The sequence below is a fragment of the Schistocerca piceifrons genome, chromosome 2 (assembly GCF_021461385.2).
Source record: "Schistocerca piceifrons isolate TAMUIC-IGC-003096 chromosome 2, iqSchPice1.1, whole genome shotgun sequence".
In the NCBI taxonomy this organism is placed as follows: domain Eukaryota; kingdom Metazoa; phylum Arthropoda; class Insecta; order Orthoptera; family Acrididae; genus Schistocerca; species Schistocerca piceifrons.
The window spans coordinates 37,915,481-38,059,659 of NC_060139.1; the positions used below are offsets into that span (position 1 = coordinate 37,915,481).

The following is a 144,179-nucleotide window of genomic DNA, read 5'->3' on the forward strand; positions in this document are numbered from 1 at the left end:
GTTAAGTCCCATAGTGCCCAGAGACATTTGAACCATTTTGAGCAACTTGATTAAAAGAAGGGCTCAGTTGAAAGGACACATGCAGAGGCATTAAATACTAATTAAAATTATTTATAAACAGTCCTGATGGCAGTCGATACTAACTTCTGACTGGTTTTGGCCTTTTAATTACGGGCCATCATTGGGGTTCCAGTGTAATAACAAAAGTGAAAGTGCTATGTTACATAGAGATGCCAATGATGTTAAAGCACCCTCTAAACTGATGCATCATTACCCATCTGGATGACCGGAGATGACACGTGACCCGCTGCGGAGGCCTCAGTCACTGTAACTGAAGCTGATGGTTCAGCAGCCACGAGTTATACAGGGATGGCGCTCCGGAGCATAAAGCTTCGCCGACAGCGAATGGGGATCGAATAACGTATCGTTTTAAGTCTTCATTATTAAATATTTATGTTTTAAATTTAACTAATCAAGAAACGAGTTTACATTCATTTATGGTGCATAACCTATGTTACAGCCAGCCTCATAAAATGTGTAAGTAGGCTGTTTATGTTTTCTTATTGGCAACGTTACATAGCGCTCTGTATGAAAATCACTGGCTGTGCTGTGTGCAGTCTGTGGCTAGTTTGCATTGTTGTCTGCCATTGTAGTGTTGGGCAGCTGCATGTGAACAGCGCGTAGCGTTGCGCAGTTGGAGGTAAGCCGCCAGCAGTGGTGGATGTGGGGAGAGAGATGGCGGAGTTTGGAAATTTCTAAGACTGGATGTCATGATCTGCTATGTATATTACGATTTTTCAACACTATTAAGGTAAATACATTGTTTGTTCTCTGTCAAAATCTTTCTTTGGTTCAAATGGCTCTGAGCACTATGGGACTTAACATCTGTGGTCATCAGTCCCCTAGAACTTAGAACTACTTAAACCTAACTAACCTAAGGACATCACACACATCCATGCCCGAGGCAGGATTCGAACCTGCGACCGTAGCAGTCCCGCGGTTCCGGACTGAGCGCCTGAAATCTTTCTTTTCCTAACTATGCCTATCAGTAGTTAGTGCCTTCCGTAGTTTGAATCTTTTATTTAGCTGGCTGTAGTGGCGCTCGCTGTTTTACAGTAGTTCGAGTAACCAAGATTTTTGTGAGGTAAGCGATTTGTGAAACGCATATGTTAATGTTCGTCAGGGCCATTCTTTTGTAGGGATTTTTGAAAGTCAGATTGCGTTGCGCTAAAAATATTGTATGTCAGTTTAAGCACAGTCATGTATAAATTGTTCAAAGGGGACGTTTCAAATGTATTAAAATTTAGTGTAATTCGTTAACAGAGGCCCAGAGGGTCGTCTGGAGCACTATAATATCGTTAATTGTATCGCTGCTGCTATTTATTCGTAATAAAACCAAATGTATGGCGTATTAATACGAAAATTATACGTATTGACTTATTTGTATCTATTAGTAGTTAGTTATTTAAAGTCTTGAAAAACACTAAAAAAAACTAATGACAAAAACTTATGACACTAAAGATCGCTGTTCTCCAACAGTGTTATACAAAATTATAAATAGTAATTAATTTGATAATGGAAGAAAATGCGAGGAGTAAGAGTTGTAGAGGAAGACCAAAGCTTGACTAAAATAAACAATTTCACGTTGACATTAGGTCACAGTAACAACGCAGAAATGAAGAGACATATAAGATAGAACAGCGTGGAGTGTTGCATCATACCAGTCGTCCGGCAGAAGGCCCCGAGAAGGAGGGAGCTGTGGTACGGCAGATCACCGGGAGTCACCGAGAATGGCGCGAGCCTCAGCGGGATATTCCGTAGACATCCCGAACTCCACAACTGTGAGCATGTCTCCATTATTAGCAGACTGAGTGGGGGTGGATGGATTTTCTGCAAATCCGAACATTTCACTTCACGGAATATTCAGTGTTTTCCATGAAGTCACTGGAAACTTTCTCTTCTTTAGTTCGTTAGTCTGGCAAATATGATCAAGAGTGTGGCGTCGGTTAGCAGCTGTGAAGGGGCTGGTCCATCAAGGATGGCCGTGGGTGAGAAATAAGTCAGTCATGCTGCTGTTAGACTGACTAAGAAGTTTAAATGCTTAGCAAATTTTGGGAGTTTTTCGGACCTTTCAAAATCCGGAGGTAGGTCGCGGACCATCGTGGACCTTGAACACGGAATTACGAGATGCAGACGCGCGTGACAATGGGGCGACATTAATTGCTGTATCAAAGGCGGATCCCCAGCTCCCAGTATGAGAGTCAAGGCTGGTGCTATCATTCTGGGGCAGTTTTATGTCAAATAAGGGCGCTAATAGTTAGCTAGTCGAACGAAGGACTTGGAGAGGTTTAAAAAGAGGGAATAAACTGTGTTATTTCCGAGAAAACTGAAGTGTTTTCTTTTGGTGCGACTTTCCGATATTCACCTCTGCGAACTGTAGCCACGAGACTCAATTTTTCTGAGGCTGTCTAGGACGTTGCAAAGAGCCAGTTGGAGGTTGAACAGAGATCGTAAGCGTTGTATGTGGAATTTATCTGAATGCAGACGTATTTCTTCAGGATAAAAATCAGTTGTGACTTTTTAGCCTTGTGTCGTGGTTCAGTGGGATGGTCGCTACTCTCACTATTACACAAACATAGTGGTGCAGAGAGTTCTTTCACGTGCGCTGATTAACACTGCAATTTCCGACAGTGGTGTAATTGCATCACGTAGCGGGATCGCGTGCTTTACAAAGTCCAAGTTCATGTGGATTACGGTTAGGACGCGCTTTCGTGACGTTTCTCTTTCAACAAGAGAATTGTTGGGTGTAGAAACATATCCGCTACCAGTCACACTAAAAGGTTATTTATTTGTCACACGACCAGTTTCGGGCTTGCGCCCATCCTCAGGTGTTTATACATTCATGTACATGTTTATACTGTTGGAGATCACTGAATAAATACAAAAAATTATTTCTTTTTATTTACTGGTGACTAAACACACCAGTAAATAATTTTTTGTATTTATACAGTGATTTCCAACAGTATAAACATGTACATGAATGTATAAACACCTGAGGATGGGCGCAAGCCCGAAACTGGTCGTGTGACAAATAAATAACCTTTTATTGTGACTGGTGGCGGATATTTTTCTACACCCTATAAAGGAACAGTCACGGAGTTTGACAGCATCCACTGTGGATAAAATTAATTTTGGAGAATTGTTGTAATAAGTCTATTAAGAGCACTGGAACCTGTTCATATTTTAATCTCCAGTGCACACGAAACGAAAATGTTGGATGTTGCCAGAGGATAGAGGAAAGGCCTCACTTCGGAAACCATCCAGACACCTGACGGCATTTGAAAATCTCTTCCCGCGCAGTCCACGTGTGACAGAATTGATTGGTCTCTGCATAAATGTAATCCTCATTAGGGAATTGAGCAGGAGCGCCTAGTTTTTCAGTCGCTGCGAAACTACTCTGTACCACGTAGTTTACGAAGAGTTGTCGAGTACCTCCTATGATGACCTGAAGTGACTGTAGGGAAACCCTAAAGCACTGATGGAACTAGCCGCAATAGTGGCAGCTATTAGGAATTTCAGGCTTCGCTAGGAAACATGACTCAACGACAGTCTGCGACAATTTGTGTTTCCCCGTATTTGCGACGCCTGTCTCCGTCGAAAACGTTGTCCGTCCTCCCAAACGGCGGTGCAGAATGTCAAGGACACGGCATTACAGAAACTTGATGCGGCGTCCTCCAGACCTCAGTTATACGGCTCTTTCCCTGTCTCTCTCGTAACGTTCTTGCAGAGCGACTCCATGTAACGAATTTTATCTCTAATTATGTGTGGCGAAAACGCTGTAGATCCACAAACTTTGCTGACCAGGTTCCAAAGACATATTACTTTGCTATTCTTACATCGGTTAATCATTGGGGAAGATTTTACACGAAGTTCAGATGATTTTGAAGTAAGTTCAGATACACTGCAGGCGAAATTTGTTTCCATTCTTTCTTAAACTGGATGACTTCTAGTTGCTGTAGTTTTAGACGAATTGGACTGGTACGCAACATACCCTTTAGTTAATATCCGAGATGTACGACGGGCTTCGGATGGGTGTTTTGAGCAGATTAACCGAACAAATCCTCATCACGTTCTTAGAGCAACGACATCCGAATCGGTAGTACTTTAATAAAGATAGGGTCAGGTTACAAACAGTTGGCACAGCATGATAATCTTGCTGTCGCCCAAATCGTTGTCATTAACACCGGCGTTCCTTTCGTCAGCGATGAAACTAAACGCCCACGACTACACCAGGGAAAATGGCACTAGCGTATCATACCCCCATTTAACTACGCTGTTACCGCAACGCACTTCGAGGAACATCATTCGCCATTTATCCACACGAAATCCATACGAAACCTCCTATTACTCTTCCAGCGGCCGATAACGGCATCATTTGTACCACATCACGTATCAGGTTTTGTGATTTGTAGTTAGTTTTCTCAACAGAAAAAATAAAATAAAATAAAATAAAATAAAAAATAAAACGTATTCCCTCTTCTGTGACTTGTAGGTTTCAATAAACGTCCGATCTTTGTTCAGATGCTGAAGAAAGAAAATTTGCCCTGAACTGCCCCTGGAAATATGAGAACGTCACCGAAGTCTGACGACAGTTTAGAGGGACTTTTTAATGAAATCCACCAATGCCGACTATCATTGAATGCTTCAAATATAGGTCTGAAGCAACTGGAACTGTTCAAGACATTCAGCGAAAAAATTCAGATGTCTATGAGTCTGAGAAAAGAAGATCAACTACTGGGAACCGTCCTCCGATCCACAAGGAAATCATTGCGACATTTAGCTCTTGACACAAAAATCCGTGAAGTCTAGCGACCACCGCATTGTGGAGTGAGCCAATTGATAAAATCACATTTCAAGTTAGCCCACACTCTTAATGAAAATTGTTCTGTTCGACAGTTACGTTTTGTAACGGCAGTACGTGGATAAATGTGCGTAAAACGCAGAGTTGCGGAACATAATTGTCTGGAATAATGTGGTTACTTTTAAGTTAAATGGAACAATTAATCGATACGATTGCAAACGTTAGGGTCTTTAGAATCCACATGTTGTTGTAGGACACCACTTGCACTGTCCTGATTTTAAAGTGTGGCATTGAAAAAAAGCGAAACACTTCGTAGAACGATCCTGATTTAGGTTTTGCGTGGTTTCCGTAAATTACTTCGGAAAATTTCGGTCTGATTCCTACCTTAAAGCCGTGGCCGACTATTTGTCCCCTCCTTGTTGTTCTTAAGTTGTGATACCACGGCACGTCCAGTGTTCTTGTAAGAGTGACCAACGGATGAATAAAACTACTACTGCTACTACTACTACCACCATTCGTTTTTGACAGCACAATGACCAACTTTATTTAGAGTTGGTAAGACGTCCTTGAGACCATACGTTGAAGATATGTTTGCTGTAGAAATTTTCTCACAGCGATATGCATCGCCTTCCCAGTTCCACAACGAAGTACCTCTTCGTCTTCGAGCTAATTTCATGGATAGATGGGCTGGGGTTAGAAGTCTTATTAAATTCCGCCTACGTTTCCTAAATGTTTCATCCCTTGACTTCTTATTATGGAGATACTTACAAGAAAAGACTTATGTAAGAAAACCGGTACCAATCCATGTGCAGGACGAGTAGGAGATTAAAAGACAGCAACTCCAAATTCTGATTCCGCCGTTTCCTGAATGTTATCATTCAACTGTTCCACGATATCAGCTTTATCTGGGTAACAACAATCACTAATTCGAACATTTTTGAAACTGAAAGGGGTAAAATTTTGGCAAAATGCCTAGAATACATGAATGAATTCTTGAGTTACAGAGCGCTGAAGGCGCGCCGTATACCGTGCAATTTCTCAGCATGTCTGATTCTGTTCGTACAGTGCGCACTTACAATCAATCAGTCGGTGTGTGACTTAGCGGTCTAAATGGCGGCTAAGCTGCAGAGCTCACTTGCGCACATGATATGATTTAATATTTAAATTTCTCTATTGGTATTTAAGTTTGTTTTTTCTTATATGGTTGGTTCAAATGGCTCTGAGCAATATGGGACTTAACATCGTAAATCATCAGTCCCCTAGAACTTAGAACTACTTAAACCCAACTAACCTAAGGACATCACACACATCCATGCCCGAGGCAGGATTCGAACCTAAGACCGTAGCAGTCCCGCGGTTCCGGACTGCAGCGCCTGGAACCGCACGGCAATTTCTTCTTATATGCCCGAATTAATTTTGCTATTTAGTTTAGAGGAAGTCTGATAATCTGGGAGGAAAATAACGATCGTACATTTTTGTTAGGGACTCCCCGAAACTTGGTCTTTGTATGGAATTAGTTGCTGAGACCGTATTTTGTTTGCACTGCTCATAACAGAATAGATACTACAAAAACTCAGGAAGGTGCCGTAAGTTTTTATTTAAACAAAATTATATCACTCAGCATGTTATTAATCTTATGCATGTATTACTAGAAGGGCCGGCCGATACGGCCGAGTGGTTCTAGGCGCTTCAGTCGGGAACCGCGCGACTGCTACGGTCGCAGGTTCGAATCCTGCCTCGGGCATGGATGTGTGTGATGTCCTTAGGTTAGTTAGGTTTAAGTAGTTCTAAGTTCTAGGGGACTGATGATCTCAGATGTTAAGTCTCATAATGCTCAGAGCCATTTGAACCATTTTTTTTTATTATTGGACAAAACTGGACAAATTCAGTTATGCAGAACTGACTGTAGAGAACGCTGTTAGGTTGCACAAGTAAGTTAATTCATTCTGGTTGATCTAATTCACTGTAAAATCCCTTTGCAGTTACCCTGGGTGTAAATAGCTCCTGTGATGTCCCCCTGGTAAAATAGTCGAATTGTGGGCCTCCGAAATCATGAAACATTACAATTTACGAATCATACAAGTACACAGCATTCCTATGTCCTTGCAGTGTTCACTCAACATCTGACACTGTGATGATGATGATGGTTCGTTTGTGGGGCGCTCAATAGCGCGGTCATCAGCGCCCGTACAAAGTCCCAATTGTTACACAGTCCAATTTTTGCACAGTCCAATCTAGCCACTGTCACGAATGATGATAATGATTATGAAGTGATGAGGACAACACAAACACCCAGTCCCCGGGCAGAGAAAATCCCCAGCCCGGCTGGGAATCGAACCCGGGACCCCGTGATCCAGAGGAAGCAGTGCTAGCCAAAGGAACACGAGCTGAGGACATCTGACACTGTTCAGGGCCTTTATGAATACCCTACCAGGCGTGGTAATACTACTAGATACGAACAACACTAATGCCGTCTGCTGGCCATTCTACCAGCCACAGAGAAATGCGAATGTACTGAATTACATATCTGCTGACGATGTGCACGTTTGCGAAGTTACATGACATCCGACCAGGTCTTCTGGGAGGTTAAATTTTTTGTCTGGGTAGTGTATATCAGTTTCTTGTCTCAAGAAAATGGATTGTATTCGGTCACACAGATGGTAGCACTCAAAGAGGAAAGCATTTTGTCATATGGTTAATATGTGACACTCCCACATCTACCACCAAATGCAAGTAACTGCAGATGTTTTTCAATGGAATAATCTAATTTTTTATGTGACATCGATGGTTAGTGAACTACGATTGCTAATAAACTACGAGTTTTGCAACAACATAAACGAAACAATTATACGTTCATTTTTATGCCGAGATTGGCTTTTTCATAAACTATTGACCTATCTTACTCTCATCTGCTGGTTTAATAGTACGCTGTTTCAGGATTTCAGCTGCATTAAAACGTGAGAAAGGTGAATGTTTGTAAACACTGCTAGCGTTTGGCGAAAGAAGCAAACTTTAACATGACAACTGGAGAAATGTAGATGTTATCCAAAACTCATCACTGAACTCTTTGCTCAAGGAAAGGAAGGAATAACAAGGGCGGGAAAAATAAATCGCCATTTTTGTTAAAATTTTGGAGGAATATTGTACCCCAACATACTTTTAATAAGGAATGGCTGGGACTGAGAACTTGCGAAAGGATTTTATTTCTATATTTCAGTAATCTGTAAAGTATGAAAACAATTCCATTTGCATAATCCTCTCAACTACACATCAGCTTGAAAACAGGTTATCAATATCTCTGATGAGAAAGTAGAATATGACACACTATAAGCTGCGAATTGTTCTCATTTCTCCCCCATCACTGCAGAAATAAAATTGTTTGGCAAGTTTCAGTCCCAGGCATTCATTATTAAATGTACACTAGCGTGTAGGATTCACCCGAAATTGCTACAAAAGTAATCATTTGTTTGCTGAAGTCTTCTTATTCCTACTTTATCCTTAGCCAAGTGTCATATGCAGCGGGATTTGAGTATCATTTACACTTATCTTCTGTCATGTTATAATTCGCTTTTTTTTTTTTTTGTCACAACACGGCAGAGTTGACAAAGATGTACCCACTAATATTCTAACGCAGTTGGAAGTACGACAGATTTCTGAAACCGTGTATTATTAAACTAGTAACCGAAGGCAAGACAGGTCAACAGTTTACGAAAAAGGTCTTTCCTGGCATAAAATAAATGTATAATCTATTAGCTTCTGTTGGGCAAAGTCCCTAGCAATCAACGTTCTACCAACTATCGATGTCACTTTAAAAAAAAATTACATTGTTCCATTGTAAAAATGTAGCCAATAGTTACTTGCATTTTATGGTAGACAAGAAAGATTCGCATATTATCCATATGGCAAAATACACTCCTCTTTGAGTGCTGTCACTGCCAAAATCAGCTTTCAATATGCGAAACATTTTATGAGATAAAAGGGATGTTACCAATGTTTCAATTTTACTTTGTCGGTTGAATGTGAAAGTAGAACTGAATGCGCTCCTTACAATCCATTCTCTTGACACTGGAGATAGATACGGGTCTTGTCACAAGTTTAAAGACTAATTCCATGTGTGAGTTCCCTTTTGTGTGCAGCAAAGTATGACCTAACATGCACAAAATCCAAGTTCATAGTGACCCTTATTTTCCATTGCAAACTATTCCAGTTTAGTGTAGTGTGTTATATAATTTAAAAACATCACAGTAACTGTCACCGTTAACAGAATCGTAAACAGTTCATCATGAAAGTGGCAAATGAGATTATGAGATGTGAGAGCATATATATATTTTTTTACCAAATAGTTCCTTTAAAACCGATTAAGAAAAACCTCAGTGCAGCTGACATGCACACACTGCAGTTGATGACATCTAGCTAGCCTGTTACCTGCCGAGCGAATATGACGCTGTGTGAGAGGTTCGACATACGAGCCGTCCGTTCTCTCCTGCGCTAGCCAACAGTCAAGAGCGCCACTCAGCAAACTTATGGCAAACCTTACTCCTTGTGAAACGGGCTTTAAGCAGCTGGAGACAAAGTTTTATGTAAGGATTTACTTCGTATACTTATAGCTGATTTGACAGAATATAGTAATAATTCGTTTCCCATCTGAATTTCTCTTCTTGCTTTCGGGTAGTGTATGGTTTAAAGACAATACTTTGCCCTCCTGATATCAGTGCGTGTTTTCTTTTAACACATTTCCACAACTCAGAATATCGAATCACTTATTAAAAGAATAAACCTGGATGTTATAAATGTTTATGAATATTGGGTATAAATGTTATGTTACATGACGTTTTACTTTGCGTACTTATGAATAAGAATAATATGTCATAAAGCAAAACCGTAAAGGTTTCTTTTAAACCGAATTGTTGTGTGACTACGATTTTTGTAGTGCCACGGTGGTATCAGGTGCTACAATATAAAAACCATGTAGGGCCAAAAATTATTAATAGCTACTGCGACTTATTTGACGTTTGTGATCACGGCTACTTTTCGTAGTCGGCGAAAAGAAAAGAAAATTACCGTATCTGATACGCTTAGTAAAAGCTTCACATGATATGAGTGCTATGAAGAGAACGAAGAAAGGTAGTGAATTTTTCACTCAATTTAGTCGTAAGATGGCTATTTACGAACAAGTTCTGAAACTTCTTCATCGATCTTACTCCAGTGTGCGCGAATGCGGTAGAGAACGACAGTCTGAGACCGCTGGATGTATGAAAGTGAATTAGAAGTCTGGCTCACCGAAGTAACTAGCGCTGTCAAAGGACTGACGGCAAGGTGAAATACGAGGACACACCACGCAGTTTAAATCGATGACGTAACATACAACAGACCTATGCTCGACACGTTGTCCAGCGCATTGTGAGGGCCTTGTACATCGTAATGGGCACTATCGATGATAAACAAGCGTATATTTCAAAAATAAGGAAAAAAATCATTTTGATGATGTTATGAAAAATCCTCAGCAGTTATATTTCGGAGTGAACTGCAGTTATTTTGTAAAGCTAGTCATTTCACCTTATGTTGCGAATATTTTGGGTTCGAAGAGAGTTCTGCGTTGCCACAGTGACTAAAACTCAGCAGCATGCTTGATTTTGTTTCTCATACTAATAAAAGAGTAGCTATTGTAAAATGGTTCAAATGGCTCTGAGAACTATACGACGTAACTTCTGAGGTCATCAGTCGCCTAGAACTTAGAACTAATTAAACCTAACTAACCTAAGGACCCCCCCCCCCCCCCCCCCCACATGAATCATGGACCATGCCGTTGGTGGGGAGGCTTGCGTGCCTCAGCGATACAGATAGCCGTACCGTAGGTGCAACCACAACGGAGGGGTATCTGTTGAGAGGCCAGACAAACGTGTGGTTCCTGAAGAGGGGCAGCAGCCTTTTCAGTAGTTGCAGGGGCAACAGTCTGGATGATTGACTGACCTGGCCTTGTAACACTAACCAAAACGGCCTTGCTGTGCTGGTACTGCGAACGGCTGAAAGCAAGGGGAAACTACAGCCGTAATTTTTCCCGAGCGCATGCAGCTTTACTGTATGGTTAAATGATGATGGCGTCCTCTTGGGTAAAATATTCCGGAGGTAAAATAGTCCCCCATTCGGATCTCCGGGAGGGGACTACTCAAGAGGACGTCGTTATCAGGAGAAAGAAAACTGGCGTTCTACTGATCGGAGCGTGGAATGTCAGATCCCTTAATCGGGCAGGTGGGTTAGAAAATTTAAAAAGGGAAATGGATAGGTTAAAGTTAGATATAGTGGGAATTAGTTAAGTTCGGCGGCAGGAGGAACAAGACTTTTGGTCAGGTGAATACAGAGTTATAAATACAAAATCAAATAGAGGTAATGCAGGAGTAGGTTTAATAATGAATAAAAATAGGAGTGCGGGTAAGCTACTACAAACAGCATAGTGAACGCATTATTGTGGGAAAGATAGACACGAAGCCCACGCCTACTACAGTAGTACAAGTTTATATGCCAACTAGCTCTGCAGATGACGAAGAAATTGAAGAAATGTATGATGAAATAAAAGAAATTATTCAGATAGTGAAGGGAGATGAAAATTTAATAGTCATGGGTGACTGGAATTCGGCAGTAGGAAAAGGGAGAGAAGGAAACGTAGTAGGTGAATATGGATTGGGAGGAAGAAATGAAAGAGGAAGCCATCTGGTAGAATGGTAGAATTTTGCGCAAAGCACAACTTAATCATAGCTAACACTTGGTTCAAGAATCATAAAAGAAGGTTTTATACATGGAAGAAGCCTGGAGATACTGACAGGTTTCAGATATATTATATAATGGTAAGACAGAGATTTAGGAACCAGGTTTAAAATTGTAAGACATTTCCAGGGGCAGATGTGGACTCTGGCCACAATCTGTTGGTTATGAACTGTAGATTAAAACTGAAGAAACTGCTGAACGGAATGGACAGTGTCTTGAAAGGAGGATATAAGATGAACATCAACAAAAGCAAAACGAGGATAATGGAATGTAGTCGAATTAAGTCGGTTGATGCTGAGGGATTTAGATTAGGAAATGAGACACTTAAAGTAGTAAAGGAGTTTTGTTATTTGGGGAGCAAAATAATTGATGATGGTCGAAGTAGAGAGGATATAAAATGCAGACTGGCAATAGCAAGGAAAGCGTTTCGGAAGAAGAGAAATTTGTTAACATCGAGTATAGATTTAAGTGTCTGGAAGTCGTTTCTGAAAGTATTTGTATGGAGTGTGGCCATGTATGGAAGTGAAACATGGACGACAAATAGTTTGGACAAGAAGAGAATAGAAGCTTTCGTAATGTGGCGCTACAGAAGAATGCTGAAGATTAGATGGGTAGATCACATAACTAATGAGGAGGTATTGAATAGGATTGGGGAGAAGAGAAGTTTGTGGCACATCCTGACTAGAAGAAGGGATCGGTTGGTAGGACACGTCCTGAGGCATCAAGGGATCACCAGTTTAGAATTGGAGAGCAGCGTGGAGGGTAAAAATCGTAGAGGGAGACCAAGAGATGAATACACTAAGCAGAGTCAGAAAGATGTAGGTTGCAGTAGTTACTGGGGATGAAGAATCTTGCACAGGATAGAGTAGCATGGAGAGCTGCATCAAACCAGTCTCAAGACTGAAGGCCACAACAACAACAACAACCTAAGGACGTCATACATATCCATGCCCGAGGCAGGATTCGAACTTGCGACCGTAGCGGTCGCTCGGCTCCAGACTGTAGTGCCTAGAGCCGCACGGCCACTCTGGCTGGCCGTAGCTATTGTAGTAAATATTGTTACGTCAAGGAATCTCCAGTGAAAAGTAGGAAATAAATTGTTTACAGATTTCATTTGTCTAACGGGCTTTTATTGATTAATCTGTCAGGGACACTGATGCTGAACTATATGCTTACCGCGCAGAGATTTAAATGATTGGAAGAGTCTAATAAGCTGTTTCCTGCATAAGCATGCAAAGTGTCATGTCGGTGGCACAAACACAAGAAAAATGGGACACTTTCAACCTGGGAGAAGGTGTTTCAGCCAAGAATTTGTTGTGCTCTTTTCTGTAAGAAGAAGCAGGGAATTAAATTCATAACAGAAAAAGAAAAAGGGCATGAGATACAGTTTAATAATAATTTTCACAAAGGGGTTTCATTTTTTCTAAACACGTACGAGTAAGTGAGCCACTAAGCAGTTGTCGTACCTCATAGTTTTATCCTATCAACGACAATTTCTCTGCTTTCCTTAATTATGTTGTTCTTCTCGTGTGAATGTCATATTTAATTATAAAGATGGGCAGCGGACATAAATAAAAGCCAATACGTTTGGCAGACGGCAACTATAAACTACGTAATTTTTTTACAGATAATATATAATTTTAACAACATAGTGAGTGCAATAAATTCTGAAAAGAGACGTGCTGGAAGTGTGTTTGGGGCAGTAATATCTCTCTCCTGTATTTTATGTTTCGTCAGTATTTTTTATCGATTTTCTTCTTTGCTGTCATTAGCTAGTATAATAACAAAGTCATGTTGATTTAAAATCTGTCCATATGATTGAATAAACCTAGTGCTAAATAATTATATTTCGGAAAAATGTTCATTGTAGATATTTTACGAAGCATTAATGAAAGGGATAGACGAGTCTGTACGGCTCATATCAGAAAATTTCTGGCTAACTTACTCACGAATGGTAAATTATTTCTAGAGAATTGTAAGTAGTCAACCCAAGTTATGCTTGTGTAGACAAGTTATGCTGTTTTAGGGCATAAAGCAAAGTTTGTAAAGATGTATAATGTCATACAATATTATATAATGCTAATTAGTTGTTGAGTAATAAGGTGTAGATGATTGTGCTGTAGAAGTGATGAATATGTATTGCGTAGTGTAATGGTGGCTCACAATAAGGACTTGTTGAGTCAGCAGACACAACAACAGTACAGAATCTGTACCTACATTTTGACAGAGGGAAATATTGATATAGTGACGATTTATATTGTGCAAAATGGTTAGAAGTAGTTATTTGAGACCAAGTGATAACAGTGAGCTCATCAGAAAAATTATATATTTTAAACGTTATAAAAACAAATAAACAATAGCAAGTATTAAAAATGAAAACAGCTGTGCTTCAAACAGAATTACTGAGGAATGTATTACATAGAACTACATAACGTTACATGAACTAATTAATAAGTAGTAGATTATTATTTTGGAGAATGATTATCTGGTTTACAGAAACAGCTTAATGTTAACTCTGTATTTATTCTAAATTAATAAATTTCCGTGAGTTATTAAGTATTTGGAGTATTTTTCATAAAGTGTGGGATTTTGATCAGAGATTTCCAGTACTAAACCTGATACAACAATTACATACTGAAATTATATTCTCAGGTGAATGAGATTTGCATTTGACTTTCGTCACTTTTATTAATGTTATTACACCTGTTAAAGGTTATTTCTTTGATTAGCTATGAAGTATTAAGTAATGTCGTAGGTATTATTTTGCATACGCAAATACTATACATCTGACTGAAGAACAGTTGAAGTATTTTTGTGCATATGATTTATCTTGGACAAGTCACGATTTACATAGATGTGATTTGGTCAAGGAAAGTGAATGATCTATAGAGATCTGTGATCTGTACAGAATTATATCTGTGCAAGAGTATAGTTGAAAGATGTTGCTCCCAGCACTGATTTAAATATGTAAGAATTGCTATTTTTATTATATTTGTTGCAAAACATTTTTTTGTTTCTTAGATTTTTTCTAAATTGTCTATGTATGTGTTTTAGTGCATTAAATTCAAGTGTCAAGGGCAATAAACTGTTGAAAAAAGGGAATTGATGCTGATATGATCTACTGCAGTGAAAATCTGATTCTACAATATACAACTGTTTTTTAAGAGTCAATGTAACATTTCAGAAAAATGATTCTCCTAGGCCCTCAGGAAGAGTTCCATAAAGTTAAAAAATAAAACAAAAACAGGATAATTTAAAGATACTTGTTATAGTTCTCAAGCACCGGACACACCAGAGTAATAATTCATACCTTAAAATGAAAGTAAATCTGTAGTGTTACACGTTGATTTCTGCATTTACATATACATGCAGTAGTTAGTTGGTTTGTATCCCAGCAACTTTGTCAATGTTTACGTCTTAGAGAACTGACACCTCTTTTGTTTCTTTATGAAAATATGCGTTACCTGTGCATAATACTGCTGATAGGCAAGTGTCAAGTTCTGCAGCACAGATATATGCAATGTTGGCTGTTTTAATGACGTGGGTTACAAACTGAACCACGTTTCTATTTCAGCTACCAGCTATACATTTACCAAAGAGCTGCTCTTGTATTGGAGAAGTCCTAATGGAGAAGTGTTCTCTCTAGAGCCGTATGAGGTACAGTTCTTTGTGTGTTTCTTCCTCCCGTTTGTATTATGCGATTTAAAGTGGCTCACGTTGTTAACAGCTATCAGTTTTGTGCTGAAACGCAGTCTCTAAGTGCCAGTCATAAGAATGTTACATCTGCCATATATAAAGATTGGCAAAAAAACCTGGGATTAAGTAAGCCATAAAAAGTTACAGTCCTATCGACAGTTGATTACTGGGGTGTTCAGTTAGCATTTCCTTCCATTCTTCTAGATGGTACCACTATCAAAAGGCAGTAAAAGGTCTCGCCTGGATGACTTGTCTGTGCTGGGAAGAATAGACTGGCACAGCTCGGAAGAAAACTCTCTGTGGTGTACGAGGGCTGTTCGGAAAGTAAGGAACGATATGTCGCGAAATGGAGACCACAGTGAAAATCAAAAATGTTTTATTTGCAACGGTTAGCTACACCTTCCAGCTACTTCTTCATACAGTCGCCGCACAGACTTAGACATATGTCGTAGCATTGTACCAACTTTTCAATTCCCTCGTTATAGGAGACAGCCGCCAGTGCTTTTCGATAATTTTCTACTCTGGACTGTAGCTCATTGTCTGTGTCAAAATATTGTCTTCATAGCCAGCGGTTCATTTGAGCAGAGACGAACTTCAGGGGTAGCCAATTACAGGCTGTATTGTGGGTGATCAAACACTTCCCATCGGAAACGCTGCAGGAGCATCTTCATTGCCCCTGCAGAGTGAGGCCGAGAATTGTCGTGTAGAACGAACCGCTTGACGGTTATGTTATGTGGATTGCATGGCTTCAGGCGAAATCTTTCGCCAGGCCCTCATACTTGGTGGGAGACGCTAATTTCTAGCCCTCTTCACGTTCTCACTGTGAGCTCAGAACTGAAAAGAGCGACTTTATGCCATCGACGGACGTACTACACACAGTGCCCAATGCATGTGTGCAAAGCTTCATCAGATTTTCATTGCATTTTCCATTTAGCGGCCGATCGTTCCTTACTTTCCGAATAACCCTCGTATATGCAATTCAAAAATTTAGAAAACATATTTCCAACTGGAATAGAACAAAAACCAGTCCAACCGCCCCTGTATTACTGAGAGATTGTTCAATAAGATACATATATTGAAAACTCATCATGGCTAGAGCTAACAGTTAATTCTTGCATGTAACACACTATCTGGTCAAATGCATCCAAAGACCTAGTAGAGGACATTAATAGGGAGTGTGCCCACGATTCGTCTTATGACTGTTGGCCTCTGCTGGGATACTTTCAGTGAGGTATGTGAATGTCTGTAGAGCAATAGCAGCTTATTCTTCCTGAAGAGCTGAAACCAGAGACCGTAAATACAGGACGTTGGGGTCTGGAGCCAAGTCGACGTTCTAAGTCATTACAGAGGTTTTCCACTGGATTCAGGTTGGTACTGGGCAGGTCAGTTCATATCAGGAATGTTACTGTGCGCAAACCATTGCCTCACAGGTCCCGCTTTTTGACAGGGTGCTTTGTCACTATGATAAAAACAATCCTCATCTCCAAACTGTTCCCCTACTGTACGCAACACACAACGTTGTAAAATGTGTGTCATATCCTTCCTCATTTTGCGTTTTATTAAGCAAAATAAGGGGACCACACTTCAACCACGAAAAACAATCCAACACCGTAAGACTACCTGCTTTGTACTTCACTGTTGGAACTACAGATAATGTCATGTAATGCTCTCCATGCATTAGCCAAAACCAAACCCTTCCATCGGATCACCATAGGGTATGGCGCGATCCACCACTCCAGACCACACGTCTCCAGTCGTTTGACGTAGCACCCTATGCCACCTCTGACTACACAAATGTGTGGCTTATTAGGAGCTGCTCGGCCGTTGTACACGATTCCCTTTAATTTGCTATGCACAGCCACTGTGCTAGAGGGACTGGTGGTAGTTCTTTGAAACTCAGTCAACTAGGAACTTTTAGAAAGATTGAAATGTCCCTGATTGGTTTGTTGCTCAGGTGACATCCATTGACTAGTACATGTTCCTAGTCACTGAGCTCTCGTGACCAATGCACTCTGCTGTAACTGCTTCTGTACTAATAACTCAATACATCCCGCCTCCTTCTATAATGGTCGGACCGCCTCTTGTGACATCTCGTGGTCAATTCCGCGAAACGTAGGGTGCCCGGATACTTTTGTTGAGATATCAGATTTCTGCAACATCGGCTTATTTCACCACGGCAGTCCTTCTTACACTCACAGTTACAGCAATGTGACAGGCAACGTGCCACGCATGTTTGCAGTTTTCTTCATAGGTTTTATAACCACTAGTGTCCTCAACACCTCTTCTCACGTACTACATACCTGCAATCATTCCACAATTTCAGTACGACATCTGATACCTCCAGTTACTTCGCTGCACCTTCGCGTGGATGAAAATATTCTCTATCTCCTTCTTCATTTCAGGTATAAAGATGTGGAACACCCTACCCAGTCACTCCGACTGATCCGAAATCACGAAACATTCAAGATAAGGGTAAAGTTTTGTCTGTTATCATCGGCTTACGTTCCATTTGGGTATATCATAGTTGCCTCCTCCAGACCAATAGCCTACCTGTGACCTCACATTGTCGATACCCTGGCAGTTTTTTTCATCTCTATGCGTTTCCCTTTGTCTTCCACGCCTTCTCTTACTCTTACCCTATAATTTCTCACCCTTCTCCAGATCATTTAATTTCTCCTCTAGATTTTCTTCCTTCTGTCCTGCTGCCAAACCGTCATTTTAATATATCACTATTCTATTTGTCAAATATATTACTCGTATGTTGTGAGAATGTACTTAACACATGGTAATAAAAGCGACTTCACTACAACAAATGTTCAGAATAATAACTGTAACATATTAACCATTGCAGTGTTAATTGTAAGCAGAATCTCTAAGGATGTGTGGTTAAATCTAACAATGAGAAAGAACATGGCGGTCCTAATTTTGAAAGGTAAAATAAATGTACATTATAAGAAGGAGAAAGACAAGGAGAACAAGAAGAAGACGGAAAGAAATCAACGATGCACTTCGAAGGAATTATCCGAATAGGACGAAAATCGGTAAATGCGATGTACATGTACAGACAAACCAATGATTACAGTTTCAGAAAAAAATGCATCATTTATTCAAGAGAAAGAGTTTCACAAATTGAGCAAGTCAGCAACGCGTTGATCCGCCGTTGGTCCTTATCCAACCAATTATTCTGCTTTGCGTTGATCAATAGAGTTGTTGAATGTCCTCCCGACGGAAGCCGGCCGGTGAGGCCGAGCGGTTCTAGGCGTTACAGCCTGGAACCGCGCGACCGCTACGGTCGCAGGTTCGAATACTGTCTCGGGCATGGATGTGTGTGGTGTCCTTAGGTTAGTTAGGTTTAAGTAGTTCTAAGTTCTAGGGGACTGATGACCTCAGAAGTTAAGTTCCATAGTGCTCAGAGCCATTTGAACCATTTTGAACCTCCCGACGGATGTGCGAAGTTATGTTGCTCGTCAGTTGCTGCGTCACGACATTGGGAATAATATAAGAAAGCCCTTATCGAGCAAGTTTATCTCATTTTTGTCACCTGGGTTACACGGGAATATGCCCAATCACACTGAAAACCATTCACTTCTCTAGCAAAACCAAAGTGTACTGAATATAAATTCCTGGTAATCCTTTCTTTCTTGGAATAAAGTTCATTTATCTCATTTATATGGTAAACAGCATAATCCGTCTTAGCCCTTCAGCAGAGACAGTACAACGCCTATTGAACAAACGTTTCTCACACCGTTTTGGCCCTATGCAGTGCTAAGCTTTTTACTGCACAACGCAATGAGATAGCTATTGATGCTAACAGAATTATTTCCAAATACACTCCTGGAAATTGAAATAAGAACACCGTGAATTCATTGTCCCAGGAAGGGGAAACTTTATTGACACATTCCTGGGTTCAGATACATCACATGATCACACTGACAGAACCACAGGCACATAGACACAGGCAACAGAGCATGCACAATGTCGGCACTAGTACAGTGTATATCCACCTTTCGCAGCAATGCAGGCTGCTATTCTCCCATGGAGACGATCGTAGAGATGCTGGATGTAGTCCTGTGGAACGGCTTGCCATGCCATTTCCACCTGGCGCCTCAGTTGGACCAGCGTTCGTGCTGGACGTGCAGACCGCGTGAGACGACGCTTCATCCAGTCCCAAACATGCTCAATGGGGGACAGATCCGGAGATCTTGCTGGCCAGGGTAGTTGACTTACACCTTCTAGAGCACGTTGGGTGGCACGGGATACATGCGGACGCGCATTGTCCTGTTGGAACAGCAAGTTCCCTTGCCGGTCTAGGAATGGTAGAACGATGGGTTCGATGACGGTTTGGATGTACCGTGCACTATTCAGTGTCCCCTCGACGATCACCAGTGGTGTACGGCCAGTGTAGGAGATCGCTCCCCACACCATGATGCCGGGTGTTGGCCCTGTGTGCCTCGGTCGTATGCAGTCTTGATTGTGGCGCTCACCTGCACGGCGCCAAACACGCATACGACCATCACTGGCACCAAGGCAGAAGCGACTCTCATCGCTGAAGACGACACGTCTCCATTCGTCCCTCCATTCACGCCTGTCGCGACACCACTGGAGGCGGGCTGCACGATGTTGGGGCGTGAGCGGAAGACGGCCTAACGGTGTGCGGGACCGTAGCCCAGCTTCATGGAGACGGTTGCGAATGGTCCTCGCCGATACCCCAGGAGCAACAGTGTCCCTAATTTGCTGGGAAGTGGCGGTGCGGTCCCCTACGGCACTGCGTAGGATCCTACGGTCTTGGCGTGCATCCTTGCGTCGCTGCGGTCCGGTCCCAGGTCGACGGGCACGTGCACCTTCCGCCGACCACTGGCGACAACATCGATGTACTGTGGAGACCTCACGCCCCACGTGTTGAGCAATTCGGCGGTACGTCCACCCTGCCTCCCGCATGCCCACTATACGCCCTCGCTCAAAGTCCGTCAACTGCACATACGGTTCACGTCCACGCTGTCGCGGCATGCTACCAGTGTTAAAGACTGCGATGGAGCTCCGTATGCCACGGCAAACTGGCTGACACTGACGGCGGCGGTGCACAAATGCTGCGCAGCTAGCGCCATTCGACGGCCAACACCGCGGTTCCTGGTGTGTCCGCTGTACCGTGCGTGTGATCATTGCTTGTACAGCCCTCTCGCAGTGTCCGGAGCAAGTATGGTGGGTCTGCCACACCGGTGTCAATGTGTTCTTTTTTCCATTTCCAGGAGTGTATATGCAGGACTCAGATATTGGATGTGGAGTTTCTGAGGCTTTTACCTTGAAATCTATTAACAATAAGTTGCATGGGAACCAAGCCCTGATGACAGAGGCTGATAAGGAGAAGATGGTAATTGAAATCGAAGAAGAAGACTGTCGAAAAAGTGGAGCAGTTTATTACGTTGAACAGTATTGTCAAATGTAGGTTCGTATAACAGCTAACTATGTAGCTAGCTTTTTTATTTTTTTTAAAGTCTATTGAATGTCTTTTCAGTGCATTTCAGAAAACGTATTATTTCCGATGCACCCAGCTGCCCCTAGATTAAGGGCCACTATCAGTCTCCAAAGCGACCACCATTCTGTCGGCCCGATCTTTAATGATCGTTTGTGTGTGGGGAGGGGGGGGGGGGACAGGATATCGTGTTGAGAAGTAAGTATTGGACAAATATTACAAACACCCTAACGATTTTTGCGCACATAAAAGAAGATAGGTTATTGCCAAGCTGCAAATTGCAGGAGTTGAATCTCACTTCCAGTACACGTAATTTGTCATTTGATGTAAGTAATATATATTCTAATATTCCCACAGAGCAAGCTTCGGACATCATCCAGCAATCTGTCGACTTTGAGCGATAGACCAAAACAAGAAATTGATGAGGTTCTGGCAGCAATGAGGATTGTATTGCATTTTAGGTATTTCAGGTTTGAGAACTGCTATTACACACGTAAAGACGGACTGGAAATGGATTCTCCCTTGTCTTTTTGTCTGCCAAATATTTTTATGACTGGTTTCGAATGCGATGTTATGGAAAAATTTCTGTCATACCCAGATGGTAATGTTGTGGTGCAGATACATTGACGATCGGGTTCTGAACGATGTAAATAATCTCCTCCTGAAGATCCATTTCGTTATGCAGAGCATAGTTAGCCAGGCTCACTTACCTAGATCTTATTGTGAAATTGCGGGATTCTGGCTTTATCTTTGATTTTTACCGGGAAACTACATGCACTCATTCAGTGATTCGCTGCACCTCAAACCATCCTCATAACTACAAGATGGTTGCTCTTATCGCATTCAGGAGGACGATGGTTCTGTCCAGCGTTCGGCCATCCTGATCTAGGTTTTCCGTGATTTCCCTAAATCGCTCCAGACAAATGCCGGGATGATTCCTTTGAAAGGGCACGGCCGACTTCCTTTCCCAACCCGATGAGACCGATGACCTCGCTGTTTGGTTTCTTCCCCCAAATCAACGCAACGCAACGCTACTATTAGAGCTATGGTGAGCAGAATGCATAACGTGGCCATGTCCCGTGAAGCTTTTGTCAGAGAGTATCAACTTACCCAGATTATAGAGTTACACAATGGTTACTGGGCTAGCTTTGTTGGTGATATCATCAAGGGCATTTTAAAGAAGAGAGGTTCGAATCTGAGGCCGGGTACTATCCGTGGCATTACCCTGCAGCCTGTTCTTAAGACCCCCTTGCCCGGCCCATGTTTACCATAGGATCTCCCACTATGGTAGGAGTTTCGAGAGATGCTAGCCTTATAAGAAAAACTATTTCTCCAGTATATTTTATTCCCCAGAAGATTGGCCAAAAATACAGGAATAGGGATCAGTCTCCTGTTTGTAAGTTACATAAATCTGTTGTTTACAATGTTCGTTGTGGGGACTGCCAGAAGAGAAATTTTTGCCAGATTTGGATTGTCTAAAAGTGAATTTTAATTTCATCTACTTAGTAATCTTACTTATTTTTACGCGTATTAATTTTTTCATCATTATATTTACCTTTTCCTGAAGGACAAATTGTTATCTTTTACTTGTTAATTATTCCATCTTTGGATACATTCTCTCATTGTAAGGGCTCCTCCCAGCCTTCCGTATTTAAAAATCTCGCTGCGTTTACTTTATGTCGCGCTCTTACCGTAGCTCACTAGCGCCTCCGATAGAATGTCATCTTTCCATGTTAGTACACACCCGTCTGCCTTCCACACAGCACCATTGCAACCACCACGGGGTGCGTACAATTTCTCGGTTGATGGTACTTCAGGTTATCTAAGTTCTTTTCTGTCTCATTATCTTAAATTTCTGTTATGGTTAGGTGTCCTTTCATGTGATATATTTTGTCTAAAAATAATAATAATAATAATAACATGTCAATAACTATTTAGTGTTCTCCATTTCATGAATTCAATACGGATACACTTATCGGTTTGTTGTTCAGTCAGTCTTATAGTTTTGACATTTGTTCACAACGGCGTGAGAGTAAGTGAAGGGGGCAGGGGGGGGGGGGGTGATTATTTAGCTCGCTGGAGGCCCCAATTTTGATCTTTATTTATTTATGTCTTTCAATTTCACACATTGTACTTATATATGGTATTTTCTTCGTAGTGTGTCACCGCACTACTCGAATAGATTTCCTGTTTTATTCATTTTGACGGCTTCACCTCTTCAGGAGTTTGATTTTTGATTACGAACGTTAGGGGCATGTTGGTGCATGATATGTTGCTGCTGTAAGTACGTTTCAATTCTGATATTTCTGCCTGTTTGAATACTTCAAATAGTTCAAATGGCTCTAAGCATTATGGGACTTAACATCTGAGGTCATCAGTCCCCTAGACGTAGAACTACTTAAACCTAACTAACCTAAGGACATCACACACATCCATGCCCGAGGCAGGATTTGAACCTGAGATCGTAGCAGCAGCGCGGCGCCGGACTGAAGCGCCTAGAACCGCTCGGTCACGACGGCCTGCTGAACACTTCATATAAGACCTATAAAATATTTTTAAAAAATCTTGTTTTCTTAAAATTCTCGAAGATATTTAAATTTTTACAGAGTCCTTAAAGGATTTTTGTAGTATTTTTTTCATATCTTTTACATGAGATCCTTTCCTTCTTCCTTCTTCCTTCACCCTTCACCTGAGGATGCTATTTAATGCAGCGAAACCGGTTGTGACAATAACGAAATCACCAGTTAGTGCTTCTTTGCGGTGGATTTTATTTCCATTCATGGTGGAGTTTATCGGCTGTGGCTGTCCGCATTACAAAGCTCTCACTGACGGGAGTAGAACTGCCTTCAGTGACGAGCGCCGCTTCCAACTGAGCCCCGACGGCCAGTCAAGACGTGTCTAGAGACTGCGCGGACAGCTTTGCCATACCAACCTGACTATTACCCGCCATATGGCCCAGAAGTCAGCAGTGATGGTCTCCGGCGCCATTTCATTTCATAGCAAGAGCCTCTGGTTGTCATCCGCTTCATCCTTACAGCACAGCGGTACGTCAACAATATTCTACGTCCCGTTTTGGTGCCCTTCATGTCACCCTAGATTTACATTACAGCAAGATAATACCCACCCACACAAGGTGAGAATTTCTGCTGCTTGTCTTCCCGCTTGCCAAAACCTACCTTGGCCAGCAACGTCACCCGATCGTTTCCCAGTTGAGAATGTTTGGAGCATTGTGGGCAGCGGCCTCCAACCAGGTCGGGATTTTGACAATCTAAAGCATCAATTGGAAAGAATTTGGTACGATATCCCTCGGAATAACATGCAACAACTATGTAAATGATTTTCTGAAAATGTAATCATTTGTTTGTCTGTACATACACATCACACGTACCGATTTCCTTCCCATCCGGATAATTCCTTCGAGGTATGTAGTTTTTTGTCTTAGAGTGTATAAGTAAGTACACGTATTGCGTTATGTGGGTTCTTTATTATCTTCACCTCCAGCAGGTAACGATAGTGACCAGATATGTTGCTCGTCGCTACAACAGATGCTGCCTCCAGCTGCCAGAGGCGGAACAGGTACGTCACATAGGCCGCGCCTCTAGCGTTGGTACAAAGCTGGCTGGGCGGCCAGCAATTGTTTTTTCCGTGCTGTATGAAGTGCTGAGTATCTCGTAATACTAATGCGCGCACAAGAACTCTGCTTTGTTTCAGGACTCTCTGGTTTACGCTGTTGGTAAATTTGCAGCACGCACCTTATGACGACTCTGCTTTGTTTACAGCTTACATTTTCGTATTGGGAGTGGGTACGGAGTGGCGACGAGGTGTTACTCTATAAATGGTTCAAATGGCTCGAAGCACTATGGGACTTAACATCAGAGGGCATCAGTCCCCTAGAACTTAGAACTACTTAAACCTAACTAACCTAAGGACATCACACACATCCATGCCCGAGGCAGGATTCGAACCTGCGACGGTAGCAGCAGCGCGGTTCCGGACTGAAGCGCCTAGAACCGCTCGGTCACTGCGGCCGGCACTCTATCATCAATTCACACTATGCGCCAATACAATGGATTCGAAGTTTCTTAAACTTTGGCAACTAAAGCTGTCACCACAGCAACAGCAACAACATGAGGAACAAGAAAAACTGCGACACTAACAGTATGCTGCTATTCCGTGATTCTGGTCTCAACACCTGCAATATCAGTCGGTGGTCACAGTAACAAACCACCACCGTACGCCTGCTTTGAATACGCTTCAGAGAGCTGGGAGGTATACCTTCGACTTTTTGAGCTGCTTTGTTTGCTTGTAGCATTTGTGGTAGTCAACGAAGTGTTTGGTCTTTTCTTCTAGCAGTCCTCTCTGCGAAGTGGTGCAAAACTTGCGACCACTTTCTAACCATGGTGATTTGTATTTCACTAAACTATCCACTCGGGTAACAGATACCGCAGATTGTTGCAGTTAGACTACATTTTAGTCGGTGTCCTACACAACAAGACAGTCTTAAGCCAGATGGACTGTAGCGCCTTCTACAGTTCCCTACGTTTCAGCTTTTGCGCGCAAAAGGACATAACTTTACGCTCGACCTCAATGCCCAATTCACTGCAAATATTTTACACTTTTATTTAATGTAAAAACTGGTTTTAGCCTTTTAATGGCAAAGGCTGAAATTTGAAGTATGTCAATACTTCTTATTTCTCAAACTGTAAAGATGTCCTTTCCTGCCTTCCCTTTGGCTCGAATATAGATTTCATTCGCCTGGAAACGATCTGCAATGCGCTAGATCAGCAACTTTAAGAAATGCTGGACGAACTCTTGCTGAAAGGACGTATAGAGTCACAGTGTTGTCCAACGATCCAGTTCTGTGGAAAGTTTTGTCAGCAGTGGAGAGATATTAACCTTGGCCACTGAAGACTGTGAATCGCCGACAGTCATTTCCCCCCCCCCCCCCCCCCCCCGACTTCTGCCGTGCATCCTACAGGCGCTTCATGCTTCACATTGAGGGATAAGAACACGAATGTGGGCGTTAGCGCAGCGGCACATATACTATAGCAGCAGTGACGCTGAGACTGGACTTGTACGAAACTCCTGTTGTGACAGTTCACCAAACCTTTCTCTCGGTGGCCATACCTAGACCACACACGAGAGTACACACTGATTTTGCTTGAACGTTTCAGGGAGATATATGGGTGCTGGTGGCGAACGCTGTCTCCAACATCCCCTTTGTGGCATAAATGTCGTCAGAGTCCACCCATGCTATCACCCGTACCCAGTCTACCATTTATGCGATGAGGGAGTGACATGCAGACTGGTGTCTGACACCTGTCCCCAGTTTACGTCATCTCAGTTTGAGGCCTCCTCCCCTTCAGCACGGCATTGAGCACCTGACCACTGCCCCCTTCTGTCGGGTTGTTTTGGGGGAGGAGACCAAACAGTGAGGTCATCAGTCTCATCGGATTAAGGAAGAATGGGGAAGGAATTCGGCCGTGCCCTTGGAAAGGAACCATCCGAGCATTTGCCTGGAGCGATTTAGGGAAATGACGGAATACCTACATAAGGATGGCCGGACGCGGGATTGAGCCGTGGTCCTCCCGAATGCGAGTCCAGTGTGCTAACCACTGCGCCAGCCTTCTTCTGTCCAGTCTCCGACACAGAGGTCGAATGAGCTATCAGGATATTTTGATCTCAAATACATAATTTATTGCTGGTGACATGGAGAGAGGAAGCATTCCACAGCTTCCTCTACGCTTACTGGGCCAGTCCGGCCAAAATGTTGCGTGGGTGCAGACATCGAACCATGCTACACCTGCCTCAAGTGCAGCGAGCCCAGCTTAAGTATAGGTCCGCCTGGCTGCGGAGTGCTTGTTTCAGGGCGCACCCGTTTGTACGGCGCCTGGGGTGGATCCAGGGGGTCATTGTGAGCCACAGGGGCGTCACCTTTTCGACGTCGCGGCCAGTTATGAGCTCCCCCACTAACACCAACTCGCACCGCAACTACAGTAGCATTGTGCCTCCGTCGCCATCTCCGACTCAGGGCCCTGACACCACGGCAGCCGGCCACGGTGGCCGAGCGGTTATAGGCGCTTCAGTCTGGAACCACGCGGCTGCTACGGACATAGGTTCGAATCCTGCCGGGGGCATGGATGTATGTGCTGTCCTTAGGTTAGTTAGGTTTAAGTAGTTCTAAGTTCTAGGTGACTGATGACCATAGATGTTAAGTCCCATAGTGCTCAGAGCCATTGGAACCATTTTTCTGACCCTCTTGGTGGAGAGCTCAGTTGTACCTCCGCTTCCGTGCCGGCAACAGCACAGACTTGGCCGTTATCGGACCTACGTGCAGAGGGAGGAGAGATTTAGTGTCCCTGCCTAAAGCGGCTATCGATAGTGACTCAGAGACGCTACATGTCGCTATACACCCACTACCTCCAGTTGCAAGAGGCTGAACTGGTGTGTCAAGTGGGTTGCGTCTCCGGCATAGGTAGATGCCGGCCCGAGGCCAATAAAGACTTGATCCATGCTGTATGAAGTGCTCAGTGTCTCGTCACATCTCCATGCATTCAACGACCCTGCTGTATTTCTGGACTCTCTGCTTTTCACCATTGATATATAATCACTGCGAGCTTACGACGACTCTTCCCCTGTTTACGATTTGCATTCCCGAAACGGGGTTGGACAGAAAAGGATCAGATTTGAAAGTGACCAGAAAAAAGTGATTCTATTTAATACAAAAAAATGACGTATGTGAAGTTGTTCTAAGTTACTTTTGCAGTTTCTATGGTATCTTTACTTGTGTAATTGTGCGTTGCCCAGCAACGGCTTCACTTGCGGCTCCCGAGAGGGCTTGTGGACGACTTCCGAGCCTTTTACAGGTGTACCGGGCTCGCGAAAAGGAGTCTCTGTCTGGCAGTCAAGAACGAAGATTCCAGATGGCAACAGGTGTGTAGAGTCCATTCCAAGCAGACAAGCTGAGTGGGCTCCTCCAAGGCAGTGCATGCCTGAGTGCACAACGTCGGGTCGCACTGCGTGACCAACGGAGGGTGAAGCATTCACCGCCTGGAGCAGCCCCTGTTCGGTAACTTCCAAGAATGATTGCCTCTCGAAGTCGCGGGGTCCAAACGATACATATCGAACGCGCGATCCTCAATCGATTACGCGACTCTGGTGACGAGCGTTATGATAAATTATTTGTGATCGTCATTTTTATCTGTTTTCCGTCGTTCCCTTAGTTGCTCTGACTTACTCACCTCCGCGAATTAATGGCAAAAAGGGAATTGTTCCCATAGCGTACACATCACATGGACTTTCACATGACAACACCGACAACGAGTAAGGTAAGTCGTCTCCTTCGTAGTTACAAGTATTTTTGTAACGCTCTTCTTTTGTCGTTGCTATAATGACCACCGTAAAGATACTCGTAACGCCCGCCACCAGAGTCGTGCGACTTCGAGAGGCAATCATTCTTGGAAGTTACCCTTCCTTCAATCAAAAGGATCTGAACATGCTGAGCACTTTTCAGAAAATTTCCTGTTGCCATGCGTCATGCGCTCCGGAGTCGAATTTATCACGCAGTCAGCGGGGACTACTCAAGAGGACGTCGTTATCAGGAGAAAGAAAACTGGCATTCTACGGATCGGAGCGTGGAATGTCAGATCCCTTAATCGGGCAGGTAGGTTAGAAAATTTAAAAAGGGAAATGGATAGGTTAAAGTTAGATATAGTGGGAATTAGTGAAGTTCGGTGGCAGGAGTAACAAGACTTTTGGTCAGGTGAGTACAGGGTTATAAATTACAAAATAAAATAGGGGTAATGCAGGAGTAGGTTTAATAATGAATAAAAATAGGAGTGCGGGTAAGCTACTCCAAACAGCATAGTGAACGTATTATAGTGGCCAAGATAGACACGAAGCCCACGCCTACTACAATAGTACAAGTTTATATGCCAATTAGCTCTGCAGATGACGAAGATATTGAAGAAATGTATGATGAGATAAAAGAAATTATTCAGATAGTGAAGGGAGATGAAAATTTAATAGTCATGGGTGACTGGAATTCGACAGTAGGAAAACGGAGAGAAGGAAACATAGTAGGTGAATATGGATTGGGGCTAAGAAATGAAAGAGAAGGCCGTCTGTTAGAATTTAGCACAGAGCATAACTTAATCATAGCTAACACTTGGTTCAAGAATCATAAACGGAGGTTGTATACATAGAAGAATCCTGGAGATACTGACAGGTTTCAGATAGATTAAATAATGGTAAGACAGAGATTTAGGAACCAGGTTTTAAATTGTAGGACATTTCCAGGGGCAGATATGGACTCTGACCACAATCTATTGGTTATGAACTGTAGATGAAAACTGAAAAAAACGGCAAAAAGGTGGGAATTTGAGGAGATGGGACCTGGATAAACTGAAAGAACCAGAGGTTGTACAGCGTTTCAGGGAGAGCATAAGGGAACAATTGACAAAAATGGGGAAAAGAAATACAGTAGAAGAAGAATGGGTAGCTCTGAGGGATGAAGTAGTGAAGGCAGCAGAGGATCAAGTAGGTAAAAAGACGAGGGCTAGTAGAAATCCTTGGGTAACGGAAGAAATATTGAATTTAATTGTTGACAGGAGAAAATATAAAAATGCAGTAAATGAAGCAGGCAAAAAGGAATACAAACGTCTCAAAAATGAGATCGACAAGGAAGTGCAAAATGGCTAAGCAGGCATGCCTAGATGACAAATGTAAGGATGTGGAGGCTTATCTCACTAGGGGTAAGATAGATACAGCCTACAGGAAAATTAAAGAGGCCTTTGGAGAAAAGAGAGCCACTTGTATAAATATCAAGAGCTCAGATGGAAACCCAGTTCTAAGCAAAGAAGGGAAAGCAGAAAGGTGGAAGGAGTATATAGAGGGTCTGTACAAGGGCGATGTACTTGAGGACAATATTATGGAAGTGGAAGAGGATGTAGATGAAGATGAAAAGGGAGATACGATACTACGTGAAGAGTTTGACAGAGCACTGAAAGACCTGAGTCGAAACAAGGCCCCGGGAGTAGACAACATTCCATTAGAACTACTGACGGCCTTGAGAGAGCCAGTCCTGACAAAACTCTACCATCTGGTGAGCAAGATGTACGAGGCAGGCGAAATACCCTCAGACTTCAAGAAGAATATAATAATTCCAGATTAGTTTGGATTCCGTAGAAACACTGGAACACGTGAGGCAATACTGACCTTAAGATTTATCTTAGAAGAAAGATTAAGGAAAGGCAAACCCACGTTTCTAGCATTTGTAGACTTAGAGAAAGCTTTTGACAATGTTGATTGTAATACTCTCTTTCAAATTCTAAAGGTGGCAAGGGTAAAATACAGGGAGCTAAAGGCTATTTACAATTTATACAGAAACCAGATGGCAGTTATAAGAGTCGAGGGACATGAAAGGGAAGCAGTGGTTGGGAAGGGAGTGAGACAGGGTTGTAGCCTCTCCCCGATGTTATTCAATCTGTATATTGAGCAAGCAGTAAAGGAAACAAAAGAAAAATTTGGAGTAGGTATTAAAATCCAGGGAGAAGAAATAAAAACTTTGAGGTTCGCCGATGACATTGTAATTCTGTGAGAGACAGCAAAGGACTTGGAAGAGCAGTTGAATGGAATGGACAGTGTCTTGAAAGGAGGATATAAGACGAACATCAACAAAAGCAAAACGAGGATAATGGAATGTAGTCCAATTAAGTCGGGTGATGCTGAGGGAATTGGATTAGGAAATGAGACACTTAAAGTAGTGAAGGAGTTTTGCTATTTGGGGAGCAAAATAATTGATGATGGTCGAAGTAGAGAGGATATAAAATGTAGTTTGGCAATGGCAAGGAAAGCGTTTCTGAAGAAGAGAAATTTGTTAACATTGTTAACATCGAGTATAGATTTAAGTGTTAGGAAGTCGTTTATGAAAGTATTTGTATGGAGTGTAGCCATGTATGGAAGTGAAACATGGACGATAAGTAGTTTAGACAAGAAGAGAATAGAAGCTTTCTAAATGTGGTGCTACAGAAGAATGTTGAAGATTAGGTGGGTAGATAACGTAACTAATGAGGAGGTATTGAATAGGATTGGGGAGTAGAGAAGTTTGTGGCACAACTTGACCAGAAGAAGGGATCGGTTGGTAGGACATGTTCTGAGGCATCAAGCGATCACAAATTTAGCATTGGAGGGCAGCGTGGAGGGTAAAAATCGTAGAGGGAGACCAAGAGATGAATACACTAAGCAGATTCAGAAGGATGTAGGTTGCAGTAGGTACTGGGAGATGAAGGAGCTTGCACAGGATAGGTTAGCATGGAGAGCTGCATCAAACCAGTCTCAGGACTGAAGACCACAACAACAACAACAGTCTGGTTTAGTGTAGCTTGTTGGAACTTCAGTCCTTATTGGTCTCCAGTCGGTTTCTTTCTTGGTGTTTGTTATTGGCGCCGGCAGACTTGAAAAGAGTCGATTATTTAATTGTTTGGTGTTAAACTGCATCCGCCCATTAATTTATTCTTGTTATCGTGGGTCACGAACATTATTGTCCGTATACTTAAATTGGCCATTTATTTGAGTATCGGGCTCTGTGGGGAGAACAGATCTGAGTGGCACAGCTGGTGTGAACTTGCTCGTTACGTGCGTCTACTTTTAAGATTTTTGTTATGTGAGTATTGTAACGTATCCTAGTAGACGCTGTACCCTTTGCTTGATTCTGTTCGATTATGGTTCCGTCATCGGCACCGTTTCTTGTAAGTTTCAGCCTAGCTATATTACCCTTGAACCAGGTTTTACAGGACTTACTGTTGTTAGTTTGTTATTCAAGAGTTAATAACTATTAACGTTAGATAAAGGCATTATTGCTTAGTTTATTTTTGGGTTGAAGTTATTTGGTGGTATTGTGAAAGTTTATTGCCAAAATGTTTCTGGACGTGGACAAACGCAATCTGTAATCCTTTGAAATTCTGTAAAGCTGCCCGCTTCTGTGAACTGGTTATTGTGCGTTTGTTAAATGTGTTCTATTTATATGTTTTAACCAGTAACTGCGCTATTTGGCCAACATCCCGTAGAACGGAGCGTCCAGTATTGTGAAATGGTGCCGGGTTTGAGTCCTGCCTACACATGATTGAAAAAGGACGTTATTAGGACACCTGCTGGATTTTATGGTTGCATTGTAAACTTTTGGGCAATCATTTCTATGCTGTTACTTAATGAGTGAAGTGGTGGTTTATTTTAATGAATTTGTTATTGTTCCAATGATGATCAGTTGACCGTCTAGCCCTATCACTCCCCAAGCTCCAAGCGCTGGCCATTGCAGTTACTTACTTGACATTAGTATGTGTTAACGCGTTATACTTTTGAAGGTTCACCTTCTTGGCAGTCTAGTGAAAAATGGACGAGCAAGGGTGAAGACAATCAGTTCATTGTTTTCGTAACTGGCTCAGTGCACTATGTGTTCTAATAACTTCCTGTATTATCTACATCTACATCCAGACTCTGCAAGCCACCTGACGTGTGTGGCGAAGTGTACCTTGAGTACCTCTATAGGTTCTCCCTTCTATTCCAGTCTCGTACTGTTCGTGGAAAGAAAGATTCGCGGCATGCCTCTGTGTGGGCTCTAATCTTTCTGATTTTATCTTCATGGTCTCTTCGCGAGATATACGTAGGAGAGAGCAATATACTGCTTGACTCCTCGGTGAACGTAAGTTCTCGAAAATTCAACAAAAACCCGTACCGAGCTACTGAGCGTCTCTCCTGCAGAGTCTTCCACTGGAGTTTATCTATCATCTCCGAAACGCTTTCGCGATTACTAAACGATTCTGTAACGAAGCGCGCTGCTCTCCGTTGGATCTTCTCTATCTTTTCTGTCAACCCTATCTGGTACGGATCCCACACCGGTGAGCAGTATTCAAGCAGTGGGCCAACAAGTATACTGTAACCTACTTCCTTTGTTTTCGGACTGCATTTCCTTAGGATTCTTCCAATGAATCTTAGTCTGGCATCTGCTTTACCAGCGATTAATTTTATATGGTCATCCCATTTTAGATCACACCTAATGCCTACTCACAGATAATTTATGGAATTACTGCTTCCAGTTTTATGGTTATTATTGTTATTATAATGGTGCTGCGTGGATCTCAAATCTATTTTATTCAATTATTCTTTAATTATAAAACTGGTATGCATAGTACAGCTTATTTTAGATAATAATGTGGTGGATGAATTTGTAATGATAACGCTTTTAATACCTATTACCTCACCGGGAGAGACTTAAGATGACGTTAATGATGAATCGCCTGTGCCATTCAAATTCAAATGGCTCTGAGCACTATGGGACTCAACATCTTAGGTCATAAGTCCCCTAGAACTTAGAACTACTTAAACCTAACTAACCTAAGGACATCACACACACCCATGCCCGAGGCAGGATTCGAACCTGCGTCCGTAGCAGTCCCGCAGCTCCGGACTGCAGCGCCAGAACCGCTAGACCACCGCGGCCTGCCCTGTGCCATTGGGGTGCATCATCCTCTGTGATCCGTTCCGTTCATTTAGTAGAAAGTGTCTTCCAAAAGAGTGCTCAACATGGTACCTTCGAGACTACGCTGAGCGAGGAGGATAACCGGCTTATCGTTCCGAACCAGAAGCATCTTTCAGAATGTTCTAATTTCTGACGAGTGGAAAAGGATTCGTCTTGTTGATTGAATATTACAGAGGTTCTATGAAAGCGTTGTTTTAATGTCTGCGTAATTCAAAAACTGTGAAGATAATCAAAAATTGTTACCCACCTGGAACCTGGACAGAGTGACAGTGATCCCTAAAACGGATTTTAGAACAGGAAAGAGATGTACTTCGCAAATCTTTATTCTGACACAGTACTTTGAAGGCCGTTTCCAAAGTGTAAAACTACGGATGTCATAGTCACCAGCTTGACTGCTGCATACCATTCAGTCAGTCACCGTGTACTGCTGCTCAGTGTGTACTCGATGACGAAACAATTCAAGCTGATTAAATTTCTTCGATGTCGCCTTGGGAACATAATATTTTTCATAGAATTTCAAGATCAGCGTCTGATGGAGAAACCATAAGAATGGCCTAACCTGAGGCAGTCCACTTGCACTGCCTGATCAAAAGTATTGGAACACCCCTTTGTGGACATTAAAATGGGATCTACCCAACGTTCGCCTTTATTGTTGTGTCTAGACAAGACAGCCTAGACACAATGAGAGGAAGCCGAAAGCCACGCGCTTAAACTCACGGAGGCTGGCGTGAGGTCTGAAACATGATACGTAATGAATGCTATAAAGAAAAGTACGTAGCTTCTGGAATACTTAACTTTAATCCACAATTGGCGAACATTGGTCTTGTTGATACAGGATTATCATCTCAATATAACTTGGTGATGGCGCCTTGCTAGGTCGTAGCAATTGACTTAGCTGAAGGCTATGCTAACTATCGTCTCGGCAAATGAGAGCGTATTTGTCAGTGTTGCGTCGCTAGCAAAGTCGGCTGTACAACTGGGCGAGTGCTAGTACGTCTCTCTAGACCTGCCGTGTGGTGGCGCTCGGTCTGCGATCACTGACAGAGGCGACAAGCAGGTCCGACGTATACTACCGGACCGCGGCCGATTTAAAAACTATCACCTAGCAAGTGTGGTGTCTGGCGGTGACACCACATTTATGATGGCGTGAACTTTGCTGGGAACGCTTTCAACGACGTGTCTGAATGTCTGTGGAGGGGTGGCAGCCCATCCTTGCTCAATAGCGTTCTTCGCCAGGAGTTCACCAAACCCAAACCCTTCTATCGGAGTGCCACAGGGTATGGCGTGATTCACCGCCCACCGCATTGTTCAACGATTCCTGTTCGTCAGGTCATAAGGATTGCCAGGTCTTTTTGTTTAGCTGTGGCTGTTCCTTCGCTCTTCCACTTCACAATCACATCATCAGAATTTGACTGATGGATTACATACTGAGATGACATCAGATGAATAGTCCACTTTAGAAGGCACTGTTACTACTTCTCTGCTAACAACACAACACTCCCGCCTCCCGCGCGGGGTAGCCGCGTGGTCCGAGGCGCCTTGTCACGGTTCGCGCGGCTCCTCCCGTCGGAGGTTCGAGTCCTCCCTCGTGTGTGTGTGTGTGTGTTTTGTCCTTAGCGTAAGTTAGTTCAAGTTATATTAAGTAGTGCGCAAGCCTATGGACTGATGACCTCAGCAGTTTGTTCCTGTAAGACCTTACCACAAAAAATATGAACTCCGCGCCTCCTTTTGTATAGGTGTGCCGCCTCTAATGACTTCTAGTGCTGTGTTCCGCATGACGTAATTTTGCATTACACAGGGGTGCTCGGATAATTTCAGTCAGATAGCGTTCACAAACAACCAGACCTTCACGGAATTTTATCTGAACTGAGGACTGCACAGAATGTTTTTGAACACTAGAATAATTTCTATCTGCTGCTCAGGAGGAACCAAGCACATTTAAATTGAACCCTGATAAGACCGCCGGCCGCGGTGGTCTCGCGGTTCTAGGCGCTCAATCCGGAACCGCGCGACTGCTACGGTCGCAGGTTCGAATCCTGCCTCGGGCATGGATATGTGTGATGTCCTTAGGTTAGTTAGGTTTACGTAGTTCTAAGTTCTAGGGGACTGATGACCACAGATGTTAAGTCCCATAGTGCTCAGAGTCATTTTGAACCTGATAAGACCATTGTGTCTGTGCCTTCCGCGTAAAGAATAAGTGTGCGTCTAAAAACCTTCATATTGTCGGGGGAAAACATGGTTTTGGATCACTGTCCCACGAATAAGTAATGAAGTATAACTCTGGACCGGATTGTTACACACCAGAAGGAATGTACGAACGCGAAGTGTAATGTTTGTGATAGTGTCAATATTCTTCGTAAACTTTCAGGTAACAACCAGGAAATAAAATCGTGGAAATTGTGGTACAAAACCAAAGTGGTTCAGTATAACGCTGCGGAATATACCTGTGCTTTCCGCTTCAAATCGTGCTATGCCGAACAGACCGGGGTACTGACTGTGTCTGCTTATTACAGTATGCTTCAGACCAACCAAGTCACTTCAAAGCACGTCTGACAAGTATGGAGGGGAGACGCAAGATGCCTACTGAGATTTTTTACCGGTTGTGTGGGTAGCACACTGCCCAGCAGCGGTTGACATTCTGGACAACTTTCCTGAATTCTGTACGAAATGTGCTCATCCGAAAGATAATATTCAGCTCTGTGCACACAGGGGAGTTTCCACCTCATTCACTCACTGCAGATATCCAGATGCTTCGAAACCTTCAATAAAGAGGCCACAAGGAATATTAGTCCTCACGGAAATCGTTCAGCAGCTTGCGCTCTGTAATAAGATGACGCAATTAAAACATAAAAAGTGGGGAATCTTCCGGAAATTTACTCGTTCCAAAGATGGGGTCGGACAGAAGCAGATGTCGGATCAGCCGACGAGTTGTCCAGAATGTCCAGTTAAGCGTATACTGGAGGTCTTGGTAGGTCGCCTATAAACCACCGTCGATACGACGTCACGAAGAAACTAACGAGGAATGCCAAGGATATCCCAAAACTCGTTAGTAATTGTATAGCACAAAGCTGGTGAACAGGTTTCATGAAACAGGGTTCGTATGTAAAAGATCTTTTAGAGGACTACTAAGAGGTGTTTGGGATGAAAAACCGCAACCCTCTGTTTCGTAGGTTCGTCGTCAGTTCTGAAGCTCACCACAACGATTTTCAGACGAGGATGATCAGTCTAATGGCTCTGAGCACTATGGGACTTAACATCTATGGTCATCAGTCCCCTAGAACTTAGAACTAGTTAAACCTAACTAACCTAAGGACATCACACAACACCCAGCCATCAATGATCAGTCTAATAATAGTATGCACCAGATCAAAGTGTTAATAACCAGCACCCACACTAACTCCTATTGCGTGTTTTTAAGTGAAGATTATACAGATAATCAACTAGATTGACCAAACAAGCATTTTTTCATGGAAGTAATTTATTCAGTGATTAACCATCATATTTTCTGGGATGCCAACTGTCAGAACACACGGCAGAGAGTCCTCATCGACTTATTCGCTCATGTGAAATCCACATGTCATGTCTATTTCTTCTCTCCCACGACGGGAAAATGCAGGATGCTCCTTGCCTTAACGTACTGCAAGAGAAATAATTTTCATACTTCCTGAATGGGAAGGCACTTCCCTACATGGTTTCTGTACGGACGTGTCCTTCCGGATAAAGCGGTAATGTAAGACAACAGATAAACAAAAGGTTTCCCGAACATTTTATTGAACAGCGCGTCTCAGTAGAGTGGCCTATGAAGATCTCTCAACAATCTCCACTTTACGGAGAGCTGTGAAAGCCGAGGACTAAACTGTGACTTTAAAAATTTGTCACGTTTTGCCAGTAAACTTATGTCACTACAATGTTTTTGATGGTGCAAGGAATGTCCAGTCAACGGCGAGAATCGCTCGTGTCCTTTTTCAAGGGAACTATCCTGGTTTTTGGCTTTAGAGAGTTAAGGAATCCAAGGAAATACTAGAATTTGTTGACCAACCGCGGATCGGAAAAGCCATCCTCCAGAATACGAATCCACTGTGGTCACTGCACCCCTTCTTTCGGTTTAAACGCTTTTGTAAGGCTGTAAAACATGTCATGAACTGTGTTTGTAAATGTCAACGAACAATTTGTTCCTCCGTTTTGTCTCTCTCGTCATCTACGGTTACGGGATAACCTGCGTTACTATCTTACTATTTCCTTGTGTTAGACTTGGCTAATACCCTAGAAAGCGTACTTAAAAGGCGACTTCATCTTATAGCCCTGGTGGGTAATGTGTCGCTGTACACGTTGTCAATAAGTATTTCTTCTTATGCACAAAAATGGATTTTCACACACATGGACTGTAGGTATTTTTAGGAATATTAGATATTTATTGGTGATGACAACCAGACACATTATTATAAAATAAATAAATACTCAAATGTTATTAAATGATTAGCAGTGTATGCATTATGCATATATAAAGGTGGCTTGTACTTTTTGATTTAGTGCTTAAATGTTGCATGAGAAACACACAAAATGTAATGATACACAAATGGTAATTGATACATAAATATTACATAGATAAATTACTTCACTGTAAAAGGTATGAGGAAAATGTTAGTCTGACGAAATATTGAAGATGATGCACTTTGCCACTTGTCATAACCAACACACAGTTTTGTTACACTGAGTATTGTTTTCATCAGAGGTACTAAGATCTGTTAACCAGTGAGGATGGTATGAATTGTATTATGAAGCAAAATTGCCTTAAAGTGTCGATATATAAAAATTCATGGTACACGAGATGCAAATAATGAAAAAAACCTCATATCTGCAATGAGGAGTATTGGAAGGAATGGACAAAATCTGTGTCTATAGGTGGGGTAAAGTACGTAATTTTTGGCTTCACACAAATCTCTCTACCCATTTAGAATAACTACTACGTTTGGGATATCTCGGATTGGTTTATTTCTAAACCCAATCACTGCTGTTGAAAAAGCTTATAGACAAACTGGAAGATATATAAACCTCTTTGGTGCTGATTACGGTTGTATGAAACGTACTGCAGCTTGACACCAACCCTCCAAGAAAAAAGTTTGACTACTTATTGATTAGTTACAGAAACAATATAAGGATATTCTCCAATAGTAGTGTTTATGATCTACCGTGCATCCACGGAAGTTTGTTAGACAGTGGGGATTTCTTTGAACATTCCCTTTTAACTTTCGGTGTGTAGTACACCAGTGACATATGTTGTGGAAACAACTTATAGTACTGTTTCCGTACGTAAACTACATGTTATATTTTTTCGAAGGACTTTGAATGTTATATTGTTACATTTTGTAACAGGTAGAGAGACACTGGATTGGATCACTGGTAGCTTATACACGTATCAATTATTATCCGATGGAACATTGGACAACACTTTCTTTCATATCAGTAACAAAAATATCCACAGAATGACAGGACAGATACTGAACGGCATTCTAAGAGAAGTATGGGCGCCATATTTAGCAGCTTTTGCAAATGTCGCGTAATTTCTATTTTGTGAGGGTTGGTTATCGGTATGTAGGTCCATGAAGTTTGTGTTGTCAGAACTTAAATGAACGGTTGATTTATGTTTTGATGTCGAACTCCAGTTGTCGCAGCCAGAAAGATATTATTTACCCAACGCCTTATGATGAAACCACTCGACAAAATGTAAAGTCGTGTAGTAGTAATGCGGCAGAGAGATCGTGATGGACAGTCTTAGTCATCTGCTCGAGAAAGGTTTGCCTCTTCGAGTGAATGGCACTTGTTCTTCGTTAAAGTCTGGAGTGGTATGTCTTATAAATAGCCGTTTGAGTACTGATGAATGGTACAAGTGCATCTTCTAGCATTGTCAATGGCGATGATGAAGAGAAGAACGAGGAGGAGGAATGTAGAAGCGGAATATAGATACTGATCACACAAGGTGCGACATAGGCCTGAATAAAGCCAGTGATAGAGAAAGTACAGAATTCTTTTCATTCCACTCGACGTTCACAAAAATTTGTCATCTGACTATGGACTTCGGTCCATATTGACCGCCTTCAGATCTGATTAAAACAGAGAAGCTTTGTAATATCCTAAAACGATGTGAACAACAGCTCCGTTCACATTGTGGTTCTTCCGGCAGTGTAGTGTGGTTTACACTACACTATTGTATTTTCAATGATGCCAAGCTAATTTTGCTTGTATCATTTGACCGTGCCACTTCGGCTTAATCGTATCAGAATAATATGGTGATATGGTAATCTGCTAGTCTCATCAGGTCTGAAGATGGTCATTCTGGACCAAAACCGATAATCTGACGACTATTTTTTGTGATCGTCGACTGGAATTAAAAAAAATAAATATATAGCCTACTGCTCTCGAATTGGACTATGGTGGTAGCGTAGCTTAACATCCTGATTCTGTGACGTTACACCATCAGTAGCGTGATGTGCTCTCTGTTCATGAGACAGCGAGGAGACGTTTAGAATGTACCCTGGACGGTGATGCATATTATGGCGATGAGAAACTGTACATCACATACTCTTCACCTTCTGCTATCCAGATACTTGATATAAAAGCTTCTTCTGTCCATCGTGCCGCTGAACTGAATGCTGTGGCACAAACGTCTTGTAAGAAAAGAGGGTAAAATAACATTAGAAAAGCTAGACTTTTCGTATCAAAACAATCAGCATACAGCCCTGAAAACACCACTAATAGTTTGTCGGTAGACATTCCTTCCAAGTTGGTAATGAGTAAACAGTATACACCATCAGTAGCGTGATGTGCTCTCACTTCATGAGACACCGAGAAGATGTTTAGGAGTTACCATGGGCAGTGATGCATATTGTGGCGATGAGATACTGCACATCACCGACTCTTCACCGTGTGGCATCTAGATACATGATATGAGAAGTTCTTCTGTCCGTCGTGCCGCTGGACTGAGTACTGTCGTACAAATACCCTCGGAAAGAAAGAGGGTAAAGTAACATTAGAAAAGCTAGACTTCTCGTATCAAAACATTCAGCATACAGCCCTGAAAACACCACCTAAAGCTTGTCGGTAGACATTCCTTCCAAGTTGGGTACTGAGTAAGCAGTGTGCTATAAACCGATGTAGTGATCTGTAGTGAAATTCTAGGGACGCTTTCGTCTTTTACGCTCTGTGTTAGGGAAATCTCTTTCTGAATGTTGCCCTGTTTTTAAAAGAAGGCAGACATTCGAGTTAATAACACCGGTCCATCTCGAACATACACGCTGAAAATGTAGTGGTTTTATGTAAATGAAGGGGTGAAGTGAGAAGGTGGGGCTTCGAACTTTCACGGAAAGTCCTTGCGTCAGCTTCTTTGGAAACTCTGCGGGGCTTGAGGCTGGTTTCTGTGAGTGAAATCACCGGGTAGCGCCTGTGGCTGACACCGTGGGCGCAGCGAGTACGGGTGTCGCGCCGCAGCCAGAGGGAATGGCGGTCAGTGTTTGTACGAGTAGCCAGCTGGCGCGCTGCCCGCTACTGGAAGAGCAGGCCTCCACTACCGTAGTAGCCGCCGCTGGGCCCGCCGTACGACGGCCGCTGCTGCGACTGCTGCTGCTGCTGCTGCTGCTGGGGCCGGGGAGCCTGCTGGCGCTGCACCGCGCAGCTCGTCCCGCGCACCAGGTCGTCGACCGGCGACGCCAGGATCCTGCGGGCAGCCAACCGAGGTGACTCTCACACACCGCACACACACATCTTACAATTACATTTTCCTCGAGCCATTTGAGTCTCATCTTCATCTATCATACTGATAGAATCTGAAGAAATGGATTAAAATTTGTGCCACGGCCGGGACCTGAACCCAGGTCTCCTTACTCACTAAGCAGGAATGTTAATTACACTACTGGCCATTAAAATTGCTACACCAAGAAGAAATGCAGATGATAAACGGGTATTCATTGGACAAATATATTATACTAGAACTGACATGTGCTTACATTTTCACGCAACTTGGGTGCATAGATCCTGAGAAATCAGTACCCAGAACAACCACGTCTCGTCGTAATAACGGCCTCGATACGCCTGGGCATTGAGTCAAACAGAGCTTGGATGGCGTGTACAGGTACAGCTGCCCATGCGGCTTCAACACGATACCAATAGTTCATCAAGAGTAGTGACTGGCGTATTGTGACGAGCCAGTTGCTCGGCTACCATTGACCAGACGTTTTCAACTGGTGAGAGATCTGGAGAATGTGCTGGCCAAGGCAGCAGTCGAAGACTTTCTGTATCCAGAAAGGCCCGTACAGGACCTGCAACATGCGGTCGTGCATTATCCTGCTGAAATGTAGGGTTTCGTAGGGATCGAATGAAGGGTAGAGCCACGGGTCGTAACACCTCTGAAATGTAACGTCCACTATTCAAAGTGCCGTCAATGCGAACAAGAAGTGACCGAGAAGTGTAACCAATGGCATCCCATACCAGCACGCCGGGTGATTCGCCAGTATGGCGATGACGAATACACGCTTCCAATGTGCGGTCACCACGATGTCGCCAAACACGGATGTGACCATCGTGATGCTGTAAATAGAACCTCGATTCATCCGGAAAAATGACGTCTTGCCAATCGTGAACCCAGCTTCGTCGTTGAGCACAACATCGCAGGCGCTCCTGTCTGTGATGCAGCGTCAAGGGTAACCTCAGCCGTGGTCTCCGACCTGATAGTCCATGCTGCTGCAAACGTCGTCGAAATGTTCGTGCAGATGGTTGTTGTCTTGCAAACTTCCCCATCTCTTGACTGAGGGATCGAGACGTGGGTGCACGATCCGTTACAGCCATGCGGATAAGATGCCTGTCATCGCGAATGCTAGTGATACGAGGTCGTTGGGATCCAGCACGGCTTTCCGTATTACCCTCCTGAACCCACCGATTCCATATTCTGCTAACAGTCATTGGATCTCGACCAACGCGAGCAGCAATGTCGTGATACGACAAACCGCAATCGCGATACCTTACAATCCGACTTTTATCATAGCCGGAAACGTGATGGTACGCATTTCTCCTCCTTACACAAGGCATCACAACAACGTTTCACCAGGCAACGCCGGTCAACTGCTGTTTGTGTATGACAAATCGGTAGGAAACTTTCCTATGTCAGCACGTTGTAGATGTCGTCACCGGCGCCAACCTTGTGTGAATGCTCTCATAACCTAATCATTTGCATATCACAGCATCTTCTTCCTATCGGTTAAATTTCGCGTCTGTAGCACGTCATCTTTGTGGTGTAGCAATTTTAATGGCCATTAGTGTATTATTAGCAACACTGTGGCTAATATCGCTGCGGGAACTACACAAGTCCAGCGCCTTCTGCAACACAAACTTCTATTCATATCTTCAGCTCATTTTCTCCTTCTTGGATCGTCACTTGATAACAGCGACGATCTAAGAAAGGGGAAATAAGCTGAAAACACGAATTGAAGTTTGTGCTGGGGAGGGGGCTGGACTTTTGTAATCCATGCAGCAGTGTTAGCGATAGTTCTGTCGTGGTGTAAAGGCTAGCGTTCATGCCTAGTAACCTATGGTGACATCCACATTTGTCACATATGACACTACTTTTACAGTAAAGTGTAAAACACTGACTGACATTTAAACTGCAATAAAGTAAGAACTAGTGGGTAATTATCTTCCGATGAACTGAGCAGTTAACTTCTGGATGGCAGGCGGACATAAATATGAGAATGTAAACACCACACACAAATTCACTGAACTTAAGGTTTGAATTGCAGAAGACATGGAATGAATGAAAAATAAAAAGCACGATATTTTTTTAGCGACAATCTTAAAGAGACGCTAACAGAAAAATATGAAAATCACTGTCACGTATCCAAAATTAATGGGAGGACGTAAACACAAAGATGCAAGAATCCCATACACAATCACTGAACTCAGAAGACAAGAAACAAAAGAAAACGGAATCTTTCTGGAAGTTACGAAAAGCACTGTAATGCAAATAAAACAATATTCCATAGCATTCCTTATAGCTGGTACTGATGTCAGAACATGCCGATACTCTGATATGTCTCAAGTAACGGTGTTTCGGAAAGAATGACCTGATTTCAAAATTCCTTATTTATTGATAAAAGCATACTATAAGCATGGGGTGGATTGCAAAATACCCACAAAATCTTAAAGTTTTATCTATTCTATTACAAATGCTTCATGTGCCCACCACCAGCAACATAAATAACATCTAGAGAATACCTGAATTCGTCATAAACTTTACACTATGTATCTGCTTTTACAGCAGTTATGGTCGTTTTTATTCCGTTCTTCACTTCTTCTACCTCACGAGATAAAAGAGGAGATGAACATACTTTCGTTCACATATTACCACAAGAAAAATTAGCACGGGGTCCCGCCTGGCGATGTTGGAGGCCAAGAATGAAGGCAGTATCTCGGGATCCCAAGCGGGCTATCTAGCGTCGAGGCAAAGTGTCATTGAGAGCCTGACGTACGTTGTTGGAAAATGAAGTCATCGGAGTCCTCCTGAAGTGAAAAAAGCCAGTTCTTCAGCATTCGAAGGAAGGTCATTCCAGTCACTGTGTTTTCCTGTGCGAGGTCGATCTTCGCACAAGCATACTATCTCTTCAGATTGGCTATATCAACGACGAATGATTTTGCGCGCTGGCGGATCAGTGGCAAAACACCGACGAAAAGCGCGCTGGACCGATCTCACTGACTCGCTTTTTGCAAACTGCAGCACACAAAACGTCTGCTGTTGAGCGGACGCCATCGTACTCTTAACTTACTGCAAAGTGAGAAGACGCATTGATTGACATCTAACGGCGATTTTCTGAAACTTTAGGCCACACCCATTCAAACAATACACATTTCCTTACCAGAACGTCCCATGTTTCGTAATTCTTACTGTACAAATTCAGGTAATTCTTTTTGAAACACACTGTACTACGAAATTATCAAACCTTGGTGTCGATATCGATACTGTAGGTGTCGATAATTATTTGTGTCAATCATATCGGAACCTCTCTGCATCTCACTCTCATGATACTTCTGTGTTTCTGAGCTATGTTAGAGAACAGCTTACATTTTGCACCGCTCGCCAAGCGTTATGTTACATTAAACTTCCTCTTCAGTTCCGAAATTGATTCCTTGTACAGCATAAGTTTAACAATTTTAAGAATTAATATACTGGGTGATCAAAAAGTCAGTATAAATTTGAAAACTTAATAAACAACGGAATAATGTAGACAGAGAGGTAAAAATGACACAAATGCTTGGAATGACATGGGGTTTTATTAAAACAAAAAAAAAAAAGTGTTGCTAGACGCGTGAAAGATCTCTTGCGCCCGTCGTTTGGTGATGATCGTGTGCTCAGCCGCCACTTTCGTCATGCTTGGCCTCCCAGGTCCCCAGACCTCAATCCGTGCGATTATTGGCTTTGTGGTTACCTGAAGTCGCAAGTGTATCGTGATCGACCGACATCTGTAGGGATGCTGAAAGACAACATCCGACGCCAATGCCTCACCATAACTCCGGACATGCTTTACAGTGCTGTTTACAACATTATTCCTCGACTACAGGAATTGTTGAGGAAGGATGGTGGGCATATTGAGCATTTGCTGTAAAGAACATCATCTTTGCTTTGTCTTACTTTGTCATGCTAATTATTGCTATTCTGATCAGATGAAGCGCCATCTGTCGGACGTTTTTTGAGCTTTTGTATTTTTTTTTTGTTCTAATAAAACCCCATGTCATTCCAAGCATGTTTGTCAATTTGTGCCTCTCTATCTACATTATTCCGTGATTTATTCAGTTTTCAAATTTATACTGACTTTTTGATCACCCGGTACTTTACGATTGATTCACACCAGCCGAAACTTTTCCGCCCGAATTTTTCGCCTTGCCACGACTGGTGTCGGACAGTGAATTGCGCAGCCGATAGGCTCGCCGTCAGCCACGCAGGACAGAGGGTGACGTCACGACCGGAACGTCAGAGGTGCGCGCGTGCTGCAGAGATGCGCACGCACGCTGCCAGCTTTCGCCGCGGGCTGCCCTGAAGCAACGGCGGAATTCCCTCGCCCGCCGTCGCCCTTGGCGTGGCTCCTGCGAGGACGACGGACTCGTCCTCGGGGTCACCCAGGCCCATCTCTGCCCTCCCCCTCTCCACCCCCCTCTCCACGACTTACCGCCACATAATTGCGCGTTTTGTTGTTTTTGTCGACGAAACTGCTACTCGGACCTGAGATCAGCCACGCTGATTGCGTTTGCGTGCTAATCTCGAATCGTTACGGCATGTTTTTCCAGAAGAGGGCGTGCAGAAGCGTTAACACCCTCTCGGTGGAGAGATCACGAGAGCTGATTTAACCGAGCTTCGCGCAACGGAAGGTTTCATTTGGGTTTTAAAAATCGGCCTTCTGCGCAGTACGACACTGGGTGAATCCCGATCCCACGGAGAATGTTAAAAATATATCGGCTCAACCACTTACTTATAGTGTAAAACACTAAGACTGACGCGTTTCGGAAGTCAAGCTTCCATCATCAGAATAATAAAAAGTAAAAGAACCTGTTAAAACTCGCTAAAATGGAACATGCACCCGGCAAAATAAAATTAAAACATCGTGGCTACTTCCCTTGTTGCAGCCGTGTCTTCCAAGGTGCATCTCAACATAGTCGTCAAAATATAAAAGCTCTAAAGTGGTGTCGCCTATGGTGTTCAACATCTAACCACATGGCTTTCTCCTTTATCGTGGTAAACCACCCGTGCATCTTCGTTGATACCACACACCACGTAGCCAAACACGACACTGAAACGCGAGTGAGCTCACGTGCAACTAAACAAGGAATTCACAGAGATATCTATACAAACAGATAACGTATACATGTTCCAAGGACCTCATGAAACGATGTTATCCTCAAATTGCTAAAAATGTAGTTACTAAAAGAAACCAGTGAAATGTTTGAAAAAGTTATTTGTATCACCAGTTAGCTGTTCATTCAGTGTGTTCTGATTATCCATGCTATGTATCGTAATTTCCAGCTGTTCTAGTAGATCCAGCTTTTTGCCTTTGTCCTGTCTATGTAAAATAACGAGATACTGATCTATTCCCAACATGGGGTGTCCCGTTTCCCAAGTATGCGTGGCTACAGCTGACTTTTCGAAATTATTAAGCCGGAAAGCATCGCTATGTTCTTTGTAACGTACTTTAAAGGACCTACCAGTTTGGCCTACATAGCTTGCCTTGCACGTGTTACACTGAATTTTATAGACTCCAGCTCTCTCATATTTATCGTTTTCCTGCTGTAAATCATTTCTTAGTTTAAACCGCAGCGTATTATTGGTCTGAAAAGCGGTATCAACTTTAAAAAATGTTTGAAAATGTTAGCCACTTTTTGCGAAATAACACCGAAGTATGGAATTGTGACTCTCGTAATGTTATTTGCGGTATTCTTCCTCGCATTCGCGCGCTGTTTCTGTCGTATTAATTTATTGACAACGTTTTGGTGATATCCGTTAGCTCTGGCTAGTTGTTTCACGATGTTCAGCTCAGTCATTCTGTCTTCTTCATTCGTAGGGACTCTAAAGGCTCTACCTATTAAAGATCTAAAAGCAGAAAGTTTCTGGCTATTAGGATGGCAGGAATTATTTTGTATCAACACATCGGTTGTGGTTGGATTCCTAAATATTTTAAAAACATGCCTACCATTTTTTTTCCTAATACTTAGTTCGAGAAATTGCAGTTCACCATTTTTCTCTTCTTCCACTGTGAATTCATTTTACCGTGTAACTCGTTAAATTTATTTACTATTTCTGCAACTTTTTTATTATTATGATGATGGAAGCTTGACTTCCGAAACGCGTCAATCTTAGTGTTTTACGCAGTAAACAAGTGGTTGAGCCGATATATTTTTTAACATTGACATTCACAACCATGATCTCTCATCCAGTATGGATAAAATCAAAGCCCACGGAGAATATTTCGGACGTTATTCAGGGGTGGGAACGAAGTCTTTCGCGACGGCACTTATCTGTAAAACATTCTCGGTTTTCTTGCCGGGCCGATTCGGGATAAAATCTCAAGCTTTCGACGATTACGTCAATAGTCATCGTTAAGAGCAACTGACTGTCTTCACTGCTGCTGTGGTAGCCTTTTTTATAGCCCATGAACGGCTTCTGATTGGTCGGCTTGAGAACTGGAGAAATCGGCAATTGCAGAGCACAGCCTCACGAACAAACATAAAATATTGTTCGATGAAACAAAAATTCTGTCCCATGCCTCCACGCGCTGGAATTCTGTTATTAAGGAGGCTGTTGAAATAAGAATGAGCGAAAAGAACTTTAACCGCGATAGCGGATACCATCTGAGCTGTGCATGGAAACGAGCGCTTGATGCAGAGAAGCAGCAGAGACGTTCCTTCCAAGGTTTACGTTCCAACGGAAGCGGTCACAAGCCTTCTACGGGCTATAAAAAAGGCTACATCAGCAGTGAAGACAGTCAGTTGCTCCTGACGATGACGATGAAGGTAATCGTCGAAAGCTTGAGATTTTATCCCGAACTGACGCGACAAGAAAACCGAGAATGTTTTACATATGTTATGCAGGGGTATTTTACGAGTATTTTGCTGTAAGGCACCCGTTGACTCATGTGGCTCGTTACAGAGAAGTGACGTACTTATCATACATTCGGTTTGTTACTATATTTAGCCTTGTTTCTTATGAAAATACCTGCACGACGTTGTAGACCCTGTAATATGCAATCACAAAACATACAATACGCAACACAGAGTAATGCAACAACCTTATGACAGATGCAAAAGTATTTCTATGTTGTTGCCGTCGCTGTAGGTATAGCTTCGTTGTACTGCTATTCTCTTGCATTCAGTGAATCTATCCATATACGAGGTGCATAAGGGCCAGCTCATCAATAATAAACTTAACCGTATTGATGTGTATGACTATTGACCCACGACGAAAACTGCCCGAAAAACAAACCTGAGGCAGAAATGAGCAGTATTGAACTGCTATTCTCTTGCATTCAGTGAATCTATCCATATACGAGGTGCATAACGGCCAGCTCATCAATAATAAACTTAACCGTATTGATGTGTATGACTATTGACCCACGACGAAAACTGCCCGAAAAACAAACCTGAGGCAGAAATGAGCAATATTGAACGCAAGCTTGATGGCAAAGAGTATAGTAGGCATTATTGTCGACAATAACTGCCCTAAGAGACTATAACAAGTTTGTTTCCAAAGACGATACGCAGAACATACAGTAGACATTTGCACTGCTGTGCAGATATTTTTAGTGTAGTATAGATAAATAGATAAATGGGGCAAGATATTAAACGAAACATACCGGAACATTCGGGAAATAACCCTCGAAACTTTATTCACGGAGATCTGGTTCTCCCTGAACATAATATCCGTATTTCGTTAGGTCGTACAGACAATGTTCATTGCCTCCATCCCTAACGGGAATTTATACATTTATTTCTGAAATTGTATTACAAATTTTACATGAATCAAACATTGTAATTTTAAGCCATAAACTAATACAAGTCATTTACTCGTATAATGATCATCATTTATACCTTAAGTTTACAGGGTGGAATTCATTTAACAGCACAGCACGAAAGCATTTAATCTACAAAGCAGTCGGACTTTTTTTTAACAAGTAAGTATTTTTAGCGAAATCTTTGCAAAAACATCGGCGCAGCCTAGGCTATAAGTTGGATTTGCCACATTTTCTCCTCATGCGTTGTGTACAGTTCTTTTGTGACCAGTTTTGTGTATCTTTTTTCCCTTCATTGTGAGGTAGATATCCGTGAATTTGCATTGTGAAAGGACCGAAACAAATTGCGCAACGGAGTGAAACAGCACTGTTTTGCTGCTGCTACTGATTCTCAGCTGTTGAGTCACGTGGTTTATACTCGATCTGTGGCCATTTTTAAGTAATGGAATTGAGTGTGAAAAGCAGGATATCTCGTGCAACATTGTTAACTCTGTCTCATAATTATAATGATGATATACGCATCGACGTTGACACTCCATGTTTTCTATCGTCGTCGACTCGATCTGTTATTCTTTCTTGGGATAAAATCTGCCTATTCGACCAAACAATGTCCACTTGGTTTTTATTGCAGTCATATTTTACCTCATCATTCCACTTTGCTCCCTATCCACTTATTTGTTCTCCTGTCTCCTCTAGCGGTTCCCAAGATGCACCACTCCATTTTGCGTTGAACAACCCTGACTCTTTAAATAGTTTCCGCGGAAATGGATAGGTTAAAGTTAGATATAGTGGGAACTAGTGAAGTTCGGTGGCAGGAGGAACAAGACTTTTGGTCAGGTGAATACAGGGTTATAAATACAAAATCAAATAGGGGTAATGCACGAGTATGTTTAATAATGAATAAAAAAACAGGAGTGCAGGTAAGCTACTACAAAGCATAGTGAACGCATTATTGTGGCCAAGATAGACACGAAGCCCACGCCTACTACAGTAGTACAAGTTTATATGCCAACTAGCTCTGCAGATGATGAAGGAATTGATGAAATGTATGATGAGATAAAAGAAATTATTCAGGTAGTGAAGGGAGAAGAAAATTTAATAGTTAAGGGTGACTGGAATTCGACAGTAGGAAAAGGAAGAGAAGGAAACGTAGTAGGTGAATATGGATTGGGGGTAAGAAATGAAAGAGCAAGCCGCCTGGTAGAATTTTGCGCAGAGCATAACTTAATCATAGCTAACACTTGCTTCAAGAATCATGAAAGAAGGTTGTATATATGGAAGAACCCTGGAGATACTAAAAGGTTTCAGATAGATTATGTAATGGTAAGACCGAGATTTAGGAATCAGATTTTAAATTGTAAGAACTTTCCAGGGGCAGATGTGGACTCTGACCAAAATCTATTGGTTATGAACTATAGATTAAAACTGAAGAAACTGCAAAAAGGTGGGGATTTAAGGAGATGGGACCTGGATAAACTGAAAGAACCAGAGGTTGTACAGAGTTCCAGGGAGAGCATAAGGGAACAATTGACAGGAATGGGGGAAAGAAATACAGTAGAAGAAGAATGGGTAGCTTTGAGGGATGAAATAGTGAAGGCAGCAGAGGATCAAGTAGATGAAAAGATGAGGGCTAGTAGAAATCCTTGGGTAAAAGAAGAGATGCTGAATTTAATTGATGAAAGGAGAAAGTACATAACTGCAATAAGTGAAGCAGGCAAAAAGGAATACAAACGTCTCAAAAATGAGATCGACAGGAAGTGCAAAATGGCTAAGCAGGGATGGCTAGAGGACAAATGTAAGGATGTAGAGGCTTATCTCAGTAGGGATAAGATAGATACTGCCTACAGGAAAATTAAAGAGACCTTTGGAGAAAAGAGAGCCACTTGTATGAATATCAAGAGCTCAGATGGAAACCCAGTTCTAAGCAAAGAAGGGAAAGCAGAAAGGTGGAGGGAGTATATAGAGGGTCTATACAGGGGCGATGTTCTTGAGGTCAATATTATGGAAATGGAAGAGAAGGTAGATGAAGATGAAATGGGAGATATGATACTGCGTGAAGAGTTTGACAGAGCACTGAAAGACCTAAGTCGAAACAAGGCCCTGGGAGTAGACAACATTCCATTAGAACTACTGACAGCCTTGGGAGAGCCAGTCCTGACAAAACTCTAACATCTAGTGAACAAGATGTATGAGACAGGGAAAATTCCCTCAGACTTCAAGAAGAATATAATAATTCCAATCCCAAAGAAAGCAGGTGTTGGCAGATGTGAAAAATTACCGAACTATCAGTTTAATAAGTCACAGCTGCGACATACTAACGCGAATTCTTTACAGACTAATGGAAAAACTCGGGGAAGATCAGTTTGGATTCCGTAGAAATACTGTACACGCGAGGCAATACTGACCTTACGACTTATCTTAGAAGAAAGATTAAGGAAAGGCAAACCTATGTTCCTAGCATTTGTAGACTTAGAGAAAGCTTTTGACAATGTCGACTGGAATACTCTCTTTCAAATTCTAAAGGTGGCAGGGGTAAAATACAGGGAGCGAAAGGCTATTTACAATTTCTACAGAAAGCACATGGCAGTTATAAGAGTCGAGGGACATGAAAGGGAAGCAGTGGTTGGGAAGGGAGTGAGACAGGATTTTAGCCTCTCCCCCACGCTATTCAATCTGTATATTGAGCAAGCAGTAAAAGAAACAACAGAAAAGTTTGGAGTAGGCATTAAAATCCTGGGAGAAGAAATAAAAACTTTGAGGTTCGCCGATGACATTGTAATTCTGTCAGAGACAGCAAAGGACTTGGAAGAGCAGTTGAACGGAATGGACAGTGTCTTGAAAGCAGGATATAAGATGAACATCAACAAAAGTAAAACGAGGATAATGGAATGTAGTCGAATTAAGTCGGGTGATGCTGAGGGAATTAGATTAGGAAATGAGACACTTAAATTGGTAGATGAGTTTTGCTGTTTGGGGAGCAGAATAACTGATGATGGTCGAAGTAGAGAGGATATAAAATTTAGACTTTCAATGGCACGAATAGCGTTTCTGAAAAAGAGAAATTTGTTAACATCGAGTATATATTTAAGTGTCAGGAAGTCGTTTCTGAAAGTATTTGTATGGAGTGTAGCCATGTATGGAAGTGAAACATGGACGATAGATAGTTTGAACAAGAAGAGAATAGAAGCTTTCGAAATGTGGTGCTACGGAAGAATGCTGAAGATTAGATGGGTAGATCACATAACTAATGAGGAGGTATTGAAGAGAATTGGGGAGAAGAGGAGTTTGTGGCACAACTTGACTAAAAGAAGGGATCGGTTGGTAGGACATGTTCCGAGGCATCAAGGGATCACCAATTTGGTACTGGAGGGCAGCGTGGAGGATAAAAATCGTAGAGGGAGACCAAGAGATGAACACACTAAGCAGATTGAGAAGGATGTAGGCTGCAGCAGGTACTGGGAGATGAAGAGGCTTGCACAGGATAGAGTAGCATGGAGAGCTGCATCAAACCAGTCTCAGGACTGAAGACCACAACAAGAACTGAAATTCTGTGGATTACTGGAGAAAGCCAGAAAGGTTAATTCACATTCACAGTAAACTTTCCTTTTGAGACACGCTCAGATCGAACAACGTTGAGGCAGGAAATCTCCCGTAGCTGTTTTGGCGGATCTGTTTTGGAACCTGGCTTAAGTCGTTTAGAAAACTGGAATATCTAAAACAGTACGACAGGGCGGAGATTAAAACAAAGTCTCTGCATCTATATCTATATTTACATTTACGTACGTACACCTCAAGCCAGCGTATGGTGTGTGGCGGAGGGTACTCTGTACCGCTAGCAGTCATTTCCTTTTCTGTTCCACTCTCAAATAAAGCGAAGGAAAAATGACTATCTATATCCTTGTGGACGAGCCCTAATCTTGCTAATCTCATATTCACGGTCCTTATGCGAAATGTACGTTGACGGCAGCAGAATCGCTCAGCAGTCAGCCTCAAATGCTGCTTCTCTACATTTTCTAAACAGTACTCCTCGAAAAGAACGTCGCCATCTGTCCAGTGATTCCCATTTGAGGTGCCGAAGCATCTCCGTAACACTTGCGCGTTGCTCGAACCTACCGGTAACAAATCTAGCATCTCATGTCTGAAATGCTCCTTGTCTTCCTTTAACCAGACTTGGTCCAGATCCCAGATACTCGAAAAGTACTCAACAAAGGGTCGCAAACACACAGTCTCCTTACGGATGAACCACAACTCTCTAAAATGCTCCGAATAAACCGAAGTCGAACATTCGCCTTTCCCGCTACAGTCCTTACATGTTCATTGTATTTCACACTGCTTTGCAACCTTACGCCTAGATATACAGGGTGGTCCATTGATCGTGACCGTGCCAAATATCTCACGAAATAAGCGTCAAACGAAAAAACTACAAAGAACGGAACTCGTCTAGCTTGAAGGGGGAAACCAGATGGCGCTATGGTTGGCCCGCTAGATGGCGCTGCCGTAGGTCAAACGGATATCAACTGCGTTTTTAAATAGGAAACCTCATTTTTTATTACATATTCGTGTAGTACGTAAAGAAATATGAATGTTTTAGTTGGACCACTTTTTTCGCTTTGTGATAGATGGCGCTGTAATATTCACAAACGTATAAGACGTGGTATCACGTAACATTCCGGCAGTGTGGACGGTATTTGCTCCGTGATACATTACCCCGTGTTAAAATGGACCGTTTACCAACTGCGGAAAAGGTCGATATCGTGTAGATGTATGGCTATTGTTATCAAAATGCCCAACGGGCGTGTGCTATGTATGCTGCTCGGTGTCCTGGACGACATCATCCAAGTGTCCGGACCGTTCGCCGGATAGTTACGTTATTTAAGGAAACAGGAAGTATTCAGCCACATGTGAAACGTCAACCACGACCTGCAACAAATGATGATGCCCAAATAGGTGTTTTAGCTGTTGTGGCGGCTTATCCGCACATCAGTAGCAGACAATTTGTGCGAGAATCGGGAACCTCGAAAACGTCGGTGTTAAGAATGCTACATCAAAATCGATTGCACCAGTTCCACATTTCTATGCACCAGGAATTGCATGGCGACGACTTTGAACGTCGTGTACAGTTCTGCCACTGGGCAGAAGAAAAGTTACGGTACGATGACAGATTTTTTGCACGCGTTCTATTTAGCGACGAAGCGTCATTCACCAACAGGGGTTACGTAAGCCGGCATAATATGCACTATCGGGCAAAGGAAAATCCACGATGACTGCGACAAGTGGAATATCATCGACCTTGGCGGGTTAATGTATGGTGCGGCATTATGGGAAGAAGGATAATTGGCCCCCATTTTATCAATGGCAATCTAAATGGTGCAAAAAATAGTTTAAATGGCTCTGAGCACTATGGGACTTAACTGCTGTGGTCATCAGTTCAAAAAATGGTTCAAATGGCTCTGAGCACTATGCGACTTAACTTCTGAGGTCATCAGTCGCCTAGAACTTAGAACTAATTAAACCTAACTAACCCAAGGACAGCACACACATCCAAGCCAGAGGCAGGATTCGAACCTGCGACCGTAGCGGTCGCCCGGTTCCAGACTGTAGCGCCTAGAACCGCATAGCCACTCCGGCCGGCTAAATGGTGCACTGTATGCTGATTTCCTACGTAATGTTCTACCGATGTTACTACAAGATGTTTCACTGCATGACAGAATGGCGATGTACCTCCAACATGACGGATGTCGGGCACATATCACGCGTGCGGTTGAAGCGGTACTGAATAGCATATTTCATGATGGGTGGATTGGTCGTCGAAGCACCATACCATGGCCCGCACGTTCACCGGATCTGACGCCCCCGGATTTCTTTCTGTGGGGAAAGTTGAAGGATATTTGCTATCGTAATCCACCGACAGCGCCTGACAACATGCGTCAGCTTACTGTCAATGCATGTGCGAACATTAGGGAAGGCGAACTACTCGCTGATGAGAGGAATGTCGTTACACGTATTGCCAAATGCATTGAGGTTGACGGACATCATTTTGAGCATTTATTGCATTAATGTGGTATTTACAGGTAATCACGCTGTAACAGCATGCGTTCTTAGAAATGATAAGTTTACAAAGGTACATGTATCACATAGGAACAACCGAAATAAAATGTTCAAACGTACCTACGTTCTGTATTTTAATTTTAAAAACCTACCTGTTACCAACTGTTCTTCTAAAATTGTGAGCCGTATGTTTGTGACTATTACAGCGCCATCCGTCACAAAGCGAAAAATGTGGTCCAACAAAAACATTCACATTTCTTTACGTACTACACGAATATGTAATAAAAATGGGTGTTCCTATTTAAAAAAAAAAAAAACGCAGTTGATATCCGTTTGACCTATGGCAGCGCCATCTAGCGGGCCAACCGTAGCGCCATATGGTTTCCCCCTTCAAGCTAGACAAGTTTCCTTCTTCGTAGTTTTTGTGGTGTCACCGCCAGACACCACACTTGCTAGGTGGTAGCCTTTAAATCGGCCGCGGTCCGGTAGTATACGTCGGACCCGCGTGTCGCCACTGTCAGTGATTGCAGACCGAGCGCCGCCACACGGCAGGTCTAGAGAGACTTCCTAGCACTCGCCCCAGTTGTACAGCCGACTTTGCTAGCGATGGTTCACTGACAAATTACGCTCTCATTTGCCGAGACGATAGTTAGCATAGCCTTCTGCTACGTCATTTGCTACGACCTAGCAAGGCGCCATTATCATTTCCTACTGATCTTGTAATTCATGTATCATCAAGAGCGATGTTCACCAATTATGGATTAAAGTTAAGTATTCCAGCAGCTACGTATTTTTCTTGATAGTATAATTACTTTACCTTGTTCCAGACCTCACGCCAGTCTGCGTGAGCTTAAACGCGTGCATTTCGGCCTCCTCTAGCAACACGGTGTTGGCTCTTCTGCCAACACAACAGTTTTTCCGTTTGACGCATATTTCGTGAGATATTAGGCCCGGCCACGTTTAATGGACCACCATGTATAATCGAGGTGATTGTGTGAAGCGGCACACTACTAATGCTGTACTGGAACATTACAGGTTTGTTTTTCCCGCGCCGAATAGCAGTCCATTGTCTTCCCACTGCCACGCTGCATGACAAAAGCGCGCTTGAGGGGACGACTCAACGCTCTCCCAGTGTGTTTACGCGTGCCTCCACGTCGCACGTGCGGCCTTGCGTCTGCCTGACGAAAGCAGTGGAATTACGTCGAAGTGGTCAAGAAACCACATACTTCGCGTCTTTCTTTGTACGGAACCTTTCACGTCTTATTTTTATGAAAAATACCACAGTAACGAAAAATTCCACACTGACTGAAAAATACGGACACGAGGTGGTTGATTGCTGACGTGCAACCCGAACTGATCAAAGAAGCCATGATCCAAATCTGCAGGACACTTTCGGAAGAAAATTTTGAAGATGTATCAATGCTTGAGGCATGTTTCTATCTATTATTATTCCCATTCTGCCATATATTAATTGAGGAAGACTATTCACTTAGTGCATTCTGGAAGCGTGATGTTGATGGTTTGAGTAGCTAAAGAACAGAATATGACAGTAATGTGACAACGTTCGACCGAATAAAAGGTCCAGCCAAGTGGCAGACACTTTTCCTTGCTCATGAAGGAATATTTTTCTTTGGCTTCGGTGTGGACATTTGGGGACAAGTTGGGAAACGCTGTCATTGGTTCCGTGTAAAACTACACATTCTCTCAGCTATAAGTCGCACACAACGTAGAACGGCTGTGGTATACCGGCACTGGCACTTCAGGTAGTAAAATACTGCAAAACTAAATTCCCGGCGTTGACGATTGGTTTCTTCTAAAGCCTCTAAGACCATAAATGTATGGTCCCTTACTTTTTCATGTATTGCCCACATTAATGTACAGATTAATGGAGGGGGAATTTGGAGAATGACTTAATATTTTGCGGAGAGTGCTGTCGGGGCAGTCAAGTTGGGAAGATGGTGCACAGTCTTCTTCGTAATGAAAGAATCCGTTCCTTCGGACGTAAAAACGAGGAAAAATAAATAAATAAAATAGACGAACTAAAGTAAAAAGAAAGGCTCAGCTAGATTTGTCTTCTTAGGCGGTACCTTGGCTCTCCATTCGCAAAGGGTATTAAAGCTACTTGACGCAATGATAATTTCCCGTTTCATGTTAGAAGATAAAAAACAAGATGAACAGAGAAGTCACACGCCTTGAACAGTCACAAATGACAAAATACAGGTTTACACACTACACAAACCAAATTGCTATGCCTTTTTTTAAAGGGATCTTTGCTTTATGAGATAATTTAAGAAAAACGTTACAAATGCTGGCTGTTAAGATGTCGCAACCGCACCGCTCGATAATGTGAGGCCTTGACATTCTGCCACGTCGTCCGGAGAGACACAGAACGCCGGCGGCAGATGCGGCCTCCGCGAATGAGGGGGAAACACAACTCCATGTCTACAGGCGGTCACAGGTCACGGTTCTCAGCCACGTTTTCTCAACACTAATCCAAACGTCTCAAAGTGTAGTTAAGTATACACCCACAACGCTTTCATTTCACAGTTAACTATGGAGAGAGGCTTATTTTAGTTGAATCCGAAAGCCGCGACGTTCACGTTCCCCGTGGCAGGTGGAGAATCAGTCTGTATCTTTTGATCTGAGAAGTTTCTCTCGCGTTATTGATACGAGGCACGTTTTCGGGAGTGCAGTCTTCTTGGCGACTGTTTACTTGCAACAGAACAGTAAGGGTCCGACGAGTAGAGAGCGAACACACGAACAAAACCTGTTTAAACGAAACAGTGTTACACGAATCCATCTTTCCACAGCATCGACGACTTCCTAGAAGCCGCACGACTGGTGCGAGAAGTCGTACCTGCGCAAAAACTGACGGGAAGAAAAGAGAAATGAAGGGCCATTGCTCTACATTAGCAACCGGTAGCAGTTTCATGTTGCCGGGCGTCGTGGGAGATTGTTTTTACAAGATGACAACACCGCAGTCGCTGAGACAAAATAGCTTATAATTTCAATATAAATCTTATCTAAATGGACATCACTACTCTGCAATTCGCGCTTAAGTGCCTGGCAGAGGTCTCTTTGGAACATCTTCACTATTTCTGTACCGTTCCATTCTCTGACAGCGTGTGGAAAAAGTGAACACTTAATTACTTTTGTAGCAGCCCTGATGACCCTTATTTTATTATAATGATCATTTTTTCCTAAGTAAGTTAGCGACAGCAAAATACTTTCAAACTCAGAGGACAAAGTTGGTGATTGAAATTTCGTGAAAAGATGTGACCGTAACGAAAAACGCCTTTGTTTTAATGATTCTCATCCCAATTCGCTTATCATGTACGTGACACTCTTTCCCCTTTTTCGCGATAACACAAAACGAGCTGCCCTTCTGGTAAGGATCTCCTATAGCACAGCAGCACTCTAGCAGAAAACAAACAAACGAAGTATAGGCAATCATTTAAATATACTTATTGCATCTTCTAAGCGGTCTGCCAACGAAACGCAGTCTTTGGTTTACCTTCCCCATTATATTACCTAAGTGCTCGTTGCAATGTAAGTTGTTCGTAAGTGTAATGCAGCTGAATAGACAATCTTTAAATTTTTGTGATCTGTCGTGTAACCGAAATTTAACGGCTTTCTTTGCGCACTCACGTGGATTACCTCATACTTATCCTTCTTGAGAGACATTTACCACTCTTCTCTCAATACAGATACCGTGTCTAAGTCATTTTGTAATTGGTATTGATCTTCTAATGATTTTAGTAGTCGGTAAATGACAGCATCATCTGCAAAAAAATCTAAGAGGCCTAGTCAGATTGTCTCCTGAATTGTTATGTAGATCAGGAACTGCAGAGGGACAATGACACTTCCAAGGAGAAGGCCGGATATCACTTCCGTTTTGTTGTTGTTGTGGTCATCAGTCCTGAGACTGGTTTGATGCAGCTATCCATGCTACTCTATCCTGTACAAGGCTCTTCATTTCCGAACAACTACTGCAACCTACATCCCGATGAATATGCTTACTGTATTCATCTCTTGGTCTCCCTCTACGACTTTTCCCCCACATGCTTCCCTCCAGTACTAAATTGGTGATACCTCCACGTCTCAGAATGTGTCCTACCAACCGATCCCTTCTTTTGGTCACGTTGTGCTACAAATTTCTCTTCTCTCCAATTCTGTTCAGTACCTCCTCATTAGTTACGCTATCTACCCATTTAATCTTCAGTATTCTTCTGTAGCACCACATTTCAAAAGCTTCTATTCTCTTCCTGTCCAAACTATTTATCGGCCATGTTTCACTTCCATACATGGCTACACTCCATACAAATACTTTCAGAAACGATTTCCTGATACTTAAATCTATACTCGATATTAACAAATTTCTCTTCTTCAGAAACGCTTTTTTATGTCGATGTATAATTGGTTGTTTTGTAAATATTATTTGTACTTTTACGCTGGGTCTTGCCTAGGGAAAACTATGCTATCGAACGATTACATCGATAGGTCGTGTGGAGAACAAAAGTGTTTAGGATCTTTGGTAGTGTTAACTCTGTCGTGTGAAGCGCGGGCAGAGGGGAGTCTGGCTGGAGGAGGGCAGTGGAGCAGGTGTGTTGTGTGACGCTCCCGCGAGTTGCCGCGCTTTCGGGGTTTGGCAGCATGTAATTGCGCTCGACTTGCTATGTTGGTTTCTGACACGGTGTCGTGGGCGGGAAGCGTTAGATGGCACACATCAAGAGCCCGTTTCGGCTGGAGACCATGGCGAGAAGAAGGCGCGCCAACATCCAGCTTCTGTAACAGCGACGGCCGACAATGAGTGACTGTCGTCACCTCCTCGATCGACAGCTTCAAACCTTCAATCAACCAACAAGGAAGACTGGAAGCACGTAAAGTTTTAGAACTGTATGGCAGACCTCAGCTTTTAAAATTGTTGCATCACAAAATTACAGCAACTTAGCATGAACCTTTGTCGCCCATTGTCCCAATTGCATTACCAAGCAGGGTCCCTTCCTTTTCCGAAATGAACCCGAGTGTCGTTGAAATTCAGACGCCAGCATTAAAGTAATATCATTCCAGTTCACTGCTTTAATTTTAAAGTTCAGTTAAGGTATTCATAGCTGGCTACAATATTTAGATTACACAAGCACAAATTAAGAGTGCGAGTTTTGTTACCGTATTTTAGCTTACCTGTGACTGCAGCTCAGCTTGGTACGTACTAAATTTTACTATTGTTAATTGTTCAGAATCATTTAGTTCAAGTTCAAAGTTAAATCTCTTATTTCTAGATTGCGTAGATTCAAGTAGCTTTTGAAATGATTGTTGAGGTAGCCCAAAACTAACCGTATTTTACTGAATTTCGTAGTGCTTCAGAAACAAAGCTCACTATTAATTTCAGTCACTAAATTAACTTTCAATTTTCCGGTTTTATTAATTCTTTTGCTAAATTAAGTCAGAGTGTAGCGAAATTTATTACTTCTGACGAACTTTCAGGTTTTACACTACACGTGTCAACCTTCAGTTGCCACGCTTCTAGTGCTAGTTATATGTGTAATAAACTTTCTTTTTCAGTTACTATAGTAATTGTCCATAGGACTGGCGACTGTAATTTTCCCCAATTCTCAAATATCTAATTACCGCTAGTTAATTGTTAACGTAACGGCCGCACATTTACTTCCTTTATTAGTTTTACCCTTTTTCTCAAAATTAATTTCCACCAATTTCATTTGCATTTTTCCTTTCATTTAGATGTAACCCTTTCCTCCCTCTTTACCGACAGATTAACTTCGGTGACGATTGCTTTTCCCAAATTTCCATTAGGTACACGGGGTTTAATTTTTCACTGTCATTAAGGTCGATAAGTGAGGGGGAGGTTACAAGTGGAAACGTCCACTTCGCTATTAATTACGGAAGCAAAGTATCTGATGAATGGAATTCATAGAATTTCCCATCTCTTAATCCTACTGAGCAACTGCTGTATCACTCCGCTCTATGGTTCCCATTGTTCCAGTTCAAGAACTCTGAAAGAGGTGCAAAGTACCTCGTGAAGTCTGAGAACTCGAATCAGGAATCATATCACGGTTAATCTATTTGCCAAGGATTCAAAATGGAATGCTCAAAGAAGAACAACTATTGCTCGGAAATGAATGAGTCTTTATCTACGACTACAAATGTCTTCGAATTAGGACATTGGTTGCGAAACTTTTCTCTGTACACTCGTTTAGTTTTCTTGGCACTAAACTTCGGTACATCATACGAGTACATTAAATGCATGTCGCCAAGTTCTTGTAATGAGTAATGCTTCTTTTTCGACAAGCAATCAAGAATCGTAAGCAGTGGTAAACTCCAAAGTCGACGTATCACACACGATATACTGTAGAAGGCCGCCAAGAGATCAGTCACAATCTGTAGTCTATACCAGTGGGCTGTTGGTAAGAGACAATGGCAGGGTCTGGCGTAACTTGTTCACGAACTATCTTGTTGATGAACTTCGAATGCCTCCCTTCGTCGGAAAGCGAATACACCATTGTGCAAGTAATCTTTGGCACCCTCAAAATCATATTTTCTATTTCATGCTGTGTGTGACGAGCCCCTCTTACCAGGGCCTCAGTGTGAAACAAATGATGTAGTACCTCATACTGGCAAATCGTGCGGAACCAACGCTTGCAGTGCTAAGGAAAAAATCAGTGGTTACTGGTTATCCAAAACTGTGATTATACCTAAGGTTGCCTAATAAATGCCTCAGTTGACATCTACGTTCGTGTCTTATCTGTCTAGGTGAGTACGAAGATCTTTCACTCGTTTGCGTACTGATGATGATTAGTTGTTATTAAAGTATCCCGAGACAAAACGCTCTCCGCGTGAGGTATCAGGACAGTCTGACTGCCGCGTGGGGTAGCCGCGCGGTCTCAGCCGTCTTGTCACGGTCCGCGCGGCTCCCCCCGTCGGAGGTTCGAGTCCTCCCTCGGGCATGGGTGTCTGTGTTGTCCATAGCGCAACTTAATTTAAGTTAGGTTAAGTAGTGTGTAAGTTTAGGGACCAATGACCTAAGCAGTTTGGTCCGATAAGATCTTACCACAAATTAGTACAGTCTGGCTGATACTGTAATTGTTATTACCAGTATACTGTATATGTACACATGCTAGGTAAAAATTACAGCTGAGTATACAGGATAGTGAGTGGAGGAGCTTCATAGGATGGTTGTTGTGTCTCTTTATTGTAACTTTGAGGGAACAGTGCAATTAGTACGGCTGCGGTCGTAATCAGTTTCCACAAAATATTCGGTGCTGCAAAGCGCGTCATATTAAAAAATAATGAACCAATGACTTCCGCTAATGCAAGATGTGTTTATCAGGGTATGTAATAGATCTGAATTAATGAAACTTTGATATACTGTTTCCACCACCACCCCCTAATTTCTTGAAATGAGCGCAAATAAAATTCACCGCATGAAGATGGTATAAATTACATTGCCCCAGTAATATTATATAACCTGATGAAGACTAACTGAAAAAGTGGTCGAAACGTCGGTTCTTTAGTTTTCTGTATGATTCGGTGTACAATTTAGAAGAATTTTATAGAAAAGGTAATTAGACGCTAGTGTCCTTTGTAACAGTGCACATAAATTCTTGACCTTCTTTCGATTATTGCATTTTTGCATCGCAACCAGTCTTTTGAGAAAAGGGAGGGGGTGTGGGGGTAAAAGCAAGATTGCTGTGGAGTGTGAGCGACGACACTTCCTCACTATGGTAACAGACACAGAGCTTTACCACAGAGTGAGTCGACAAAGTACGACGAAGAAAAGCACCAAAGCCCAAGTGGGTTAGAAAGTGAGACACTCCAGTTTCTACTTACACTATGTTACCAACAGAAGATGGTTCGTTATGAAACATTGCGAGGTTGTACAGGGTGTCCGAAAAGTCTTTCCCTGATTACATAAACTGATAACTAAGGCTAGAAGTAAGATACAAATGTGAAACTGGTGTCTAATTGTTTACAGACTATCAAAGTTTATTTCAAACATAAGTAAACTTTCACATGAGCACCCTTGGTAGCACGTAGCACGTCTAGGCAATATTCAATTTCCCTCCACACATTAGCCAACACCACTGGAGGGATCGATTCAACGACTCTGGTTATCCGTTGCCGCAGGGTTTCAAGATCTGGTACACGTGTTCGGTAGACCTGGTCCTGGACATAACCCCATAAAAAGAAGTCTAATGGGGTTATGTCAGGAGAGCGTGGAGGCCAAACCGTTGGCCCACCACGACCAATCCATCGCCCAGGAAAGGTCATATCGGGATAGACACGGACATCCAAACCCCAATGAGGCGGTGCACCGTCTTGCTGAATCAAGACATCGGGGTGATACTGAAGCAGCTGAGGAACAGCATACAGTTGCAACATGTCCAGATATACTGCAGATCTGATGGTAGCCTCAGCGAAGAAGAATGGCCCGATAATTCGATCGTGCAATAGCGCGCACCAGACATTCACCTTTGGACTGCCTCTGGTGCACTCCATGATCTCGTCAGGGGGTTGTGAATCCCAAATGCGTACATTATGGCGATTCATTTCTCCACTGACAAAAAAGGTCGCTCCGTCGGAAAAGGCAATTCGTCTGAGATAACCATCATCGTCCTCAATACGTGATAGCATTTCGACCGCAAAGTCATATCGGCGTGTACTGTCATTGGGCAACAATGGAAGTAGAAGGTTACTGATGTGTGAAAAAAACTTTGATAGTTTGTAAACAATTAGACACCAGTTTCATATTTGTATCTTACTTCTAGCCTGAGTTATCAATTTATGTAATCAGGGAAAGACTGTATAACATAGCAGATTCTCAGGAGGCAATGATGGCGTTTTGCTGCGGGCGACGCACCTGTAGTTGATCTCCGAGTTGTCGATGGTGCCCGTCATGTGCTTCTGGAAGCGGCAGGTGAGCACCCAGAGGTGGCTGCGGCCCTTGCTGTCCTGGATGACCTTGACACCGCTGGCGAACTGCAGGTTGTCTGCGTCGCGGTCCAGCTCGACGATGTTCCGGCCGCCGTAGCTGGAGCGCGAGTTCCAGCAGTTGAGCGTGTTCCGCGGCAGCACGCTGAAGAACATGACGCCGTCCACGTCCATCGCCTCGGCCGCCGTCTGCCGACAAACAGAGCGGTGTCCAGTGGGGCACGAGAAACGGACGCGGAACAGGTTTATCCACCGAACCAAACAGATTGGCTTCATCTTTAACCCTTTCGTGAGCTGTGGGAAACATGCTTCCCACTACAAAGAACTCGCTCCTAGTCTCGTGGGATTCACAGTTCCCACCTCTGTACGGTGCTACCACCTAGTGAACAGTATAGGGTACTACTTCCAAACGGGAGTTCCCGCCGTTTTTGCTGTACCTTCGCGCAGAGGCATTGTATAGCTGAGTGTTGCTCTGTAGAGGAGCCTTTCAGTGCTGTTTGCGTGACATTTTGCGATTTTTTTTCCTCAAACATACAGTATAAGGTAAATACTTTTGATTTACCTAAATTTATGAAGGAAGACGTAAAATTGGAACGATGAGAATTCCAGTTTGAAACAAATGGAGCCATTTCTGCAGTAAAATGGATGGATAACCGTCCAGTCAATTTCCTGTCCTAAATTCATGACCCATGAGAAACAGCCACAGAGAAAAGGAAAAACAAGGATGGTACTAGTGCAGAGATTTCTCGTTCTGAAGTTGTGGCAGAATACAACAAAATAATTGGTGGTGTCGATACGTTTGATCAATTACGAGAAAGGTATGCTGTTCGCAGACGTTCTGTAAAATGGTGGCACAGAATATTTTATTTCCTGGTGGATGTTGCTGCAGTGAACAGTTTTATCCTGTGGAAAATAAGGAAAAGAGAAAGTGGGCAGCATGATCAGCTCACGTACAGGATCCATCTAGCCAGACAACTGATCGCTGGCTTCTCATCCCAAAAAGGCATGGACAAAAACCTGTCTTTCTGGCAAAAAGGGGTAAATTACCTGAAGATTTTCGTCCTGTGGCTGTAGGGGAGCATCAACCCATTTTAGGAGAAACCTACTGGACGTGCCGTCATTGTAGTACCAAAGCTACGCAAAAGAGCACTCGCCGTGTTTGCACATATTGTCAAATACCACTTTGCATAGTCCCGTGTTTCAGAAAATTTCATGGCGCATAATTGTGAACAATCATTGTAACAAGAGAAGTAAATTTATCAAATAAATATGACATATATTGAAAAAGTTGTTTTTGTCATTTAACTCCAAGGAAGGGCAGTGGGAAGAATACTTCCCACCTTGTTGCGTGAACTCACTTTCACAGTTGGAGCAAATCTGATATTCTGTATGATAAATATACCTATCTGTTAACTACTATCTGTTCTCCATTCATTAAAAAAAAACTGCTCAATAATTTTGCCCACGAAAGGGTTAAGAGTTTACTCTGTTGCTCCTAAATTCTATCCTGCAACGCTTCTCACGAGAAACCTGTTCTGCTGAGAGCGTTCGGTACTTCCATGTTTCATGACCTAGTAAAATTTCTTATGTGAAGTGCTTCCCTGATGGATTCGTAACCGCAACGTGGAATCGAGTCCGGCGCCCGATACGGTGTAGCGTATAGAATTCCTTTGCAAATTGCACTCGTAAGGCTCCCTGGGCTCGGTCTGTAACAAAGTTACCTCTCCAGACGAGGCCCGGCCAAGTAGAGCTCGGCTAGCGCGAGCGCTTCGGCCCCGCCCCCGCCTAGTGCTCTGAGCGCAGCGGCGGGCAGAGCTGAAGGGCGAGGGCAGCAGTAGTAAGAAAGCTGCGGCAGGACGCCGCTAGAGCGAGGCGGTCTGATCGTCACAGTTAGCGAACAATACGAGTTGTATGAATGCGTGGTGTCTGTTCTTTTGGAAAAGTCCGAAAGAAGAGAGAGCACGCATTTATAGAAGGTGATTATTTTCCACTGTGTACGAACTCTAGGGACTGGTCGATGAGAGGACACGGAACAAAAACGGTCTAATGAACTTACGTCCGGAAATACATGGTTTTGGAACTAGTCTTCCTTCCACGTCGCCTAACAGGCCGGAACTGTCGGCGTTTCTTGCGGGTGACTTTCCCACCCTTGCGGAAGACGTGCCGTTGATGTTTCGAAGCATATTAGACCGCAGTCTCTGTAACAATGGACAATTCATCAAATGGTCTCTAACATGGAAACATACATTTTCGGACACACTTTCATTAGACCTTTTCTGTTCCGTATCCTCTTATTGATCAGTTCCTATAGTTTACACACGGTCGAAAAAATCACCTTCAGTTGTCAGTCAGATGCACGTGACCTTAAATGGGCCATTTTGGATGAAATGCATGCTGACTGCAGTTCCACATAAAGTCTTGTTATATTTAATTCCTTTCCTTTTCTCTCTCACCTTTCCATCTTCAGTTTTCACAATAGCCGGCCGGGTGGATAGGCGGTTCTAGGCGCTAAGTCTGGAACCGCGCGACCGCTACGGTCGCAGGTTGGAATCCTGCTTCGGGCATGGATGTGTGTGATGTCCTTAGGTTAGTTAGGTTTAAGTAGTTCTAGGGGACTGGTGACCTCAGAAGTTAAGTCCCATCGTGCTCAGAGCCATTTGAACCATTTTTCACAATAAACATCCATTGTGTTAAATTTTATTTATTTTTTAATCTTACACATCTAGTTCTGTAGGACCAAACTGAGCAGCCTCCGTGGTCATGGAACGTATCAGTACATGAAATTACAGCATGAAAGTAACAAGACATAAAATAAAATGTTTATGAGTCCTAAAAAGACAACAAGCTGTAAGTTTATATAAACGCAGTCAACAAAATAACACAGGAATCAGCTTAACTTTTCAAGGAACTCCTCGACAAAATGGAAGGAGAGACCTAGGAGGAAACTCTCCGGTTTCGATTTGAAAGCACGTGTGGATTGCTGACAAGATTTTTGAAGAATGAGATTTTCGCTCTGCAGCGGAGTGTGCGCTGATATGAAACTTCCTGGCAGATTAACACTGTGTGCCGGACCGAGATTCGAACTCGGGACCTTTGCCATCCGCGGGCATGTGCTCTACCGACTGAGCTACCCAAGCACGACTCACGCCCCGTCCTCAGAGCTTTACTTCTGCCAGTACCTCGTCTCCTACCTTCCAAACTTTACAGAAGCTCTTGCCCGCCAAAGGCAAAAGTCCCGAGTTCGAGTCTCGGTCCGGCACACAGTTTTAATCTGCCAGGAAGTTTCATATCAGCGCACACTACGCTGCAGAGTGAAAATCTCATTCTGGAAACATCCCCCAGGCTGTGGCTAAGCCATGTCTCCGCAATATCCTTTCTTTCAGGAGTGCTGGTTCTGAAAGGTTCGCAGGAGAGCTTCTGTAAAGTTTGGAAGGCAGGAGACGAGGTACTGGGAGAAGTAAAGCTGTGAGGACGGGGCGTGAGTCGTGCTTGGGTAGCTCAGTTGGTAGCGCACATGCCCGCCAAAGGCAAAGGTCCCGAGTTCGAGTCTCGGTCCGGCACACAGTTTTAATCTGCCAGGAAGTTTCAAGATTTTTGAATTCTGGTGGTAGCTTACAGAAAGTAGATGGAGCAGAATACTGAGTATCTGTGTACCGATTTCTTGTAACGAAATACTCAGCAGATACTCCCGATCAACCAGCAGAGTCTTAGCGATAGAGTTATGTCTAATCCTGTGGTATGGGCGGAGACTTTTCGAGTGGGCTCCCAGCCGGCGCTCACCTGTCCGGTCCGCGGCTCGCCCAGCAGGAGGAACTCTTGGCTGGCGTGGTTGACGCCGTCCTCGAAGAGCGAGTGGTTGCGCAGCACGGACGTGGCCACGGCGGACTCGCGGTCGGAGGCCATGCTGTGGAAGTAGAGGCGGCGGTCGCCGTCCGCCCCGGGCGGCCCCAGAGCCAGCCCCAGCACGCCGTCCATCAGGTCGAACGAGTCGCCGTTGAGGTCGAAGTGGCCCCACTGCGGGTACGGGAAGAAGTAGTTGGCCGTGACGCGCCACGACCGGCGCCGCTGCTCGTCCAGCACGACCAGCCCGAAGCCCGTCACGTCGGCGGCGTACGCGAAGTTGCTGGTGCACGCCGCGTCGCGCGACTCCACGGCAATGGTGACCAGCAGCGACGAGGCCGTCAGCACGTCGTGCGGGTACTCGTAGCTCAGCGTCTTCTCGCCGCGGTTGTTGAACACCACCACCTTGGTCGGACATATCCGCCTGAAGTCGCTCGTCAAAATGTCGACGAAGCCGGTGTCCAGAATCCACAATCGGCCGCAAGCATCAACCTGCAACAGCAAGTTTACCGTACACTGTAAAAAGTATCCCATCAAAGAAATCTACCGCTGATTTCCACCCGTCCAAATCTACATCTACATTTATACTCCGCAAGCCACCCAACGGTGTGTGGGGGAGGGCACTTTACGTGCCACTGTCATTACCTCCCTTTCCTGTTCCACCCGCGTATGGTTCGCGGGAAGAACGACTGCCGGAAAGCCTCCGTGCGCGCTCGAATCTCTCTAATTTTACATTCGTGATCTCATCGGGAGATATAAGTTGTAAATAGGCTGTTTAAGTGCTTATATTGGTAACGCCACCGCCACGTATCGCTCTGTATGAAAATTACTGGCTGTACTGTGTGCAGTCTGTGGCTGGGTGGCATTGTTGTAATGTTCGCTATTGTAGTGTTGGGCTGTTGGCTGTTAACAGCGCGTAGCGTTGCGCAGTTGGAGGTGAGCCGGCAGCAGTGGTGGATGTGGGGAGAGAGATGGCGGAATTTTGAGAGCGGATGATAGGACGTGTGTCCATCAGAAACAGTACATTTGTAAGAATGGATGTCATGAACTGCTATATACATTATGACTTTTGAACACTATTGAGGGCCGGCCGCGGTGGACGAGCGGTTCTAGGCGCTCCAGTCCGGAACCGCGCTGCTGCTACGGTCGCAGGTTCGAATCCTACATCGGGCATGGATGTGTGTGATGTCCTTAGGTTTAAGTAGTTCTAAGTCTAGGGGACTGATGACCTAAGATGTTGAGTCCCATAGTGCTCAGAGCCATTTGAACCATTTGAACACTATTACGGTAAATACATTGCTTGTTCTCTGTCAAAATCTTTCATTTGCTAACTATGCCTATCGGTAGTTAGTGCCTTCAGTAGTTAGAATCTTTTATCTAGCTGGCAGTAGTGGCGCTCGCCGTATTGCAGTAGTTCTAGTGACGAAGATTTTTGTGAAGTAAGTGATTTGTGAAAGGTATAGTTTAATGTTAGTCAGGGCCATTGTTTTGTAGGGATTATTGAAAGTCAGATTGCGTTGCGCTAAAAATATTGTGTGTCAGTTTAAGCACAGTCATTTATAATTTTTCTAAGGGGACGTTTCAAAGTAGGGAGAAGCAATATATTCGATACCTCATCCAGAAACGCACCCTCTCGAAACCTGGACAGCAATCTACACCGCGATGCAGAGCGCCTCTCTTGAAGAGTCTGCCACTTGAGTTTTGCTAAACATCTCCGTAACGCTATCACGCTTACCAAATAACCCTGTGACGAAACGCGCCGCTCTCCTTTGGATCTTCTCTATCTCCTCTGTCAACCCGATCTGGTACGGATCCCACACTGATGAGCAATACTCGAGTATAGGTCGAACGAGTGTTTTGTAAGCCACCTCCTTTGTTGATGGACTACATTTTCTAAGGACTCTCCCAATTAATCTCAACCTGGCACCCGCCTTACCAACAATTAATTTTATATGATCATTCCACTACAAATCGTTCCGTACGCATACTCTCTGATATTTTACAGAAGTAACTGCTACCAGTGTTTGTTCCGCTATCATATAATCATACAGTAAAGGATCCTTCTTTCTATCTCGAGCCACGAAGTAAAGAAACTAAGAATTTTTTTATAATAGCATACGCGTTACGCAGCAAGTTATTACGACATGACATTCGTTGCAGTAAGGCACACCGCCGTCTAGTACGGTGCCTGCAGGATGGCTTTTTTTTTTTTCCTTCGCTTTGCTCACAACACCGCTGATGCCGCCTGCCGTGAGAACTGCATAGCGTAACATTCAGTCAATACGAAGATTCATACGCTCTACGAATCTAAATAATTCATATTAGTTATTATCCGATTTTGTTCAAATTTAGTACACAGCCTTCGATTAATAAAATGGAATGATGCTGTCAAAATTTCAGATTTTTTAAATTATAGTTCTGGAGATAAAGAGAAGTAACTAAAACTCATAAAACCTACTACACTTGTTGTTTAAACCCAACTTAGGAACAATAACTTAGGAATGATAACTTTCATTGTCATTTGAAGCCATTCCAAAATTATCAGTGCATAAAAATCAATTAATTAGAATTTTCTTTTTAAGACGTTGAACACTGTGCATTACGTAATACAAAAATCACTCAAAAATATTATTTGATTATATTTTGCCATGTGAGGCATTGACAACGATTGAGAGAGTCTATGGGGGACATACGTGAAAGTTTAATATTTCATTTTACGTAAAACCTTGTACAAACGAACGGTGGGGAAGATACGTTGCAATCACGATTCAGGTGACGTATGTCGGTGTGTGCCTGCTTTGGTATAAAAGTAGCCAGAATGGAAGTTAGAGGCGGAATAAGTTTATTTATTAGTTTGAAGAATATTTCACAGTTCGTTTATTTTGATTAAACAAAATACAAGAATTTGAAGTTTTGCTGACATAAATTACTATCAAATTAAAGACTGGATAAAGCAAGATTTGCCGCGAGAATGATCTGGAACAAACGTCCTGATTGTCGTTTGGGGTGTCCGAGCGGTTCTAGGCGCTACAATCTGGAACCGCGCGACCGCTACGGTCGCAGGTTCGAATCCTGCCTCGGGCATGGATGTTTGTAATGTCCTTAGGTTAGTTAGGTTTAAGTGGTTCTAAGTTCTAGGGGACTGATGACCTCAGAAGTTGAGTCCCATACTGCTCAGAGCCATTTGAACATTTTTGATTGGTCGTTTAGATCAACAGCCAATCAGAGTTAAGCTGTTCCCGCGCGAAAAGAGAAGTGGATGTAATAGGAGAGTACCTTGAAAGGAGTCGCTTGCTAGCTGGTCTACGGATAATAAGATGTTAGATCGCTCCTTAAAAATACTCTGTAAGATGAGTAAATAGTGAGCTAATGTCGGTTCGAACATATCATGACTGAAGCGACTGGAGTTACGAACATTTTGATGAAAGTTTGGTGTTTTTAAATTAATTAGTTTGAGAGATATGAGCGTGTGAGGTTTCTGGTCGTAGTAACAACTCCGCGTGGTGTGTTTCATGCTCTGTGCGGAATATTTTGGCGAGACCCTCTTACGAAGAAGACAACTGAAAAGACCGAACGTTTAACTCGCGAATAGTTGAGGGTGGGTGACTGGTATAACGTGAAAATTAGTCGGGTCGGACTTGCTACAATTATGGCTGCTTTTCGAGTGAAAATTTGTTGTATAGACAGTGAAATTTCAAGGATAATGTTTCACCATATTAAATACGGACTTGGTAGCCATTTCATGTGTTTCAATATGAACAAAGTGCAGAGTTAATCGTTAGACGCTTTTCTGCAAGTAGACTGAAGATCCCGAACGCCCGATTTTTTAATCATGGCCGGCCGGGATGGCCGAGCGGTTCTAGGCGCTACAGTCTGGAACCGCGCGACCGCTACGATCGCAGGTTCGAATCCTGCCTCGGGCTTGGGTGTGTGTGATGTCTTTAGGTTATTTAGGTTCAAGTAGTTCTAAGTTATAGGGAACTGATGACCTCAGAAGTTAAGTCCCCTAGTGCTCAGAGCTATTTTTTTAATCATGAACTTTCAGGAGCTGACCTTCAACTAGAGTTATGGGCCTCTGTGTGGTAGGTATTAGGTAGTGGTTTCATCAACGCTGCTTTACACTGTCTTGCACGTATCTGCTACCACAGAGTGGAGGGACACCGGCAGGAAGCCTGTCGAGGTAGGTGGACTAAACGATGATAGTGTTAAGCGTTAACAAAAACGCGTACGACCGACCCCTCCCCACCCCCCCCCCCCCACCCCCCAAATCGCAGACACCATGCGAAATCCACAGCTGTGATACACATTATATAAAATGAAGGTGGATGGGGAGAAAGGAAAGCAAAGGGAAGGGACTATTGATATCAGCTGTTAACCATTGCGCCACCCGGACAGAGTGTTTACCTGCCTCGAGATGACTGGGTGTTTGTGTTGTCTACATCTACATCTACATCTACATGATTACTCTGCAATTCACATTTAAGTGCTTGGCAGAGGGTTCATCGAACCACAATCATACTATCTCTCTACCATTCCACTCCCAAACTGCGCGCGGGAAAACGAACACCTAAACCTTTCTGTTCGAGCTCTGATTTCTCTTATTTTATTTTGATGATCATTCCTACCTATGTAGGTTGGCCTCAACAAAATATTTTCGCATTCGGAAGAGGAAGTTGGTGACTGAAATATCGTAAATTGATCTCGCCGCGACGAAAAACGTCTTTGCTTTAATGACTTCCATCCCAACTCGCGTATCACATCTGTCACACTCTCTCCCCTATTACGTGATAATAGAAAACGAGCTGCCCTTTTTTGCACCCTTTCGATGTCCTCCGTCAGTCCCACCTGGTAAGGATCCCACACCGCGCAGCAATATTCTAACAGAGGACGAACGACTGTAGTGTAAGCTGTCTCTTTAGTGAACTTGTTGCATCTTCTAAGTGTCCTGCCAATGAAACGCAACCTTTGGCTCACCTTCCCCACAATATTATCTATGTGGTCTTTCCAACTGAAGTTGTACTTAGTTGAATTGACAGCCTTGAGAATTGTACTATTTATCGAGTAATCGAATTCCAACGGATTTCTTTTGAAACTCATGTGGATCACCTCACACTTTTCGTTATTTAGCGTCAACTGCCACCTGCCACACCATACAGCAATCTTTTCTAAATCGCTTTGCAGCTGATACTGGTCTTCGGATGACCTTACTAGACGGTAAATTACAGCATCATCTGCGAACAGCCTAAGAGAACTGCTCAGATAGTCACCCAGGTCATTTATATAGATCAGGAACAGCAGAGGTCCCAGGACGCTTCCCTGGGGAACACGTGATATCACTTCAGTTTTACTCGATGATTTGCCGTCTATTATTACGAACTGCGACCTTCCTGACAGGAAGATCATCGTCATTCGTGAAAGTGGCGGGGTTGGACTGAGCAAAGGTTGGGAATTTGTACGGGCGCTGATAACCTCGCAGTTGAGCGCCCTCAAACGAAACATCTTCATCACAGTGTTTATCGCAGTTGCACGGACGACTTCGGCACGCCTCGGTGGGCAATGAATCATCCACTTACAGTGCGGATGCATAATTGCGTCCGACTGTCTGCGTCAATCTCAAAGTAGTGAACATGGAGGACACGAACAGGAACTGCAGATAAGTTGCGCTGGGGGTGAGTGTGTGTCGGCAGACAGGCGTGCAGAGATAGTGCGCGCGAGTGTCGTAAACACTGTGTAGCGATGACGCAGCTGCTTAGCAAGCAGGAGACCCCGGGTCTGAATCACTGTCCGGCACACATTTTCATTCGTTGCCGCTGTTGCCGCACAAAGTCCCAACGCAGCTGACATCAATAATCCCTTCCCCTTCATTTCCTGCCCTCCGTCCACCTCCAATTTACATAATTTTTTCTGTAAAGATGCGAAGGATGTTCAAAACTTCCAGGTACGAACTTATGTGACTTGTAGAGAAGAGAGAGTACATAACATTTTGAATAAGAAACCATGTCCGGAAACGTACCATTCCGTGCTACAGCCATTTGAAAAGATGTTTGCTAGGGTACTTACGGTGAAAGGTGCCCACGTCGAAATGATTATGTAATAGAACCCAGTACGTTGTCCTCGATGGTGAGTGTTCATCGGAGCTGAAGGTATAATCTGGAGTGCCCCAGGGAAGTGTGGTAGGTCCGCTATTGTTTTCTATCTACATAAATGATCTTTTGGATAGGGTAGATAACAATGTGCGGCTGTTTGCTGATGATGCTGTGGTGTACGGGAAGGTGTCGTCGTTAAGTGACTGTAAGAGGATACGAGATGACTTGGACAGGATTTCTGATTGGTGTAAAGAATGGCAGCTAACTGTAAATATAGATAAATGTAAATTGCCGGCCTGAGTGGCCGAGCGGTTCTAGGCGCTACAGTGTGGAACCGCGCGACCGCTACGGTCGCAGGTTCGAATCCTACCTCGGGCATGGATGTGTGTGATGTCTTTAGGTTAGCTAGGTTTAAGTAGTTCTAAGTTCTAGGGGACTGATGACCTCAGAAGTTGAGTCCCATAGTGCTCAGAGCCATTTGAACCTTTTTTAGATGTAAATTAATGCAGATGAATAGGAAAAAGAATCCCGTAATGTTTGAATACTCCATTAGTAGTGTAGCGCTTGACACAGTCACGTCGATTAAATATTTGGGCGTAGCATTGCAGAGCGATATGAAGTGGGACAAGCATGTAATGACAGTTGTGGGGAAGGCGGATAGTCGTCTTCGGTTCATTGGTACAATTTTGCGAGGATGTGGTTCATCTGTAAATGAGACCGCTTTGTTGTTGTTGTCTTCAGTCCTGAGACTGGTTTGATGCAGCTCTCCATGCTACTCTATCCTGTGCAAGCTTCTTCATCTCCCAGTACTTACTACAACCTACATCCTTCCGAATCTGCTTAGTGTATTCCTCTCTTGGTCTCCCTCTACCATTTTTACCCTCCACGCTGCCCTCCAGTACCAAATTGATGATTCCATGATGCCTCAGAACGTGTCCTACCAACCGGACCCTTCCTCTTGTCAAGTTGTGCCACAAACTCCTCTTCTCCCCAATTCTGTTCAATACCTCCTCATTAGTTATGTGGTCTACCCACCTAATCTTCAGCATTCTTCCGAGGCACCACATTTCAAAAACTTCTATTCTCTTCTTGTCTAAACTATTTATCGTCCATGTTTCACTTCCATACATGGCTACACTCCATACAAATACTTTAAGAAACGACTTCCTGACACTTAAATCTATACTCGGTGTTAACAAATTTCTCTTTTTCAGAAACGCTTTTCTTGCCATTGCCAGTCTACATTTTATATCCTCTCTACTTCGACCATCATCAGTTATTTTGCTCCCCAAATAGCAAAACTCCTTTACCACTTATAAAACACTAATACGACCAATTCTTGAGTACTGCTCGAGCGTATGGGATCCCCATCAGGTCGGATTGAGGGATGGCATAGAAGCAATTCAGAGACGGCTGCTACATTTGTTACTGGTAGATTTGATCACCACGCGAGTGTTACGGAAATGCTTCAAGAACTCGGGTGGGAGACTCTGGAGGAAAGGAGGCGTTCTTTTCGTGAATCGCTACTGAGGAAATTTAGAGAACCAGCATTTGAGGCTGATTGCAGTACAATTTTACTGCCGCCAACTTATATTTCGCCGAAAGACCACAAAGATAAGATAAGAGAGAGCAGAGGAATATAGGCAGTCATTTTCCCTCGTTCTATTTGGGAGTGGAACAGGGAGAGAAGATGCCAGTTGTGGTACGAGGTACCCTCCACCACGCACCGTATGGTGGATTGCGGAATATGTATTTAGATGTATACGTAATGTCATTTGACGTCTATCCTACTTCTCTGACCAGCTTCGAGCCTCACCCACGTGTCTGTGAGTGTTGGAGCAACATGGTAGAGTACACGTTTGCAGAATTCACCGACAAGATTCTTCTGTATGTCGATGCTCACGGTAATTTAAGAGCTGCTCGTCACCTTTATCAAGATCGTTATGCACAACGTCCGCATACCCTTTTCGCCACAATTACGCAACGACTTCGAGGAAGGGGTACTTTCAACGTCGGCACGATTGACTGTGGAGTCCAAGGAGACAAAAATGGTTCAAATGGCTCTGAGCACTATGGGACTTAACTTCTGAGATCATCAGTCCCCTGGAACTTAGAACTACTTAAACGTAACTAACCTAAGGACATCACACACATCCATGCCCGAGGCAGGATTGGAACCTGCGACCGTAGCGGTCGCGCGGTTCCAAACTGTAGCGCCTAGAACCGCTAGATCCCAAGGAGACACCGCACACCCGAATTGGAAGAGGCCGCACTGGACCCTGTTGAAGAGAAACCGTCAACAAGTATACGAGCAATTCCGAGTGCAATGTATGCTGCTCGCAGTACCGTCTGGTTTGTTGTGGATGACCAACAACTACATCCATACCACCTCCAACAACACACACCACCTCTAACACTCACAGACACGTGACTGAGGCTCCAGCGAGGTGAGAGAGAGTTAGGATGGACGTCAAATGACATCAGCCAGTCCGACGTGACAACCATCCACCGTGACTACCCTACTGCAAACCTACCTAGCGAACATGCTTCAAACGGCTGTAGCACGGAGACGGATACAGGCTAGAAGGCAACATTTGAATAGGGAAAATGACTGTTTGTTTGGAGGCGTAAAAAATGACAGAGATATCTAGGATTTACCATGTCTTTTTATTGTATTCCTTTCGAGTAACTTGGCTAGAACATAGGAAGATTGTAAGACTTCTAAGATTTTGTTTTATGACTCAACACCACAGCAACCGGTGTATTCGTTAAGAAGAATAAAACGACAACGATCCTAAATCTATGTGTTACTTTTGTATCTGAATTTAAAAGTAATCAGTATAGAAACAACAGAAATCTGATCAGTTTAAGACTTAATTATATCATAAAAAATGAGCTTCATTTATACTGTTAGGCTCAACCAACAAAGCTGTATTTGTAGCATCAGTACACTTTTAACATCGAAACATTTTTGTTGTTGTTGTTGTTGTTGTTGTTGTTGTTGTCGTCTTCAGTCCAGAGACTGGTTTGACGCAGCTCTCCATGCTACTCTATCCTGTGCAAGCTTCTTCATCTCCGAGTAACTACTGCAACCTACATCCTTTTGAATCTGCTTAGTGAATTCATCTCTTGCTCTCCCTCTACGATTTTTACCCTCCACGCTTCCCTCCATCGCTAAACTGGTGATCTCTTGATGCCGTAGAACGTGTACTACCAACCGGTCCCTTCTTCTAGTCAAGTTGTGCCACAAACTCCTCTTCTCCCCAATTCTGTTCAATACCTCGTCATCAGTTATGTGATCTACATATCTAATCTTCAGCATTCTTCTGTAGCGCCACATTTCGAAACCTTCTGTTCTCTTCTTGTCTAAACTATTTATCGTCCATGTTCCACATCCATACATGGCTACAGTCATACAAATACTTTTAGAAAAGACTTCCTAACACTTAAATCTATGCTCGATGTTAACAAATTTCTCTTCTTCAGAAACGCTTTTCTTACCATTGTCAGTCTACATTTTATATCCCCTCTACTTCGAATATCATCAGTTATTTTGCTCTCCAAATAGTAGAACTCATCTACCACTTGAGGTGCCTTATTTCCTAATCTAATTCCCACAGCATCACCTGATTTAATTAGACCAAATTCCATTATCCTCGTTTTGGTTTTGTTGATGTTCATCATATATATCCGCCTTTCAAGACACTGTCCACTCCGTTCAACTGCTCTTCCAGGTCCTTTGCTGTCTCTGAGAGAATGAAAATGTCATCAGCAAACCTCAAAGTTTTAATTTCTTCTCCATGGATTTTAATTCCAACTCCAAATTTTTGTATTGTTTCCTTTACTGCTTGCTCAATATACATATCGAATAACACCGGGGATAGGCTACAACCCTGTCTCACTCCCTTCCCAACCGCCGCTTCCCTTTCATGCCCCTCGATTCTTATAACTGCCCTCTGGTTCTTGTACAAATTGTAAATAGCCTTTCGCTCCCTTTATTTGACCCCTGCCAACTTCAGAATTTGAAAGAGAGTTTTTTTGTATATGGAAAAAATTTTACCTGGTATATGGTCAAGCGACATCCGTAGTTCAGAGTAGTTAGACGAGAATCAGTTTTGATGTATGCATTAAAAGATTATTGACAGTGAAATAATAATAGTTATTCCTTTTTGTGTAAACAGTAACACTGCGGTAAGTCTAATTAGCTGTTACTCAAAGATAAACTGAATAGAGATCTCATAATAAAAATAAACTATGTACACATACAATGTCAACCTGCAGCCTCACACCGTACGGTAGTTCCCGCAGTATAGATGTAGAGGTACTTCGGTAATTACCTCGATCAACCCACTTTCGTTATTTAGTATAAACTAATAACCACAGGGCAAAGGCGTTTTTATTTCCCACCTAATACGGTTGAAATAAAATAGTCTTCTTGTGACTGTTGTGGGATGTGCTTCCCATATAAGGGACAAAAGGTTCCGTTTAGGCATCCCTTCCGCAGCAGTGAAGCAGTGATATGAATCAAACGGAACGTAATGATAAGATGTAATGGAGAATGTACTGCAACACCGACAGATGGTCTGCTAGCTGTAATTGGAGTGCGTCCATTGGACTTCATTGTACACCAGAGGAAAAAATTGGTAGTAGCATTTGTCAGAAAATCGTTTAAATAAAGAACAGGAAAGAAGGAAATTGACAATTTAACTGGGAAACATACGAATCAGTAAGAGTAACCTCTCATGTTTTAGCAAACGCAAAAATGAGGCTGAAATTGAAATATCTGCAACCAACATATGAATTAACATTTTTCCCACTGGTCATGGGCAGCACCCGTGTAGTTGTAACAGACACGACTACGCCATTGAACTGATTACCGGATGTGGCTATGAAGAAAGGGTGGGAACATCTGAATGCGTGATCTTTGAGTACCTAACATTGGTACAAGTTGGCTGACTCAGGTGTCAGGCATCTGTTAACCACTCAGAATATAAATGACATAGTAGCACACCATGACAGGCATAAATATTAGCTAAATTATTTGAGACCACAACTGCCATGGTTCAGCAACAGTATCCTAGATCTCAATACATTGTTTTCAAAAGTAAGGTCGGAAACGCAATGCTCTTAGGCATTGTGCATTCCGGGAGGGATTACTGCAAAAATTCCGAGACTATAAATTTTAAGAAGGCTGAGGTAACATAGCAATTCTTCAGACATACGTGTCGTCAAATTACCACGAATAGAAAATAAAAGAAATTACAACTCATCACAATGCTAACCTGCCTTCGGTTTTCGCAGCCGGCCACTGTGGCCGAGCGGTTCTAGGCGCTTCAGTCTGGAACCGCGCGACTGCTACGGTCGCAGGTTCGAATCCTGCCCCGGGCATGGATGTGAGTGATGTCCTTAGGTTAGTTAGGTTTAAGTAGTTCTAAGTTCTAGGGGACTGATGACCTCAGATGTTAAGTCCCATAGTGCTCAGAGCCATTTGAACCTTCGTTTTTCGCACGTTCCATTTGTGAATGGAACAGAAAAGACGGAAAATGGTGTTGGTACCCAAAATTCCATATGCCATACACCACAAAGTGTCTTGAGTAACACTAATGTAGTTGTAGAATACCTAGGGATATTTTATTTTTGGTCTTGGAGTGTGTCAGAACGATGTTAATTGTTACGGAATACGTTTTGTACATTGATGAGACAAAACATTACGAATTCCTGCTTAATAGCTTGTTTGTCCGTCTTTGGAACGAAATACATCACTGACTCTGCGTATCAGGTATCCGACTTTTGTTGGTAGGTTCGTGGAGGCATGTGGCGTTGGATATCTACACACAGGTAATGTAATTCGCCTAAGTAACGGGCCGCTGATCTGCGTATGCGGTGATGGTGCCCAATAGCGACCCAGATAGGTTCCACAGGATTTACATAAGGCGAATTTCATCGCCGGGACATCGACGTGAGTTTACTACAATGCTCCTCAAACCACTACAGCACGGTTCTGACTCCGAGACACGGACACTTCTACTGACGAAAGATAAAATCGCCGTTGGGGAAGACATCCAGTATAAAGAGATATAGATGGTTCGCAGCTATCGGCGTGTCTTCAGTTACTACAACAGGTCCCACGAAAGCGCAGGAGAATGTTTCCCACAGCATAACACTGCACGCTTGGAGCCGCCGTTCACCTCGATGACAGCGTTTGTGGAGACGACCATCGACCTAGTGTAGCAAAAGTGTGATCCAGCCGAAGAGCCGACACGTCTCCATTGATCGACGGTCGAATCCCGATGGCCCCGTGCCATCACATTCCTGCAGCTGGTGTACCTAGCCCTCTTTCTTGCGCTCAAGTCTAATTTTTGTGGTTGGTAAATACAATTACATAAATTAGTTTTTCTTGCTGGAACGTGTAGTAAAGCGGTCACCATGTAAATGAGTGTGACAATTTTACCACTACAAGTTTTGGGTGAAAGACTTTACTGTTTTTTTTAGATGTAAAAAACATAAATAAATAAATAACTCGCAACTGCTACGTGGAAAGATGACGGACACTTCTCTCATAGTTGAAACAGATACCTATATATCCAAACACTATGTCTTTCCTCGTAAAACGTCTTTGTTAATAATTCTAGAGCACTACAGGATAGAAAAATCTAAGGAAGAAAAAGTTTATATGTGTGAGAACATCGTCTTGGAGTTCCGTATTATTCATCTGTAACGTCACCGTTGGTTACAACTCAAGCCAACTATTCTGTGGCTGTTACATCTACTGATATTTTCATAGACTCAGTTTGCATTAAATCTGTTGTAAATAAAGTATTGATCTGTTTTTGTTACTGGTGCTGCGGCATAGAAGAGACAATCACTCCGGATATCATGCGTGTTCGTTGCCCTATCTTAGGTGACAAATGAAATTAAATCTCATTTTTATGCTACCAGCTCTCGCATTCTGCACCTAATAGTATGAAATAGAGTGTCGTTACATTGAGAAAAAATCTCTGAAGAGGCTGTACCATGAAAAATTTCAGAATTCTGCTGAGAAACTACATCTCTGTTGTGAAATAATATGGAACAAATAATTTCATTTATAAATATGAAGTGAATTCTTTTATTTTAAATTGTCAAAAATTTCATACTTTCAATTCAGTACAGTAAATTTGATGCTTGGAGCAAGATAACAGTGGAAACAAGATTTAGGAACGGAAACAGTGTCGCATCTAAAGTGTGGAAATATTTTTATTTTGATGCTGCATTTGAATCTCAAATTATACGAGAAGAAACCGATTTAAATTTTAAATTAACGGTTATGGAAACAAGAAGATGGTGGAAATATAATGCTGCTGGTGAACGTAAAGCATAAATTTGATGCTTCTTATAAGCATTGAGTTGTAATCTAGAAACAAGCTCAATCAATCCTGAACCAAACAGTTCAACGTTAAAGCACAATATCTATCGCAACTGGCTGATAGTAAAAATGAATACTCCCATATTGCGCGCATAAAAATCTAGCTATTTGAATGTTAATGCTGTATAAATACCTTTTTTTCAGTTGTGACAGCAGTTAGCGAAACAGACAGGGAGACGCTCCCACTCACTCAGACACCTATTACTATGTCGCACATCCCATAACTCTGAGTTATGCCCTCTACACGTTTCGTTCTGTGATGTGCTATAATACGGTGACCAGGCAGGATACATTGCTTCTGATTTAGCTGTGATGAACGCTTTACTCACGTGCAGAGCGGTCTATGATGACAGCTTCTCTCGCCTGATCTCCCCGATTCCGTCGAATAGGAATAAAAATAGCGCAGTAGGCAGATACTCCAGATCTAAGATTAATCCATCGCTGAGTGGATTTACTTAAATGTATTTGCTGAAGATTACATAACGTCACCAAACGCTTCTTGCACTGCCTCACAAACCTTCCGTGGCGTCAACCAACGAGCTTATGAAAGCTTTCGGCCCTTATGCCCGCATGTGTGTCTAAATTTGCGCATTCCTTCACGTAGCGCACACACTCCGCAAGGTCGTTTCGCCGCAGCTTATACTAACTGCATATCCAGCCGTAGTTACACCACAGTTAAACTCGTAACTGATGAGATTTCCCCCTATGAAAACGAGAGTGTTTAATAGACTAAACATACGAGATGTCGTACTGAGACTGGTTCTGAAGAAAGTGCTTTAAAAAGTCGAAACAAAATAAATCCATAGGTTTTTTTTATCCTGGAGTCCACAGCCATCTATAATTTCTCCTACGAAGTCACTTTTGGTGAATCTGGCTGTACTCGTGATTGAGATACTTTGTTTCACGAGCAACTGGCTAATTGCAGCCTGGTGCTTTGAGTGTTTGCTTACGGTCTAGTAGGAAGGAGCTGTAGTCGGGTTACGGGCGGCGTTTTGATTTGCACACCTTCAGGGTGACTGTCATTACGTAAAAAAATGTGGTACGTATTATCTTCTTCTTCTTTTTCTTCTGCCTTTCACAGATGAGTCTTATCACCAGTTCGGGGCTCGGGTTCGGTTTTACCTATTAACTTGCCGTCCTATGCCACTGCTTCTTTTGGGCTTGTATTGTAAAGCCATTTTTGGCCTGCGTTCCAGATGTTCCTTCCAGTGTTCTTTACGTTATTTTATTCTGCCATTTACTGCAAAAATATTCAGTTCTTGTCTGATGTTTCAAAAGGAATCCTGTCCAAGTCGGTACAATCTTCGAAACTTCGTAAAAATTATTATTTCAGCGCCGCGCGGGATTGGCCGAGCGGTCTAAGCGCTGCAGTCATGGACTGTGCAGCTGGTCCCGGCGGAGGTTCGAATCCACCCTCAGGCATGGGTGTCTGTGTGTTTGTCCTTAGGATAATTTAGGTTAAGTAGTGTGTAAGCTTAGGGACTGATGGCCTTAGTAGTTAAGTCCCATAAGATTTCACACACATTTGAACATTTTTTTTTATTCCAGCCGCCAGTACGGTAGAAAAGGTACACCCATCACCTTATATAATTTCATTTTTTGTATCTCTCTGTATTTTAATGTTCTGTTTTATAGTGAAACATATTTCTGTAATTTAATGTCTACATCCTTATCTTCATTAAAAGTAATACAGCTCCCTAGGTAAATTAAAAAAAAAATGGCTCTGAGCACTATGGGACTTAACTTCTGAGGTCATCAGCCCCCTAGAACTTAGAACTACTTAAACCTAACACAAGGACATCACACACATCCATGCCCGAGGCAGGATTCTAACCTGCAACCGTAGCGGTCGCTCGGTTCCAAACTGTAGCGCCTAGAACCGCTCGGCCACCCCGGCCGGCTCCCTAGGTAACTGAAGTGCTGAACTCGTTCCAAAACCTGATCTTCAGTTCAATTTTGTTTCGCACTTGATTTTTCCCATGGATGGTGTGGTCTATATGAACATTAAGAAGGGTAGGCGATAAAGAGCACTCTTGTTTTACACCATAGTTTATTAAAAATTTCCCCCTGTTTAATTGTGGACATAAAGTTTAGTGTAACTTCAATTACACAGTTTCTTGATGCTGTTTATTAAGTGATTATCATGTTAGTATATTCCACACTGCTATGAGTACAATCTACACCTACATCTACGTGACTACTCCGCTATTCACAATAAAGTGCCTGGCAGAGGGTTCAATGAACCACCTTCAAGCTGCCTCTCTACCGTTCCACTCTCGAACGGCGCCCGGGAAAAATGAGCACTTAAATTTTTCCGTACGAGCCCTCATTTCTCTTATTTCATCGTGATGATCATTTCTCCCAATGTAGGTGGGTGCCAACAGAATCCTTTCGCAATTGGAGGAGAAAACCGGCACTGAAATCTCATGAGAAGATCCCGTCGCATCGAGAAATGCCTTTGTTTCAATGATTGCCACTCCAATTCACGTATCTTGTCTGAGGCACTATCCCCACTACTTCGCGATAATACAAAACGAGCTGCCCTTCTTTGTACTTTTTCTATGTCATCCGTCAGTCCCACCTGATGTGGATCCCACACCGCCCAGCAGTACTCCAGAATAGGGCGGACAAGCGTGGTGTAAGCAGTCTCTTTAGTAGACCTGTTGTACCTTCTAAGTGTTCTGACAATTAATCGCAGTCTTTGGTTTGCTCTACCCACAATATTATCTACGTGATCGTTCCAATTTAGGTTATTTATAATTGTAATCCCTAAGAATTTACTTGAATTTACAGCCTTCAGATTAATTTGACTCATCGCGTAATCGAAATTTAGCTGATTTCTTTTAGTACTCAGATGAACAACTTCACACTTTTCTTTATTCAGGGTCAATTGCCACTTTTCGCACCATACAGATATCTTACCTAAATCAGTTTTCAATTCGTTTTGGTCATCTGATAACCTTACAAGACCGTAAATGACAGCATCATCTGCAAACAATCTAAGACGGCTACTCAGATTGTCTCCTATGTCGTTAATATAGATCAGGAACAACAAAGGGCCTACAACACTTCCTTAGGGAACGCCGGATATTACTTATGTTTCACTAGATGACTTTGTTCTATTACAACGAACTGTGACCTTCCTGACAGGAAATCACGAATCCAGTCGTACAACTGAGGCGCTATTCCATAGGCACGCAGTTTGGTTGGACGACACTTGTGAGGAACGGTGTCGAAAGCCTTCTGGAAATCTAAAAACATGGAATCAATTCGACATCCTCTGTCGATAGCACTTATCACTTCATGAGCATAAAGAGCTGGTTGTGTTTCACAAGAACTGTGTTTTCTGATCCGTGCTGACTCTGTGTCAATAAATCGTTTTCTTCGAGGTAATTCATAATGCTCGAACCAAGTATATGCTCCAAAATCCTACTGCAAATCGACGTTAGTGGTAGGGGCCTGCAATTCGGTGGATTACTCCTACTTCCCTTTTTGGGTATTGGTGTGACTTGAGCAATTTTCCAGTCTGTAGGTACGGATCTTTCTGTGAGCAAGCAGTTGTATATAACAGCTAAATACGGAGCTATTGTATCAGCATACTCTGAAAGGAATCTGACTGGTATACGAGGTGTGGCTAGAAAAAACCGGACTAGTACTGGTGAAACAATAAAACGAATGCAATAAGGCTGAAAGTGGCGTGGCCTGTCACGTGACTCTCGCTCCGCCTACTGCTCGAGTTTCATCTGCCTCCTGCACTCAGTCTGCCCGTGGCGTCTGGTTTAAGTAGTTGACGTTTTGTCTGTGCGTCGGAAAATGTTGAGTGTACAGAAAGAACAGCGTGTTAACATCAAATTTTGTTTCAAACTAGGAAAATCTGCAAGTGAAACGTTCGTAATGTTACAACAAGTGTACGGCGATGATTGTTTATCGCGAACACAAGTGTTTGAGTGGTTTAAACGATTTAAAGATGGCCGTAAAGACACCAGTGATGACACTCGCACTGGTAGACCATTGTCAGCAAAAACTGATGCAAACATTGAGAAAATCGGTAAACTTGTTCGACAAGATCGCCGTTTAACAATCAGAGCAGTGTCTGAGTTAACAGGAGTTGACAAGGAAAGTGTTAGGCAGATTCTTCATGAAAGTTTCAACATGAACAAAGTGTGTTCAAAAATGGTTGCAAAGTGTCTCACAATTGAACAGAAGGAACGCCGAAGAATGATTTGTTCTGACATCCTGGAAAACATTGAAAGTGATCCCACCTTCTCACAAAATGTTATTACTTGCGATGAATCGTGGTTTTTTACTTACGATCCCGAAACTAAACGCCAATCGATGCATTGGAAAACTCCTGGTTCTCCACGACAAAAAAAAGCACGAATGTCAAAATCGAAATTCAAGGCAATGATGATTGTTTTCTTTTGACATCAAAGGGATTGTGCACATTGAGTGGGTACCAGAGGGACAAACAGTGAATCAGCATTACTACATTAGCGTCCTGGCTACCCTACGTGAGCGAGTACGGAGAAAACGGAACGATTTGTGGAGAAAAAAGTCATGGATCCTTCACCAAGACAATGTCCCAGCTCACAGTGCGTTGTCAGTGAAGACGTTTTTGGCAAAACACAACATTCCCATCTTAGATCATCCACCCTACTCACCTGATTTGGCCCCCTGTGACTTTTTTCTTTTCCCTAAAGTCAAGTCAGCTTTGAAAGGAACTAGATTTGAGACTGTTGAAGCAGTAAAAGAAAAAGCGACGGAAGTAATGTATGGACTTACCGAAAATGATCTGCAGCATTGCTATGAACAGTGGAAAATTCGTATGGAGCGGTGTAGAGACCGAGGAGGAGAGTACATTGAAGGAGATAACATGAAATTGTAAATAATTGTAAATAAATGTGTTTTCCAGCATCAGTCCGGTTTTTTTCTAGCCGCACCTCGTACAGTCTGGACCGGAGACCTTGCCTTTATTAAGTTGTTTAAGCTGTTTTGCTACACCGAGGATATCTACTTCTATGTTTCTCATCTTGCCAGTTGTTCTTTATTGGAATTCAGTAATATTTACTTTGTCTTCTTTGGTGAAGGAGTTTCGGAAAATCGTGTTTAATAACTCTGCTTTAGTGGCACTGTCATAAGTGACTTCACCGTTGTAATGAGCTGTGTCTGACAAAGAAACTGTTGCAGTTTTGTGTAACGTTGGTTCTTGTTTTAAGGTGTGACAGTCGCTTCCTGGGCTTTGTAATGCTGTCCATTGCTTTTGTTGCTCTTCTCTTCCACCGGATTGCACAGGGAGCACTAGAGGGCGGGACGAAATTTGCCGATTGCGCATAAAATGGGGTGTATCCGGTGGAAGTACTGTGTGTTGCGGGAAAAACATCTTCAGCCGAGAGATAAAGCAACGCTTGAACTGAGTGCTTAAGACATATCATTGACAAATGTCTCACAGGTGGGTTGAGACAGTCACTACTCCTTTTGTAAAATTAGATGCACTCATACATTGAAACAAAATATTGCACTGAATGTTACAACGGTTGTAAAATCACTTCCGTACCTGTGGGTAAGCGCAATCATGGGAGTAAATTACACGATGCGTATCCTAAATTTGCTGTCTGTTTAATCAATCAGTACGAGAGAAGTATTACTACTTTGAACACACACACGTATTTTTAACTAAGATGTAAAACCGGAGAATTTTTTATTTATACAGAGGGTGTCGAGGCACATTCTTCCGGGACGGGTAAGAATGGCGGAGCGGGGTAATCTTCTGCGGTACTTAGCGTCCACAACACAGCACCTGTGGAGGAAAAATATCGGCGTAGTAGAGAAGGCGAATGGAAACATTGCCACCTTCAAAATACTCCACTCTGCGATTGACACTGAAACACAAAATTCTTTTATTTTCTTTTTTCTTACTTTGGTTGTGTTACATCGTATGGGATTATTCTGAAGTGGCTATTACGAATTCTCAGAAGGTATTTATAGCGCACAAGAGGATTACCAGAACGATTTCCGGTATCAGTTTACAAATTTCTTGTAGGCCACTGTTCCAGAATCTGCAGATTGTAACCCTGTAATGATGTATTTGATCTCCCTCAAGATGGTTGCAATCAATACTGATCGGTGATTCGTTAAAGACTTGTCACGAAATTTGTACGTTCCTCTCACAGGGCACTGTGAAACATTTGACTAGCCAGTGTGAAGAGGAACAATGTGCTGGAATACGTAGGGCCGAGGACATTTTTTAAGATGAGTCTTATTACATTAACCAGTCGTCTTTTCACCCGATGCAGTATTCTAGTGACTGGTTTCGTCAGCTAATGAAGTCGTTATCTTAGGTTAGACCACAGGTGAAGATTACTGATTTTTCTTTGAATCGTGACACAGTCGACGTCTTGTGGCCAAAAGATAAGTTGCTGGAATCATTTATAAACGACATAGAAACACCGGCTGCCCAAATCATATCACGTAGAAATTTGAGAGGGCTTACATGTAAACTATAATTTAACATATATTTTCCATGCCAATGTGGATACATTACCTCAGAAGTAGTTTTTTGATCTGTTTTTAAATCCGCAGATTAATTTTACGTTCTTTAATTGCAAAGTGACAGACCGCCGTAGGTGCTGAGAAGGGATTAGCTAGATTTTCGGCAGGCATCTGAAATTTCTCGTGAACTGGGGCACTCTTTTTGCCAGAAGCATGAGGGGGTATGGTATTCTTCCCAGACCATTTGGGATGTTCTCACTGAGTTTTTGGCTGTGTTTCCCGATGAATCATGGGGATTTCTCTAAACGCTCGTTTGCCAAACAGTCACGAGTGAGGTACTGTTAGGTGCTGAAATGGTTGAACCAACAATAATGTCCGTGGGCGAGGAACAAACCATGCATCCTGCAACGACAGCACAGGCCAAACACATTTGATAATTTGCAGAGTTTTTTTTATGAAGTGGTTAAACGTGGGAGTACGTCGCAGGCCTTCGTGGAGGGAAGAAGACAGGCTTAGAGAGAGTTGCACGCGTAGTTCTCGATGTGGTAGAGCGGTAGGACGCCTTCGTCGTTTAGGAGGGCACGGTCTTGCACGGCCGTAGCGAAAGCTGAACGGTAGTTGTGACTTCCAATTCAGTAGGCAAAGATTTAGCCAAAGCTAGGTTTGTCACTCGATGAGAGCTATGTGTTTCGTTACGGGACCGTTGTTATCTGATACTGAATGGCGATATACAGTACAATAAGCCGCATTGTCTCAGAGGACCCTGACCTGCTCCATTCTTGTATGTCTTTATGATCATATTTTTAATCTGATACCTCGGGATATTTCACTTTTCTGAAATTGCCGAGAACGTGATAAGCAAGTAGTTTAGGAGATCAAGATGAGAATGCAGGCATTATATGTTTCCAGTACAGTGGTCGAATCTCTGAATTTATCTGACTATAATGAGATTGCTGCAGGGCAGTTATTAGATGAGCCAGAGTAGTGAATTTTTAACCTCGACTCGCGGATTAAAGCGAGGTTGACAACACTCATCGCAAAGTGTTTCACTATGTGGTGGAGGAGTGAGTTGATGCGGGTCCGCCGATTAACCATTACTTCGCCGACAGTAGTCCAAGTACGTCTTGCAGCGGCTGTGTTGGAGATTCCCTCCGCTCAGACATTGGATGTTGTGTTGTCCTCATCATCATTTCATCCTCATCACCGGCGCGCAATGAAATAAGACTTGTGTTTGGCGGCCGAACTTCCCCGAACAGGGGCCTCCCGGCACATCTACATCTCCATCCATACTCCGCAAGCCACCTGACGCTGTGTGGCGGAGGGTACCCTGAGTACCTCTATCGGTTCTCCCTTCTATTCCAGTCTCGTATTGTTTGTGGAAAGAAGGATTGTCGGTATGCCTCTGTGTAGACTCTAATCTCTCTGATTTTATCCTCATGGTCTCTTCGCGAGATATACGTAGGAGAGAGCAATATACTGCTTGACTCCTCGGTGAAGGTATGTTCTCGAAACTTTAACAAAAGCCCGTACCGAGCTACTGAGCGTCTCTCCTGCAGAGTCTTCCACTGGACTTCATCTATCATCTCCGTAACGCTTTCGCGATTACTAAATGATCCTGTAACGAAGCGCGCTGCTCTCCGTTGGATCTTCTCTATCTCTTCTATTAACCCTATCTGGTACGGATCCCACACTGCTGAGCAATATTGAAGCAGTGGGCGAACAAGCGTACTATAACCTGCTTCCTTTGTTTTCGGATTGCATTTCCTTAGGATTCTTCCAATGAATCTCAGTCTGGCACCTGCTTTACCTACGATCAACTTTATATGATCATTCCATTTTAAATCACTCCTAATCCCTACTCCCACATAATTTATGGAATTAACTGCTTCCAGTTGCTGACCTGCTATATTGGAGCTAAATGATAAGGGATCTTTCTTTCTATGTATTCGTAGCACATTACACTTGTCTACATTGAGATCCAATTGCCATTGCCTGCACCATGCGTCAATTCGCTGCAGATCCTCCTGCATTTCAGTACAATTTTCCATTGTTACAACCTCTCGATATACCACAGCATCATCCGCAAAAAGTCTCAGTGAACTTCCGATGTCATCCACCAGGTCATTTATGTATATTGTCAATAGCAACGGTCCTACGACACTCCCATACGGCACACCTGAAATCACTCTTACTTCGGAAGACTTCTCTCCATTGAGAATGACATGCTGCGTTCTGTTCTCTAGGAACTCTTCAATCCAATCACACAATTGGTCTGATAGTCCATATGCTCTTACTTTGTTCATTAAACGGCTGTGGGGAACCGTATCAAACGCCTTGCGGAAGTCAAGAAACACGGCATCTACCTGGGAGCCCGTGTTTATGGCCCTCTGAGTCTCGTGGACGAATAGCGCGAACTGGGTTTCACACGATCGTCTTTTTCGAAACACATGCTGATTCCTACAGAGTAGATTTCTAGTCTCCAGAAAAGTCATTATACTCGAACATAATACGTGTTCCAAAATTCTACAACTGATCGACGTTACAGGTATAGGTCAATATGCCAAACGCTCATTTACATTTTTTGTCTTGCAGCGGGATCGCCGATTCGCAAATACCTGGGACGGCCGGATAAAGAGACTGACGTGAATTCGTGACATCGCGCAGCTATGAAGAGGAGAAGCAGATTATTAAATCTTCCTCCGTCGAAGGGATTACATCCAACATGACTGACTTGACTTAATTCCTTTGGCCCCTATTGGTGCATAGGGCATGCAGGAGAACTCGCCATCCGTCTCTGTCTTTGGCCATTTGCCTCGATTCTGGCCAGGTATTGCTAACTCTTTTTGCTTCCCCTTCCACTGTCCTCTTCCATGTGCCTCTTGGTCTTCCTCTCTTCCTTGTTCCCTGGGGATTGCATTCCAATGCTTTTTTCTCGATGGCTCCATCTGGTTTTTTTAAGGTGTGCCCCAACCAGCCCCACTTTCTCTCTCGTATCTGGTCTTCTATAGGCTCCTCATTACATACTTTTTCTGGCCACCAGATATTCATGATGTGTCGAAGACATCTATTTATGAAGCTTTGTAACTGAGATGTTATCTTTTTATCCATTTTCCAGCTTTCAATGGCGTACAGAAGGACAGACTTCACATTTTTATTAAAAATACGGATTTTTGTTTTGTACGTGATATTTCTATTTTTCCATATTGTATACAATTGTATGAAGGCAGCATTTGCCTTTTTAATGCGGTTTTTCACGTCATCTCCAGCTCCACCATCTTCCGCCACTATACTACCCAGATACAGGAATGAGTTGACAGTCTCCACCCGCTGCTCACCTATTAACAATGGCACCTCCATGTTCTCTGAATTTACGCTCATTTCCTTTGTTTTGCCTATATTTATCTTGATGCCAGCAGTCTCTGCTTCTTCTTTCAGCAAGTTTAATTTAGCTTGCATATCTGTCAGCCTTGGAGCTAGTAAAACTATGTCGTCTGCAAAATCCAAATCCTCCAGACGTTCGTGGATCCCCCACTGGATTCCTCGTCTCATGCCTGCTGTGACTCTTCTCATAAAAGAGTGTAGAACGAGTAGAAAAAGTGTTGGTGACAAAATGCAACCCTGACGGACTCTAGTTGTTACTTTTGTGGGCTCTGTCATATTTCCCTTGTGGAGTACGCAGCATTTGTAGCCATCATATAGATCTTTTATGATGTTTAAGATCTTCTGTGGTATGTCATACTTCCGCAATACCTGCCAGAGCACTTAATGTTTCACCGAATCGAAGGCCTTTTGAAAATCAATGAATGCCAGGTACATTGTTGCTTGGAATTCTTTACTTTGCTCTGAAATGATGCTAAGAGTGTTAATAAGATCAACACAACTGCGTTGTGCCCTAAAACCGGCCTGTTCTTTACGCAGTCGCTTATCAAGAGATTCTTTAATTCTGTTTAAAATAATTCTGGTGAGGACCTTACTGGGCACTGACAACAATGTAATGCCACGCCAGTTGTTACAGTCTGACAAATTTCCCTTGCTGCTTCATAAATAGTTTTTACCATACCTAAATTTTTGAATGTTATTAAAAAAGTCTTTGGATGTGTGACAGACAAGTTCCAAACACGTGAACTTGCTATGCTACGAGGAGACAGCACAGACGTGGCAGAGGCTGCTCTTACCTGCACCCTGAAGACGGAGGTGAAGCCGTCGCAGTTTCCCTGCAGGTTGGAGCGCCAGTCCGGGAAGGGCAGCAGCGGCGTGCTGGTGTCGCCCTTGGGCGGCACCACGGCCAGCGTGGCGGGCACTCCCTTCTTGAAGCGCGGAATCGTCACCAGCATGCTCCACAGGCCGCGCTCTGCAGCACGCGGAAACACGAGTGTGATTCCCTGCTGTGGAACCCTACCCGCGTACCTCACCTACCGCACCTCTTTTTCTTAACATACTCTCGCTGAGTTGCTCTCTTGTCTGTCTGCTTGTTTGATACAAAATTTGCAATTAATTTTGAACTAACTTCCTGTAGAGTTAGAAACTTGAAGTTTGAAACATAGCTCAGAACTGGACGACAATGCAATATTAACTCGTTTTCTCGTTCGTCTGTTCGGTAGGGGCGTGGTTAGTAGTGAGGAAGGTCGGTAATGTCTGACATCTCGGCTGCCCTGCAGGATCTGCGTGTTGTGCAGGAAGTACCAGAATGCGTTCCAGGGTGTATATGAGAGGACGTGGATGGCTGAGCAGAGGCAGGGTGGAGGAATACGTACAAAATATACGACATATGAGTACGCAGGTGAAGCCATGGGCAAAAAGCTAGTATGTACACTGTTGTTGTTGTGGTCTTCAGTCCTGAGACTGATTTGATGCAGCTCTCCATGCTACTCTATCTTGTGCAAGCTTCTTCATCTCCCAGAAATTACTGCACCCTACATCCTTCTGAATCTGCTTAGTGTATTCATCTCTTGGTCTCCCTCCATGCTGCCCTCCAGTGCTAAATTTGTGATCCCTTGATGCCTCAGAACATGTCCTACCAACCGGTCCCTCCTTCTTGTCAAGTTGTGCCACAAACTCCTCTTCTCCCCAATTCTATTCAATAGCTCCTCATTAGTTATGTCATCTACCCATCTAATCTTCAGTATTCTTCTGTAGCACCACATTTCGAAAGCTTCTATTCTCTTCTTGTCTAAACTATTTATCGTCCATGTTTCACTTCCATACATGGCTACACTCCATGCAAATACTTTCAGTAACGACTTCCTGACACTTAAATCAATACTCGATGTTAACAAATTTCTCTTCTTCAGAAACGCTTTCCTTGCCATTGCCAGTCTACATCATATATCCTTTCTACTTCGACCATCATCAGTTATTTTGCTCCCCAAATAGGAAAACTTCTTTACTACTTTAAGTGTCTCATTCCCTAATCTAATTCCCTCAGCATCACCCGACTTAATTTTACTACATTCCATTATCCTCGTTTTGCTTTTGTTGATGTTCATCTTATACCCTCCTTTCAAGACTCTGTCCATTCCGTTCAACTGCTTTTCCAAGTCCTTTGCTGTCTCTGATAGAATTACAATGTCATCTTCTCCATGGATTTTAATACCTACTCCGAACTTTTCTTTTGTTTCCTTTATTGCTTGCTCAATATACAGATTGAATAACATCGGGGAGAGGCTACAGCCCTCTCTCACTCCCTTCCCAACCACTGCGTCCCTTTCATGCACCTCGACTCTTATAACTGCCATCTGGTTTCTGTACAAATTGTAAATAGCCTTTCGCTCCCTGTATTTTACCCCTGCCACCTTCAGAATTTGTAAGAGTGTATTCCAATCAACATTGTCAAAAGCTTTCTCTAAGTCTACAAATGCTAGAATCGTACGATTGCCTTTCCTTAATCTTTCTTCTAAGATAAATCGTGGGGTCAGTATTGCCTCACGTGTTCCAACATTTCTACATATTCCAAACTGATCTTCCCCGAGGTCGGCTTCTACCATTTTTTCCATTCGTCTGTAAAAAATTCGCGTTAGTATTTTACAGCTGTGACTTATGAAACAGATAGTTCGTTAATTTTCACATCTGTCAACACCTGCTTTCTTTGGGATTGGAATTATTATATTCTTGTTGAAGTTTGAGGGTATTTCACCTGTCACATACATCTTGCTCACCAGATGGTAGAGTTTTGTCAGGACTGGCTCTCCCAAGGCTGTCACTAGTTCTAATGGAATGTTGTCTACACCGGGGGCCCTTGTTTCGTCTCAGGTCTTTCAGTGCTCTTTCAAACTCTTCACGCAGTATCGTATCTCCCATTTCATCTTCATCTACATCCTCTTCCATTTCCATAATATTGTCCTCAAGTATATCGCCCTTGTGTAGACCCTCTATATATTCCTTACCCCTTTCTGATTTCCCTTCTCTGCTTAGAACTGGGTTTCCATCAAAGCTCTTGATATTCATGCAAGTGGTTCTCCTTTCTCCAAAGGTCTCTTTAATTTTCCTGTAGGCAGTATCTATCTTACCCCAGTGAGATAAGCCTCTACATCCTTACATTTGTCCTCTAGCCATCCCTCCTTAGCCATCTTGCACTTCCTGTCAATCTCATTTTTGAGACGTTTGTATTCCTTTTTTTCTGCTTCATTTACTGCATTTTTATATTTTCTCCTTTCATCAATTAAATTCAATATTTCTTCTGTTACCCAACGTTTCTACTGGTCCTCGTCTTTTTACCTGTTTGATCCTCTGCTGCCTTCACTATTTCATCCCTCAAAGCTACCCTTTCTTCTTCTACTGTATTTCTTTCCCCCATTCCTGTCAATTGTTCCCTTATGCTCTCCCTGAAACTTTGTACAACCTCTGGTTCTTTTAGTTTATCCAGGTCCCACATCCTTAAATTCCCACCTTTTTGCAGTTTCTTCAGTATTAATCTACAGTTCATAACCAACAGATTGTGGTCAGAGTCCACATCGGCCCCTGGAAACGTTTTACAATTTAAAATCTGGTTCCTAAATCTCTGGCTTACCATTATATAATCTGTCTGAAACGTTCTAGTATCAAAGGGTTCTTCCATGTATACAACCTTCCTTCATGATTATGAACCAAGTGTTAGCTATGATTAAGTTATGCTCTGTGCAAAATTCTACCAGGCGGCTTCCTCTTTCATTTCTTAGCCCCAATCCATATTCACCTACTACGTTTCCTTCTCTTCCTTTTCCTACTGTCGAATTCCAATCACCCATGACTATTAAATTTTCGTCTCCCTTCACTACCTGAATAATTTCTTTTATCTCATCATATGTTTCATCAATTTCTTCGTCATCTGCAGAGCTAGTTGACATATAAACTTGTACTACTCCAGTAGGCGTGGGTTTCGTGTCTATCTTGGCCACAATAATGCGTTCACTATGCTGTTTGTAGTAGCTTACCCGCATTCCTATTTTCCTATCCATTATTAAAGCTACTCCTGCATTACCCCTATTTGATTTTGTATTTATAACCCTGTATTCACGTGACCAAAAGTTTTGTTCCTCTTGCCACCGAACTTCAGCAATTCCCACTATATCTAACTTTAACCTATCCATTTCCCTTTTTAAATTTTCTAACCTACCTGCCCGATTAAGGGATCTGACATTCCACGCTCCGATCCGTAGAACGCCAGTGTCTTTCTCCTGATAATGACATCCTCTAGAGTAGTCCCCGCCCGGAGATCCGAATGGGGGACTATTTTACCTCCGGAATATTTTACCCAAGAGGACGCCATCATCATTTATCCATACAGTAAAGCTGCATGCCCTCGGGAAAAATTACGGCTGTAGTTTCCCCTTGTTTTCAGCCGTTCGCCGTACCAGAACAGCAAGGCCATTTTGGTTAGTGTTACAAGGCCAGATCAGTCAATCATCCAGACTGTTGCCCCTGCAACTACTGAAAAGGCTGCTGCCCCTCTTCAGGAACCACATGTTTGTCTGGCCTCTCAACAGATACTCCTCCGTTGTGATTGCACCTACGGTACGGCTATTTGTATCGTTGAGGCACGCAAGCCTCCCCACCAACGGCAAGGTCCATGGCTCATGGGGGGGGGGGGGGGGGGGGGGTCAGTACCTATAAGATGAAAAACGAAATCCTGGGGTGCATGCAACAGATAATAGAAAATGATCTATTCATGCATCTGTCATGTATTTCTCAAGCTTCACGTTTTTCGTTATAAATCTTACAAGTATTGCCATAGCTATTAAAAATTCACAAGCACAAATTATCAGGACTATCCCTAAGGAGCCAGGAATCCGTATGGAACTAGAAGAAATTATTCTATATTTTAATCCAATTTAAAATGTGTTATATTAAAAATTTAATTTTGACTTGCATTATTGTTTTTAAAAACGTTTCATTCTCCACCGTGAGGGGTGGCAGGGATGTTCGAAATGTGACCCACTGTCACTGAACAAGTTTGACGTATTTTATCGCATGATAGTCTACATCGATGGTGGCTCGCTTGATAAGCGAATGATCTCCCTGTTGTTTGGGTGCAAAATGTGAAAAAATGGGAAGTGTGGGCCACAGATGCTGTGCTTCGGCGTCCTGTGTTGAAAACGACAGAGGAAACTTCATGACAGACTTGCGGCCAAACCAATGATGAGAGGCGTCATGAGGGATAAGCTCAAGTACTGTGGTGTGAATGGTACAGTGCTCAAATGGTTTAAATCATACCTAACTGGAAGAGTGCAGAAAGTTGAAATAAACAGTTCACATAATATGCAAAAAACTGGTGATTTCTTAAACTGGGGAACAATCAAGTATGGGGTGCCGCAAGGTTTGGTCTTGGGTCCTCTGCTCTTCTTAATATACACTCCTGGAAATGGAAAAAAGAACACATTGACACCGGTGTGTCAGACCCACCATACTTGCTCCGGACACTGCGAGAGGGCTGTACAAGCGATGATCACACGCACGGCACAGCGGACACACCAGGAACCGCGGTGTTGGCCGTCGAATGGCGCTAGCTGCGCAGCATTTGTGCACCGCCGCCGTCAGTGTCAGCCAGTTTGCCGTGGCATACGGAGATCCATCGCAGTCTTTAACACTGGTAGCATGCCGCGACAGCGTGGACGTGAAACGTATGTGCAGTTGACGGACTTTGAGTGAGGGCGTATAGTGGGCATGCGGGAGGCCTGGTGGACGTACCGCCGAATTGCTCAACACGTGGGGCGTGAGGTCTCCACAGTACATCGATGTTGTCGCCAGTGGTCGGCGGAAGGTGCACGTGCCCGTCGACCTGGGACCGGACCGCAGCGACGCACGGATGCACGCCAAGACCGTAGGATCCTACGCAGTGCCGTAGGGGACCGCACCGCCACTTCCCAGCAAATTAGGGTCACTGTTGCTCCTGGGGTATCGGCGAGGACCATTCGCAACCGTCTCCATGAAGCTGGGCTACGGTCCCGCACACCGTTAGGCCGTCTTCCGCTCACGCCCCAACATCGTGCAGCCCGCCTCCAGTGGTGTCGCGACAGGCGTGAATGGAGGGACGAATGGAGACGTGTCGTCTTCAGCGATGAGAGTCGCTTCTGCCTTGGTGCCAATGATGGTCGTATGCGTGTTTGGCGCCGTGCAGGTGAGCGCCACAATCAGGACTGCATACGACCGAGGCACACAGGGCCAACACCCGGCATCATGGTGTGGGGAGCGATCTCCTACATTGGCCGTACACCACTGGTGATCGTCGAGGGGACACTGAATAGTGCACAGTACATCCAAACCGTCATCGAACCCATCGTTCTACCATTCCTAGACCGGCAAGGGAACTTGCTGTTCCAACAGGACAATGCACGTCCGCATGTATCCCGTGCCAGCCAACGTGCTCTAGAAGGTGTAAGTCAACTACCCTGGCCAGCAAGATCTCCGGATCTGTCCCCCATTGAGCATGTTTGGGACTGGATGAAGCGTCGTCTCACGCGGTCTGCACGTCCAGCACGAACGCTGGTCCAACTGAGGCGCCAGGTGGAAATGGCATGGCAAGCCGTTCCACAGGACTACATCCAGCATCTCTACGATCGTCTCCATGGGAGAATAGCAGCCTGCATTGCTGCGAAAGGTGGATATACACTGTACTAGTGCCGACATTGTGCATGCTCTGTTGCCTGTGTCTATGTGCCTGTGGTTCTGTCAGTGCGATCATGTGATGTATCTGACCCCAGGAATGTGTCAATAAAGTTTCCCCTTCCTGGGACAATGAATTCACGGTGTTCTTATTTCAATTTCCAGGAGTGTATAATAATGACTTGCCATTCTATATTCACGAAGATGCAAAGGTGGTACTTTTTTCCGATGATACAAGTATAGCTATCACACCCGACAGACAAGAATTAACTGGTGAAATTGTAAGCGATGTTTTTCAGAAAATGATTAAGTGGTTCTCTGCAAATAGGCTCTCGTTAAACTTTGACAAAACACAGTATATACAGTTCCACACAGTAAATGAAATGACCACATTAATAAATATAGACTTCGATAAGAAATCTGTAGCTAAGGTAGAATATTCAAAATTTCTAGGTGAATGCACTCATGAGGGGTTGAACTGGAAAAAACACACTGAAGATCTGCTGAAACGTTTGAGTTCAGCTACTTATGCTATTAGGGTCATTGCAAATTTTGGCGATATACATCTGAGTAAATTAGCTTACCACGCCTATTTTCATTCTCTGCTTTCGTATGGCATCATATTTTAGGGCGACTCATCATTGAGTAAAAGAGTGTTCATTGCACAAAAGCGTGTAATCAGAATAATTGCTGGAGCTCATCCAAGATCATTCTGCAGACACTTATTTAAAGAGCTAGAAATCTTCACTGTAGCCTCACTTTATATATATTCACTTATGAAATTTGTTATTAACAATCCGAACGAATTCAAAAGTAATAGCAGTGTACATGGCTACAACACTAGGAGAAAGGATGATCTTCACTACTCAAGGTTAAATCTAACTTTGGCTCAGAAGGGGGTAAATTATGCTGCCACAAAAGTCTTTGGTCACTTACCTAATAGCATCAAAAGTCTGACAGATAGCCATATAGCATTTAAAAGGAAATTAAAAGAATTTCTTAATGGCAACTCCTTCTACTCATTAGATGAATTTTTGGATGTAGTAAGTAGGTAATTTCCCAACCTCCACAAAAAAAAAAAAAAAAAAAAAAAATTGAGTGTCATGTAATATTTTGTGTAATGTAATATCTTGTATAGACACCTTTTATTAACCTGACACGTTCCACATCATTACGAAGTGTCGTATTCATGATCTGTGGAATAAGTACTAATCTAATCTAATCTGATGTAATCTAATGGAGACTCTATTGTAGATTAATTGAGCACGCCGAGGATGAGGACGACTTACCGCTCTGCCAAGGCTGCACGTCAATAGGGATGGAGTTCCCTGGAACGTAGGAGCCGTTGCGTATCATGGCCTGGCGCGTGAGCTCCGACGGGAAGGCGAAGTCGAGCGTCCGCCAGGCGTTGAGGATGCGCATCTTGCCGGCCGCGCCCACACCCGCCGTCAGGGCTGCCAACAGCAGCATCGCGGCGCCCAGCCGAGTCATCCCTGTCAACAAACCACGTTTAGGTGCGTCCGAAGCCTCTGTAGGGTGGTGCTGGTCGTGGAAGCCCAGTGCCAGAGTTACTACACTGGCGGAAGCCTTTGTACAGGCAGACGTTGACGTCTAGCAGGGACAAATACACTAAATGTCAAAGTCTCCGTGAGAAATCGTTGCCGGCCGCGGTGGTCTAGTGGTTCTAGGCGCGCAGTCCGGAACCACGGGACTGCTACGGTCGCAGGTTCGAATCCTGCCTCGGGCATGGATGTGTGTGATGTCTTTAGGTTAGTTAGGTTTAAGTAGTTCTAAGTTCTAGGGGACTGATGACCACAGAAGTTAAGTCCCATAGTGCTCAGAGCCATTTTTGAGAAATCGTTGATGGCCAGGCAAACGAAGCAGGCGGAAATGGCGTTAATGCAGGAGAAAAAGATAGTGCGAAGGACTAGCATACATTTTGGAGGTCGTGGGAAGCACATACACTACTTTCCATTAAAATTGCTACACCACGAAGATGACGTGCTACAGACGCGTAATTTAACCGACAGGAAGAAGATGCTGTGATACGCAAATGATTATCTTTTCAGAGCATTCACACAAAGTTGGCGCCGGTGGCGACACCTACAACGTGCTGCCATGAGGAAATTTTCCAACCGATTTCTCAAAAAACGGCTCTGAGCACTATGGGACTTAACTGCTGAGGTCATCAGTCCCCTACAACTTAGAACTACTTAAACCTAACTAACATAAGGATCACAAACATCCATCCCCGATGCAGGATTCGAGACAGTGACCGTAGCGGTTGCGCGGTTCCAGACTGTAGCGCCTAGAACCGCTTGGCCACTTCGACGATTTCTCATACACAAGGAGCAGTTGACCGGCGTTGCTTGGTGAAACGATGTTGTGATGCCTCGTGTAAGGAGCAGAAATGCGTACCATCACGTTTCCGACTTTGATAAAGGTCGGTTTGTAGCCTATTGCGATTGCGGTTTATCGTATCGCTACATTGCTGCTCGCGTTGGTCGAGATCCAATGACTGTTAGCAGAATATGGAATCGGTGGGTTCGTGAGGGTAATACGGAACGCCGTGCTGGATGCCAACGGCCTCGCATCACTAGCAGTCGAGATGACAGTCATCTTATCCGCATGGCTGTAACGGATCGTGCAACCACGTCTCGATCCCTGAGTCAACAGATGGGAACGTTTGCAAGACAACAACCATCTGCACGAACAGTTCGACGACGTTTGCAGCAGCATGGACTATCAGCTCGAAGACCGTGGCTGTGGTTACCCTTGACGCTGCATCACAGACAGAAGTGCCTGCGATGGTGTACTCAACGAGAACCTGGGTGCACGAATGCCAAAACGTCATTTTTTCGGATGAATCCAGGTTCTGTTTACAGCATTATGATGGTCGCATCCGTGTTTGGCGACATCGTGGTGAACGCACATTGGAAGCGTGTATTCGTCATGGCCATACTGGCGTATCACCCGACGTGATGGTATGGGGTGCCACTGGTTACACGTCTCGGTCACCTCTTGTTCGTATTGACGACACTTTGAACAGTGGACGTTACATTTCGTATGTGTTACGACCCGTAGCTCTACCCTTCATTCGATCCCTGCGAAACCCTACATTTCAGCAGGATAATGCACGACCGCATCTTGCAGGTCCTGTGCGGGCCTTTCTGGATACAGAAAATGTTCGACTGCCGCCCTGGTCTGCACATTCCCCAGATCTCTCACCAATTGAAAACGTCTGGTCAATGGCGGCCGAGCAAATGGCTCGTCACAATACGCCAGTCACTACTCTTGAACTGTGGTATCGTGTTGAAGCTGCATGGGCAGCTGTACCTGTACACGCCACCCAAGCTCTGTTTGACTCAATGCCCAGGCGTATCAAGGTCGTTATTACGGCCAGAGGTGGTTGTTCTGGGTACTGATTTCTCAGGATCTATGCACCAAAATTGCGTGAAAATGTATTTGTCCAATGAATACCCGTTTATCATCTGCATTTCTTCTTGGTGTAGCAATTTTAATGGCCAGTAGTGTACTAACGTCCAATTTTCTGCGGTCATAGGCCTACAGTTACACAGTTGTAAGTGATTCACGGAAACGAAACTCAATTTTTATAAGCGAAAGCATATAAATCACTTCTTGAGGGTTGTTATATTGATGTACAAAAACAGATGTTAATTTAGAACAGTGGCAATCAAATGTAAGAAAACTGAGTGTGTTGTTCGAATCACCGCTGTCGATTTTTCGTAAAAACTTCGGGATATAATCGTAACTAATGTTTCGTATTAATGCGTAATTTAAGTATCAGACTCTTCACTACAGTGATTACACAGTGTTGTGTAACAGGTGAATCCCAAGTGTGGACTGTCACTGGACGTTGTGTGCACGATGGGTCAGTGGAAAAGCTATATAATCGATATGCGCCGTTTTTTCATTTCCCTTTCGACGCTGCCTTACTCGCGTTCGCTCGGCACTGCGCTTATTGGGCATTTTGAATTCCTTTCGACAAGAGCTTTCCTCTGATTTTCTCTGACTGAATTTCGAGCATATTTTCATTTGACATGGACTATCTTTCTTTATTCCGTGATTTTCAGTTTAATACTGATTTTCACATTTATTTCGAAGAATAGTTTTATTGTATCGCTTTGTTTACTAGTAAAACTCGGCACGCTTTTCACACTGAGACTGGAATCAATGGCCCAGCTGCATACGTCTCAACGCTACAGCAATTTGTAGCCTTATACAAAGATATCTGTTTACAATCTCGTGGACGCACATACTCTGGTACGATGACGCCATGGACAAAATAGATTTTTGGCGACAAAAACGTACAGACATGATGTATCTGTTGTGGCATCAAGCCGGCCAGAGTAGCCGAGCGGTTCTAGGCGCTACAGTCTGGAACCGCGCGACCGCTACGGTCGCAGGTTCGAATCCTGCCTCGGGCATGGATGTGTGTGATGTCCTTAGGTTAGTTAGGTTTAAGTAGTTCTAAGTTCTAGGGGACTGATGACCTTTGCAGTTAAGTCCTATAGCGCTCAGAGCCATTTTTTTGTGGCATCAACTTTTGTTTATACACTATTAGTCTCGTAGTTATTAGCAATTCGAAAGAGAAGAGAATGGGGTTTCAAGCCAAAAGTCCTGTTATCGACTGCTGTGTAATTTTCGCCTCATTCCACAAAATTGTGCCTTGCTTCTTTGGAGAACATCGTGGCAACATTTACGGTGCACCACTGGTCATAATGCGAACTGATGACTTGTGTTCACTTTCTGGCTGTAGACTTCGCGTTTTATGCATCAGAACAGACAAGAATCTAATGGGTTGTGGTTCTGCGACCTTGATGGGTCATGACATCGTCGAACGCTGTCAGTGTATCCGTCAGGGAATGTGACATGATGTTTCCTCTGATGGGTAGAATCCGCAATAATTAATCTCGCTGGAAGAACATATCTAGTCTTGTTGCGATAGAAACCTCTCCAAATTCCAATATAAACTGATATTATACGCAGTCTTCATGCCTTGTGCTTACGATGAGACACCAGGGCCAAGTAATCGATTTTCAAATACACTCCACCACACAGTTAAGGCAAGCGATGTTTAAAACGTTTCTGTATTTACCAACTTTCTCTCACCAACAATGTGAGTTACGCATGTCGTTGATCCTACCGGGATTCGAAGCAGCCCATCAGTGAATCGAATTAATGACCAGTTATCTGTCTCTATGTTGTTCGATTGTGGTCAGTGAATTACTGCCCATACAAGAGGTATGGCAGCCTTCGCGTTTTTTTTTTTTTAATTGGCTTACTGGACTCGGTACTCGGGAGAGATGGGCGCTTGCAAGACCTGTCCGGCCATCCATATCTAGGCTTTCCGTGATTTTCCTAAATCGCTTAAGGAGAGAACTGGGACGGTGTCTTTGATAGGACACGGTCGATTCGTTCCGCATCTTTTCCGAATCTGAGATTGTTCGCTGTCTCTATAAGACTGTAGCGAAATGCAGGAAGACCCGAAGACGACTGACGACTGGTACAGGTACTGGCAGTTGACTCTGAACATAAATAAATGTAAAGCATTGCGCATAAATAGCCGGAGAGATCAGCTACTGGTCGACTAGACTATTGGACACAGTTTACTGGAAACGGTAAGAAACACTAACACGCTGAACAATCTCCAGTGGTAGAGTTACAAGGGAGGCCAACTGTGTATCACGGAGAGGTTTACTACTAAAATTTCGAGACAGTACTTTCCCATAAGAGTCGGACAACATACTATTTCTTGACACATTCGTCTTGCGAAAAGACCACAACGAGAAAATTCGAGACATTGAAGCTAATACAGAGGTTTATGCAATAATTCTTCCAGGTGCCATTCGCGAATGGAACAGGGAAGGGGGGATCAGTTTAGGGTATCAGAAGTACCCTCCACTACACACCATCAAGTGTGTATTGATATAGTTCTACATCTACATCAATATTCTGCAAATCACACTCAAATGCCTGGCAGAGGGTTCATCGAACCACCTTCACAATAATTCCCTGTTATTCCGCTATCGAACAGTCCGTGGAGAAAACGAACACCTATATATATTCGTGCGAACTCTGATTTCCCTTATTTTATTGTGACGATCGTTTCTCCCTACGTAGGACGGCGTCAACCAAATATTTTTGCATTCTGAGGAGAAAGTTGTTGATTGAAATTTCGTGAGAAGACTGGCCGCAGCGAGAACCGCCCTCATTTCAATGATGTCCATCCCAAATCTTGCATCATGTCCACGACACTCTCTCCCCTATTTCTCGATAATACAAAAAGTGTAGCAGATTCAGAAGGATGTAGGTTGCAGTAGGTACTGGGAGATGAAAAAGCTTGCACAGGATAGAATAGCATGGAGAGCTGCATCACACCAGTCTCAGGACTGAAGACCACAACAACAACAACAAAAAGTGTTGCTGTTCTTTGAACTTTCTCGATGCACTGCGTTAATCCTCTCTGGTAAGGAACCCAGACCGCGCAGCAGTACTTCAAAAGAGGACGGACGAGCCTAGAGTAGGCAGTCTCTTTAGAAGATCTCTTGCATCTTCTAAGTGTTCAGGCAATAAATCGCGCTCAATGGTTCGCCTTCCCAACAACATTTTCTATGTGTTGCTTCCAATTCAAGTTGTTCATAATTATAATTTCTAGGTATTTAGTTGAATTTACGGCCTTTAGATTTGATTGATTTATCGTCTAACCGAAGTTCAGCGGATTTCTTTTGGCATTCATGTGGATGGCCTCACACTTTTCATTATTTAATGTCAGTTGCCAACTTTAGCACCAAACAGATATCTTTGTTTTGGTTCAAATGGTTCAAATGGCTCTGAGCACTATGGGACTTAACATCTATGGTCATCAGTCCCCTAGAACTTAGAACTACTTAAACCTAACTAACCTAAGGACGTCACACAACACCCAGTCATCACGAGGCAGAGAAATCTTTGTTTTGATCTTCTGATGACTTTATTACGCAGTAAATGAGAGCATCATCTGCAAACAATCTAAGACGGCTGTTCAGATTTCTTCTAAAGCGTTTATGTAGATAATAGATAAGGTACAGCAGGGGAACACCAGAGATCACCTCTGTTTTTTGCATGACTTTCCGTCAACTGCTATGAACTGTAACGTCCCTGACAGGAAATCACGAATCCACTCGCATAACTGAGAGGATATTCCATAAGCACTCAATTTGATTACAAGCCGCTTGTGAGGTAGTGTCAAAAGCCTTCTGGAAATGTAGAAATACGGAATTCACCGCTTCGTGTGAGTAAAGAGATAGTTTTCTTCACAAGAACGATGCAATCTAAATCCGTGTTGACTACCGTAAGATACCAAGGAGTAACCATCCGGAGCGGCGTAAGGCGTAATGACTACATAAAACAGCGCGCAGGAAAAGCAGATGACAGATCGATATCAACCGATGTCTGAACATTGTTCCTCAGAATGGGACTCTTACCAAGCATGATTTATAGAGGAGATAGAGAAGATCCAAACAAGAGCGGCACGTTTCGTCACGGGGTGTTTTCGTCGGCGGGAGAGCTATACGCGTTACTGAGCTGTTTAACAAACTCTACTCGCAGATTTTACAAAAGAGGTATTGTTTATGACGCAAAGGTTTGCTGTTGAAGAGTCAGGCAACGCATTAATTTCTCCCACAGAAGTCTCTCGAAGTGATCATAACGGGAAAATTAGAGAACTTGTATATCATACGGACCTTTACCTACGTACAAGCATTTTCTGCATGTGCCATTCGTGGTGGGACAGGAAAGGGGGACTTAGTGGTGCTCGGCGTACACTCCGCCACACACCGTAAGATGGCTTTCAGAGTTTAGATGTAGATGCAGATGCAGATGCAGTAATCTTGTCGTCAATGGGGTGTCAAACTCTAATCTTGCTTCTTCCTGTCAATCTATGTGACAGTGTTCAGTAATATCGGCTTCAGTGGCGTCTAAAAGACCCCGAGCTATGTCTCTATTTTGTTGTTCATTTTCTGTGTGTTTCGTAATTTTAATAATGCAGGTTAACGTCGCTTACGGCGGTATAGGCAGGTCGTTTGATCTGTGTTTCTCGTGGTCTACATGCTGTTTCTCAGTTTGTGTCTAACTTCGGTGGTTAGTACAGCATTTTCGTGTTTTATATGATTGTGCATAATAGGAAATTGATAGGGATTGTGCTTTTTGTGTGTAGACACAACGGGAACTGACAGCTGTTTGGCTCTGTAGCTCAGTTTGCTTTTAAGGCCATGATATGCAATAATCTGCTTCCGTCTTATCAAATAACTGCTGATCTGGATTCAGAAACATCTACAGTTTATAGCCGATCGCGACCACAATACTAACTGTCGACCAAGCGGGTGGAGAAGTGAAAGTCAAGACAAGCCTCAGGTAAAATGGCAAATGGGTATCCAATAAGTGATACGTAGCTTGAGACTTACCCACAGAGACTCTTTTGAACATACGTGTCCTTAGGTAGTTCTAACGATCCTTTATCGTTTACACTATGTGTATTGGGTCGGTGCAGAAGCCCGAGCCGTTTTTAATTGGGTTGGCACCACTGCATTGTGAAACATTCGTTTTAGTCATTCATTTGTTTTTTCTTCAGTTCGAAGTTTGGTTGTTGCGAACAGGAGCTTGTATGTTGTTAACAGATTCGTTTGGCCATTTTCAGGGCTAATCAGTGTCAAGTAGATTAAAACGAGCACTTTCGACACAGTTCACTCTCCAAGTTTAATAGAGGAAGCATATTCCAAGAGGACGGCACGGAAATGGTTTTTTCGTTTCCCGGAAGGAAAATTCGACTTGTGTAATGATCACGTTCCGGAACACCTTCGGTTTTCAATACAAAGGCCCAAATTTGTTGGTTGGTTGTTTTTGGGGAAGGAGACCAGAAAGCGAGGTCATCGGTCTCATCGGATGGGGAAGGAAGTCGGCCGTGCCCTTTCAGAGGAACCATCCTGGCATTTGCCTGACGTGATTTAGGGAAATCACCCAAATTTGCTGGTTCACGATAATCTTCGCCAGACAACGCAACAGTTAATGCAAATTATAGAACGCGAGCACACAATCACTGTGCGCCATTTATATCCATTGAATAAGGTGCAAAAATTGGGTACGTGGGTAGCACATGTGTTAAGCGATACCAATAAATATCAGCGAATAGGTTTGTCTTCTCTGGCTCGTTATCGTTTGGTGTGCCGTAGGCACAAAGCATTCCTTGGGAATATTGTCACAGTGACGAGAAGTGGTATCTGTATATGAACTTAGACAAGACGAAAGAACGGCTCATCCTATCGAAAAATGCAGCATCCGCGTGCGAAGAATCGTGCACACCCTCAAAGGAATCATATTGAGCGTTTGGTAGAACCAACCTGGCTTCTACATCTACATCCATACTCCACAAGCCACCTGACGGTGCGTGGCGGAGGGTACCCTGAGTACCTCTATCGGTTCTCCCTTCTATTCCAGTCTCGTATTGTTCGTGGAAAGAAGGATTGTTGGTATGCTTCTGTGTGGGCTCTAATCTCTCTGATTTTATCCTCATGGTCTCTTCGCGAGATATACGTAGGAGGGAGCAATATACTGCTTGACTCTCCGGTGAAGGTATGTTCTCGAAACTTTAACAAAAGCCCGTACCGAGCTACTGAGCGTCTCTCCTGCAGAGTCTTCCACTGGAGTTTATCTATCATCTCCGTAACGCTTTCGCGATTACTAAATGATCCTGTAACGAATCGCGCTGCTCTCCGTTGGATCTTCAATATCTCTTCTATCAACCCTATCTGGTACGGATCCCACACCGCTGAGCAGTATTCATCATGAATTGCTATCAAAAAATGAAACGATAGAAAGTGCTGCGTATACTAAATAGCTTACTCACTGTTGCTACTGAGAACAAATCACTCAGTAAACCTGTGACGTTACGCCAGAATCACCCATATCGATGGCTGAACTTGGTTGGGAACCACTTCCCCAACTTCTACCAGACTTATCTGTTCCTGTTTATCATCTTTACCGGTCTCTCCCTGACGACGTTCGGGGATAATTGTCTCATGATGAAGCTTCTCTCAGCAGATTTCTTCAACTCGAAATGATAACAGTTCTACGGAAGAGCCATAGAACTACCTGAACGCTGATCGGCTTCATTGACAATGATGGTGAGTACGTCACTCAGTAGTGTATCTCTATTGTTATAGCGTATTGTATTGTAAACTAATATGGTGTAACGAATCTGTGCACAGACCGGTACAAGGATAGTCACTAAATGGTGTAAATGAAAGATAGAGCAGGAGAACGCGTGGGAAGGAAAAGAAATAAAAAAGTATTGAAAGCTTAGCTTCCCAGAGAAGGCTGCTGACGTTGAAGGAACTGATTGGCGACAGAATAACAGTTGTGTCTCTTACAAACGTATTGGCCTTTAGACATAGGAAATGCGTCAGAAATGCACTGACAGTCATATTGTGAGCCATACGTGTTTGGGTGACTCATTTGACGGAATCGAAGACCCAGCTTTGCCTCAGGTTCAGTCTCCAAACTGAGTGAATGGTTTCGTGTATTTAACAGTAAGGCACGCTGATTACTTGAATATTATTCACAACGACCTCAATTTTGTTGACACTTTTAACTCGTGCGCATACTGTTTGCGAACTCGTCCCGCAGAAATTTGAAACTTGTTCATTTAGAAAAGTTCACCGCATTTTTGTAAAAACGCTGTTCTTAATACGAGACGTCTGTTGTAACTAATCGTTGCATTAACTGGCCGAATCTCATAGGCGACTACCGTTTAAATTCCCTCCACATTCACACAAACACTGTCCACCACTGTTCACAACTACATGAAACCGCTCTATTTGTAAACAAGTACCTTTTATTGACGCGTGGTCCAAAATACCAGCAACACCGTATTGTTGTCAGATTTTCAAAGCATAACATACATTCTGAATATTTTGTTGTATCACGAATTGCTGTACTAACCCGTGAAAGGCATTAAATGTTCTTTCGAAGTCATGACGAAATCTCGCAAAACTCTCAGAGCTACTGACTGGTAACTGATATGAGTAACAGCGAGAATCTGGAACCCTGGAAAGGCATGCTTTCGTGTCCATAATCGGCTTACTTTACTTCTAGATGACCACCGTTTTATTACAACGTCTGCTGTAGCCTAAAAGCTCAAGCATCTGATGTAGGTGCCCATTAAGGTATACATTTAAATTATAAGGTGCTTTCCTGAAATTAATTGACCTATGCACAGTTGATTTTCGCTGGGTGATCTGAGAAATGTTCCTTATCACTATTGGCGTGCAGAGTTGTTGGATGTGTATTGATCTAAATTATAAACAACTCAACAATGTTACTCATGGACTGAGGCATGTCTGATGGAGGAAGGATCCCTTGGATGGGGATGCTATGCCCCAGCGTTTCGGCAAGAACTTTCATTCTCATCTTTCCTTTAATTTATATAATAATTCACAGCAGCAGCAGCAGCAGCAACAACAACAACAACAACAACAACACAGTACAGTGCACTACAAGACCACTGATTGATATTTACACTATGCAAATAGTCTTCTGATACAATAACAGGTCAGAAGGACACCACTTCCATTAGTATATACCCATTAAACCGTTATTCCTTTGGTTGTCCGTCATTTGCCTGAATGACTTCATGCGAGATGCAGCATGATTTCTACTACAAAGGTGTGTCTACCCTGGTCCGACCTAACCAGTGCTTGTCCTATAATAACCATGGTGTGAACTGAATGCAACCGCAAACTTAACGGTCCTCGCTCCACAACTGTTTTCCCATGAGCATATGGCTGATTATACGACTTTTTAAACAGCCTCAGTCATTCAGGACGTGGATTCGTATGGGATAGCTATTTCCGCGGTTCGAGGGAAAATACAATTTGAAGCAGTACTGAGACAACCATGAAACGTTATCGGTCACACGTATTTTAATTTCTTGTTTTCTGTTGTTTGAGAATTATTTGTTATTAGATGCACGATTGTCACAACTGCCCGGAAAATCCTGCAGCTTTCTGGAGATAAGCGCTCTAGCCGCCGTATCCCGGGTTGCACACCTCTTGTGTGGTTTCCGCAAGCCGCTTCCTGGCTGTGGTCGCCACACGCAGCTGCAGGTCGCCGTCAGCACACACTGCCGCCGCCGCCGACACGCCGGAAAGTGACGGCACAACCCCAAGAGCGAGCAGAGGAGTTTTTGCTTTTGCGGGGTCGTCAAGCTGTCCGCGATGTTGTCCGGGCACACCGTACTGCACCTGAGAACTCTACAGCTTCATGAATCTCTGCAGAAAAACAAACGCTTTCCAGATATTCCAAGTCTCCGCAGCCGCCCTCCGACTGTTGACTTTATTCAGAACATCAGAAACTATTCAGTTTAGGCCAATAAAACTAGAGTGCTGTAGACACATGTCAAATGTATTCGCATATATAGCGGATTAGTTTGGATCAGAGAAAATCACAACGGATCTGCATTGACGATCTACTCTTTTTCGGTTCTTACATCTATCTTTACCAGTCATGAGCTTTTCCTACTTTAGAAAAAAAAAATGTTTACTTCAAAAAAACCGCAGTAAATTGGTTTTATTGAAACAAGGAGCATAGGACCGAAAATATTTTTTTCTCTACCGCTATTTCACCGGCAGGCCTGCTGAGCAGTTATCACCAGGGAGAAGTACCAGCAACCAATTGTCACAGGTCTGAATTCCCCAAAGCTACTGATCTCAATTTTTAACCAATTTCATCTACTTGTGTAGCGTCTTGTGTTACCTTCAGAAGGAAGTACGTGTAAGACCAGCCAGTTACCGCAAAGTCCCTCCTAGAGTAGTAATTTCTAGAAAAGAAGGGTAAGAAGAAAGGAAAGAAGATTTCCAGCGTCCCGTTTACGGCGTGATCATTATAGATTAGTTCCGATTGGGTTCACAGAGATGGGCAGTAAACATTTCAAACGAACCATCTGTTGACTGGCAAAAGCGATTAAGGCAGAGCGCGAAAACATAAGTCAGAATCGTTTAACGGAGGCTTCAGTCACCTCCCTACCTCTTCCCGCCTCCCTCCCCCACCCCTCTCGGCTATCACCACTAAATGTGAACCCAGAGTGTTATTCACTGCACCGCCTCGCAGTAGATGAGTAAGAAAAGAGAAATAATGACTAAGTTGTTTTGAGGTACCTCAGTTTAACTAGGAATCCGAAACATTGTGTGACTTGACACTTTTCACAGTCACAAAGTAAGACATATGCCACGTCACAGTGCCAGCTAAAATGTAATATCATCAACGGATAATATGTATTTGTGACACTATTCATATCCACTGAGTCATATTAAGCGAATTCCATCAACATTATTTCTGAGAAAAGGGCTTCTTCGCACGATGCAGTCGCCTGTCTTTTTAGAGTGAATTCCATCCACATAATTTCTGAGAAAAGGGCTTCTTCTCACAATGCAATCGCCTAGCGTGTTACCAGCTTTATCATTAAGTCAGTTGTATTTGGTATTCATCTCCTACTGATGTGAGATCGTGGTAAGCACAATGTATGAGCTGACTTTCATCGACCGACGGCCTTGGCTCAACCGACAGTCTTGGCTGAAGCTAATTCTGACCTTTTATAACGGGTAAACTTGCGCTTAGTACGCTTCACACGTTGACTAAAACCATGCTTTTGGAGAGATTCGTCCAATATGACCAACACTCCCACATACATATTCCCCGATAATACTCCAATGCCGCACAGGAATGAGTCACTCCGATCGAGTGTACACAGATCAGCCAGAACATTAACAGTCGGTATGTCCACCTTCGGATAACAACGCCGTCGCATCGTGTCATGGTAGCAATGAGGCGTTGGTAGGTCACTGGAGGAAGTTGGTATCACATCTGCACACACAAGTGACCTAATTACTATAAATTCCGGGGAGCAGGGTATAACACTACCGTCTGCTACTGCTATACCATAACCTTAAAGTAGGAGGCAGGTCGTGAAATATAATTATCTAGTAAAAACAATTATGGTATAAAACAACAGAGCAGTGTTACCCTCTGAGAGGAATTTTGCTAGGTTGACCGTGCTGTACCTAACGGGAATGGCTTATAGAAAATGAAAGTCATAATTACGTAAATATTTGAACAGTACGAACAAAATTTTGCCTATCTGTACTGTTCAACTGATAAAGAAAACGGTCGCCAGCCTAACTAGGCAAGAGAATGATTAACATCGTTTAAGGAAATAGTTATTAGTAATTTTAACGAATAAACACAACCTATACTTTGTCACACGCAAGTGCAATGAACTCTGGCACATACATATGTTTACGGTAAGATTGAAACTAACAGTTAGAGCAGCAGAAACTATTTGCAAAATTATAAGAGATACCGAAACACCCTATTACTTTCAGGCTTTAAAGAAATTATGGTTTTTTATAATTAGTGGTCTTTCCGTTACTAATTACCCAGCATTAATACAATAGACAAACTGTGGATCCTTTTATGTTATTAATATGCACTTCCTATACACAAGAGAAACATACACTTAGCAAACATAGGTATATAACGTTTCACAACTGCAGTTTTCCATTTTTACTACAGTGAAACACAAAATTAACATATACGTAAGATACTGACTCATCTTCTGCGATTTACAACAGGCAGTAATGTGATCATTCACTAAGCAAAACTTTATAAGCCTCAATCTTAAGAACTTTTAATTTTGAAGTAGGCAACAACACATTAATAAGCAGTTTTACTAGGAAAATTATTTTCAGCAAGCATCATTAACTTTAACCCACTCTCTTGCCACATTAACTTTAACTTTCTTTTTAGTATGTTCAAGAGACATCAATTACCAAAACTCTAGGCTTTAATTTCTTTCAGTAAGGGCACTCGGAAATCACTTTAGTTCAAACGGAGAGGAACCTGAGAGGTGTTATGATGAGGAGAAAAATCAAGGTTGGTATATAAATTTAGATATAAATTAACTTATATTTGAACACACTAACACATCCATTAAGCCGATCCTTCACTGTACATCATTATAGCATTCCGATGCAATGATTGCGCAATGTGGTGGCAACTGCATGTTGGTAGGTGGAATTGCAGGCAGAATTGCTGGACTCTTGTCATTTCTTGGTGGCGATGATAGATACAAATTCCAGAATGGTTCCAGCTATTTATCCATCCATCCGAGGCATTGGAAAGAAGCAGAAAAAGCCTCTCTCGGAACCAGCACAATATGCATCTTTTACATGGCAGTTCACGGTTTGGTAGCTCGTGCTCGTCCCAGACTGACTCTTATTCCACCTTTTCCACCTAGGCCAACCACAATTTGCGCGCGCTACACAGTTCCGTTCCCGAGGGGAACCACTACACCTTTTACATACAAACTAACTAAGAACCCAAGTGAGGATCAGCAGTTTACATAACAGTAACCAAATTCATTCAATAAAACAGAACATTTGCACATATTGACATTTCTAAAAAAAATTATTCAGACAGAAATTACAATTACGTACAGTAAGTTTTGTTCTCTCCAAATGGGACAAAGAATTTAAATGGCAGATACACTACTTTGCATTGAACCAAAACATGACGTCAAAGTTTGTACAAAGAATGGAGTATACAATTTTGTGTTATCTATTCAATCAAACACATTTACAGAAGCACAGCAATGTAACATTAACTGAAACAAAAGCAAAATAAATCAGTACAGCATTAGAACTATGGTTTTACAAGGGCCGTGAGCACTGACGCCACGTTCAATCACATCCATTATGTGAGCGATCGGATTCATACCTGGTGAGTTGGGAGTCCAGCACATCAATTGGAATTCGCCACTGTGTTCCTCGAACAACCCCGTCACACATCTGGCCTTGTGACATGGCGCAGTATCTTGTTGAGAAACACCACTACCGTTGGGGAACATGATCATCATGAAGGGGTGTACATGATCTGCAACCAGTGTACGATACTTCTCGCCAGTCACGGTGCCCTGCTCGAGCTCCACTGGACCTATGGATGCCCAAGTGACTGTTCTCCAGAGCATAATGGAGCTTGTCTCCGTCCCGCAGCACAGATGAAGAAGGTATCGGGATTCAGCAGACCGTGCATCACTGTGCCGACGCGCCAACGTTGATGTTAGTTCCGCAGCAGTTTGCCGCCTGTCCTGATTTACCATTCTGCGCAGCCAACGACGTCCGACATGTGTAATTAGGGGTGGCCGACCAACTTCACAACATCTGGACGTCGTCTCGTCTTGGTTTCACCACGTGTTGAAGACACTCAGCACAGCACTCCTCGAACAACCAACAAGTCGTGCAGTTTCTGAAATGCTCGTGCCATGCCTCCGGGCCATCACAATTTGCCCTCGATCAAATTTAGATCACGCGCCTTCGCCATTCTAAACACGGACAGCACGCTCACTACATGCACCGTACCTGTGTCTGACTAGCTGTCATTCCTCGCCAGGTGACGCTGCTATCGGCTGGACGGTTTTATATCTGTAGTAGGTCGGTGGTCATAATTTTCTGGCTGACCAGTGTAATTGTTTTCTGAAAGGTTTGTTTAGGCAATATGGCGAAAACAGTGGCATATATAGATGATGAAAACCGTTTTACAACAAGCTTGTACCCACAAGATATCTCACGTAGCTACCCTCGTGTGACATATTAGCCTATTGTTAAGGCAGGAATGTAGTTTGATCTCATAGGTAGCTCACGAACGTCGCACGTCCCAACGGCAGAAATATTTTATATTTACAGCAGTTGAAATGGCTGTATACACCTTTGATCTATGAAAGCACTATGGCGAACGTAGATTTCGTGTTATTGATATTGCATTTATGTTACGCTCGTCTGGAGTCGCTAGTGGTAAGAAAGGTTACGATTCGAACTGATCAACTATTCTTGAGTTCGTAGACTTCCACGGCGGGTGTCATTTCAGCTGAAATAATTTTGGGTATTGGTCCGCGTCATTGTCGGTCGGAACATCGGCAATTTAATTGTTTTAGTACCTTTCAACGACACTCCAATTCTGAAAATTATTTTACTCAAAACCCTTCTCAAGATTCCTGTAGCGCAAGTAGGAAGCTGAAGGAAGGTCGTTTGATTATAATTGACGATCAGTCACTGAAATCAGCCCTAGCCTTCAAGTAACTAGGAATAAATATTCAGAGTGGTGTAAGGTGGAACGCCCACAAAACCTAGCCATGGGGAACCAAATGCCAGACATTGACTTTTTGGAACAGTCATGACGAAGTGTAGTTCTCGCAGATGAGAAGCTGCTCGCCTTACCAAGTATCGTTCACGGAAGAGGTAGAGCAGAGTTAAAGAGGGACTGTTTCAGAGCGAAAGCCGCGCAGAGATGACCAACAAATCTGGGGGAGAGGCTTTTAAGAAAGACTTTGCGTGTCACGTAGAAGTTTACCGTTGAAATTCCGAGGGTCGACGTTCAAAAAATCAGCCAAGAAATAGAGTGCTTCCTGCAACACGCGTCTCGCGTAATGACTGCGACGATAAAAATGAATGATTTATTAGGTAGCTGCACTACGAAATTGTTCACTGTCGATGGCGTTACCTGTAGTGAACTATCGTCAAAGAAAGTGCTGCAAGACTCGACAAAAATTCCACTAGAAATCGAAGGCTTTTTTTTTAATGTGAATAAATTTAAGATAATACTTGTAGCGAAAAGAAAAAAAAAACAGATAGTATCAGATTACGTTAGTGGTGAATCACACCGCGTAAACATTTAGGAGCAATAGTAAGAAGCGAGATGAAATGAGAGGATCATATATAACCAGCTTTATGGAAGGTCAATGGAGGGCTTCGATTTGTTGGAAGGGTTCTGGGAAAATTGCCGTGATGTTGCTGTCGCTCGTGGGGCGCCTCAGACATCGTGGCTATTACGTTCTGCAAATTGCACCACTGGAGACCTATCCGCAATGCTTTGTATCACTGTTAATGTTCCTCTAACACTCCCGGGGAAGAAAAAACGAGACAGAACCGAGGGAAGAAGTTTGTTTTCAAACAATACACACCGCATGCTGTCGATGTTTGCACTGTTGTGCAAATATTGTAAAGTGGAATACAGACAGAATTTTTTTTTTTTTTTAAAGAAGATGTCGTAACTGTGTAACGAGCCAACGGAAACCCTGGGAACATTATACGCTCAGAAAATATCTCTGAATAGCCTCCGAAATTTTGTCGGTGCAGGTAAGGAACCAGAAAATTACGGCAAAATTCATATAGAGGGGAACCGACAGGCATTCCCGCGTAGCGTTCGCTTATGGAACGGAAAATGGTTGAAGGAGGGAGGGGGGGAGGCGGTGATAGTGATACACTACGAGTAAGTACCATCTGCTAGATAACCGTGAAGTAATAACTCAGTGCCGTGCAATTGATGGCCGTCGCTCGAAGAGAGGTCAGCAGAGAATTTCACGGAATTCAGCCAGTTGCAGCAGACTGTAGGTCTCGGAGCCAGCACTGTGGCGCGTACTCACCGGAGGCGCTGTGGTGTGTGGACGAGGAGAGTAGCGGCCGCTTCTGTCTGGTGTAGCGTCCGCCAGCAGGGTCCCCGCCTGAGTGTTGCGCTCCGCCGGCCTGGCCCGCGCTATATACCGACGCGGCGAACCGGTCGCTTCTCCGCGGGCAGCGCCCATGACGCACGCCAGCCCCCGCTGACCTCACGCCCTCGATGCGCCTTCCACACCGCCGCGCACACCCCAAATTTCACCGCGGCGGAACATACGTCGAGTCAATCACGTCGTACACACTTATTGTGCAACACAGTTCGTATCGTTACGGCGCGGAAGAGCTGTAGCAAATGTGGATGAAAATGCCGCGCGCAGAATCACTATTTGAGAGAGGGAGGGTCTTGGTGCTCGGTTCCTATTTGATCCGGGGTAAAAAATTTTCAGCTAGACCAGCGGCCATTTGTATTACCATTCAAACAACTGTCTTACTATACCTATAACTACGGGGTGGTCCATTGATCGTGGCCGGGCCAAATATTTGACGAAATAAGCGTCAAACGGAAAAACTACAAAGACGAAACTTGTCTAACTTGAAGAGGGAAACCAGATGGCGCTATGGTTGGCCCGCTAGATGGCGCTGCCATAGGTCAAACGGATATCAACTGCGTCTTTTTAAATAGGAGCCCCCACTTTTATTACATATTCGTGTAGTACGTAAAGAAATATGAATGTTTAGTTGGACCACTCTTTTCGCTTTGTGATAGATGGCGCTGTAATAGTCACAAACGTATGGCTCACAATTTTAGACGAACAGTTGGTAACAGGTAGGTTTTTTAATTTAAAAATACAGAACGTAGGTACGTTTGAACATTTTATTTCGGTTGTTCCAATGTGATACATGTACCTCTGTCAATTTAGCATTTCTGAGAACGAATGCTGTTAGACCGTGATTACCTGTAAATTCCAGATTAATGCAATAAATGCTCAAAATGATGTCCGTCAACTTCCTTGCATTTTGCAATATGTGTAACGACATTCCTCTCAACAGCGAGTAGTTCGCCTTCCGTAATGTTCGCACATGCATTGACAATGCGCTGACGCATGTTGTCAGGCGTTGTCGGTGGATCACGATAGCAAATATCCTTCGACTTTCCCCACAGAAAGAAATCCGGGGACGTCAGATCCGGTGAATGTGCGGGCCACGGTATGGTGCTTCGACGGCCAATACACCTGTCATGAAATATGCTGCTCAATACCGCTTCAACCGCACGCGAACTATGTGCCTGACATCCATCACGTTGTAAGTACAATGCCATACTGTCATGCAGTGAAACATCTTGTAGTAACATCGGTAGAACATTACGTAGGAAATCAGCATAGATTGCACCATTTAGATTGCCATCGATAAAATGGGGGCCAATTATCCTTCCTCCCATAATGCCGCACCATACATTAACCCACCAACGTCGCTGATGTTCCACTTGTCGCAGTCATCGTGGATTTTCCGTTGTCCAATAGTGCATATTAGGCCGATTTCCGTTACCGCTGTTGGTCAATGACACTTCGTCGCTAAATAGAACGCGTGCAAAAAATCTGTCATCGTCCCGTAATTTCTCTTGTGTCCAGTGGCAGAACTGTACACGACGTTCAAAGTCGTCGCCATGCAATTCCTGGTGCAATGAAATATGGTGCGGGTGCAATCGATGTTGATGTAGCATTCTCAACACCGACGTTTCTGAGATTCCCAATTCTCGCGCAATTTGTCTGCTATGATGTGCGGATTAGCCGCGACAGCAGCTAAAACAGCTACTCGGGCGTCATCATTTGTTGCAAGTCTTGGTTGACGTTTCACATGTGGCTGAACACTTCCTGTTTCCTTAAATAACGTAACTACCCGGCGAACGGTCCGGACACTTGAATGATGTCGTCCAGGATACCGAGCAGCATACATAGCACACGACCTTTGGGCATTTTGATCACAATAGCCAGACATCAACACGATATCGACCTTTTCCGCAATTGATAAACGGTCCATTTTAACACGGGTAATGTATCACGAAGCAAATACCGTCCGCACTGGCGGAATGTTACGTGATACCCCGTACTTATACGTTTGTGACTCTTACAGCGCCATCTGTCACAAAGCGAAAAAAGTGGTCCAACTAAAACATTCATATTTCTTTACGTACTACACGAATATGTAATAAAAATGGGGGTTCCTATTTTAACAAACGCAGTTGACATCCGTTTGACCTACGGCAGCGCCATCTGGTTTTCCCCTTCAAGCTAGGCGCGTTTCGTTCTTTGTAGTTTTTTCGTTTAATGCTTATTTCGCGAGATATTTGGTCCGGTCATTATCAATGGACGAACCAGTATATTAAGCATGGCTTCAACGACGAACCGGAACTAACGCCCAGGCAAATTATGCGAATCGATTGATTCTTTTTGGAAAAGACTTTAATTGTGTTGAAATTAATGCTCAACTAATGGCACTATTTGTACGTGCACCGTTCGGATTTTACGTGCAAAGACAGTCATCCTTAAGTAACCCCGGAACTTGAGCAAGACTGATGGTTCAAATTTGGTCCAGCAGTATATAGGATCTTTGTCTCAGGTACGTTTTGACCACCTGAAAAAAAGTCTTACTTCTTTAGGATGCAAAAAATACATTTTCTGGGACGTTTTTGAAGTGCGCCGCTTCTAAACTTTAAATTTGTAGGAATCGGTTCAAACTTTGCACGGTGGTAGATAAACGAATAGAGTGAAAACGATTTTCTTTTTACCCGGTTATCTTTATCTGTTGTCGAGATACGATGGTCTAAAATCGAGCTAAATGTAGGACATAAAATTCATTCTTACGTAAACTTAATGTGCGGAATCAGTGTGAACCGAGTCAAATAAATAAAAAATTGATTCTTACGATAAAACTGAAAACTCCCTTTAAAAAATGAAACTTCATTCTGATTTTACGTGCAAAAACACCTTTTTGTGAGGTTTTTTTTATTTTTTTGGCGCGTGCCACTTCTATGTTTCAGACTTGTGTGCATAGGTTCAAATTTTGTAAGGTGATAGACAAATAGCTGTAATTAATGGTAATCCCGCTATTTTGTCAAAACTTTATCCGTCGCCACGATATAAGCAACATGGTTCGAAACACAATAAATAGGCCTATCCCGGATCATTCGTCGACATGATTCGATAGATAATAAATAAGCCCATCCCGCATTATTTGTCGCCCGAGTCAACAAAAATCTGCATCGATTGCCAGGCTATGGTGGCCTAATATCAAAATTATGGCAAAGTGGAAATTGGGAACCAGATTGTAAAATACTCCTATCGCAGCGCAAAAAAAAGTGAATATGTGACGGGAAGAGGAAGGGAACTAGCTTTTCGGCTTACCCGGCACGTTCAGATACATCTAAATCAAAACGTCTTGACATATTCGCGCTTTCTTACGAATTAATCTTACTTCCCCAACACGGTGAATTCTCTTATCTGCAATGTGTTTACAATGTGCATCTTGTAATTTACAGTGGGGATGTGTGCAACCTAAACTTTCATGACGCGTTGTGTCATATTGCACATTTTGGAATTTCTGTTTCGAATGTTTGTACAATCGGTATCGTCCATGTACAAATCTTCCTGAAGAATAAACATAAGAATAAAATATAAGAATTAAGAATTGGTATTAGAATGAAATACGAGGGTTGTCCAGAAAGTAAGTTACAATCGGTCGCGCAATGGACACCCCAGTGAAAATCCGATGAAGCTTTGCACGGATGTGTTGGGTAGTATCTGTAGTGTGACCGTCGATCGCATGTCTCCTGCCAAGTAGGAGGGCCCACTGAGAGGCTTCGCCTTAATGACTGCAGCCCACATAACACAACTGCCACGCACTTCCTTCTTCATCGCAATTCTCAGCCGCACTCTGCAGGAGCAGGGAAGACGCCCCTGCAGTCTTTTGGATGGGGTCACTCACAACGCAGTGCTAATTGGTTCTTCCTGAGTATCATCTCCGTTCACATTAAACGCTGGATACGAAGACAGCACTTGGGAGCAGGCTACGCGCTATAGACCAGCGTAGAGAATTATCGGAGAGCACAGGCGGCTGCCTTCTATGACGATGGTGTTGGAAATTTGGTATAACGCTACGATAGATGTCTAAGTCGGAGCGGTGACTACGTAGAGAAGTGTCTGGAAAGTGTAGCTAACTCTTGCAAATAAAGTGTTTCTGAGTTTCACTGTGGTTTCCATTAAGCACCGATCGGAACTTACTTTCTGTACAACTCTCGTAAAAGAATATGAGAATTTAAAAAGATTGTAACCTCTGAAAATACCACACGCACATATAATACATGTATTACACTTATTGTGAAACCAAGCTGCAATTATACAATTAATACAATGTCCTTGTATCCCCAAACTTGATAAGGAACATTCGTGTAGTAACCTAGGTATAAGGGTGGATAAACGAAAACGATAAAAACAGTAATCGGTTTTCGAACATGGGACGCAGAAGTGAGAGGCTGCGACCTAGCCACTGTGCCCCAGGTAGGTTGCTATCAGCGCAAGCAATAGGGCATCTAAATTTTGACGACAACTTTGACAGTCGTTTTCTCAGAAATAGATAAGCCGAGAGACGTGTTTGCTTATTTTCACTCCCCTTCTACTGAACGAAGTTTCTGGGAAGTAAGGTTATGCCACTTGCCGTGTTCTCTTCTTGAGACACAGCGAATTCGGAACCAAGACAACGATGAGTAGCGATATCAGTACAACAGTACAGAGAAATCATGACTGACTGTCGAGCTAGGCAAGCATCGTCCCAAGCGGAAATTGCGTTGTACTGACGGTGCAATGTTTCCCGAGTGGTTATTGCCTACTATTTAGTGTGATTTTGTTTATTCATCTGCCTCGTGTCTGAATGTGTCTATATGGTGTCAGGAATTAGGTTTGACTGGGAGGTCAGCTTCTTGTGGCCGCACTGCCTGTCAAGCAGGGCCAAGGGCCGCTTGTAACGGTCGGCAATGTCGTTGCGCGTTCCGAGGCGACGGATCAAAGGGTTTTTGGAACTTCTCGTCTTCTTGTAAAATTTCATTGCGTGATATTTAAATCTACAAAGCACGAGTTTCTCATCAACTGCGTCGCATAGGAACGCCGCTGAGAATTCCTCGGGACATGTTATATCCGTTATACTTGTTTTGGAGGCGTTGGAGTTTGATGAGATGAGTTTTCGCAGTTGTTCCCCAGGCGGGGCAGGCGTAGTCCTTTATCGGCCGGAACTAAGACCTATAAATCTGAAGCCCACATGTGGTGATGAGAGCTGAACGCTGATTGATGAGGGGATAAAGAGCGCCCAGTGTGCTGGTCATCATCAAAAATGGTTCAAATGGGTCTGAGCACAATGAGACTTAACATATGAGGTCATCAGTCCCCTAGAACTTAGAACTACTTACACCTAACTAACGTAAGGACATCACACACATCCATGCCCGAGGCAGGATTCGAACCTGCAACCGTAGCGGTCGCGCGGTTCCAGACTGAAGCGCCTAGAACCGCTCGGCCACATCGGCCGCCTTGGTCATCATATTTTTGACTGTATCAACGTGGTCCTTCCATGGGAGTTAGTAGTCCAAAGCCATACCCAGATACCTCGCAGACGGTGTCAATGGAATAGGCCGTTTGAAGCGTAATGTGGGGAAGTTTCGGCGGTCGCCTCCTAGTTAGTAGTAGAGCTTCACTTTTTGTAGCATTGAAACACGTGAATAGTTTGTTGCCCATCTTTCGATGTCAGAAGAGGCAGTTTGTAATATTTGCTTGACAGCTACCGGCCACCGTAGCCGTTTCTTTTGACACGTGGCGACGCAGGGAGGTCGGCGGTATAGGCGTTATACAAGACAGGGGCTCTTACCGCACCGTGTTGTACTCCTGCACGTACAGGGCTATTACAAATGATTGAAGCGATTTCATAAATTCACTGTAGCTCCATTCATTGACATATGGTCACGACATACTACAGATACGTTGAAAAACTCATAAAGTTTTGTTCGGCTGAAGCCGCACTTCAGGTTTCTGCCACCAGAGCGCTCGAGAACGCAGTGAGACAAAATGGCGACAGGAGCCGAGAAAGCGTATGTCGTGCTTGAAATGCACTCACATCAGTCAGTCATAACAGTGCAACGACACTTGAGGACGAAGTTCAACAAAGATCCACCAACTGCTAACTCCATTCGGCGATGGTATGCGCAGTTTAAAGCTTCTGTATGCCTCTGTAAGGGGAAATCGACGGGTCCTCCTGCAGTGAGCGAAGAAACGGTTGAACGCGTGCGGGCAAGTTTCACGCGTAGCCCGCGGAAGTCGACGAATAAAGCAAGCAGGGAGCTAAACGTACCACAGGATGGTGCTCCACCGCACTTCCATCATGATGTTCGGCATTTCTTAAACAGGAGATTGGAAAACCGATGGATCGGTCGTGGTGGAGATCATGATCAGCAATTCATGTCATGGCCTCCACGCTCTCCCGACTTAACTCCATGCGATTTCTTTCTGTGGGGTTATGTGAAAAATTCAGTGTTTAAACCTCCTCTACCAAGAAACGTGCCAGAACTGCGAGCTCGCATCAACGATGCTTTCGAACTCATTGATGGGGACATGCTGCGCCGAGTGTGGGAGGAGCTTGATTATCGGCTTGATGTCTGCCGAATCGCTAAAGGGGCACATATCGAACATTTGTGAATGCCTAAATAAACTTTTTGAGTTTTTGTATGTGTGTGCAAAGCATTGTGAAAATATCTCAAATAATAAAGCTATTGTAGAGCTGTGAAATCGCTTCAATCATTTGTAAAAACCCTGTACTTCTCGGGGCGTTGTTTCACCGTGAGAAGTTCTGACGACAAAGGTCCTGCCTTCGAGGCAATCAGAGAGTAATTTCACCAATCATCCACTCATTCCTTGTACAAGAGCCCACAGTGCCAAAGAATCGCGCGCGTGACATCGAAGGATATCATGGCAAGTATTCGTTGCTGTTGAAGGCTTGTATGGCTTTTTATACTACCCACAGTAGCTGTACCGATGTAGAATTTCCAGGTCTGAAACCAAACTGCTCTGCAGGTAGGACGTCGTCTTGGCTAAGGCTGCGATTCAGTCGGTGAAAGAGAATGCTCTCAAAGGCTTTGCTCAATGTTGGCAGTAAACTTGTTGGCCCGTAGCTTTTTGGATCTGCCCGATTTTTGCCGGGTGTGAGAAGTGCGACAACGACCGCTCGCTTCCACGTCGTGGGGTAGACTCTTTGCCTCATTATGTTGGAGAAGGTGTAGGCGAGATAGTAGGTGGCTTCTGGAGACAATTCTTTTAGTATCTTGGCTTCGATATCACCATGCCTCTGATACATCTTGCCGGAGAGCGCCTTTATGCATTGCAATACTTCAGGTACCGAGGTGGCTTCCTGTTCTTATGCATCTCCTTCATCAGCAGAAAGAAAAGCTTGAGGTCGTTGTTTAACCATTTGCACGTGAGTCTGCACGTGAGCGTGGTTGACTGAGTCCTGGAGAAGTCGGACTGACTGCCGAGTGTTTTTCTTTTGTTTATTGTAATTTTAAAACGTTTACAGAAAGGTAGGCCAGCAGCGGCCTATCTATGCCACTCTTCGGCCACAGAAAAAAACATACATAAAACAGGAAAACAAATAAACAAACGTACATGGAGGATAAAGACAGGAGACATACATATTAAAATAAACGAAGGCGTTCACGGACGCACTTTTTGTATAAAAACGCTCAGCACTGTACACAACGGAGACAGAGTTTCACACGTGAACGGAAGAGCACTGAAGGAGAGACACTGAGTAACTGACGGGAAGACAAACACCAGCACAGTGGTGACGATCTCCGGCGCACTAAAAACGTACTGTGCAGACGAAAAAGCCGAGGGCCTGCCAGAGGGAAGACGTAAGGGTAGGATGGAGGGGGGGGGAGATGCCAGTGGGAGAGAAGAAGGGAGGGGGAGGGGAGAGGGTAGAGGGTATGTGGAAGCGTGGGGAGGGGAAGAGGGAGGGAGGGAGGAAGGGTCAGGAAGTGAGAAGGGAGAGAAGGGAAACAGGATGGCCTGGTGGAAAAACACAGGAGGTGGAAGGGAAGATCAAAGTTGGTAGAAGGGGTAGATGGAGGGGACGAGGGCATCATCAGGGAGGGGGAGTTCGCAGAAGCCACCTTGGGCAAGGGTATGGAGTTTGGTAACATGGAGAGCAGGTGGGATGCAGGTGTAAAGGCGCAGCAGCTGATGGGGGTGGGAAAGGATGGGAGAGACAAGTGGGTGAGGGGGATCAAGTTTACGGGAGGTGTAAAGGATCCGTATCCGTTGAAGGAAGAGGAGGAGGTGTGGGAAAGGAATTAAGTCATAGAGGATCCGTGTGGGGGAAGGGAGGCGGATGCAATAGGCGAGATGGAGCGCATGGCGTTCCAAGATTAGAAGGGACTTGTAGAAGGTAGGTGGGCCAGAGATCCAGGTGGGGTGGTCATAACAGAGGATGGGGCAGATGAGGGATTTATAGGTGTGGAGGATTGTGGAGTGGCCCAGACCCCACGTGCGGCCAGAATGGAGCTTGAGGAGACAGAGTCGGGAGCGTGCCTTGGCTTGGATCGTCCGGAGATGGGGGGTCCAGAAGAGGCGACGGTGGAGGGTGACGCCAAGGTACTTGAGGGTGGAGGTGAGGGCGATAGGACGGCCATAGATGGTGATGTGAAAATCAGGGAGGCAGAAGGAACGGGTGGTTTGCCTACAATGATCGCCTGGGTTTTGGAAGGATTGACCTGTCGAGGTGCTGGGCCGCTAGCTTTAAAGGTCGGCCGCGAACGCGGATGGGCCGGCACGGCGCCCGTCTCATTGCGGAGGCGGTGGCAGCGGCGACAGCATCGCTCCCAGTGCCGTCTAGCGGCTCTCACCAAACTCCATACCTTCCGGCGGGCTTTCAAACTCTCCGGACCGGGATGCCAGATTAACTACTCTGTCCAGTCACCTTAATGTGACCACGTGTCAGAAGCCTGAATAACCACATTTTGCAGTGCGGACTGATGCGAGATGTGCCGGAAGGGAGTCAGTGAGGTTCTGGGAGTCATCGACAGGGACGTGGGGCCGTGCTGACTTTAGTGCCGTGGGCAGCTGCGCTAGGTTTCGCGGCTGAGGATCCATGGCGCGAACAGATCGATTCAGACGGTCCACGAGATTTTCGACTGGGCTTAAATCTGGGAAGTTGGTCGGCGAGGGGAATACAGTAAACTAATCGTGGCGCTCTTCGAAAAACGCAAGCACACTGCGAGCTGTGTGAGACGCTGCATTGTCCTGCTGGTAGATGCCATCGCGCAGAGGAAAAAACAAAGTGCGTACAAGAGTACACGTGGTTCCCGAGGACAAAATGGTTCAAATGACTCTAAGCACTATGGGACTTAACATCTGAGGTCATCAGTAACCTAGATTGCACTAGATGAGTATGTGCCAAGCAAGAAAGTAAGAGATGGAAAAGAGCCACAGTGGTACAACAACCGAGTTATAAAACTGCTGCGGAAGCAAAGGGAGCTTCACAGCAAACATAAACATAGCCAAAGCCTTGCAGACAAACAAAAATTACACAAAGCGAAATGTAGTGTGAGGAGGGCTACGCGAGAGGCGTTGAACGAATTCGAAAGTGAAGTTCTATGTACTGACTTGGCAGAAAATTCTAAGAAATTTTGGTCTTATTTCAAAGCGGTAGGTGGATCAAAACAAAATGTCCAGACACTCTGTGACCAAAATGGTACTGAAACAGAGGATGACAGACTAAAGGCCGAAATAATAAATGTCTTTTTCCAAAGTTGTTTCACAGAGGTAGACTGTACTGTAGTTCCTTCTCTAGATTGTCGCACAGATGACAAAATGGTAGATACCGAAATAGATGACAGAGGGGTAGAAAAACAATTAAAATCGCTCAAAAGAGGAAAGGCCGCTGCACCAGATGGGATTCCAGTTCGATTTTACACAGAATACGCGAAGGAACTTCCCCCCTTCTTGCAGCGGTATACCGTAGGTCTCTAGAAGACCTTAGCGTTCCAAAAGACTGGAAAGGGGCACAGGTCATACCCGTTTTCAAGAAGGGACGTCGAACAGATGTGGAGAACCATCTCTAACGTCGATCAGTTGCAGAATTTTGGAACACGTATTACGTTCGAGTATAATGACTTTTCTGGAGACTAGAAATCTACTCTGTAGGAATCAGCATGGGTTTCGAAAAAGACGATCGTGTGAAACCCACCTCGCGCTATTCGTCGACGAGACTAAGAGGGCCATAGAGACGGGTTCCCAGGTAGATTCCGTGGTTCTTGACTTCCGCAAGGCGTTCGATACAGTTCCCCACAGTCGTTTAATGAACAAAGTAAGAGCATATGGACTATCAGACCAATTGTGTGATTGGATTGAAGAGCTCCTAGATAACAGAACGCAGCATGTCATTGTTAATGGAGAGAGGTCTTCCGAAGTAAGAGTGATTTCAGGTGTGCCGCAGGGGAGTGTCGTAGGACCGTTGCTATTCACAATATACATAAATGACCTTGTGGATGACATAGGAAGTTCACTGAGGCTTTTTGTGGATGATGCTGTAGTATATCGAGAAGTTCTAACAATGGAAACTTGTACTGAAATGCAGGAGGATCTGCAATGAACTGACGCATGGTGCAGGCAATGGCAATTGAATCTCAATGTAGACAAGTGTAATGTGCTGCGAATACACAGAAAGAAAGATCCTTTATTATTTAGCGACAATATAGCAGGTCAGCTACTGGAAGCAGTTAATTCCATAAATTATCTGGGAGTAGGCATTAGGAGTGATTTAAAATGGAATGATGATATAAAGTTGATCGTCGGTAAAGCAGATGCCAGACTGAGATTCATTGGAAGAATCCTCAGGAAATGCAATCCGAAAACAAAGGAAGTAGGTTACAGTAGACTTGTTCGCCCACTGCTTGAATACTGCTCACCAGTGTGGGATCCGTACCAGATAGGGTTGAGAGAAGAGATAGAGAAGATCCAACGGCGAGCAACGCGCTTCGTTACAGGACCATTTAGTTATCGCGAAAGCGTTACAGAGATGATAGATAAACTCCAGTGGAAGACTCTGCAAAAGAGACGCTCAGTAGCTCGGTGATGGCTTTTGTTGAAGTTTCGAGAACATACCTTCACCGAGGAGTCAAGCAGTATATTGCTCCCTCCTACGTATATCTCCCGAAGAGACCATGAGGATAAAATCAGAGAGATTAGAGCCTACACAGAGGCATACCGACGATCTTTCTTTCCACGAACAATACGAGACTGGAATAGAAGGGAGAACCGATAGAGGTACTCAAAGTACCCTCTGCCACACATCGTCAGGTGGCTTGCGGAGTATGGATGTAGATGTAGATCTTTTTATTAAATTCTTTATTTATTAATGGGTCCTTTTATGAACCAAATTACTATAATTGCAGCTAGTTTACAAGTTAACAACTGAACTACAGTCAGCACAGATTTATTATGGGCAGCTATAATTCTATTAATACTCTACTTTATGATAGCTGCTAAGGTCTAATCTCTACTGCCTGCGGCGTCACAGGTGTGTCAGCAAGATTATAAATCTACTATACAGCCTTGCTCACCGAGCTAACCCCGATGAGCGTGGCCCTGACACTAGGCAGACCAAGGATGTTTAACAGCTGCAGGAACCTATTTTAATTTCCTAATTCTAAGTCCTACAAACTAAGTTCTAGTCTATATCATCTTTAGTGCATGTCACGATTCTGTGCTATTGTATCCCGCTCCCCTGGTCCTGCACGTGGCGGATTCCAACTTGGAACTACTTAAACCTAACTAACCTTTGGACATCACAAACATCCATGCCCGAGGAAGGATTCGAACCTGCGACCGTAGCAGCAGCGCGGTTCCGGACTGAAGCACCAAGAACCGATCGGCCACAGTGGCCGGCTCCCCGAGGACAATGCGAACTCGTGTGTATCCGTTGTGACTTCGCGAACCACCAAATCACCCAGGGTATGTTAAGAAAACATTCACCCGACTATAAACTCCCGCCTGGCTGCAGGATGTTTGCTTTCACACGTTTCGCGCCGTTCACGCCAATGGCCGTCTGCCCGATAGAGGATAAAACATGGCTTGTCTGAAAAGACCACTTGTTGCCTCTCAGTCGGCGCCCAATTGCGTTACTGGCGTGCAAATACCAGCCTTTGTCGCCGACGAACAACAGTTGGAGCGATGCATGAACCAGACGCGAGTTGCGAAGGTCCATAGACAGCAGTGTTTGATGGACAGTCTCTAGGGAGACGCTGTCGATAGCCCCTTCGTTCACCTGGGCGGTCCACTTCTCAGCAGTTTCACGTGTATTCGCCCGTACACATCTCTGCAGCCGTCGCTCACCCCTGTCAGCTATGGGTCGTGGTGCACAACACTTGCTTCGGCGCCGTTTTTGGATAGCGCCATTTTACAAGGCACGGATTACTTTGACTATGGCAGAAGCGAACAGTTTACAAATTTCACCGTGTCGGAAATTATTTCACCCTTGGCTCGAAAGCCAATGGTCATGCCTGTTCTGGCGTAACCACAAGCAGTGGAACAAAGAGGAAGAACGCAAGACAAGAGAAGGCTGCGAGACGACGCCAGGCAGTAGCCTGCTGGCAAGGACCGCGCCGCGCCAGGAGCGACCTATGCAAGAAGTGAATATAAGCGCCGCTCCTGCCAGCCTGGGCCAGACATTAGTGGACAGTATTCGCAAAGTATTAGCACGGCCTAGCAGAGAGTGATACGAGAACAGTTGTTAGTAATCCATATCTATTGGTTGTTTAGACTTTGTGTATAGCGAAGAACATTACTGCATGTTGCCCATCACTTGCAACACTTGTCCTAAATACAAAATTAGGTATTGTCAATCTGCTTTATTGAAATACGAGGGTTATTCGGAAAGTAAGGAACGACCGGTCACGAAATGGAAAATACAGTGAAAATCTGATGAAGCTTTGCACAGATGCGTTGGGCACTGTGTCTAGTATGACCCTGGATCGCAACATGTTTCTCTTTTCAGTTCTGAGCTCACAGTGAGAACGTAAAGATGGCTAGAAATTAGCATCTCCCGCCAAGTATGAGAGCCTGGCGAAAGATTTCGCCTGAAACTATGCAAGCCACATAACATAACTGTCATGTGGTTCGTTCTGCACGACAATTCTCGGCCGCACTCTGCTGGGGCAATGAAGATGCTCCTGCAGCGTTTTCTATGGGAAGTGTTTGATCACCTACAATACAGCCCGTAATTGGCTACCCCTGAGATTCGTCTCTGCTCATATGAACCGCTGGGTATGAAGACAATATTTTGACACAGAGTAGAAAATTGACGGAAAGCACTGGCGGCTGTCTTCTATAACGATGGAATTGAAAAGTTGGTACAACGCTATGGCATACGTCTAAGTCTGAGCGGCGACTGTGTAGAAAAGTAGCTGGAAGTTGTAGCTAACCGTTGCAAATAAAACAGTTTTCATTTTCACTGTGGTTTCCATTTCGCGACCTATCGTTCCTTATTTTCCGAATAGCCCTTGTAAAACTACAAATGTTATTTGCTTGAATTGTTATATAGCATTCCGGGAACGCAGGATCCTTTAGGCACCCTATACAAGACGAGTGGGCAGGAATCCACATTTGGCGATAAAGACTCAACATTTTAGTGACGAGCTTCCTCCAAACCCAGTGCCCGTCGGCCACGAACTTTTCGTATATTGTGCTGGCGCCTTAATTTTTTTTTTTACTTTACTTTGCAGGGGCGCTCATTGCTTTACCACTTTCTTGTCGTTTTTGGTAATCAGTGTTTTCTTTGTACATATTTTTTGCCTGGTTTTTTTTTTTTTGCATTTGTGCCTTCCAACATGTCCACCACTCCTGTCCCAGCCCCTGCTTAGGCCTCACAACCGCGAGCGTTAGATGCCTCACGTCTAATGCAGATGTTTCAGTTCCACACGCAGCAGATTTCGGCACTGCTCAGCACGGTGCAGCAGCTGCGCGCCCGACAGAACAAGCACCGCCTACTACAGCTGCTATACCACCTTCTCGTCAGTTTTGTGACCAAGAAGAGGAATGGCTCGAGTGGTTATCATAGTTCGAAGCACAATTATTAGCTCACAATATACCAGGTACCGTGAAACTTCCTCATCTATTTTCAACGGTAGGATGTGCGGTGTTCCGCCTAACCACAAAACTTTATCCTAACCCCTCTCTGAGTGAACTTAATTATGTCCAAGTGATCGCTTCGCTAAATAACTATTATGATCAACAAGAGTATGTGGTAGCAGCTAGCTATCAATTCTTTACTTGCAAAAAACGATCTGAACAAACTTATCAAGAGTGGGCAACAGACTTGAAGGGTATGGTAAGGAAATGCAAATTCAAATGTGCTTTCGGTACTCTATATTCAGATATTATGTTGTGTGATACAGTGTGCCTGATGTCAAACTCAGAGAACAGATTTTGAAACAGTCTCATCCATCATTCCAGCAGATAGTGCAAATACTAGATCAGTAAGAGTCCGGTGCCTTGTCGGCTCATACATTTGAGCAGTCAGCTATTTCTCGGGTTGAGCCCCTTGCTTGCGATCGCCCCCAGCGGATTGCGCTAGCTACGCAGAGTAAACAACACCTCTCCATGCCGCGTAAGCAGATCGCTAAACATGCGGCTACACAGGCGAACAGAATTAAGTCTTGGGTGTTATTCACGGCACAATCGACAAGACTGCCCCTCCAGACAAGCTCAGTGTTACGCTTGTGGTAGGAAAGGACATGTGCAATCTGTATGTCTGCAATGAAACGAACATAAGAAATCGGCGTACTGTAGTCACAAGACCAATGTCATTAATGTTGTGTATTCCAAGTATGCAACTAGCAAGCGTGCAGTTTCGTCAATGATACATCAGTCAAACAAACTTTTTGTTCGTGTACTTCTTTGTGGGAAACGTGTGAAATGTCAGTTGAACAGGGGTGCCTCTGTCATATTACTAAATCGTCACACATATGAACTGTTACCTCTTCATGTCTCTCTAATACTAGCAAGCAAATGATGGCTTATAATGGACAAGGCATCCCTGTTCTCGGAACATATACTTTGACTGCCATGTATCGCCCGAATACGTCAACAGTGATTTTCACAGTGCTACAATCGCGTGAAGTCGAGATCATATTTGGTCTTGATTCTTTTGATTTGTTTGGCTTTAACATTCAGGACAACGTGTTGTCAGTATCTGCATTCCATGCAAAATACTGCCGCTAGATTGCGAAAAGAATTCCCAGAACTCTTTCCTGAAGGTTTAGACAAGGCTAATAATTTTGTTGCACATAATACTCAGCTGAAATTTTGCCGGACCAGAACTGTTCCAAATGCAAAAAGGGACAAAGTCGCTGCTGCTATTGCGCCCATGCAGGCTAGTCAATGGGCGAGTCCACTGGTTTTGCTCCCCAAACCTTAAGGTCGCATTCGCCTCTGTGTTGACTTTAAGTCAATAGTCAGCCCAGAAACTGTGACTGACGCTTATACACTGCCACGCCCAGAGGCTCTCATGGACAAATTAGGCGCTGGTCGCTACTTCGTACGCAACAAGTAGCGCATCGACACTGTACTTGGCAGGGTATGGACGCCCAAGTAGAACAGATGACGTCACAGTGTCACGCCTATGAGGAAAATCAGTCCTCTCCGTCACAAAAAATCTCTGCTTGGCCTAAGTCGCAATCGCCATGGCAAAGTGTGCACATAGACTTTACGGCACCTTTTTGAAACACTCAGTGGTTGATCGTGGTTGATTCATATAGCAGGTCCCGTTTGGTTGTGCCAATGACCTCGACAACGACACGTAGCACAGTTCAGGTGTTCGCATCTTACCTGAAGTAATAGTGTCAGACAACGGACCTCAGTTCACGTCAAATGAATTTTAAACATTCCGTGAACGCAACGGCATACGGCATCTAACTAGCGCGCCGTTCCATCCACAGTCAAACGGCGAAGCGGAACGTTTTGCCAGAGCCTTCAAGCACCAGATGACCAAACTTCGCTCCGCACACCCCAGGGATCAAACATTGAAACTGTTTCTCGCCTCCTATCGTTGGCACCCACGAGATGGACCGTCGCCGGAGTAATTCCTTCACGGCCGCCGCCATGGCGCACCGCTCCATCTGCTCCACTCTCCTCAGCATCCGCCACCGGAGGAAGGCCGCAAGTATCGCTTCGCGCCACACGATATTGTGTTCTACAGGGTTTTTAGCGGCAGCAGACGGTGGGCGCGAGGCGAGATCGTCCGTCGACTTGGCGCTTCCACGCATCTTCTTTCACGTCCAACTGGTTTGCAGCGCCACCATGAAAATCAGCTTCGCTTCTGTCATGTACACTATGATCTTTCAATCTCTCTTCCCCCAGATTCAAGGGTCCGGATGACATCGCAGCCACAGCAGCCGCCAGAGGGTACCATCACGACACCACAGGGCGACCCCATGGAGACGGAGGCTTCGCCTCCTCCGCGTCCTCTTACCGACGGAGCTGGACACGCAAACAACGCAGCAGTCGCCGCTTTCTTCACCTAGTTCATGGCAGCAGGAGGTCGGCGCGTACCGTTCTGGTCGTTTTCCGGGGGAAGTTTCCGCCAGAGCTCAGGTTGGATGGCGGCGTACGGCTGGAAACTTGACGTCCCCTGCAGCTACAGCTTCCGGCCCGACGTTGCGCCCACATTCCTGGATCCTCCGTCGTGGTTGCACTCCCTACATGACGACGGTCCGTCCGAAATGTTCTGGCGTAACCACAAGGGCCAAAACGAAGACGAAGAACGCAAGACCAGAGAAGGTTGAGAGGCGACGTCAGCCAATATCCTGCTGACAAGGACAGCGACTTCTAGAAGTGAATATAAGTGCCGCTCCTGCCAGCCTCGGCTGGACATTAGTGGACAGTATCAGCCCGACCTAGCACAGTGCTACGAGAACAGTTATCAGTGATCCATATCCATTGCTTGTTTGGACTTGGTCTATAGCCAAGATCATTACTGTTTGCAAGTCGCCCATCGTTTGCGACACTTGCTGTACATTCAAGTTAAGTATTGTCAAATCTGGTTTATTGAAATAAAACTACTAATGTTACTTGCTTGAATTGTTGTGTAGCATTGCAGCACCGCACCATTCCTTAGGCATCCTACACGAGACGAGTGCGCAAAACCCCACAATGCGCGTCAGGACAACAAATAAATTGTTCCGTTTCCACTTTACGACAACGACTGTGCTGTTTTCCGCGTCCCCCTGACACGGTCTCTATACCCTCCACTGTTACTGCTGCCACCTGCCATCTGTGAGTGGTTACTGCACATTGAAGTCGAATGTTAAGTGGTGGATTTCAGAAGCGTTGCTCTATTAAGAATGCCATTTACATGTTCACCCACCAAATTTTACGAGCGTTAAGTAATAAAACAGCGCCAGATGGTATTTTCAGCGACATATCTAAGGCATTTGACTGTGCGCACCACAGTATTTTCCTAGATAAATTGAAATTTTATGGTGTTACAGTACAGCCAACCAATGGATGATGTCATATCAAAACAAAAGAATGGAGAAAGCTGTACTTAACAATTCATACAAAGTAGTCCAGGGACATTAGTCTGACTGGGGAGAAATCACGTATGGGGTTCCTCAAGGCTCAATCTTAGGTCCACTACTGCTCCTTATATATGAATATGTAAACGACCTTCAGTCTAATACACGACAAGCCGAATTAGTTATTTTTACAGATGACACTAGTCTTGTAATCTATCCAACAATAGATACAGAAATAGAATAAATGGTAAACAATGTCCTTAATCTATCATTGACTGGTTTTCTGAAAATGGTCTCACCCTCTGTTTTAAAAAGATAGGACATATACAGTTCTGCAAATCTAGGGGATAAGAGCAACACACGGTGATGAAAGAATAAATACGGTGGAAACTTCAAAATTCGTAGATGTTCATATTGATGACGATTTAGAGTGAAAAAAGTACATTTGGAACTCTTAAAAGGCTTTAGTTCAGACACATTCACAATTAGCATCTTTGCAAATCTTGAGGAGAGACAAATCAGTAAGCTGAGATATTTTGCATATTTTCATTCAATAATGACATATGGAATAATGTTATGGGGTAGCTCATCTTTAAGGAAGAAAATCTTCATTCCTCAAAAACGTTCTGTAAGAGTAATATATGGTGCTCACCCACAATCATCTTGTAGACATCTGTTTAAGGAGTTGGGCATTCTGACTCTCGTTTCAGGTATGTTTGCCGCTTCATGAAATTTGTTCGCGCACACACACACACACTCCACTCGTGAATGGTAGTGTGTGTGTGTGTGTGTGTGTGTGTGTGTGCGTGTGTGTGTGTGTGTGTGTGTGTGTGTGTGTGTTCCACATCTCCTCCTAAATCAGTGGACCGGCTTCAACCAAACTTGGCACACATGTACCTTACGGTCAAGCAATAAATGTCGTGGTCTTCAGAACAACCTGTCCATCAAATAGGTGGGGTTGGCGGTGAAAAAGAAGCATAGCCCGCGACTTTATCCATCCAGTATCTCTGAATGAGAGCGCTTAGCTACATGCAACAGACATTACACAAGATTTTAAACCTGAACGAAATTTTTTCTCGCTGTCAACCGCTGAAAAATGATAATAGAAGAAATGCTTATGGCTTATTATTGTTCCGCTGTTCATGCAGTAAAAGTACTGCATGACGCATGAGGTACGTTATAATTTATTACATCTTTACTACTAATTTTATTCGCGACAGATTTTACGGACAGTATTCACGTTGTTGTTGTTGTGGTCTTCAGTCCAGAGACTGATACAGTAAAGCTGCATACCCTCGGGAAAAATTACGGCTGTAGTTTACCCTTGCTTCCAGCCGTTCGCAGGACCAGCACAGCAAGGCCGTTTTGGTTAGTGTCACAAGGCCAGATCAGTCAATCATCCAGACTGTTGCCCCTGCAACTACTGAAAAGGCTGCTGCCCCTCTTCAGGAACCACACGTTTGTCTGGCCTCTCAACAGATACCCCTCCGTTGTGGTTGCACCTACGGTACGGCTATCTGTATCGTTGAGGCATGCAAGCCTACCCACCAACGGCAAGGTCCATGATTCATGGGGCGGGGGGAGTATTCACGTATGCCACTGAATCTAAGTGCAAAATTATATCATTGTACGACATATAGTTCAAGAGATGATGTGGCATAAACAATGAGATGAGTGACACACTGACGCTTCAACCATATATTTAAATTTATTACTTCGTTGGTACTTGTTCTACTCGCAACACATTTTGCGGACAGTATCCACATATACCACTGAATTTACGTATAAAATTATATCATTCTACGACAGATCAGGAGATACGACGTCATAAACATTAAGCGCAAGGCCAGACGTTGTGTGGTACGGGCGTGAACGCAAAGCTACAAGTAAGTACCTAGGTAGGGTCTGGTTTCTCCGCTAATGTATTTAAAACCTAGTTTACACGACGAGACTAGGCGGTGTGCAACTGCAGTACCGACCACTGCGCATGTGCGCTGAAACTGAAAATATTCATCTTGGTCCAGCTTTGGCGAACCTAGTAGTTACACTTGTTTTGAGGTTAGGTGTCATATCGGCACAGTGTAAAAAAAAAAAAAAAAAAAAAAAAATGAAGTTGGGAACGGGGAAAATTGTTCGCATTTTGGATATCTGTGATACATATAGGTGTTCGTGGGATGTTAACGATGTGGATTATAAAAAAAAAAAAAGTTGGAGCATGTTGCTGCGCTTGAGGCTTCCCTGCGCACGAATAGGTTGACGATATCGTTCGCTTATGAGTTCGCTTATGAGTTCGTACACAAAAGAATTGAGAAAACTGCAGACAAGTCAAACACTGTTCATGGGACGAATATGAATTCCCACTTGCCAGGAAAGGCAGTGTGATTTGTGGTTCCAGTTCTGGCGACAATGCTTCACGCATTACGGTATCTTTCTTCCTTACTGCGATATTAAATCTGGTTAGAGGAAACGCAAACTGTTCTGATTATTCTAGCACTTCATCTGGAATATAAAAGTATTTTGTGGTAAATTAATTAATAGTGATGGTTATTCTGAAATAACTTGACGGGTCTTCCATAACAGTTTATTTCAGCAAGGTTGCTGAGCGTCCGTGCTGACGTCTTTTCTTTATGCAGTCGTGAATCCAGACACGTGTCTTGTTTATTTTCTTAAGCAGTGATTTCATGCAGACAAGCATTAACTCCGCCGCGACTCGTGCGGCTGCCAAAACTTCCATTTCGGAGGCGACTCCGGCATTCACAAAACGACGAAACTGAAGTGTACACTTCTGTCTCTGTGTCTACAGTCGTACACGAAACCATTTGCTGGAAACCCATTTCACTAAACGAGTTGCGCAAACTAATGTGTCGTGTAAACTAGCCTTAAGTTTGCCCGCTATACAGTCGCTTGTGTGCTTCAGGAAACAGAACAGGTCCTGGTAATGCGGAACGTCCATGGTCAGGGGTTCTATACAAAGTTGTCAATGTTATTACACGGTCATTAACTGACTCTGTTGGTTGGTAACGCCTTGCTATGAGTTTCATGATTGAAATTATTTCGTACAGTCCTTGCAAAAATACAGGCTGATGTAAATTTGTATTTTGAATTTATAAAGCACTTGCATCTGGAATTAAGACTGTTTTGTGGTAAATTAATTAATAGTGATGGTTATGGTCTCCAATTCATTGTTCATTTCTGGGGTTTGAGCAAGAGAAATTACAGCCGCATTATTCTGTGCATTGTGTGGATTTACTTCTAAGTGTAATTTATACTTCCGTTTTTGTGCTACCGTTAATATTGGCTTTTCCCTCATAAGTTTTTGTTTTGTCCACTGTGGATTTATTTAGAAAATCTTAACTATTGGACAGGAATCACGTATATTTTCACTGTCACTCAGAATATGCGTACTATTCAGTGTGTATTCATTAACAAATTTTAATTGTTGTTATTCACTGTGTATTTATTTGACAAGCTTTTATCTTTCTCTGAATCATAGGCGCAGTTTTCTCCCTCTAGAGGTTGTTCTACTCATCGTGAAATTATTTAACAGGTTGCCCGTAATGTTCTGTCATTACTCCGTATATTTTGACAGCTTTGCTTGTTTAGAATCATTTGCGGTATTTATGTTACCATAAATTGTGTATTATGACAAGAAAAGTGAATGCCTCCCCACCCTTCCAACCCATAGTCACTTCCGCTTCTCAGCCTAAGCTGCTGCTAAAACTGAAGTAACATTATGGGTATTCGACACTATTTACTTACGTTTAACATCAGCTGTAAGTCGGTGCAACAACCATTTCCTGAAAGTATTTTGGAGGAAGGAAGATTATAATTCAACGTACTGTCGACGCAATGTAATTGGAGATGGAATAGAGTATCGAACTAGTTGGATGCGGCAGGGAATAAGACTTGTCCTTGTTCAGAGCAAGCGTCCTACTTCCTAGCGTGTTCCATGACCGATTCTGAGAAACTACTGAAAACCGAAAACCAGGATGTTCAGACGGGCCAGCGCTAGAGCACCACAGAAATAGTTAATGACCTCCAGTGAGAGACGTAACGATAAAGGCGATGTGCACCACAGAAATTCTTGTTCTTCAAAAACCGAGTAAATTCGTCGATAGCCGAATCTGGTTATTTGAGCATCATCAAAGTCACCAAGATAAGTTGCCGGTTGTACAAAGAATTTACCGTTATGCGCATGATTTGTGAGAAGCCCCAACTGCCCACAATTTGTGACGAATTTCTTAGCAGTGATAACATGTGATCTATTGTCGACTGTTCTGGTTATAATAGAACCCCACACACTACGTTTTCTTATTAACAATATCTTAGCAGCGATAACATGCCGGCCGAAGTGGCCGTGCGGTTAAAGGCGCTGCAGTCTGGAACCGCGAGACCGCTACGGTCACAGGTTCGAATCCTGCCTCGGGCATGGATGTTTGTGATGTCATTAGGTTACTTAGGTTTAACTAGTTCTAAGTTCTAGGGGACTAATGACCTCAGCAGTTGAGTCCCATAGTGCTCAGAGCCATTTGAACCATTTTTGTGATAACATGTGATCTATTGTCGACTGTTCTGGTTATAATAGAATCCCACACAGTACGTTTTATTATTAACAATAGAGGGTGAATCATTTAAAACTTACACCGCAAGTATTGCGGAAATAGAAAAGTGCTGTTTATGTGCGGTTTTCACAGGATGGGTTGGTAGTCAGAGGCTCGTATTGTTAGCCAATACACATATTGTAATAATACTGAGTGTACTTCTTGTGAAAACATACACTTTTCTAAATGGAACAACGCCTATTAAAATTAGCAGACTGAAAGCGGGATAAGTTAGAATGTCAGTGAAGTCTGTTGCAGGGCTGTAGTGCGAGTCGTTTACGAGATATCGTATTTTGAAAAGTTTCCCCGCTGACACTTGTACTATAATAGCGGTAGTACACACAAAAGAACAACGAAAGTGCATACAATAGTTAGTGTGATTCTGACCAGTAACGAGACAACTGACCATCACTGGTTATGTTCGAAATGAACTCCCGCAGCGGCATTACACGCTTCCAGTGTGATATGGAACGACTGCTGCACATGTGCTACCGCTTCAGCGGAGATGGTTCAAATGGTTAAAATGGCTCTGACCACTATGGGACTTAACATCGGAGGTCATCAGTCCCCTAGAACTTAGAACTACTTAAACCTAACTAACCTGAGGACATCACACACGTCCATGCCCGAGGCAGGATTCGAACCTGCGAGCACAGCGGTCGCGCGGTTCCAGACTGAAGCGCCTAGAGCCTCTCGACCACTCCGGCCGGCGTTCAGCGGAGATGTCCAGGCAGGCTGTAATAATACGTCTTTGCATACCATCGGGCGTAGTTGGTATGTCCTTTTAGGCAGCGTCTTTCAACTTTCCGCTCAGAAAAAGTCTAAAGACGTCAAATCCGGGGAACGAGGCGGTCAAGGTACAGTTCCTCTGCATTCAATCCAACAATTTGGAAACAATTCATGAAGACACACTGTAGTACGTGCGATATGGACTGGACAGCCATCATTTTGGTACCACAGGTTCCTTCTAGTCTGCAGAGGAAATTCTTCTACAATGTCTTCTACTGTTAAATGGGGCGTTCCCCAAGGGTCGGTGCTGGGGCCACTGCTGTTTCTTATTTATGTAAATGATATGCCTTCTAGTATTACAGGTGATTCAAAAATATTTCTGTTTGCTGATGACACCACCTTGGTAGTGAAGGATCTTGTGTGTAATATTGAAACATTATCAAGTAATGTAGTTCATGATATAAGTTCGTGGCTTGTGGAAAATAATTTGATGCTAAATCACAGTAAGACTCAGTTTTTACAGTTTCTAACCCACAATTCAACAAGAACTGACATTTTAATCAGACAGAATGGGCATGTTATAAGCGAGACGGAACAGTTCAAGTTCCTAGGCGTACGGATAGATAGTAAGCTGTTGTGGAAAGCCCATGTTCAGGATCTTGTTCAGAAACTAAATGCCGCTTTATTTACCATTAGAACAGTATCTGAAATAAGTGACATTTCAACACGAAAAGTAGTATACTTCGCATATTTTCATACGCTTATGTCATATGGTATTATTTTTTGGGGTAATTCTTCTGATTCAAAAAGGGTATTTTTGGCTCAAAAACGGGCTGTTCGAGCTATGTATGGTGTAAGTTCGAAAACCTCTTGTCGACCCCTATTCAATAGTCTGGGAATTTTGACATTGCCCTCACAGTATATATTTTCTTTAATGTCGTTTGTCGTTAGCAATATTAGCTTATTCCCAAGAGTTAGCAGCTTTCACTCAGTTAATACTAGGCAGAAATCAAATCTGCATGTGGAATGCACTTCCTTGACTCTTGTGCAGAAAGGAGTACAGTATTCTGCTGCATCCATTTTCAATAAGCTACCACAAGAACTCAAAAATCTTAGCAGTAGCCCAGACACTTTTAAGTCTAAACTGAAGAGTTTCCTCATGGCTCACTCCTTCTATTCTGTCGAGGAGCTCCTGGAAGAGCTAAAAAATTAAGCAAATTCCAGTGTTACATTCTTGATTTTCTTTATTTAAACTAACGACTTGTCACCTGAATATGTTTCTTATATTTCATTTTATCTGTTTCTACAATCATGTTATAATTTCATGTATTGACTCGTTCCATGACCATGGAGACTTCTCCTAAATGTGGTCCCACGGAACAATAAATAAATAAATAAAAACAATGGAAGATGGTTGTTAGGAGGCTGTGATACTGGTGCTCGTTCAGTGTTCCGTCTGTGAAACACAGGCCTAGGAGCTGATGGTTTTGATGGTTTACTATCGCGCGCCACACCTATTGCTTGGACTTTCGCCCATTAACTGACTATCAAGTCACAAAGCACTCAAAGAACATAAACACACGCTGTATGCAAATGTAATAACATCGTACCTACCAGCTACGCAGGTTGAATGGCACAAACGGGTCGGTGCGGAAACGTTTCAAAATACGCTATCTGGTAAGTGACTCGCATTATAGTCCTACAACAAACTCCAGTGACATTCTAATTTACCCAAATTTTAGTTTGCGTGATTCAATAAGCATTATTTCACTAAAAAGTGTATGTTTGCACAAAAAATGCTCTTTGCAAGCATTATTACGATCTGTTTATTCGCTAAAATACCAGTCCATTCCGTGAAAACTGCACACCAATAGCGCTTCCCATTTCCACAGGATCTGCGGTACGAGGTTTAGGTGATTCACTCTGTATAACATTTAAATATTTCAAGTATTTGCAGCAGACATTTTATAATATGTGGTTATGACGTGTGCGTCGAAACTACGTAAATAAATTGTTGTGTACATAATTTTTAAATGGAAGAGGAATATCAGATGGAGAGTAAACGACAGTGAGAATATCACGTGTTCTACCTGATAAATCGTTCGGCAGCTTGTTAAGAAAAAATATGCGCGTTGGTTGGAACATCTGCTATGGGATGTACTCCTCTGCGTCCAGAATGTTGGCGACACAGTGCGTTACCTGTGACTCCAAACTAAAGAGGGCACATCTGGTCGAAACGATACATTTGTTTGTCCTGTTTGGACGCACAGAATTACAAGTTACAGCAACAAAGCAGAATACTTGGAAATCTGTAAATATAGATGGAATAAACGTGGAGGTATCTAAAGTGGTAAGAGAAAGAATGTTTTCTGGTGATCACAGTACACCGAAATAGGAGGATGTCAAAATAATACTGTCATTATCAAAGGAGAGAATCCGAAGAGAAAAAAGTCTTAAAGGACAATATTGCAAGAGCAACTTAAAGAAACATAGATGTAGCAACTGCTTCCCACTTAGACACTATGATGTACCCTTTTAACAGTTAGGTTAACTGTAATAATATCGAACGAAGACGCTGCAAATGTGTCACAAAGTTTGTTCGGCATTAGCACGGATACTATGTTATCGTGTAAATCGAGAAACAGCCGGAGCTTTTGTTAATCTTTGGGGGCCTCTATTATTCCCTATAAAGAGGTAACCAGTGCCCCAGATGACCTGTATTTAAGTGCCCAAGATTAGTGCTAAGAGAGGTCGAACTGATTTGTCCCTTGATGAACAGCAGAAAGCATAATAGACATACATCCGAAGAACCCTACTTTCGGGATAAAAAAATGGTTCAAATGACTCTGAGCACTATGCGATTTAACTTCTCAGGTCGTCAGTCGCCTACAACTTAGAACTAATTAAACCTAACTAACCTAAGGACATCACACACATCCATTCCCGAGGCAGGATTCGAACCTGCGACCGTAGCGGTCGCTCGGTTCCGGACTGTAGCGTCTAGAACCGCACGGCCACTCCGGCCGGCCCTTTCGGGATAGATCTTTGGTGTAAATACCTCTAAATCCTACCATTAAATACTGTGCACACAATTTTATTAGTGAGAGCATTGTTTCCATAACCCTATGATACGATGTCGGAGACAGCCTCGGCCTCTACAGTATAATGTGGCAAGAGAATAGTTTGAGTGTTACGTCAGAGAGAAACATGGCCGAAAATAACTGCAGCTTACAGATTCATTGAGAGATGTTATGGAGCATGCACATTCATAAACAAATTTTACGTAAACATGATGAAGAATATGTCACCAGGTTCTGAATATAATGAGCAAAAAACGCAAACGGGACACGCTAGGTTTCATCTGGTCTCATAGCAAATGTGTTACACGATGAAACGTTATTGGATCTGGAGAAGCTAATAAATCCCTGTTATGCGCTCGTACACTAGTACTAACCATAGTTGGACAAGCTGCAAGCATATTGGCGAATTTTTGTCCAGATTATCTGGTGCATACAAGCGCACTTCATCGCAATACCTCGTACTGATATTATGAATGTTACCCATACATCTTCAAACAATATACAAGCGCGCTGAATTTTGGTTATGAAAACAGGCCATGAAGAATAAAGGGAATAATACGGCAAAATCAAATTCCTAGGAAGTATTTGGGCGTGGGTAGAACCGAAATAGACATGTAGCAGTTATTACACATGTATAGACAATTAAAAGTGGGAGTGGTACATAATGTGGAACCACTCTTCCAAAACTAAAACGGGTAAATAAACAGAAGTTTAAAGTCAAGTAGTATGTGATAGGAGAAGGGGGAAACCTGTGTGGCTATGTTATCAACATGCTTGCTATTTTCGAAGCCGCCGCCTTGGATGCAGCTCGTGTTTTTCAAATTGGAAGGGGACATTCGACACTTCCAGACAGAGAATTACACGAGGAAATAAATGGTGTCTTTCATTTGAGCATAGCTTTATTCATTCTAGAGTTATGTCACGTTTTATACAGAACAAGTCAAATGCTCATGATGACATATACAGCCTATATGATACTGTCGACATGCTGTCCAGCACGTTGTAACATTGTTGCCATTCGCTTCATTCATTCCTCATGGTCCTTAACCAATGAGCCAGAATTCTCATTATTTGTGCACCACTAGCAACAGTTTCCTTCGAGGTACGGCGAAACCTGCGCCCTGTGCTCTTGCTGACCGATGCCAGAGCAGCGGTTAACGTTTATTCATCCATAGCCGTTTTCAGTCGTCTAACTTTCGGTTTGTCTGCGACAGAGCCAGTTTCACGGAATTTCGCGAGAGGTTTCACCACCGCACTGTGGGCAATGGGTGGTCTGTCCAGGAGCTGTTCGTTGAAATCTTCCGCGTAAGACGGGTGCTCCTCTCTCCTCATATCAGATCGACCTCAAAGCATTCAGTTTGTATTAACGCCATCAGCTTTCACATCACTTGTAAGTAATAAATACGCAATAACTGACAGAACCACTAAAAGCTGTGCTCACATGAGAGCCACCGTTGTTTCTCTCGTGTAATTATCAGTCTGTCCGAAAGGTCACACCACCCCTGTTTCCATTTGAAAATAAAGCCTTGCATCGAAGATGGAGACTTCCGAAATGGTCGACATATTGGTAACATAGTGTCAAAGATTTTCGCCCCTCTCCCGTCTGATATTACTCGACTTTGCTGCCGGCCGCTGTGGCCGAGCGGTTCTAGGTTTTTCAGTCCGGAATCGCCCTGCTGCTACGGTCGCAGGTTCGAATCCTGCTTCGGTCATGGATGTGTGTGATGTCCTTAGGGCAGTTAGGTTTAAGTAGTTCTACGTCTAGGGTGCTAATGACCTCAGAAGTTAAGTCCTGTAGTACGAGGTGCATTCAAGTTGTAAGGCCTCCGATTTTTTTTCTCCGGACTGGAAAGAGATAGAAACATGTGCATTGTTTTAAAATGAGGCCGCGTTCATTGTCAATACGTCCC

General features: G+C 43.5%; 1 protein-coding gene across 1 annotated transcript; it reads right to left on the reverse strand.

The window, feature by feature from the left end:
- Nucleotides 1-37,715: 37,715 nt before the first annotated feature.
- On the reverse strand, nt 37,716-116,322 carry LOC124774895 (protein yellow-like). Its single transcript, XM_047249554.1, has 6 exons — nt 116,281-116,322; nt 99,041-99,244; nt 91,850-92,025; nt 67,635-68,186; nt 63,784-64,043; nt 37,716-41,035 (listed from the first exon to the last, which is right to left on the reverse strand). Exons 2-6 carry the CDS (start codon nt 99,240-99,242, stop codon nt 40,864-40,866), a joined length of 1,362 nt encoding a protein of 453 aa, XP_047105510.1. The 5' UTR covers nt 99,243-99,244; nt 116,281-116,322; the 3' UTR covers nt 37,716-40,863.
- Between the last annotated feature and the right edge of the window lie 27,857 nt (nt 116,323-144,179).

Coding starts and splice junctions, on each gene's coding strand:
- LOC124774895 (XM_047249554.1), bottom strand. CDS start 99,242: ATGACTCGGCTGGGCGCCGCGATGCTGCTGTTGGCAGCCCTGACGGCG. Junction 92,026..99,040: donor CGTGCAGCCTTGGCAGAGCG/GTAAGTCGTCCT, acceptor CGCGTGCTGCAG/AGCGCGGCCTGTGGAGCATG. Junction 64,044..67,634: donor GCGAGCCGCGGACCGGACAG/GTGAGCGCCGGC, acceptor GTTTGTCGGCAG/ACGGCGGCCGAGGCGATGGA.